This window comes from Lithobates pipiens, unplaced genomic scaffold, assembly GCF_037356315.1.
Source record: "Lithobates pipiens isolate NorthernLeopardFrog02 unplaced genomic scaffold, aLitPip1_a1.2 Scaffold_1, whole genome shotgun sequence".
NCBI classification, from domain to species: Eukaryota; Metazoa; Chordata; class Amphibia; order Anura; family Ranidae; genus Lithobates; species Lithobates pipiens.
This window is the reverse complement of record NW_027507685.1, coordinates 119,434,295-119,578,473: the sequence shown is the minus strand read 5'-3', so window position 1 is coordinate 119,578,473 and position 144,179 is coordinate 119,434,295. Positions and strand designations below refer to the sequence as shown.

General features: G+C 43.8%; 3 protein-coding genes and 1 long non-coding RNA gene across 4 annotated transcripts in view; 1 reads left to right on the top strand and 3 right to left on the bottom strand.

Annotated features, from left to right (window-relative positions):
* Positions 1 to 43,020, bottom strand: part of WDR31 (WD repeat domain 31) — a 43,529-nt gene extending 509 nt beyond the window's left edge. Inside the window, exons 1-10 of the mRNA XM_077475035.1 lie at positions 42,884 to 43,020; positions 35,073 to 35,197; positions 27,123 to 27,252; positions 23,405 to 23,479; positions 23,162 to 23,306; positions 20,108 to 20,208; positions 11,647 to 11,714; positions 8,617 to 8,758; positions 5,387 to 5,549; positions 1 to 1,675 (exon numbers count right to left, since the gene is read on the bottom strand). The exon at positions 1 to 1,675 is cut by the window's left edge and continues 509 nt beyond it. Coding sequence (XP_077331161.1) covers positions 1,515 to 1,675; positions 5,387 to 5,549; positions 8,617 to 8,758; positions 11,647 to 11,714; positions 20,108 to 20,208; positions 23,162 to 23,306; positions 23,405 to 23,479; positions 27,123 to 27,252; positions 35,073 to 35,119 — 1,032 coding nt within the window. The 5' untranslated portion in view covers positions 35,120 to 35,197; positions 42,884 to 43,020 and the 3' untranslated portion in view covers positions 1 to 1,514. The remainder of the gene's footprint in view (positions 1,676 to 5,386; positions 5,550 to 8,616; positions 8,759 to 11,646; positions 11,715 to 20,107; positions 20,209 to 23,161; positions 23,307 to 23,404; positions 23,480 to 27,122; positions 27,253 to 35,072; positions 35,198 to 42,883) is intronic.
* Positions 43,021 to 69,694: 26,674 nt separating this feature from the next.
* BSPRY (B-box and SPRY domain containing) lies at positions 69,695 to 102,868 on the top strand. Its single transcript, XM_077475006.1, has 6 exons — positions 69,695 to 70,214; positions 85,910 to 86,008; positions 90,510 to 90,740; positions 93,714 to 93,739; positions 95,058 to 95,182; positions 101,200 to 102,868. The coding sequence occupies exons 1-6, from the start codon at positions 69,792 to 69,794 to the stop codon at positions 101,721 to 101,723; spliced, it is 1,428 nt and encodes a 475-aa protein (XP_077331132.1). The 5' UTR covers positions 69,695 to 69,791; the 3' UTR covers positions 101,724 to 102,868.
* LOC143974039 (uncharacterized) lies at positions 101,169 to 116,218 on the bottom strand. Its single transcript, XR_013272154.1, has 2 exons — positions 112,576 to 116,218; positions 101,169 to 101,727 (listed from the first exon to the last, which is right to left on the bottom strand). It is a non-coding gene; the product is annotated as an uncharacterized LOC143974039 (long non-coding RNA).
* Positions 116,219 to 117,548: 1,330 nt separating this feature from the next.
* On the bottom strand, positions 117,549 to 127,377 carry HDHD3 (haloacid dehalogenase like hydrolase domain containing 3). The gene is given in 3 exon segments (XM_077475017.1): positions 117,549 to 118,477; positions 127,241 to 127,346; positions 127,348 to 127,377. Coding segments are annotated over 3 exon segments (864 nt in total). The 3' UTR covers positions 117,549 to 117,749.
* Positions 127,378 to 144,179: the final 16,802 nt, after the last annotated feature.

Here is a 144,179-nt window from a genome sequence, read left to right as displayed (position 1 = left end):
GTTAAAAATCTATGAATTAGTAACAGAAAAATTAAAAGCTTTTCTATTTCCATAAAAAGCTATCAAGTGCAGCTGTAAAGTGACATGGTTATGTCTAAGTGCATCTGTCAAATACAGTAACTATAGAGGCAGTGCTAGAAATCTTCTGTCTGTTTAGAGGTCACCCATGACAGGGCAGATTGGAGGGTATGGTTGATTTGGCTAATCCAATCTGTTTTTAAAAGACCAATTGAACCTTAAAACTGGTATTTTACATTGTGGTAGATAACAGTGGGCCAATGCGGTGAACAGATTTTTGTAACGTAGAAAGCCAATATCTCTACCTCTTCCCATAAGGTCTTAAGAGCAATAACCCATAGAAAGCCCTCAGCCAGCATCTATAGCTGCTCTGATGGCTTTATACTGATGAAAAAAGAGAATTTTGGCTGCTATAATGATAAGGAGATCCCCTATAATTTTCACATTTAAGAAACCTAAAAGCTTCACAAATGTAAAGAAAAACAAGGATTTAGGTTTTAGGTTAAGACTCTAAACCTAAACCTCTATGCATTTGCCTAGGTGAATAATGTGCACTGTCTGTGCCTTTTCTGGGTTCAGCCAACAGGCCAACTGCTGATGCATCATTTGGCCCACCACCTCCTCCTTTACAGGATGCCTCCTGGGATATGTGATGTGCAGATACCAGGAGGCATTGTCTCTCTATTCAGTTAAAGAGGAGGGGGTAAGCCTAGTAGTGCATCATCCGTAGGCCGGCTGGCTGAAACCATAAACGGTTACAAAATAAAATGACATTGCTCAATGGAGCAGTGGAAAAACAGAAGAGGATCTCAGCAGGACAATGCTGGATCTACTGGGTGGGTGAGTGTGTAACTTGTGCAGAAGACAATCCCCGGTAAGCAGGGGTTAAAAATAAATCAATGCCTAAGTTAGGCCTGGAATGAAAAGATCCCAGAAGGGATCTACTGCATGTTTAGGCTGGGCCTGCAACCAGAAAATTCCAGAATAGAGGATCTATGTTTAGATTAGGTGGGAAACAAAATATACCAAAAAAGGATCTATACCCATATATTGGTATCTATATCAGTATATACTGTAAGTATCCATACCTATATATACTCAAGGTCTAAACCAGCAGTAGCCAGTAAAAGATTTAGGCCTAGGCTTGGTCCTCAAGCTAAAAATTCTAGAAAAGTATTTAGTACATGATTCGGCTCTGGACCAAATTACTCCAGTAAATGATCCAGAGATCCAGCATTTCAAGTCTGCAGGTTTGTAGGTTAATCATCCTGGGTAAAGGCTTTTACAGTGTACTCCACATGGTCATATGGGCAACAATGAGTTTTGTGACCCATTATTTCATCACTTGATATAGCTTGTTGGCTGTACTCTCAGTTTTGTACAATAAAAACCAAAAGTCTAATAGGACTGCCCTCCAGCCCATCCATTCCATCTATTCCTTGACACTTGTGTACTATCAGGCATTGTCCTTTTAAAGAAGGTAGAGTAGCCTGACATCAGAAGCTGGCCACTTGCTGTAGTGTGGCTCCCCGACTGCTCTGTATACGAAGGGAGTGGATTCCTGAGTTAAAGCTGGCACACAAGATTGAGGTGTTATCACAGACTGCCAGGGAGGATAATGGCCCAGAGCCATCCAAGAACAAGCTGCTCAGACATGCTAAATAAAGAAAAAAAAAAAAAGGTAAAAACATTTTTAGCAGTTTTTTTGTAACAGATGTAATGATATTCTGCAGTTTCTAGTTTAAAAGGCATCTGCTGACTAAAATAAAAAAAAATGAAGAGGGCATCTTATAAGAGCAAACAAAATGACATCAACAGGATGCCTTAATAAGGACTAGAATCTCCAGTATATATGTAACAGTTGTGCTCAAAAGTTTGCATACCCTGGCAGAAATTGTGAAATGTTGGCATTTATATTGAAAATATGACTAAACATGCCAAAAAAACTGTCTTTTATTTAAGGATAGCAATCACATGAAGCAATTTATTAGCATATAGTTTTTTGTATCTTTTTAAATCATAATGATAACAGAAATCACCCAAATGGCCCTGATAAAAAGTTTACATACCCTGGAATGCTTGGCCTTGGTACAGTTACAGAAGGTGGCACACACAGGTTAAAATGGCAATTAAAGGTTAATTTCCCACATTTGTGGCTTTTTAAATCACAATTAGTGTCTGTGTATAAATAGTTAATGAGTGTGTCAGCTCTCACGTGGATGCACTAAGCAGGTTAGATACTGAGCCATGTGGAGCAGAAAAGAACAGTCAAATGACCTGCGTAACAAGTAATGAAACTTTACAAAGGTGGAAAAGCATATAAAAAAGATATCCAAAGCCTTGAAAATTAAGTGGAAAATTTGGGGATCTCTTGATACCAAGCCAAGGTCAGGTAGATCAAGAAAGATTTCAGCCACAAATGCCAGAGGAGTTGTTCTGGATACAAAGAAAAACCCACAGGTTACCTCAGGAGAAATACAGGCTGCTTTGGAAAAAGATGGTGTAGTTATTTTTAAGGAGCACAATATGATGATAATTAATTAAAAAAATACCGTTGGTCAGGGCAGTCTTGAAAGCCTTTGGAGTATGTGCCCCTGGAGTGGCAGTCGAGGGGTACCTTAAGATCACTGTGAGTAAGGGTCATATTGATTTTGGGCACCACGGTCACTGCACCATAGCACACTTTTTTAGCACCTGCTTCTTGGGCCAGGCCTTTTGGCTAGGACCAGAGGAAGTTTTGATTCCTGGCTGGAGGGCCTGGTCATTGTGTTACACAATGGCCACTTCTTTTCACTCTCCTCCCCACTATCCCTTCCCCACTTTATTTATTTATTTTCTTGTGTGTCACGTCTTGTTTGTCACTATGCACATTTGGTGTGATGAGTAGGGTCACAGGTCCCAGGGCCTGTCCTGAAAGTCTGGGGAGGGGGTGGACATTGCCTACTGGCTTAGTTCGCCCTCTCTCTTAGGGTTGGGGTCTCGGGGGAGCCTCACCTAGTATTTGGGTGGGTCTGTTTCGGCAGACCTTCCAAAGAACAGGGTCTGCCTGGTTTCGGCCAGAAAGACCAAGTTTTAAGTGTCCTTGTCCCTGTCAGGAGCCTAACGCCCACGGGGGATTCAGGACAAGGCCCTCTGCACTTTTTTGTGTCACTTTTTATGTGTGTGCACATTTTTTATGCACCGGGTGACGTTTTTGAGTGTGTTTTGCACGCCACAGGCTTTCAAAAAAAAGAAAAAAAACAATATGATGATAATTGAACAAAAAAGAGCTGCATGGTCAAGTTGCCAGAAATTAGCCTTTACTGCACAAGTTCCACAAAAAAGCCTGGTTACAATATGCCCAACAACACCTTGACATGCCTCATTGGCTTTTTTGTGGCATTGGCCCAGTAAAGGCTTCCTTCTGGCAGCTCAACCATGCAGCTCTTTTTTGTTCAAGTATCGTTTGAATTGTGCTCCTTAACCACCTCCCACCCGCCCACTGCACATTTACGGTTGGTGGGTGCTTCCTCCTTCTGAGTGGATGTTCAGGAAAGTCCTTCAGAAGGAGAGGGATCGTGCCCACGTAGCAGCACAATCCTGATGAGCTTGTGTCACCCGCATATGGCGCATCTCAGATCGGCAGAAGGGCTCTGTGACTGGCCCTCCTGATCACACGATGACTGTGTCCAATCACAGATAGATATAATTTGACGTAAATAGAGAGCTGGTTTGGTTGCTAGGCGATCAGCTCTCTTCTCCTCACACAGAAGTTGTCAGTGAGGAGAGGGAGAGCGGATTGTTGCACCTGCCCGGTGATCAGTAAGTATGACCTGTTTTTTTACAGCTTTTTACACACTGATCCCGGGCCATTGTCCCCACAACAGTATACCCACACAATGTCCCCAAAGTAGTGTCACCACACAGTAAAAACACCTGTCCCCCACATATGTCCAGTGATCATCTGTACATGATCATGTGCGTACATATGTCCATGATCACACAAACCAATTATTATACACTTAACAGGATTTTTTTTTTTTTTTTTACCAAAGACATGTAGCAGAATACATTTTGGCTTAAATTTATGACAAAATTTGATTTTATGACAGAGTCATGAATAAATACCACCGAAATAAAACTCTATTTGTGTGAACAAAATGATAAAAATTTCATTTGGGTCCAGCGTTGCATGACCTCGCAATTCTCATTGAAAGTGCAAGAGCGATGAAAGCTGAAAATTGGCCTGGGAAGGAAAGGGGTGAAAGTGCCCAGTAGAAAACACTGTCTTTTTAAGTGGGCAGCCCTGTATTTCTCCTGAGGTTACCTGTGGGTTTTCTTTGTATCTTGGGCGATTCTTCTGCCAGGTGTGGCTGCAATCTTTCCTGGTCTACCTGACCTTGGCTTGCTATCAAAAGAGCCCCAAATGTTCCCCTTTTTAATAAGGGATTAAACAGTACTGACTGACATATTCAAGGCTTTGGGTATCTTTTTATATCCTTTTCCATCTTTTGACTGTTCTTTTCAACCCCCTCATAGCTCAGTGTCTAGCCTGCTTAGTGCATCCATAATAAACGCATTGACTATTGATACACAAACACTAATTGTTATTTAAAAAGCAACAAATGTGAGAAACGTATATTTCACTGCCATTTTAACCCGTGTGCCTGTACCAAGGCTATACATTCCAGGGTATGTAAACGTTTTATCAGGGCCATTTAGGCGATTTCTGTTATCATGACTTAAAAATAATCCAAAAAATGATGTGATAATAAATGGCTTCATGTGATCACTATCCTTAAATAAAAGAGTTTTTTTGGCATGATCAGTCATATTTTCAATATTAACGCCCAAATTTCACAATTTCTGCAAGGGTGTGCAAACTTTTGAGCTCAACTGTAGATAGGCTGCATTCTCAGTAATGCCATCAGTCTCTAATGCGTGGATAGGCTAAATTCTCAGCCACTGAACTCTAGTGAACTGGGATGCATGCTCTACGATTTCATGACTCAAAAGAATGGATAGGCTGCATTCTCAGTGACGTCTCTGGAGAATGGATATGGGCTTTTATATTGGTGTCACAGGCCTCTAATAAACAGAAAGGCTGCTTAATCAATGCTGTCGCTAGTCTCCAATAAATGGATGGGGTACATTTTGATTGATGCCACAGGCCTCTAATAAGTGGATAGGCTGCAACCTCAGTGATGTCATGAATCTCATCTCAATGGATTGGCTACAATCTCAGCAATGCCCCAAGTTAATGGGTAGCCTGAATATTCAAATTGTGGTACTATGAGTATCTGTAACTGAGGATCTTTCTACAAAGGTTTGCATCCTAATCATTTGATGCCCAATAAACCCATACAGAAAACGTTAATGCAGTACTTACCTCCAGTGTCTCGCTCCCAGACTTTTACTGTACAGTCATGTGATGCAGTGGCCACTAATGGGGTGTCCCATGTATTTTTAGCAAGAAAGACACACGATGTGGTGCTCTGTAGGTGGCCCTTATATTCACACACCTTGTCTTTTGTCTGTCGGAGGTCCCATAACTAGAAGAAAGAGTACAGTAACCACAGTTACACTCTTTTGTTCTTTACTAGAATCTTGGAAAACTACTGCTAAAGCTGACCACTAGTTACAACCTGATGGTAATTCCAAAGGAGGATGTACAAATGACCTTATGTGGGGGACTACCTAACAATGAACTTTGAACCTTCTCTGCTCCTTTTTGGTCTGTTAGATATACCATTGAATACAGTGTTCTGTAAGATAATAGTTGTGAATAGGGACGAGCTCTGGCGTGTTCGCACACAGCACGTGCAGAGCCCCCCAGGAAGTTGGCACGGCGCTGCGCTAATCACAGGCAGTGAGAAATTTCCCGATCTCTGTAGCCACAAATCTCACTGCCTGTAATTAGCGCAGCGCCGACTTCCTGGCGGCTCTGCACGTGCAGTGTGCGAACACGCCAGAGCTCATCCCTGGTTGTGAATGTGCTGGAAATGTTGTGAGCTGATAACTTCCTGTGCAATCTGTCTGTGTAATATCAAGGAGTCTAATCAGTCCGGTACTACTGTCGTTTTTTTCAGTTAGTGATTTATTTTAATTCATTAGAATGCATATTTGACATAGAGTCTACGTCATGTATGGAATACTTATGCAATAAATTTGATACACTTAAGGCCATATATCGGAAATATATGCCATCTTAACATCCGATGCTGAGAAGCAAGGCTATATGGAGAAATGGGAAAATTAAAGTAATAAATCTTTGGAAATACATGAGTGCCACTTGTTAGACCAAAATGCTTTTAGGTCACTCATTAACACTTCGATCAGCGAAGCAAATTATAAGGTGCTCATGAGGCGGTATTGTGTTATTGTGATATTGTTTCTGTCCCAGGAGCTAAGATCACAATAGCCAGATTTGAGAGGTCAGCTACCATACCCTTTGAGTTACTTAAAGTGGTTCTAAAGGCAGAAGGTTTTTTATCTTAATGCATTCTATGCATTAAGTTAACAAAAAACCTTCTGTGTGCAGCAGCCCCCCTTATACTTACCTGAGCCCCATCTCTATCCAGTGATGTTGCATGAGAGACTCGACTGCCCAGGACCCCCCCCCCTCCTCATTGGCTGAGACAGCAGTGGGGCGCTATTGGCTCCCACGGCTGTCAATTAAAGTCAGTTAGCCAATGAGGAGAGAGAGGGGATGGGGCCGGGCCACAGCTCCGTGTCTGAATGGACAAACGGAGCTGTGGCTCGGGTGCTTCATTAGCAAGCTGCTTGCTGTGGGGGCACTCCGCAGGAGGGAGGGGCCAGAATTGCTGAACAGGGACCCGAGAAGAGGAGGATCTGGGCTGCTCTGTGCAAAAATACTGCACAGAGCAGGTAAGTATAACATGTTTGTTTAAACACACAAAAAATAGACTTTAATATCACTCTAATGATAAACTGTCCTGGATTACGATAAATGAGCACCTTTCAGGATCCTGAACGACAAGGCTAAACTGTTAGATAAATAATCCAGGGGCTCCAAAATTTCTCAAATGGGTGATTCTTGGGGTAGTTTGCTTAGACAATTCCCCGGATTGGGAGGTTGGCATGCGGGTTATGTTTTACTTACATTTCTCTCTTTTTCTACACCAACAATAAAGCTGGGTACAATTTCCTCCTGTCTATTCTCTCTGCTACAAAACGTCACTATTAGCTTTAGTGGGATGTCTACTTATACTTGGATTGCGTGGCTACTCTCCCTTCGTTAGGAGGTTGCATATGATGTTGTGCATAGCAGGTGAGCAGCAGCGTTTGATACGTACTCATTTTTGGCACAGTAGCCTTAAAGTGGTTGTAAACCCTTACAAACCACTTTGACCTACAGGTAAGCCTAGATTAATGCCGCGTACACACGGGCGGACTGTATGGCCTACTTAGTCCGTCGAAACACATTTCAGCGGACAGTCCGCTTGTGTGTGGGCTTCAGCTGACTTTTTCAGCGTGCAGTCTGGCGTACTAAGTATTTCGGATTTTTCGAAATTCTGTCCGTCATACTTTGGTTTCAGCGGACAATCCGCTCGTCAGTATGCTAGTTCGACGGACTAAGAGTGGCGCATGCCCAGAAAGGATTTACACGGCGGAAAGGTGCTTTGCTGTGTATTGGACTTCCTATTTCTAGTCCCGTCGTACGTGCTGTACACGTCATCGTGCAAGCTTTCGACGGACTGTTTGTGCATCCGTGTGTGGTCAAGTCCGTTCAGTCGAAAGTATGACGGACTGTCCGTCGGATTGTATAACGGACTAAGTATGCCATACAGTCCGCTCGTGTGTACGCGGCATAAGGCTTACCTGTAGGTCCAAGAAATATCTCCTAAACCTATACGGTTTAGGAGATATTTACCTGAAGACTGCCACCGCTGTCTACGGCGCATGCACTGTAGACAGCGGCGCGCAGGCGCACTGGGTAAGCCGCAGATCGCGGGGGTATGCCGCGAGTGTCGGCTCCCGTGCGCATGCACGGGAGTGACGTCATCGCTGCTCCGGCGAATCACAGCGCCGGAGCAGCGAGACCCACGTAGACCCTCCAAGAAGATGGATGCTCGGAACTACAGGGGACAGCGGTGACTTCGCTGGCTCCTGTCAGGTAAGTGACACATAATGGACTACTATGCGATGCATAGTAGTCCATCATGCTTTGCCTTTGCAGGGACTCAAAGAGGAAGTAAACCCATCAGGGTTTACTTCCTCTTTAAAGATCAATGTAGGATGTTTTATTTAACCCTAGTTATATAATGTCTTCATTTAGAGGAGTTTAGTACATTATAATTGCAAAATTGGATATAGGTAATTGCCGTACTGCACTAATTGCTGTATCTGCAGTTTGGAAGTTATCTTATTCTCCTTTTTTAGTGTTAAGAAGTTTAACAGTGAAAACCTCCTGTTCTCCACTTTGTTTTACTGTTGATGTATTCTGTATAGGAGGGGAACAGTGGCATTGTAATTGTTCTTTGCTACCACGCAATGTTACTTGTATTTTCTTTTTTGTCTTAACCTAATAAACGCTATTGCCAAAGAAAAAGATTAGGATTGCTCATAGCTGGACAAGAGCACAAACTGATCTCTCACCGTAGCTTCACAGCCCTGTCCACCAAAGCCATTGCTGCTGGTTAGGCAGTAATTTCCATCTTCGCTGACATCACAGTGCATCTGTATATACTGCTTCATTGGGAACATGTGTACCAAGTTCAGGTTACGGATGTCCCAGACACTGGAGGAAGTGATAAGAGCAAGAAGGAATGTATTAACTAATAACCGGAAGAAGATATGATAGCAACATAGAATCAACTACAACTACAGTGGTTGCTAAAAGGCCCAGAACCTAGCTGCATAATAATGATTATTTCCTATGGGAATTTTTATTCAGAATAAAGAGAGGAGACTTGAGTCAGAAGCTAAAGGAGCAAACCAAACACATACAGTATATATGGCCAGGAATCTTCATTAATTGGACAATAAAATAGCTGCACGTTATTTCAGTTACCCGAACCTTTAAATACGAAAGTCAAATCCCAGCCAACACATATGGATAGATGGCTAAAAACATTCATGTAAACAGTGTTATCTGCTAGAAGATTTGTGATTCTTTTTTAAATTCTGATTTAAAAATGGCTGATTGACAGAACCTTCCACTCTCAGTCTGATTTCTGCTATGCAGGGAATTGTGGGGAGATGGTACATATGCAGATTCAAGGCTATACTGACAGTATTAAAAAAAAGGTCACTAGGGTAAAGGACTAAAGCTTGCCATATGTATGTATAGATTTTGATAAAAAAAAAAAAAGTGGTATTAAATTTCAAGATTATGTTCAACAAGCTGAACAATACAAAGTGGAAGTTAAAAAAATAAATCAACATGCTTACATAAGCCAATGTTACATTGTAAAGTGTAATAATAAAGCATTAAGCAATCAAAACAGGAGCTACGTATAGATTTCTACATTTGGCCTGACAAAAGAAATCAGATTCCTTTATCCACACTAACAGCAGGATGGACACGTCCCCTCTGCTGGGGTATTCTATTCTGGCAACCGGCATCTAATTGGATGCAGGCACTGTTTGGCCAACATCTTTCTCACAGGCTCCTTCAACTAAAGTTGACTGAACAATCAGCTTTTGCAGAGGTGCTGGTAGGGTCGTAAACTGCTCGAATTTTGGCTGAGCCTGCAGGAAGTGGACATTTGAACAGTGTATGGCCAGCTTAAAGTGGAAGTATCCTCCTATCATTTTCAGCCCAGGAGGCTGCCATCTTGGCCTCTGTTTAATCTGCAACTGCCATGATGCTGCCCATGTGATCAGTTATGATGCCAAACATTGGATGGTTTGAGAGTTTGGTTGAGGGCACAACCAATGTGACAGTTACATTCCCTGCACTTGCTGAGAATATAACTGTTGTTTTGAAACTGTTAAATTGATGGGTTTACTTCCACTTTAACACCCCTTTCACACCAGGGCGTTTTGCAGGCGCTATATCGTTAGAAATAGCGCCTGCAATCCGCCCTAAAGAAGCTGCACCAATGTGTGTAGTGTGAAAGCCCCGAGGGCTTTCACACTACAGTGGTGCGCTGGCAGGACGTCAGAAAAAAGTCCTGCCAGCAGCTTCTTTGGAGCGCTGAAGGAGCGGTGTGTTTACCGCTCCTCCACATTGAAATTAATTTCAATTTTAACCCTTTCGCGGCCGCTAGTGGGGGGTAAAAGCGCCCCGCTAGCGGCTGAAATGTGCCGCAAATCCGGCGGTTTCACCGCCGACGCAATGGGCGGTGTGGTGTGAAAGGGGTCTAAGACTGTTACAGTGAGGGATCTGGGAAGGTGAGGGGCGTATGCTCAGGAAGTAGACATTTGTATAGGAGGTTGGAAAGTAGGGGAAGGGGATCTCAGGACACCCTCAAGAGGGCTAGCCTGAAATACAATATATATGCTTTAGCCCACATGTCAAACACAATGCTCACAGGCCGAATCCGGCCCGCCAAACTATTTCATGTGGCCCTCGCACCTCTCCTGCAGCTGCTCTTGTTTCCACCCCTACCTTGTCTCAGCATTCGGCAACAGAGAACAGCTATTTCCAAAACAAACATTTTTTTTTTGTAAAGAAATACTTTAAACCACCTGGTTTGTCATGTCTATCTAAGACTCTAGTGGTGAGATTTTAGGATTTCTGTAAGTGATTTTCCAGCCCAATTTTTTCTATTAGCAAGAATGCAAAAAGCAAATCTGTGTATTCTGCATCATTACACTGTGAGTGCAGGGCGCTATGATGACATGCCATCGGGGGGAGGGTCCACGATGCCCTGATCTCACAGTCTGGGTTGAATGGTACCAAGACTGAAGACATCTAGTGGTGAAAATTTATTATTGCAGGGGAATGTACCAGAGAGGAAAATATTACAGCCAAAAGCTACTTGTTTGTTTTTAGCCACTGCCAAGGGTCTGTCAAGCATTAGGCTTAACCCTTTTGTACATCTTTCTAAGACTCCAGTAGTGAAATTTTAGGATTTCTGCAACTGATTTTCCAGCCCATTTTTTTTTCAATTAGTAAAAATGTAAAAGGAAAAAGAGGGAACAACCCCAATGTTGGCTAGACCACAAAAAAAACTACAGAATTTGGGGGAACAGAACCAGAAACTATGGTGGGGGGACTTTTTAGCTGCAGGAAATAGAACAATAGAGATAGAAAGAAAGACAGAGAAGCCAGTAGGTCACTCAGTCAAAAGAGATCCCATTTATTAGTGAAACATTATTTTTGTGTGAACCAGCACCTTAAAAAAAAAAAAAGAACACAACACTGAACTCTGCTTCTAATACCATCACTTTGTTTAAAACTAGAATAGTAGATGGGATATTTGTGGCAAACAATGCGGCACTTCCTGACTTTTATGATCCTTCAAGGTTACAAATGGCCTATAAAACACCATTTATGGGTTTCTCCCATATTTACTAGACTAGAAAATAATTATATACATTATGGTATTATGGGTTGTCAGCACTAATGTACTCATTTCTGGCTGTAAGAGGACATATGCAAAATACAAAAAACTTGGATATGATATCATTACTAGTATAGTCGTACAACAATGAGCAATGATATGACATGTTACTGACCGGACACTTTTATCCTCTGAGGTCTGAACAACACAGGACTCTCTGGGTACCCAGCAGAGGTGTGTTACCTGCAGAAAGGAAAGCACATATTATACGGAGAGTTTTGTCATCACTAAAGTGAACTTTTTCCCACAGATGCTAAGTCCCTCTCGCTGGTTCTCCCTTGTACAGTCCTGAGGTGCAGAGGGTTACAGGAGTTTCATATAAAATCAAACTTACATATTCACACCAGTTTCATTAACATAAATGTTTGGTGCTCTTTATCTTTGTCCCCTTCTCTATTTCTGCCTATTCTGTATTTTTTTATACTTGCCTTTTAAAGCTGACCATACACTGATTGAAATTTAGCTGGTTTAGAAGGGACCAGCCAAATTTCGGTCAGTGTCTGACCATCCCAGCTCAGCAATAGACAATTGTTTAACAGACTTCTGTTGAAAGGATATGTTATAAAAATTTTGCAGATGAGTGGCTGCAGCTGCTGATCAGTTTATTCTGCATCGTTACACTGTGAGTGTAGTGCTCTGTGATGACATCCCATCAGGGGTGGGTCCATGACACCCTGATCTCACAGTTTGTCTTCTGGGTTGAATGATACCCACATTGACGACATCTAGTGGCGAAAATGTATTACTGCAGGGGACAGTACCAGAGAAGAACGTATTGCAGCTACTTGTTTGTTTTTAACCACTGTCAAGGGACTATTAAGCTTTAAAGTGTTACTAAACCCACAACAGTAAAATCAGTTTGTATATGCAGCATAGCATGCTTCTTATACTCACTGTGAAACTTAAGGCGTTAATTCTCTGCATTGTGTAAAAAAGGCTGTTTTATCTTGTATGCACAGATCCTTCCTTTCTTGCATTATCTATCTTGGGAAGGCCAGCTAACGCACAGGCAGTAACCAACCTGCACATGCTCAGTTGTGTCTTTTATGCTGGAGAGAACATTTACTTGTTGATCAGGGCTAGCCAGGTCACATGATATTGACATCACACATGTGGGCGTGTATACAGGCTGCAGTGGAAATCTCCTCCTACCCGAACTCTCAGCACTGGAGAAACTGTGCAGTTTATCACTGACTGTGGTATACAGAGCAGCCAAAAAAGATATATAGTGGCAATATTTTAATGTAAAAAGAAGATTTATAAGCTGTGGGCACTGTGTGTGTGTGTGTGTGTGTGTGTGTGTGTGTGTGTGTGTGTGTGTGTGTGTGTGTGTGTGTGTGTGTGTGTGTGTGTGTGTGTGTGCAGATGAACTATTTTCATATTACTGTTTTTTTTTAATCAATAAAGTTTGTATTGAAAAGAGATACTGTCAAGTACATGTCATTTTAACAACAATACAGAGGTTTTAACAGAGATCCACTACATTTTTCATGGGAAGTTCAACAGTTTCATACCGGTATGTGAATAAGAAAAACATTTCTAACTGGGTTTTGTAACACTTTTAGCTTGACCTCCTTACATAAGGATACTGTAAATCAGTGTGTTTTTTAAGGATTGGTTTAACTCGTGGTGATGGAGATGGGAAATGACTGATGGGCCTGTCACATCTAAAGCTAGGTATACACAGTTAGTGCAGGCTGAACAAATAAAAAGTACCAGATTCCTGCATCCACACAAGCGAGGCAGATGTAAGATCCTCTTCGCTGGGATATTGTATTCTGGCAGCGGGGACTCTCCACTGTCAGAATACACTTATCAGGACTGCAGCCAATTGGCTGGAAGCCGCCATTTGAAGACGGTTTTCCGGCAGTCCTGTTTGACAGAGGCTGATCTAACAATCGACTTCTGTCTAACAGAAAGGGCTATACATTGATCAAGATTTGTCCTGTTCCTGCCAAACCAGCTGAATTTAAAACTGTGTGTACCCAGCTTTAGTCTGCATCAAACCATCCTTGCTTCATTACCAAGTACAGGACAGCACATTAATAATTATATATATATATTTATGGTTCAGAGCCCTATGACCGATACGTATAACGATGACAAACAGGGTTAACATAAACTTACCACTTGAAATAGACCTGAAGGTGTGCCCTGGTCTAACGTACGGTATACCAAAATATGGGGGCATACCCTAGATAAGAAATGAGGATTAAATGAAATGAACATGAAATTAAGTGAAATGAGTACTCTGTGAGGAGTATGATGCCTTGAGAAATGCCCTAAAAAGGGGATGGGAGGGTGGGTATTGCACACAGGAACCGACGAGGAACACAGCAGAATGGGCTGATTAAATACCCCTCCGTGCTCCTCCCATAAATTCTGGCCACCGTACTGGCTGATAAGGAACACAGCTGAACGGGCTGATCAATTACTCCTCCGGGCTCCTCCCATAAATACAGGCCACCATACTGGCCTTTCAACTTATGGTTCAGAGCCCTATGACCGATACGTATAACGATGACAAACAGGGTTAACATAAACTTACCACTTGAAATAGACCTGAAGGTGTGCCCTGGTCTAACGTACGGTATACCAAAATAAGGGGGCAAAAACATACTGGTAGGGAATTGCTCTTTATCGATTGAGTTTGACCACTGAGTGAGTTTAACAGATGCCTGAGCTATTTCCACCTGAGGATTGTGGCTGTACTGGGTGAAGCAGGCAGACTCCTACCTGCCTAGCTATTCAATGACATTGTCTGGGGACCCGCTGTTACCGATTCTGTAAAAGTGATCTTTGTATCAGGCTAAGTAGCGTCTACATAGCTCTCGGCCTGCTGGATTACCGCAGGTGAACTCTCCAGGTCACAGGAACCTGTAGTAGGCCAACACCTGGCTGCTTGTAGGACCATGCTAGGGGAGAGAACAACGAGGGGATAGTCAGGATGGTCGGAATACCCTTAAGGATGTCGCCCGTTTGGGTAAGCATTTGTCACCGACCATCGGTTGGATTTCCTGGACTTCACAAAACACGGTTCAACCAGCGTGGGACATGAATAAAGAAGGTTTGCGGGGTCCGGCAAGGACAAGAAATGTTGCCTGCCGGCTAGGTATGGCCGAACAGTGTTATGGGATAGGCAGCTGGGTATGACAGTATGACGCAAAGGCCAGTAACTGCCAGATGTAGGAGGTTTCATAGGAGTGGTGTGTCCGGAATTTCTGAAGGCCCTCCAGGCCGTTTGGTAGTTTGAGCATGTTGCAAGAAAGTGAGATGTTTACGAGTTTGGTCGCTGTTTGTAGATATCGTACTACACCGGGGTTTAGGTGAGACCGACCAAGGACAATGGCTGACACTGGATCGGCTCCAGTCAGATACGACAGCGCATCTGCTACGAGATTGCTCTAGGCCAGGAACAACGTATAGTCAACTTTAAACTGAATTACAACGACAGCTGTACCAGCCTACCCAGGCAGGACATGACTGCTAGGGATTTAGACCTATCTTGCAATAATCTCTGCTGGTTGCCTGATGGTGGCCAAAAATTGCAGCGACGCCTGTGATGGTCGCTTACATCTGTCCCTAGCTGGGGTGATAGGGGCGAGATAGACAGTATAAACATGATATACCGATCTACGTAGTACGGAACCTCTGAAATTGAAAGATCCGTGGCATCCAGATTAAGGGTCTGACAGGGGCCCTGAATCTGGGAGGGGAAGACGAGGATGCATGACATAAAGACCAACCCTGGGGAATGAACATATGCAGAACTGAACATACCCGAAACAGACTGAAGCTGCTTCTAGGTATACCCCTGTGTGTGGGTGAAGTGTTTGGAAAACTGACCTGATAGGGTCAGCTTGTCAAGGGGGAAACTGGCGTGCGAGGATGTTCTACATGTCCCTAAAGATGGCAGTTGTGATGGGCAAGCGTCTAGCGTTGGCTACGGGCCGATGTTTCTGGATACCCGTTAGAGGGGATCTTACTGTATGGGCCATCAACAGACGGCTCACCGGGGTCCTGTAAGGATAGAAATGTCGGGTGCTGGCTAGATATAGCCTGACCGTGTTACGAGAAGAAGCCAGCTGCGTGTGGCAACTCGACCTCTGGTGTAGGACGGAAGCTGAACTCAACTGCCCAACGGGAGGAATGAGCGTCAGGAGTGGCGTAGTCACTGGGGCTAAGTGGCCGAATGAGTACCGCTGAAAATGATGTGTGGCTGAGTGCCAACAAAATGCTTGCAACGATCACAAGTTATGCTAAGTTGCACGCCTAGCCGTGATAGCAAGTGTTGCGCTTAAATGTGTGCACACAATGATAGCAAGGGAGTTAACGTCACTGGAGATGTGTTTGTGGTGGCTGGACTCGGTGGTGTCACAGACGTCCGGACACCGGGCTGTGAGCAGTAAGACCTGAAAAGGCTGAATAAGTTATGCCAAGATGCGTGCTTGCTGCGATTGCAAGGAGTTATGCTAGGATGCGTAGTTAGCTAGGTTGAAAAGACAAAGTCCACCCAGCCCACGACAAAATCAACAATTTAGACAAACATTGCACAACCCGACACACCCAATGCTAACCCCACAGCTGATCCAGAGGAAGGCAAAAAACCCCCGCAGAGCATGCTCTAATTAGCTACAGCAGGGGAAAAAATTCCTTCCTGACCCCTCGAGTGGCAATCAGATTTCTCCCTGGATCAACCTACCTATGATATAGCACCCCATTATACTACGTACGTTAGGAAGATATCCAGGCCTTACCCAGCAATGCACTGAGCCAGCCAGAACTGCCTGCCAGCAAGGATAGTACTACATTTGTGCCTGGGGCTTGCTAGCGACAACTGCAAAGTTTGTGCTAGGATGTGTGCTAGCAACTATTGCCAGAAGTCTATGCTTGGATGCGTGTTTGCAACGATTGCAAGAAGTTTATGCTTGGATGTGAGTCTGCCACGATTGCAGGGAGTTATGCCTAGATGTGCTTGTGGTGACTGCAGGATGTTTGTGATTGGATGCGTGCTAGCAACGAGCTTGCACGGAGTTGTACTTGGATGCGTGCGAAATGAATCCGATATGAACCGGATGTAGGTGTGAAATGAATCCTATGAATTGGTTATGTGATAATCCGACCCAAACGATCGTGGAGTAGATGACAATGAATCTGATATGAATTGCTGAGTTATACCCATAAGGCTAACAAGACGGGTGCGGATTAATGCGTTGCTGGTTTGAGGGATTTGAGTTGGTAAGCGATGAATATGTGGAATGAAATAAATGAAACGTTTGCCGTGATATAGACAAGAATTGGTATGTTTATGATTAATGATGAGTTGGAACTGCGGAGCACAGAACGAAATGAGGTCAAGACACCTGGGGCATGCCTAGATGAATCAGTGCATGGAGGGTGCTACTGGACTTGACTGAGCTGTAAACACAAAGGCAAAACCAGTTGAGGATTCCATACCTGTCATAGACAACTGGCCAAATGGTGACTCCTAATGGGAGTGGTGAGCTTTGAAATGAAACGAAATGACATAAAATAAAATGAAACGAGACAAACAACGAAATGTTTTTTTTTTTTTTTTTTTTAAGATATACATTTTTTTTTTCCCTTTTCCTATTATTATTATTTCTTCTTTTCCCCCCCCCCCTTTTTTTTTTTTTTTTAAATGAAATGAAATGAAATGAGACGAACAAACATAAACGAAATGTTGCCTTTGATGAGAACCTGCGATGGCAGAAGCGCAGCTCGGTCGTGTCACAGGCGCCACTGACAGCGAGCGGACTCTGGAGCATGCACTGAAATGAGGCAATTCGTGAAATGAGGCCAAATGAGCATGGCCCCCTGTCCAGAACCTGAATTTGTAAAACAACTGGGTTTGAACCGAGGTGCAGGAGGTGACAGTGAGATGAGTGAAATGAGTGAATCCGCCATGACAGAGGCCCGAATCGCCATGCCGTAACTTTGCGACTGAGCACGAAACGGACTCTGGAGCATGTACTGAAATGAGGCCAGTCCTGGGGCACGCCGAAACGAATTAGCACATAGGTGTGACTATTCGTGTCGGAGCGTGATAGGTGAAACGAAATGATACCCATGACAAAGACAGGGATCAACGGCTGCGCTCAAGAATCGACAGTGACCCTGTTCTCTGGAGCATGTACTGAAATGAGGCCAGTCCTGGGGCACGCCGAAACGAATTAGCACATAGGTGTGACTATTCGTGTCGGAGCGTGATAGGTGAAACGAAATGATACCCATGACAAAGACAGGGATCAACGGCTGCGCTCAAGAATCGACAGTGACCCTGTTCTCTGGAGCATGTACTGAAATGAGGCCAGTCCTGGGGCACGCCGAAACGAGTTAGAACATAGGTGTGACTATTCGTGTCGGAGCGTGATAGGTGAAACGAAATGATACCCATGACAAAGACAGGGATCAACGGCTGCGCTCAAGAATCAATGGTGAACCCTGTCTCTGGAGCATGTACTGAAATGAGGCGAAGCAGCTGGGCACACCGGAACGAATCGGTGCATATAACTGCGACAGGATTCGAATCGGAGCGTAATAAGTGACATACCATGACAGAGACCGGAATCAACGAGTGGCCCACCGATTTGGTAAAGAATCCGTCTCTGGAGCATGTATAGAAATGAGGCCAAACAACTGGGCGTACCGAGGCGAATCGGTGCATCGATATAATGCGACTGGATTCGTAACGGGGCGTGATAGGTGACCAGAAATGATACGCCATGACAATGACAAGAATCGAAAACCGTGGCTGAACCTGCAAATGATTCTGTCACTGGAGCATGTATTGAAATGAGGCCGACAACTGGGGCACACCGGAGCGAATCGGTGCATCGGAGATGCGACTAGATTCGAATCGGAGCGCGACTCGTGACCGAAATGAAATGAAATGATTGAAATGATCGAAAATGATTGAAATTATCGAAATGATAGAAATGATCGAAACGACTGAAATGATTGAAACGATTGAAATGATTGAAACGATTGAAATGATTGAAATGATTGAAACGATTGAAATGATTGAAATGATTGAAATGATTGAAACTCTCCGGTTAGTTAGAATTTAGGACGTCTGATTGGGAATTTCCGAAATGATCCGAACGATTCGGACGTAGGGACCTGTGATTTGGTCGGTATGCGGAAGGTTTGAAAAATGAAACGCTCGATGTGGTGTCATGAACGAGTGACCACGACTTCTTTCGAGAAGAATGAAATGAAATGCCATGATTAAAATGATTAAAATGAGCCGGTTAATTAGAATTTAGAACATCTGATTGGGAATTTCGAAATGAACCGAACGATTCGGACGTTTCAGTAGAGACCAGTGATTTGGTCGGTATAGCGGGTTTGTGAAATGAAATGCTCGATGTGGTGTCACGAACGGATGACCACGACTTCTTTCGAGAAGCAAGGAGCACAAATGTTTAGAGGTAACGGACGCGTGAACGATATCGGAAAAATACGAAGGTGATATTTCAGTGAGTGGTTCGTGAGTTCAACAGATCACAGTTTAGTGACATGAAATAACATGAAATGAGAAATGGGAGCCGAAGCCCTACCCGTGACCGCCGAACCAGATGCGTTGCACGATACCGCCAAGTTTTCGAGTGTTGCGCCTCAGACAATACACGAACGCTCACGACGGCAAAACCGACTGTAACACGAGGATGAAGACAGGACTTCAATGAAGACGGAACTCACGAACACTGCACTCATTCTATCGAACGGTCTCGAATAGTCGGCCCTAGATCTGTGGCGTAGCTAGTATTGCACACAGGAACCGACGAGGAACACAGCAGAATGGGCTGATTAAATACCCCTCCGTGCTCCTCCCATAAATTCCGGCCACCGTACTGGCTGATAAGGAACACAGCTGAACGGGCTGATCAATTACTCCTCCGGGCTCCTCCCATAAATACAGGCCACCATACTGGCCTTTCAACATATATAATATATATATATCTGTATAAGGGCCACATAAAGGCAAAAAAAAAAAACATTTTCTACATAACCACAAAGACTTAAACCATGCAATGCAATATATTTAAAAATGGTGCTTTGTATATAATTTGTTTCTATTTATATAAATCTAAAAAAAACTAACAGCACCCATGGCACTAGTGTCACAGAGCATTATGGGTCCTCTATAGACAAAGAACAGTCAGAAGAAGTTTTTTCCGATTTTCTCTCTGACTGAAAGTCTACACAGAGCCTACAGAGCAAGAGGACACCTCCGAATCATTCGGTTGTATGTAGAATTCTCAGCTGCTCAGCTCTGTAAATTGCATTTTTTTTCAGCAAAGCGCGAAGACTAGTCCAGAATACAAAAGAAAAAGAGCTCCACCTACTGGCTGCTTGTGAAAATAAAAACATACTTATGAAACATTTCATATGTATTTTACTGAAAACAATAAAAAATATATATATATATTATTTTTAGTTCTGATAAATAGCGAAGAAAGAACATGAACGCAAATCCAAAATACATAAGCTTTTGGGTAGCAATGTGATGACTTACATCCAACCATCACTAAATACATACTTCCACTCACCAGGTTTCTAGACACAGCAGTCTTGAGCAAGCACTGGCCAGTTTCCACATCCCATTTGCACAGTGTATTGTCTCTGGAGCCCGTCAGTAGCTGGGTGCCGTCTACAAACAACAGAAGAGATTCTATCAGACAGAAAAATAATTACTTTTCTTGCATTGGATCTCAGGCATTGACCTTCCCAGGACCATTATTGGTGGACTGCCAACTCACAGCTATGTTACTTGTGAGGTTTACCATTACTTTTACTGGCACAGTTAAAGTTTTATATAATCATAAGAAGAAATCATTAAGGCAATCTTCCAGTTATGGGAGAGCACCAATGTTATCAGTACAAATCAGGAACAATGAAAGCAGAATGTATCCAGGGCACAATGCCCCTTTAGCATGTGTCCATGAAAACTTGCATTTCCATTGTCCTAAGCTAGTAGTCTACCCTGTCATCTATGACCAAGCAAAGTGTAGCGTGAAATGTGTAAGGATTTTAAGTGTTCCTGATGTTGTAATGCTAAATCTTCAATGAAGGATTTTATCTGTAACAATGTGTCGTGGTAACCAGCCAGGCAAGCACCTGTGAGGGTTTCAGTGGGCATAGTTACATAGTAGGTGAGGTTGAAAAAAGACACAAGTCCATCAAGTCCAACCCATATGGGCATATGTAACCAGCTTTGAGGGCAATTGATTGTCACATAGCAATCTTCCATGACCTGCAAAAATACCTTGCTATTTCAACATGCTAACTTCAGACCAAAATGCCTGGTTACTTCCAGTGCCTACAAGTACACAGGACCTTACATCTAAGCAAGAAGAGAGATTGCCTCTTGATGGAAATTTTTACTGACAAAAGTCTCCTTGGAGTCATCTACTGATTCTGAATCTTTCCTTCTCTTTTTCTTCTTCTATCTCTTGCACATTGAAGCTGTAAAATCTCCCAAATACAGTTCCTTGCTCTGTTTCCACTCATCTTAGGCCCCTTGCACACGGGCAACATAATTTACTGATGTTTACTCAGGAACTTGTGAAGCCCATGTGCAAGGAGCCAAAAACTATGTTTAAAGTAAGACCTGAGTAATGTTGAGTACAGGCGAGTAAAGGTGTATAAGCATAGAGAGGAGTAAAATTCTTCTTCATTGCCAGTATTGTAATATACTCATTTATACTCACGTAAACATGCTTATAGATGAGTAAATACGTGTATGCGAGTAAATTATTACATACGCTACTGCTCTGTACTCAACACTGTATTACTGATCTTTACTCAGCTGTGTACAATGTCCCATAAAAAAAGCAATGCATTTCATTCCAGATCAGTAAAAAACTCCCACATGCAAGAGGCCTTGTTGTTTTGTGAGGTTCAGCAAACTTTAGGCCACATTCATACCTATGAAAGTTAAAGTGCGTTGCCCAAAGCACCCTAATGCACAACAAGAGGATTGGCATTCTTTTCTATTGAGCCTATTCACCACTGTGCATTGCAATAATGTGCATTGAAAAAAATAGAACAGGTGATTTTTTTTGATGCATCCACATGCATTGTTGGCCCCCTATGCTTCAATGACAGCACACAAAAAAAACATGCATCAAAAACACAATAAAACAACACATATACAAAGGTGTATGTCGGAGTGTTTCCAATACCTTTCTCTATTATGAAAAATATCACAGTTGGAGTTTTAGGGAGACATGACAAACCATTAGATGGTTTCAAATGTATTTTTAGCCAAAACTTTGGGGACCTTATAAGAAAATATATATTTATTTTAAGTGATTGGATACAATAGTGCTTTGAGGAGTAATAAATTGTTTTTAAAGTGGAATTCCAAGAACCTAACTCTAAACCTGCTCTCTCCCACGATCTAAGCCTAATCTATCTAGCCCTGTAAAGCAAAAATCGCTGTACTTACCTGTTCTGCAGTGACTCTGGTCTGGTCCCATGCTGAGTTGTCAGTGGTGGTTTCACTGTGTAGGCATGTGTAAAAGAGGCAGCTGACCACGGAAGCCCCCTAGTAACTCTGTGGGTGACGTCACTTCTTAGCCGTTGTCGCTTCTCTCCTGCACACAGCATCCGCCACTGGAGACTGGATCAGCTTCAGAAAGGTAAAGTATAGCGATTTTTGTTTCACATGGTTAGATAGATTAGGCTAATGCCACGTACACTTTTTCAGTTGTGGACTTTTTGACAGCAAAGGTCAGACAGAACGAATCCATCGGACAATTCGATCGTGTGTGGGCTTCATCGGACCTTTGCTGTCCAAAAATCCGATGGACCTGCGGGCCCCCTACCCCAAAGCACCTTGTCCCCATGTTGATGAGGACAAGGGCCTCTTCCCGACAACCCTGACCATTGGTTGTCGAGGTCTGCGGGCGGGGGGCTTATCGGAATCTGGGAGTCCCCTTTAATAAGAGGGCCCCCCACCCTATGTGAATAAGTATGGGGTACATCGTACCCCTACCCATTCACCTGGGGGAAAAAGTGTCAATAAAAAAAACACACTAGACAGGTTTTTAAAGTAGTTTATTTGGCAGCTCCGGGGGTCTCTTCTGTCTTCGAGGGTCTCTTCCGACTCCTCCACTCTCTCCGGCCTCTTCTCCAGCTCTCCGATTCTTCTCCTTGGCTCCTCCGCTATCTTCTGCTCTTTTGCCACTCTTTTGCTAGTGGTGTTTTCCGTCATCTTCTTCCCTCCGGTCTTCTTCCGATGTTGACAAGACGCTCTCTCCTCATGTAAGATGCCAGGATCTGGGATGCCCCCTTATTAAAGGGGGCTCCCAGATTTTGATAAGCCCCCCCCTTGTCCAAAGTACCTACCCCCCATGTTGAGGGCATGTGGCCTGGTACGGTTCGGGGGGGAGGGGCTTGCTCGTCTCCACCCCCTTTCCTGACCGGCTGGGCTGCGTGCTTGAGAGTAGGTTTAGCGTTAGTTACTGGAATTCCACTTTAAACATCTAACTGTAGGTTAGGTGACACTGTCTGGGAAATTGAAAACACTGACAGTCCTCAGGCAGTATCTATGTATGTAATTCCCTTGATAATAAATATGACAAAGAATGCAACCTCACCAGGACTTACTGCCAGCCCTGTCACTATTAGATGATGACCCAGGAACTTCTGAGCACTGCCGGCCTTGCAATGCAGATCCCACATGAGAACCGTCTTGTCCCGTGAGGCGCTGAAGAACCGGTTTGACCCAAACACACATGTAATCTATAAAACGATGGCAGATGTTATCCATTTACATGTAGGCCTGGTAATGTGTACATTTGATATTTACACAAAAACATGACAGCACCAATATATATTACCTTGGAAACCTCTCGATCATGCCCCACAAATCTTTTCAGAGCCGTTCCACTTCTCCAGTTCGACACAACAACAGCCTGAGATGAGACAGACATCAAAGGGATAACTAGCATCACCATTCTATATTATTGGTCAAAAGATTTGTGTTATCCATCTATACATACTTATATATATGTAATATTTGCTCTGGAGAGTATCATTGTGACTCAGGTTTTGGATTTATTATCTGAAGGTGGTTTGGAAATATCACTTTTCGGGTGGTGAAACGTTTTATGTGTATTGGGAGTTTCCACACATATATTGTGTATTTCATGTATTTTTGTGTGTAAATGATGGATCATTTTTGTTCACAGAGGAGGAAGCACGATTAATTAATTGTTTTTGGATACATTTCTAGGATTATTGGTATTGTGCAATATTTTATTATTTCTTTAGGTTTAAGCACACTATTGCATTAATATACAATTTTTTCATTTTTGTGTCACAAGAGCATGTTAAATAGATGCAGCTGAACTAGATTTTCACATCATTAATTAGGACTGTATCAGCGCTTTACTATATTTTCTTGTATAATATATTATTTGTTGTCTGGTCTATGACCCGCCCCTAGCTACTGATGAGGTCATCCTTCTGCTCCTTGCTCATGTTCACATATGTACTGTGCAAAGAAAAACAGTCCCGATTGGCTGCCCCTTCCTCTCTCTGCCTGTTCAGGTGTACAGAAGACTGATATGAAGACAGATAACAGATATTAAAAATGCATGTAATGTTGTATTTATTTAATACATTTCTTTTTTGATAAAGCTTAGTGCAGGGATTTATTTATTTATTTTTATCTTTTTTTGTTTTAAAGGTCCCCCAGCAGCTAAAATATGCAGCTCTGGTTTAAATACTCATCTTCTCTTTGGTTTTGTTCCCCAATGGTAATTCTTTTTGGCCACAAGATATTACCCTGTTTCCCTGAAAATAAGACCTAGCGTGATTGTCGGTGATGGCTGCAATATAAGCCCTACCCCCCAAATAAGCCCTAGTTAAAGTCCTTGTAGGTCTTATTTCCAGGGTAGGGCTTATTTTCAGGGGAAACAGGGTAGGGCTTATTTGGGGGTAGGGCTTATATTGCAGCCATCACCGACAATCACGCTAGGTCTTATTTTGGGGGAAACAGGGTATTAAGCTGGGTATACACTTGTAGAATTTTGTTTGACATTTTATGTTGGATGTTTTGTTTGCATTTCCAATCACAGTAGGGTTAAATCCATGTTTATTTTCAACCACAGTGATGAGAAAATTCGAAGGAGCAAGAAGGAAATTTTTTCTCAAATGTATGACTTTCTAACAGTGTATTTGGTTTTTGTTTGGTAATGTCCATTCATTTCAAAATCCAATATTAAAAGCAAATGAAATCTCGAACGACATTTAAATGAACTTAGAATTTTTGCGTGAAATTCCACTAGTGTACACCAAGCTTTAATCTTTTGGGTTTAATGACATCGTGCGTAACCCAGAATTCCAACGACATACTGAGCCTGCAGAGCACATTGGACCTACCTCCTTATGGGACCCCAACACAGATACAGAGAGCAATGCTGACATTATCAAGTCAGCACCACTCTCTGCATCACTGAGGTCCACAAACCGCCAGAGAAGAGCCAAAGAGTTATGCCTTGTACACACGGTCAGAAATTCCAACGCAAAAGGTCCAATCGGATTATGTTGTCGGAAAATCCGATTGTGTATGGGCTCTATCTGACTTTTTCCGTCGGAAAAAGTTTGAGAGCTGGATCTAAAATTTTCAGACAACAAAATCTGATCTCACTTTTTCCAATCGTTTGTAGAGAATTCCGACGGACAAAGTGCCACGCATTCTCAGAATAAATTACAAGACAAAAGCTATTGGCTACTGGCCTCTACATAGTCCCGTTGTATGGAACGAACGTCACCTTCTTCCAAACGATCTGATTTTCCGACAACTTTGTCCGACCATGTGTATGCAACACAAGTTTCGGCCAAAATCCGTCTGAAAAAATCTGACGGATTTTGTGGTTGGAATGTCTGACTGTGTGTATAGAAAAGAATCACCCCCTTCTGACATGTTGGCATTATACCTTTCACCTTTCACATGGATGTTATAAGTTGCAGTCAGTAAATACAGCTGGATAAAACAAAAACTGTGTCTGTCTTAATTTCTGGCTGCAAAGCAACAAAATGCAATTATTTTAAAGAGGGGTGATTCTTTTTCATACCCACTGTATATATGAAGGAGCTCAGCTATGAGGAGATTAGAGGAACTGAATTTATTCTCTCTTCAGAAGAGGAGAGTAAGGGGGGATATGATCAACATATATAAATACATAAGTGCTCCATATCATGAACTTGGTGTTGAGATATTCACTTTAAGGTCATCACAGAGGACAAGAGCCACTCATTGCGTCTGACACAAAAGAGATTTAATCTGCAAATACTGAAAGGCTTATTCACAGTAAGAGCTGTAAAAATGTGGAATAGACTGTGGTCCGGGCCCCTCGGATGCGCGGGCCCCTTACATGTGCTGTACCCCCCTGGTGTCGGCCCTGAGGATTGTGTATATGGAATATTATAGATTTTTTTTTTCTTTTATTTGTTGAACTAGATGGACTTGTGTCTTTTTTCAACCTGACTATCCAACTCTATCTATGTATATCTATCTATACATGTATGTGCAATTGTATGCTGCCCCTATGTTATCTTATCAGTACATGTACACGGGGTAATTTATAATATATAGGCAGTTGTTTAGAAGCATTTTTGGGAAATCAAAAAAATGCATTCAGGATGGATGTTCAAAGGCATGTGAAATGCCAAACGCCTGTCACAGCTTGTAACCAAGTTAAATTGTTCAGGAAAGGTTGTAAAACGTCCTGTGTACATTAAGCCTAATAGTGCTCTTTTTTATATGTTTTGCTGCCTCCCTTTTTTTTTTGACTCTTGTGGATGACCATGTGATTTTAGTCTACACTTTTTAAAGAGGAACTGCAGTCTGCTCACATAATTTGTAATAAAAACATCTTTGCCATTTTAACTGTGGGCAGCTGAAGCTGCTGCCTGTTCACTTCCTGGATTTACACAGAGGCACACAGACACACACATAGATAGATAGATCGATAGATAGATACATACATACATACAGATAGAGACACTCACACCTCTGCTTACCTGCTCATTTCTCCTCTGTGGATGAATACACGTGGATCTTTGATGAGTCTTCTGTTATTTCTGCCTTTAACCAGCCCCCTCCAGCTCTGCAGCTCTCATTGGCCCTCCTATGACTCATCCCCCCTCCCTTGCTGGTAACCCCTCAGGAGAGTTAGAGAGAGAGCTGTGTACAATGTCATAAGCCTAGGCTAATTACCAAACAAAAAAAGAAAAGGAAGTGATATTTATTGGAAAAGAAAAGTATGAAAGCCAAAAAGGCAAAACATATATGATGGGTAGCCTCCAGGATTGGGGGTGGAGGTGTACTGGGGAGTCTAGGAGTTGGACTAATAGCTGCCTGGCATTCAGTGTAAACATACTTTCCATTTGTTCAGCTTGGCAGAAGTGTGAAATCCTGCGCCAGTCTGTGTAGTACACATTCCGGCAATCTAGCAGAAACCTAAACCCCCCTGCTTTCATTACTGAGTAGCCTATATAACAGTGCAGGTAATGTATCCACAGGACTGAGGTCACACAATTAGCACATACCTTGTCCTTCCCTCCCGATACACACAGGTCAGATTTCAGGGCTGAGATGTAAGTAACGGCATCATTGTGAGCTCGGGTTTGCTGTGGGATTGGCTGGGCTGGGGGACTCTCCTCCGCATGGTGGTCAGCCCTGAATATAAAATATTACAAATTATCCAATAAATCATATCACTATAAGGTCCTGTGTCTGGTCTGATCAGCAGGGAATCGGTGAACAGATCTGCCGAATCGGAGCAGAATGGGATGGATAGCACTTTTGTGACAATTATGCCCGTTCATTTTTTTTTCTGCATTTTGACACTTTCCACATCTGTGTTCGATCGTCTGGATGAAAACAAACTTGTGAGTGTTTACATCAAGGCTACCCCCCGATCCATCACATTTAAACCCCTTTCACACCACACCGCATCTTGTGTCGGCGGTAAAACGCCGCTATTTTTAGCGGCGTTTTACCGCCGGATCTGCGGCGGATTTGCGGCGCATTTCGGCCGCTAGCGGGGCGCTTTTACCCCCCGCTAGCGGCCGCGAAAGGGTTAAAACCGCCGGCATTACAGCGCTGCCCCATTGATTTCAATGGGCAGCAGCGGTGGAGGAGCGGTAAACACACCGCTCCTTTACCACTCCAAAGAAGCTGCTGGCAGGACTTTTTTCTGACGTCCTGCCAGCGCACCGCTGTAGTGTGAAAGCCCTTGGGGCTTTCACACTACACACAATGGTGCAGCTTCTTTAGGGCGTTTTACAGGTGCTATTTCTAACGCTATAGCGCCTGCAAAATGCCCTGGTGTGAAAGGGGTCTTAGGTCCAGAAAACTGTGCCTGGATGGATTAGGACATGGGTCTTCAAACTACGGCCCTCCAGTTGTTCAGGAACTACAATTCCCATCATGCCCAGTCATGTCTGTGAATGTCAGGGTTTTACAAGGCCTCATGGGATGTGTAGTTTCGCAACAGCTGGAGGGCCGTAGTTTGAGGATCCCTGGATTAGGAGGTAAGAAGATGTAAATGGATGCACTTCTATTTATATATGCCTGACCATAGACTTACATAGAACTTCCAATCAGGTCTTCCTGGAAAACTGACAGGTGGACCCAGTGACGTAGCGTGGGGGGGTACAGGGGGTGCCGTGGCCCCGGGCGTGACATTTAGGGGGGCGCCAGTATGTGTCCCTACTGGCTGCCTCCTCCTAACTTTAAATTCCTGTGTCCCCGTGCTCTGGCCACCATGTTCAGTGTCCAGTGCCCTGTGATTGGGCATATGGGGGTCATGTGACGCATAGGGCTGGCTTGTCTGCGATCACTCCTGAAGTCCCACCTCCGCACATGACCCCCCATATGCCCAATCACAGTGCACTGGCCAGACACTGAACATGGCAGCTAGAGCACAGGGGGAGAGAAGTAAAAATGTGAGCCACTGCTGTCTTCTCCTCCTCCTCCTATCTCTGGACTGATGCAGGCCAGGACAAGAAAGTGAGTGAGACTCCCTCCTGAAAGTCGTGGTACTGGCCCCAGGGGGAGAGAGAGGGAGAGAGACAGACAGACAGACAGACTGTAGGCAGGACAGTATAGTGGACAGTATAGTGTAGTATGGTGGTCAGTGTAGTGTAGTATAGTAGACCATATAGTGTACTATGGTGGTCAGTGTAGTGCAGTATGGTGGACATTGTAGTGTAGTATAGTGGACAGTGTAGTGTAGTATGGTGGTCAGTGTAGTGTAGTATGGTGGTCAGTGTAGTGTAGTATGGTGGTCAGTGTAGTGTAGTATAGTACAGTATGGTGGACATTGTAGTGTAGTATAGTGGACAGTGTAGTGGACAGTGTAGTATAGTATGGTGGTCAGTGTAGTGTAGTATAGTGGACAGTATAGTGTAGTATGGTGGTCATTGTAGTGTAGTGTAGTGGACAGTGTAGTATAGTATGGTGGTCAGTGTAGTGTAGTATAGTGGACAGTGTAGTGTAGTATAGTGGACAGTATAGTGTAGTATGGTGGTCATTGTAGTGTAGTGTAGTGGACAGTGTAGTGTAGTATGGTGGTCAGTGTAGTGTAGTATAGTGGACAGTATAGTGTAGTATGGTGGTCATTGTAGTGTAGTGTAGTGGACAGTGTAGTATAGTATGGTGGTCAGTGTAGTGTAGTATAGTGGACAGTGTAGTGTAGTATAGTGGACAGTATAGTGTAGTATGGTGGTCATTGTAGTGTAGTGTAGTGGACAGTGTAGTGTAGTATGGTGGTCAGTGTAGTGTAGTATAGTAGACAGTATAGTGTAGTATGGTGGACAGTGTAGTGTATTATGGTGGTCAGTGTAGTGTACTGTGGTGGTCAGTGTAGCGTAGTATAGTGGACAGTGTAGTGTAGTATGGTGGTCAGTGTAGTGTAGTATGGTGGTCGCAAGGGGGCGCAAATTACTTGCCTTACCCCGGGCGCTGACAACCCACACTATGCCACTGGGTGGACCTGATTGGAAATCCTGTATCAAAGCACCCTAAGGCCTCATGCACACTGGACGTTTTTTGGCATTTTTACAGCAGCTGTTTTTGGCTGTAAACGTTTTTTTCTACAGTCATTAAACTCCCCATCGTGTTATCCTGTGTCCATGCACACATAGGCTAACCTGTGTCCATGCACACATAGGCTACCCTGTGTCCATGCACACATAGGCTGTCCTGTGTCCATGCACACATAGGCTACCCTGTGTCCATGCACACATAGGCTACCCTGTGTCCATGCACACATAGGCTAACCTGTGTCCATGCACACATAGGCTGTTCTGTGTCCATGCACACATAGGCTGTACTGTGTCCATGCACACATAGGCTGTACTGTGTCCATGCACACATAGGCTAACCTGTGTCCATGCACACATAGGCTAACCTGTGTCCATGCACACATAGGCTATCCTGTGTCCATGCACACATAGGCTGTCCTGTGTCCATGCACACATAGGCTGTACTGTGTCCATGCACACATAGGCTAACCTGTGTCCATGCACACATAGGCTAACCTGTGTCCATGCACACAAAGGCTATCCTGTGTCCATGCACACATAGGCTATCCTGTGTCCATGCACACATAGGCTATCCTGTGTCCATGCACACATAGGCTATCCTGTGTCCATGCACACATAGGCTGTACTGTGTCCATGCACACATAGGCTGTACTGTGTCCATGCACACATAGGCTAACCTGTGTCCATGCACACATAGGCTAACCTGTGTCCATGCACACATAGGCTAACCTGTGTCCATGCACACATAGGCTAACCTGTGTCCATGCACACATAGGCTATCCTGTGTCCATGCACACATAGGCTGTCCTGTGTCCATGCACACATAGGCTGTACTGTGTCCATGCACACATAGGCTAACCTGTGTCCATGCACACATAGGCTAACCTGTGTCCATGCACACATAGGCTATCCTGTGTCCATGCACACATAGGCTGTCCTGTGTCCATGCACACATAGGCTACCCTGTGTCCATGCACACATAGGCTATCCTGTGTCCATGCACACATAGGCTACCCTGTGTCCATGCACACATAGGCTACCCTGTGTCCATGCACACATAGGCTACCCTGTGTCCATGCACACATAGGCTACCCTGTGTCCATGCACACATAGGCTATCCTGTGTCCATGCACACATAGGCTACCCTGTGTCCATGCACACATAGGCTACCCTGTGTCCATGCACACATAGGCTACCCTGTGTCCATGCACACATAGGCTACCCTGTGTCCATGCACACATAGGCTACCCTGTGTCCATGCACACATAGGCTACCCTGTGTCCATGCACACATAGGCTACCCTGTGTCCATGAACACATAGGCTACCCTGTGTCCATGCACACATAGGCTACCCTGTGTCCATGAACACATAGGCTACCCTGTGTCCATGCACACATAGGCTATCCTGTGTCCATGCACACATAGGCTGTCCTGTGTCCATGCACACATAGGCTGTACTGTGTCCATGCACACATAGGCTAACCTGTGTCCATGCACACATAGGCTAACCTGTGTCCATGCACACAAAGGCTATCCTGTGTCCATGCACACATAGGCTATCCTGTGTCCATGCACACATAGGCTATCCTGTGTCCATGCACACATAGGCTATCCTGTGTCCATGCACACATAGGCTATCCTGTGTCCATGCACACATAGGCTATCCTGTGTCCATGCACACATAGGCTGTACTGTGTCCATGCACACATAGGCTAACCTGTGTCCATGCACACATAGGCTAACCTGTGTCCATGCACACATAGGCTATCCTGTGTCCATGCACACATAGGCTGTCCTGTGTCCATGCACACATAGGCTACCCTGTGTCCATGCACACATAGGCTATCCTGTGTCCATGCACACATAGGCTACCCTGTGTCCATGCACACATAGGCTACCCTGTGTCCATGCACACATAGGCTACCCTGTGTCCATGCACACATAGGCTACCCTGTGTCCATGCACACATAGGCTACCCTGTGTCCATGAACACATAGGCTACCCTGTGTCCATGCACACATAGGCTACCCTGTGTCCATGCACACATAGGCTACCCTGTGTCCATGCACACATAGGCTACCCTGTGTCCATGCACACATAGGCTAACCTGTGTCCATGCACACATAGGCTACCCTGTGTCCATGCACACATAGGCTACCCTGTGTCCATGCACACATAGGCTGTCCTGTGTCCATGCACACATAGGCTGTACTGTGTCCATGCACACATAGGCTGTACTGTGTCCATGCACACATAGGCTAACCTGTGTCCATGCACACATGGGCTACCCTGTGTCCATGCACACATAGGCTATCCCGTGTCCATGCACACATAGGCTACCCCGTGTCCATGCACACATAGGCTACCCTGTGTCCATGCACACATAGGCTGTCCTGTGTCCATGCACACATAGGCTGTACTGTGTCCATGCACACATAGGCTAACCTGTGTCCATGCACACATGGGCTACCCTGTGTCCATGCACACATAGGCTATCCCGTGTCCATGCACACATAGGCTAACCTGTGTCCATGCACACATAGGCTATCCCGTGTCCATGCACACATAGGCTAACCTGTGTCCATGCACACATAGGCTATCCCGTGTCCATGCACACATAGGCTATCCCGTGTCCATGCACACATAGGCTATCCCGTGTCCATGCACACATAGGCTATCCCGTGTCCATGCACACATAGGCTGCTATTTTTGAGCAGTAAAAAAAACCAAAACTAGTGGGTTCTGAGAGAGGTTTTTTTGCTGTAAGAACGCTCTAACGGTGATAAATGCTGATAAACGTTGAGAAGCGCTGAAAAAACATCTCTCACCAGAGTTTTTTTTAACATTTTCGATCCATTGAAAAATAAAAATAAAATTTCTTAACCGCCGCAAGCCGATGTACATCCCTACTTTGGGGATGGATATCATTGTTATGGCAGCAGCTAGCGGTATTCCCGTGTTTGGCCAGTGGTCCGGTACAGGATAAAAGTGGTCTCTGCTGCGGATTCAGTGCGATCGGATCCTTCTCAGTGCTGTGCATGGAGACGAGTGAGGGAAAGATGGCCCCCAACCGTCTCCATGACACTGCAGGGCGGAATGACGTCATAACGTCACTTCCGCCCATAGCTCTTAAAGGGCCATTTTATTTTTTTCATTTTTTTAAATGACAACATTTTTTTTTTCTTTATTGCATTTTAGCTCGATTCACATCTATGCATGTTGCTTTTGAGCATTTTTTGCAGTGCTTTTTGCAGTGCTTGTCGCATTTTTGAACACCTGTACCTTGACCTCTGTAACGCAAAATATGCAACCTGTAGATTTTTTTCAATGTCGTCTATGGAAATTTTTATGGGTAAAAGTTTGTCGCCATTCCACGAGCGGGCGCAATTTTTAAGCGTGACATGTTGGGTATCAATTTACTCGGCGTAACATTATCTTTCATAGTATAAAAAAAATTGGGCTAACTTTACTGTTGTCTTATTTTTTAATTCAAAAAAGTGTAATTTTTTTATTAAAAAGTGCGCTTGTAAAGCTGCTGTGCAAATACGGTGTGACAAAAAGTATTGCAACAACCGCCATTTTATTCTCTAGGGTGTTAGAAAATAAAAATGATAATGTTTGGGGTTTCTAAGTAATTTTCTAGCAAAAAAAAAAACTGTTTTGCTAGATCTAAAAAAAAAAGGCCCGGTCTTAAAGTAGTTTAAAAGAAAATGCTAAAACGCTAACGCAGAAAACCACAAAAAAACGCTAAAAACCGCTATTACTAAAACAGTGAAAAACTCACTGCAAAGCTACTGACGTTTTTATTTTAGCGTCCAGTGTGCATGAGGCCTAAAAGAAAGTCCTGATTTAGCATACGTGCGTTTTGTTTTTTAAGCTTGGAGAGCGTATGAAAGCGTTAGGACCATTTACTCTCTTTGGCGCCATGCACACTGGAGCTCATAAACGGCCATTTTTTGGAGTTTGGGCATTTTTTTTTTACCAGCCCAAAAACTCCCCTCTATATTATCCTATGTGCACACATGGACGTTTTTGAACTTTTATCAGCAGTGGAGTTTATGGGCTGTTTTCTGAACGCCATAAAATCGCGTTCAGGAGTCGTTTTTCTGATCACAAAAAACGCCAAACGCTCATGAACGCCAATAAACTTTGACAAATGTTCAAAAACGCTCATCAGCATTTTTGAGCCATTGAAAAAAAAAAAAAGCTAACGTGGAAAAACGTTACTAAACGCTATTGCAAAAATGTTAAAAAACGTTGAGAGACTCACTTCAAAGCTACTGCCGTTTTTATGATGTTATTTTAACGTCCAGTGTGCATGGAGCCTAAATGTGATTGGGTTATCAATCTGATGAAGTTTTACAGCTGTCACCAAAAAAGGAGGTGAGGGAAAATCTTACAAAGGGGACAGCATTCCTGCATGTCAGTCCCGACTTCGGGGGAGATTTCAGAGACATCTGTGGGGGTTGCTGCACAGATGTCTTTGGAAATCGCACACCGAAGTCACCAAAAGTAGTACAGAAACTACTTTTGGGAATCGGTGCGGTGCCGCAAATGCGGCATCGCACCGATTCAGACGGTGCCTTTGCCTGCAATTGCCGCCGATTTGGTATGCGATTTGACATGTCAAATCGCATGCCAAATCGCTCCAATGTGAACCTAAGCTTAAAGGCCAAAAACGAAAATCTAATATATTGCAGCTACCGACCGGTCCTTACATGTGGTGGCTGTATTAGGGTTCATGCACTTAAATGTTTGGAGGTATTTTTTATACCTAGCGTAAATATCCCAGCCCTTTCCTGCACCAGGAGTCGTGGGCGTCGTGTACATCCTGCTTTATAACTGGCTATGAATTGCCAGCAAAGTGTAAAAAGTAGCCTCAAATCATTGCATTTTGAAATCTTATCCTATACTTCATATTGACGGTTTCAGCAAGTGCCTGGAGTTTGTTTGCATGTCCATCCTATGTTTGTGTGGGTTTCCTCCTGGCACTCCGGTTTCCTCCAACACTCCAAAGACATGCTGGTACCTTAATTGGCCCTAGTATGTGTATGTATGAATGTGACCTAGGAACCTTAGATTGTAAGCTCCTTGAGGACAAGGACTGATGTGGATGTACAATAAAAGTAAAGTGCTGTATAAATTGTCGATGCTACAGAAGTAAAATTTACAAAGAATTTGACAATGTACAGGCAACTTTTTATAACGTGGTTTATGATATATTCACTTATTAGTGTTATTAGTAAAATAAAATCCTGCTTGCTGCATCTTTGGAACGTCCATCAAAATCTACTTTCCATAGAGATGTATAGTACGGTAATAATGTAAAATGCCACGAATACACCCTGCATTGAAACTGTACTGCATGAAAAGGTGAGGATGTGGGCTTAGCACCTTTCAGCTTTTTGGATCTTTGCTTGGATTGTATAGGGCGAGCGATCACGGTACCTGTACTTCGAGCTGTTGCGTTTGACTTTACTCTGGAATTTTCCCATATTTCCAGGAGGGGAGATGGAACACACAGGACAATAGGACCTCTAATGTACCAGACATCAGGAATTCTGTGCAGAGACCTATCAGCAAAGAAATATCAGATCAGAATCCTGCTACAGACAAACTCGAGTTCTCTAGAGTCCTCTTCCTCTAAATATTCATATTCCTAGGGATGTAAGAATTCATTACATTATAATTGCAGCACAAGCACAACACTACTGGCATCTTTGTTTTTCCTGTCATTTTACATGATCACTTTTGGGGACATTTACTAAAACCGGTGAACAGAATCTGGTGCAGCTGTGCATAGTAACCAATCAGCTTCTAGGTTTTAGACCTAGTTCAGATTGGAGGCGGGTTTGAAAACTACCGCATTTCATTGCGAGTTCGGGGGCGATTTGAAAGACATCTGTGCGGGTCCCTGCACAAATGTCTATTGAAATTGCCCCCAAAAGTTGCCAAAAGTAGTGCAGGAACTACTTTTGGAAATTTTGCGGTGCCGCAAAGTCGACGTTGTACCGATTCGGAAAGTGCCATTGCTGGCAATAGGCTCCGATTTGGCATGTGATTTGACATGTCAAATTGGCACGATGTGAACAGGGGCTTATTTTCAAATAATAAGCTGAAATTAGAAGCTGATTGGTTACTATTCACAGCTGCTCCAGATTCTGTGTTCATCAGTTTTAATAAATATCCCCCTTCATATTATGTCTGCCAAAAAAATAGTCTTTGTCAGTTGGGATTCTATTAGGAATTGTAACTAGAAATATGACTGATGGCATGACACCTTTCACTTAATAGCACTGCATGCTAGCGCTGGCCATATACTAGATGAAACATTGTTTCGAAAACCTGTAATTTGGGCAGTTTGTCATAAGCCAGACAAAACTGCAATGATGATCAGTTGATGCATTTCACGCGAAAAGAACCGTGCTTGTTCACAGCAATTTTGTCTGGCTCATGACAATAAAGAAATCTCTAAAGCTTCTTTTGGATTCAAGTGTGCGATCAATTTTTTTCTTCATTTCTTGATATTGGCTACGGTGATGAGCGGGGATTAGCACCTTGGACTGGGTGTGTCCATTTTTTGCCCGAAGCGGTGTGTGTGCACCCTTCTTCGATCACCATTTTATTCTCCAGGGTCTCTGCTAATAAATATATATATATATATATATATATATATATATATATATATATATAAATACACACTGTTTGGGGGTTATAAGTAATTTTCTAGCAAGAAATACTGATTCTAACAAATGTCAGAGATAGTCTTAGGCGTGAAAGGGTTAAACATCATAATCAGACTGTGTATGGGCAGTTTTTACATTCAAGCAGAAGTCAGGCAAGTTTACGGAGGCAGAGTTTCAATTCTTTAGAAACATATTTGTAACCTCAAATGTGGGTGCCACATACTTCAGGGTAAAGTAAACATATCACGCTAGCAAACTGACCTACACTCTTATGTATCAAGGGATCTAAAATAAAAAACGTCCAGGTTAAAATACTACAGCAACCAATCACATGCAAGTCTATAAAAGAAACAACTGGAAAAGGAAGAATGTATCTGTTATGAATCAGCTCAGACCATTTGTGTTTCACTCACTTGGAATAAAAAATGTCCCCAAAAATCCAGAACACTTTTCGAAGTACAGAAAGTAACATGGTCTATAAGGAGGGACATTTCAGGGATGTAAGGTGGCCTTGAAATAAGCACCGGCACTCATTGGGAACGGATGCTTTCCAATCCACTTTAGAGTCTTAGAAGATTACAGTGTATATAAATAAACCCATTTAATGCATTTACAGGATCCCGGAAAGATCTCTGTAATCAAATCTGATTAAACGGGGTCTGAGCTAGACGCAGAATGGAGGTAAGAAAAAAAGAAGGTTGAGAAGGTTGTATTTGCTCACCATTTCCGATGGCCGGCATTATGTAGCTATGGGAGACAGCCGAACAAATCCCATTAGGATCAGCACTCAGCGGCATCAGTCTGATTGACATGACACCACTAGAAAGCTGGTTAGTCCTTCATATAGGGAGGGGAAGAGCTCAGGATGGCGTGATAATAATTATGTACTGTCACTCAGGCAGAGGGAAGTCATATATTAGGGGACCATTCACCCTAGATATGGTGGGTTGCATTTTTGATTGTACTCCAACTGCATAGACAGTCCGAAATCCAGGTTATCCTATGGACATAGTGCACACTATTGCAGCAGTGAAATAAAGTACAACAAGCTTCATTTTTCTTCACTGCAAATGCACAGAGATGCACGCAAATGCACAAAAATGCACCGCAGCACAGTACACATAATATCCCAGTAATGCCCTGTACACACGGCCGGACATTCCGACGACAAAATCCATCTGATTTTTTCCGACGGATTTTGGCTCAAACTTGTCTTGCATACACACGCTCGCTCAAACTTGTCGGAAAATCCGATCATTCAGAACGAGGTGACGTACAACACGTACGACGGGACTATAAAGAGGCCAGTAGTATTCGTCTCGTAATTTATTCTGAGCATGCGTGGCACTTTGTGCGTCGGAATTGTCTGCACACGATCGGAATTTAAACAAGCGGATTTTGTTGTCTGAAACTTTTAGAACAAGATCTCAAATTTTGTGTGTCAGAAATTCCGACTGAAAAAGTCAGAGCCCACACACAATCGGAATTTCCGACAACACGGTCCGATTGCGCATTTTCCGTCAGAAAGTCCGACCGTGTGTACAAGGCATAAGAAAAAAGAAGACAGAAGTGACCTCAAAGGATCTGCAAGCTTAGGAAAAATGCACTGCAAACGTGTGTAAAAAATGTGCGTCTAATGCATGTCACTGCACATACAAAAACGCACAGTTTCTCAAGTGATTGGGAGCTAAAGGATCAGTCCATCTAAAACTGAGGTTTCAGTGTTTGGTGGATGGTGGAGAGTTTAATTGACATTTTCTTCTATTTCTCAGACGATCGCTGCGAGAGATCCATGGTCTACACGCCTACTGTGCACATTATGAGGGATTTCCATTCTCTCCAACTGAATTTTATATATTTTATATTAGAAACAGATTCAAGAATTGAGGAAGATATCACTGTAAAAGTATTAAACACATCAGGCTTGATTCAGATGAGCGAGATTCAGCTCAAAGCTGGCAGCAAGACCCTGCATTTTAGCTGTCTGTCTGTACCCTATATGCATGTAACATTTGTGTAATGTTTACATGCATCCAGCAGTACAGCGTTTAAGCTCGGTTCACACTTGTGCGATGCGTGAAACCTGCGTATCCACTGCGGGTTCCCGCATCGCACCTGACACTGCCATATGCGAACTGCCAGGAGTGTCAATACATTGTTAATGACACCCCCATTTCACCCTTGCATATCGCACTACGAACTGACAGTTTGGACATGAATCGAATTTTATGGGTGTTCACACCCATGCGATTCGATTCTGGTGCAGACCAAAAAAAGGGTCCTGTGTGAGTTTGGTCCGAATGCAATGCAATATCAGCCATAAATCACATGCGATCTCGCACTACGCAGCAGTGTGACCCGGCCCTTATGGGTCCTATTGGCCACTGCTGGCCGACATGTAATTATTAACAATGTGTAGTCAGCAACACCTGTGCCACTAATTGAACACTAGCGAACACTAGCGATAGACCTCTGCCACCTAGCATCCTTGGTTGCTAGGACGCAGGTGCCCATTCATGTAAACATTAATAGTGCATCAATCAGTGGTGGCAGCTCTGCTGATTACATATTATTGGTAGTTACATGCCAGCTGGGGCAACCAATAAGGCACTTAGAGGCTGAAAACAAGTAAATGTTACATGTATACAGTTTACAGACGGCTAAAAATGCATATGCTGCAATAAAGCGCAATGGTAAAAATACTTACCTCTGTTCCAATGGTGCAAATGGATCCCTTGCCAGCATCTTCTCCCCAGCTTCCTTTTCTCCACAGGCAGTGTGCCAGAATCTATACTGAATTGCCCATGCGTAGCTCGGTTTACATCCACAAAGGGATTGTGAATGGGCTGGTAAGTGTATTTTATAGCAGAAGAGACCCTGCCTGTCCACAATGTTTTATTTTGTAAAAAAAAATAAAAAAAATGTTACACACAAAGGTTGAATTTTATGAACCCAAAGCAGCTGTGTGAATGGGCAGATAGACACATACCACCAAAACCATGCACTTGGGTGGATTTACTAAAGGCAAATAGACTGTGCACTTGTAGTGCTGTTGCATTCATTTTCCCCAGAGCTTAGTGAATGTGGTGAAGCTTTGCTGATTTACATCGTCCAATCATGTATAAGAAAAAATGCTGTTTTTTTCTTTTTCTTTGCACCTGATTGGGAATTCTTTACAATGTAAAGCTTCACCACATTTGATAAACTCTGTTGAAAATGAGTGCAACTGTACCTACAAAGTGCACAGTCTATTTGCCTTTAGTAAATCCACCCCATTGTGTTTTTAATGCTGATGTGAATAAAGCTCAGCCCAGCAGGCTCCATCTATAACACCAAAATGTTAAAGCGGACTTCCACCCAGAATTTTTATTTTATTATTTTAAAGGGAATCCATTCTATTAAACTATTTAAACACTATTAATCCATGTTATTATTAATCGTCGCTCAATTCCCGTTTTTTTTTTATAGTACCAACTTTTTATTTCTGTTTCCATCTTTAGTGTGGGCATGTGAAGCCCACTAGCGTTCTCTTCCTGTATATGGTGATGCTGGAACCCAGCATGCACCTCCCGTTCTCGCGTGGGCGCTATTTACACAGGGCGCAGGGAAAGGATTATTATCTTGTTGCCATAACAACGGGGCAGGCACTTCCTCCTTCGCCGACCATTGTTATGGCAATAAGATAATAATCCTTTTCCATGGTTTCATGGCGTAATTTCATTCAGCGCTGCCCTATGACTCCTGGGAAAGATGACATTTCCCAGTGCCGAGGGATATGACATCAATCGCCGCAGACCAGAAGTGGCAGAATAGAAGGGACTCCATAGCAACAGTGATTACTGGGTGCGTAAAAAAAAAAAAAAGATTTCCAAATGTTGTTGCTCAAGAAGAGTGCTATGTAAAGTTGATTTTACAGGTGGAACTCCGCTTTAAAGAGGATGATATGTAATATTTCATATAATATATATCATTATGTGTTGCTTATTGTAAATTTGACAAGTAAAAAAGACAAATAATTGGGAAAACAAAATTCAGGATATCCAATAAGATGTAAATATTTCGAAATCAGATTTTTATTTGGGGTTTATTATTATTATTACTATTATTTCAACAAGCAACACACGAGTGATATTTGGTAAACAAAAATGACATTATAATAAACACGGATCTGATTTATTTCTTTGCACTTTGTTATGATTCATTATGAATTTAACGACGCGACTTGCAGCGCGACTCACAGACGCGACCTGCACACGACTTCAGCGGCGACTTGCAAAATGACTTCTGTATAGAAGTCAATGCAAGTCGCCTGAAGTCGCCCCAAAAATAGTACAGGAACCTTTTTCTAAGTCGGAGCGACTTGAGTCGCTCCTATTAGAACGGTTCCATAGTACAGAATGGAACGCGACTTGTCAGGCGGCTAAGTCGCCTGACAAGTCGCGGTAGTGTGAACGGGCATGTTCATATTCAGACAAAAGCTGTTTTTTTTTTCTTTTTGTGGAGAAGGATTAGAAGCCCTGGCTCTTTTTCACTGGTATCTGGGGCTCTGTTAGGCTATGTTTCCACTATTGGGTCCCCAAAGTCCCTGATTTTTTGCCGTAACTTGAAGCAATGCCTGTGTCTATGGACCTCAAGTCGCATCAAAGTGGGACCAAGGTAGTACAGGGACTACTTTGAAGTCGCACAGATATGAACGGTACTCATTGGAAATCATGGGGTACGACTCGTCATGCGACTTTTCCGTCCCAAGTTGCATGAAAAGTTGCACTAGTGGAAACATAAAAATAGTCTGAGACTTCAAGTACACATAGCCTACTTACCAGCTGCGGGAAAACTCAAAACGCTGCAAAATCGTTCCACGATTTTAGCGCATTCTGCAGTCAAAACTTTCCTATCCCGAATGTGATTTTTCTGCATTCATGAGAGGGGGGTTGAACCTCCCCTAACCGTATCAGCTGCTAAATGATATTTACGATTTATATAGCGCCAACAGTTTACGCAGCGTTTTACAATGTAGAGGGGGGACAGCACAATACAGAAGGGACAGGGGGGCTCGTAGAGCTTACATTCTAAAGGGAGGGGGAGGTGGTACAAAAGGTAATAGATGCGGGTAGTGATTTGATGGGGGTGGTAATAGGAGGTCAAACCTAAACACTTTCACTTTGTATGCAATCAGGCAGGTCCTTTCACTACATGGTTGAAGGCAAATCTAAAGGAAATTGAAAAAAAAAAATTGTATGATGTATGGCCAGCTTAAGGGCTGGATAGAAAATGAATGGATTTTTTTGTGAGATGGTCCCCTTTTTGTCCTTCCCCTCCCCCTTATCTAGTTCTCATTCTTCCTTCACCATCTCCCCCCCCCCCCCCCATTTCCCCCTTATCTACGGTATTTACAGTGCAAATTGGGTTCAGGGACCCGCTATTGCCCGGTTCCTTGGGTCGCCATTTCATATGTTCTTTTTGACTCCAATTCAGTGTTGGAAATTGTTATGCTGTGTATGATCACATTATGTCGCTGGACATATGTAATATGTTGTTTCTGTAATCTCCATGTGCAATCTTTAAAAATAAAGTATTTGAAACAAAAGAAAATGAATGGATTGTTTTGGTTTTTCCTCTTATTATTTCATCTTCGTAAATTTTGATGAGACTGTGATTGTACAATGTGTATGACCACCCTAAGGGCTTATTTAGATGTGTGATGGGGGGGGGGGGGGGATAAAAAAAATGAGACTGAGCCACGCTTTTAGTGCTGCCCCCCCCCCAAAAAAAAAATCTGCAAAGGTAGCGGATCTGCCTTCAGCAAAAACGATCACTTTTGCTGTGTTCAATGATCAGTAATCCCGCCGAACGCGACCCATTTCAGCAAATAAAGACACACCACAAGCGCTCCCACAACCGCATGCAACGCGGTGCATTGGTTCAGCATGTACAGGGTTAAAACAGGCAGTGAGGAGGTGACATATCACCTCTTCACTGCCCGTCAAACACCCCTGAAAAGTGATTTGAACAGGGATCGCTTTTCAGAGTCATGGCAGTTTAGATTCAAGCCTATACTTCAGGCTGGAGCTACACAGGTGACTAACGGATCGCTTGGCATTGAATCGCCTTGAGTTTTATTCAGTGCGATTTTCAGTCCCGCGATCATGTGACCGATTACGGGTGCCAACTCCATTAATCAAATCATAAAACAGTGATTTTTTTTTATTTCCTGATCACTATCTGCATAGAGAAGCGCTAATTTCCCAGATTTAGAGAAGAGAAGGTGATCTGATGAAACGAGCACTGCCTTGGCAATCACTGGCTTTCCCATCCATCCATGAACTGTCACCCATGTTATATAATATGGATGAAAGAGAAATGAATGGACATGTCACTGTATTATTATCAGTATCACCTCCCTGTCATCCACACACATACACGTGTATAGATCAGCACCTCATCCCATAATAACACAGCCCTCCGGGGTGATTACATGGAGTGCAATGCCGAACAATAGAATGATAACGGCGGCACACAGCCAGCAATAACAAAGGACGGTGCCGCCATTGGTGGAAGGATGAATAGTGTTACCCCGCACAGCACACGGTGCCCCCCGGGCTCGCCCATCCTCCGCCGTCTTCTTCTTCTCTCCTTAGCAACGCGGCACCGGTTACCAGGCGCGGGTGTCACATGGAAAACCATCCCACCTGAGACGCAGCCCATTGGTTCCGCCCCTTGAGGAGAGCACTATAGCGGCGAGTCATGTGACCCACCTGCTGCCTTCCACACTGATAAAGAGTGGAGAAGGGAGCTGAGAAGATTAGAAAATGTAGTTAATGGCTGCCAGTAGGGGCTCCTGACCTCAAGGGCTCCTAGGCAGGGATGGTAGATAAAATAGCCCAATACTGAGAGGAAAGGCCTTATGTACACTGAGTGTTTGGTGCTGGCAGAGGGCACAGGTGCACCATTCACCCCCCTGCCAGCAGCCTGTAAAACTCTATGAGGGGCATAAAGCTGCTACTGGATAGCAGTACTCTTATTTAGGGCACTATGCACCCAGGGATGACTGACCGGTGTTCTGTCGAGAAGTGCACCCCATCGAATAGTGCCTGCGCACGCGCAGGACGGAGCCACACTTCAGCCGATTTGCCAATCAGCTGGAGTGACGTGACCAGGGTGCAAGAGCACATCATAGGAGGCATCTCTCGATGGGAGATACCATTTCACAGCTGCAATTGAAACCTATACAAACAGCGGGAGGGAAACCGTAGTTCTCACATTGTGCCTCGCTGTTGTAGGTTGGCTTTCCAATGTACTGATGGTCGGGTTTTGTCTGTGTTGCAGGGCGGGTTTGCTGTGTTGAACAGACTGGTTTTGCCTGAGTGAAAGGGTGGGTTGCAACACAGACAATACCAGCTCTTCAACACAGCCACTAGCCGCCCTCCAGCAGCAGCGATGCACAATCTGAGAACTACGGTCTCCCCCGCTGTTTGTACACCCTGTTCTAAATTATTATGCAAATTCTATTTCAGTGTCACAAAGATTAACCACTTGAGGTCCGGGCCATAGCCGAATGACGGCTACAGCACGGACCTCAATTTCCGGGAGGCCATCGTAGGACGTCCTCCCCTTTGCATGCTCCCAGCACTCGCCCTGATCACCAAGTCACTGAGACTCGGGTGAGCACCGATCCGAGTAAGGGGATGGTCCCAGCCCCTTACCATGTGATCAGCTGTCAGCCAATGATAGCTGATCACATGATGTAAACCAGGGGTCTTCAAACTACGGCCCTCCAGTTGTTCAGGAACTACAGTTCCCATCATGCCCAGTCATGTCTGTGAATGTCAGAGTTTTACAATGCCTCATGGGATGTGTAGTATTGCAACAGCTGGAGGGCCGTAGTTTGAGGATCCCTGATGTAAACAATAGCTCTGTAATCGTTTTTTTTTCTCCTCACGTTGACAGCACCCCCCATGTTGAGGGCACGCAGCCTGGTACGGCTCAGGAGGGGGCCCTCGCTAGTCCCCACCCCCTTTGCTGACCGGCCAGGCTACGTGCTCAGATAAGGGTCTGATATGGACTTTGGGGGGGACACCTACGCCGTTTTTTCGGCGTAGGGCTTCCCCTTTAAGTCCATACCAGGTGACGGGGCCAGCGATGTGTCAATCTCGCCGATGATTGACTTCTTTCGCTAGTCCCGTCTACCTGGAGTCACGTTCAAAATGAACGGACTTTTCTCCGTGTGTGGGCAAGTCCGTTCATTTCAAAAGTCCGGCGGACTAGCACACAGATGGCCGGATTGTCTGCTGGACTCTGGTCCGCCGGACCAAGTCCAGCGCATAGTCCGATCATGTGTATGGGGCATTGGTTGTTGTATGTACCTGTAGTACAGCCCAGAATCAAAAGTGCACATTTTGCTTTTTTTTATCCTACCTAAAACACATGGACTAACTGTCACTGATACTGATTAAAAAATCCTGTCCAAAAAAAAAATACTGACCTTAACCCAAGCACTAACTTAGATCAAACGTTGATCTAGGTATTGTTTTGTGTTTTTTTATTACTATTTTTTTTTCTTACACAGTTTTTTTTTTCTCTCTGCTTAGTGATTGATCACTATGATAGCCAATCAGAGACTATTACAGCGATCAGGTGACCTGAAATCGGGAGTTCCAGGTCCCGATCATTAGTACAGGGCCCAGGACTCTGAGTGAGACCCTGACCTCTGTGCTGGGAGCGCACCCTTCTATGTGCCTGCCCCTAATGTCCTCGGATGCATGGATTTCTATGAGGTTTTTTTTTTTTTTTTTTTTTTTAAGCATATGCTTAAACCCTTATACACATGAGCCGAGTTTCTGTCTGAAAAATCTTGGATGGTTTTTCAGACGGAATTCCGCTCAAGCTTACGTTGCATACACACAGTCACACAAGTTCTCTGTACTTTATTCCCCCCCCTCTCCCAAAAAATGGAGCACCAGCTGCCACTGATTAAAACATTGGAATCCCATGCATCGGGGGCCTAATGTTCAGAGTGCACGAGGCTTTAATGGATATCTTGTGTTTACAACCTGTGTGGAGGGGCTATTTGTTTGCTTCAAGTGGGTTTTGTATACATATACAAATCTACTGGGGTGAAAAACCTGCTTGAAGTATAACAACTATAGGTCAAATACAGTGGGAATAGATTCTAAATTATCTCAGAAGTATCTCAAACTGATGCCATTAACACAAGCCCAAAGCTTGTTGCCACAGGCCTTTATATTGTTTCATTACAGCAGATGACAACCCTCTCACTTACCTGATAAAATTAAGAATCACATACCTTGCAATAGCTCACCTTTCCATTGGATGGCACATTCAAACTTTGCTCACTGTTATCCGATTCTTCCTGTAACTTCAGATATTTGAGGAGATTTGCTAAAACCGGAGCACTCAGAATATGGTGCAGCTGTGCATGGTAGCAAATCAGATTTTAACTTTGAAATATGCAATTAAGCTTTGACAATAAAACCTGGAAGCTGATTGGTTTCTGTGCAGAGCTGCACCAGATTTTGCAAACTTCAGTTTTAGTAAATCTCCCCCTTTGTGTCCCACACTGCTGTGGTTCCTCCTGTCGACCTCTATGTGATTTCTGTGGCCTGTACTAATGAAAGTTTGTTGGTGGAGGGAACCACACCAGCCATCTTACAGCTGAAATACAGGTATGATTTCAAATGCATAGTTACATTGGTCCAGTTTGGCACTGCCACTATTTACAGAATGCCTTGTATTTTTTTCAAGAAATACAAGGTGTTATAGCCCTCTGGGATGGGTTGTGGGATCATAAAACTCTTATTTCTGAGTTAAATCCACTGGCCCATATATTTAATAACTTAAAGCCCCATACACACAATCAGAAATTCTGCCAGCAAAAAAAGTGGTATGTGAGCTTTTGGTCAGAAATTCCGACCGTGTGTATGCTCCATCGGACTTTTGCTGGCAGAATTCCAGCCAGCAAAAGACTGAGAGCAGTTCTCTATTTTTAGGTCGGAAAAAGTTAAGATCAGAAATTCCGATCGTCTGTACAAAATCCGACACGCAAAATTCCTATGCATGCTCGGAAACAATTTGACGCATGCTCGGAAGCATTGAGCTTAATTTTCTCGGCTCGTCGTAGTGTTGTACATCACTGTGTTTTTGACGGTCGAAAGTTCAGAGAACTTTTGTGTGACCGTGTGTATGCAAGCCAAGCTTGAGCGGAATTCCGTCGGAAAAACCATCCAAATTTTTTCCGACAAAAAATGTGCTCGTGTGTACAGGGCATTACATTTCCTCCAGTTCTGGATGCAAGGGAATTTAAGTGGTGGTTTGACAAAGGTCTTTGTTGTATTGGACACTATTTTACTCAAGTGGGACCTTTTACCATGTGTCATTGGCTTACGAAACTTGATGATAGGCAATAATTTGAGATTTTGGCTTTTTCTGATCCCTCAAAACCCCCATTCCTCATCCTCCCAGGAGAAAAGTATGAGAAATGGTATACTAAAGACCTGGGTCAACGAGGATCTACGGGCTTCTCCTTCAAAAAATGACCATATATGACAGATTGAGCCGGAGACTCTTCAGTTGATCTGGATTTGGATATGTGGCATCAACCCTTTTGATCTTCCTTTAGGGGAACTTTGGAATGTGTCTCTGATTGAGGCCAACCTTAAAGTATTGATTAGATGGTACTTATTCATTTTTAGTTTAGCTAAAATGTATCCTGATTCCTCTCCACTCTGTTTCAGGGGATGTTCACTACGGGATACTATGTTCCATATTTGGTGGGAACGTCCCAAGATAAGGAGATTTTATAATAGTGTTTTTTTCTTGTTTTGCCATGTGGCTGGACTGTCAATACAGCAACAACCTCAAATAGCTTTATTAAATGAACCATGTACGAGATACCTTGTAGTCAACAGCGACTAATTTTTGTTATCCTTCTTGCTGCCAAAATATCAATAGTAGGAGCATGGAAAAAATACTCTGTCTCCTTGAGAAGGTTAAACACAAAATCTCATGGATTATGATTCATGAAAAGATAAATGAAGCCATTTGAGAAGACTTGGGACTCTTGGGCCAAATATATGCAAATGCAGATGACTCCTTCTTTATCTATGGTTTCTGCGTCCTTGGGAGATCACTAAGCCTATTTTTCATATTCTCTCCCTTCTCAATTCTTATCTTTATATATGTATATATATATATATATATATATATATATATATATGTTCTTTCTTTGCAAGATTGTGCTTGAAGGGCTCTCATATGAATAAGGATTATTATAGATTCTAATATCATCTAGATGTACCAGGAGCATCAATTTAAAATATGTTTTGACATACTGTTGCACTTCTATACAGAGTACTGAAATTCTTAGTTGCCGCTCTGGCTCCTGGCTATATTTTATTAAATGTTTATTTAACAGTTTTGAATATTATACCCTCTATCTATACTGGAATTATATTGTTTTGCTGGTGTGCGAAATAAAACTTTAAATTGGTTCTAAAGGCAGATTTTTTTTTTATTTTACTGATGCAGTAAGATAAAAAAAACAAACAGCTATTTCTTCAGAATAGCAAAAGATAGGAATCTGTAAAAAAAATTGTTCAAAATACTTGCAATGAAGAATTACAAAAAAAATAAAAAATACTTGCGATGTATATTTATCACCCAGAGGAGATTGTTTTTCCTCAACAAATTTGGAGTTGCTATTGAACATAAGTTCCATTTTTATTGTCATTAGCTTTCCAGTATGAATATTTATTTTACCTAATACTTTAAAGTGGTTCTAAAGTTAGACTTTTTTTTATCTTAATGCATTCTATGCATTAAAATAAAAACCTTCTTTGTGCAGCAGCCCCCCTCAGCCTCCTTAATACCTACCTGAGCCCCATATCGATCAAACAATGTTGCTCGAGACTTGGCTGGCTGGGACTGGCCAGAAAATTTTAACAATTTCCCTTTGGGATTAATAAAGTATTCTGTATACTCTCCCTTCTGGTTGAGACAGCAGCAGAGCACCATTTGCTCTCGCTGCTGTCAAAGTCAGTGAGCCAATGAGTAGAGAAAGGGGACGGGGCGGGCCATGGCTCTGTGTCTGAATGGACACACAGAGCAGTTGCTCCACACGGGTACCCTCATAGCAAGCTGCCTGCTTTGGGGGCACTCGGCAGGGAGGAGGGGCTGGATGTGCCAAAGAGGGACCTGAGAAGAGGAAGATCTGGGTTGCTCTGTGCAAAACCATTACACAGAGCATGTAAGTATGACATGTTTGTTATTTTTAAATGAAAAAAAAAGAGAATTTAGTATCACTTTAAATGATAAAACATGTTTTAGATTTTCACTGAACCTCTGTGAATGGTACTTCGAACCTCCTGATGTTGTTCTATCCCTTTTATTTATTATAAGACATGCTTTATGTTCTAATTGTGATCCCAATTCTGAAATATGTTGTTACCCAACCTTTTCTTCAATAAAAAATATAGAACAAGAAATACAAGGTGTTTTTTAATTGAACAAGGTGAAGAGGAGAGATGGTGACATCCAACAATGGAGCAGAGGGGAGATAAGGGATTCTGTAATTTATTGCTATACTTGTCTGTTTTTTTTATTGAACAAAGTATATAGCCCCATATTGCCACCTATGAGAGACCTGATATTCACCTTAAAATACAACCTATGGGAACCATTATGTCAGTGCTTAGAGTACATTTCTCCATATATTGTAAACAATAACAAGACTTGGCAAGCTTAAGGTGAGACAAATCACATATGGCATTTAAGTATTTTGTGGCAAACCTCTTTGTTGATAAATGCATGGTTTAGGCAATGAAATTGCTGCCTGAGTTAGGTCTAGCAGATACACTAAGAGCCTTTGGAAATATAGATTTTGTAGCCTAACTCCTGTGAATTTAAAAAAAGAGAATATGAGAATATCGACATCCGATGCAAAACGAGAAAGGCTTGCAAAACAATTCTCTTTAACTCAGATTGTGTAGTAATGTAGTTACAAAACATACACTTCACCTAAAAGGGTTGGGAAACAACCCCTTTAATGGGACACAAATAAGGGATTTTTGTACTCACTTTAAAATTCTTTTCTTTGAGTCTATTGAGGGACACAGTAAGTTTTAACCTTTGTATTATACTGTCGCCTAAAGAAGAACTGGAGGCTGGCAAACAAAAAAACTGAAACAATGGAGAGATGCTTCCTTCATCCTGAATGGTGGGAAAGAGAGCACTCACACGTGGCTCTCCACCCAGCAGATGATGTCCCAGAGCATTAATCCCCTTCACTGGAAAAACAGGTGGGAATGGGGAATTAAGGATCTCCATGACCTAAATAACTGAGGTACTGTAGCTCCTGCTCCTCAGCCCAACTGGCCTACATACTATGTGTGTCTTCAGAGACAGGGCAGTACCAGTTGTTCTGGATCTAAAAAAGAGCCGTGTCTCGAAGGCACCCTGTGCAGAACCCAGTGTACAAAGGTCACTTCCAAGACATCACTGTAACTTTTTAGTCCAGTTTGGGCCTGTACTCCAAAAGCCAGGCTTTGTATGACCGCATGGAGGAGCAGCAGTTGAAGAGATAAAGCTCCAGTAGCTTGGTATAGAAGAGTCTTAATTGAAGAACAAAGAAGGTGCTAGCAATAGTATACAATAACTCTAAAGCTGAACTCTTCCCATGCCTACACTGTATAGGATAACTGCTCTTTTTTTTCTGGAGAGAGGAGAGCGGAGATATACTCGCCTAATCCTCTGATCCTCCCCACAAAAGACTGGTCTAGCATCTCTGTGCTCCAGCCATCTTGCATAGTGGACTGTTCCTGATGTCACCACGCACAGAGCAGGCTCCATAGGCAAGGAACAGTCCACCATTGGACTGTGGGGGAATGCAATTTTCCAGAGGATTGAAGGATCTGGTGAGTATTAGCTCTTTAGGGTGGTCCAGATGTGCTGACACAATTACATTGACCTTCTGAACGGGCGTTCGCATGCCAGCCTGCATTTCATGTTTTTTTACTGCTATGTTTGTGAGTATATTTTGTTTATTTAAATAAAAATATCCTGCCTGGTTTACGCTATGGAAGGCTTTCTTTGTGTTTTCCGAGTTACCATCTAAACCATTGCCTGCTTATGTGGAAATCTCCATGGTCCATTCGAAAGTGTTTCCGCAATAGGAGTCAGGATTGGTACAGTTCGGGTGACAAATTCAATGACCGTTTACATACCGCTTTCTGGTAAGCGTGCATTCCCACTGTTGACTCACAGGTTTCTGGCTTGGTGAAGGTGGATCGCACGGCTGACTAGCACCCTCTTAAAGAGATATCTCTTCCATTATAAAGACATTTTGTTTGGACTTTTTCTCATTGGTTGTGGTTCACTGGTTCACTTTTTTATGGATATCATTTTTTATTAATTTGTCACTGGGTTTTTATCTTATTTAATTATAATTAATAATCACTGTATTTATTTATAATTATTTATTAATTGATTATAATTAATTTAAATTAGTTTACTTATAGTCAATAATTAATGAATTTATTTATTCATTTATAATTATTTATTCACTTTTTGAATATAATCAACTGTTATTAATCACTATATTAATTTAATCATATTTAATTTTTGAGCATTTATCACTTAATTTTGATTGTATATGAATTGTTCTAGCTGATTTCACTTAATCTATTGGAATTATCTGATTAATTTTCATTTCCTTGCACAAATAGTAATAGCCTCAGTGGGGGTAGGTAGCGCAGTTAATTTTGGTCTTGATATGCATTGTATTTTGGATGTGTATCACATCCTGGTAGCTGCAGCTTTAACTGGGTTTTTGTTTTTTAATCTTTTAGATTACCGTAGGAGCGCAGTAATTTTTTTTTCTCTTATGAGTATTAGCTCTCTGCTCACCCCTAGACAAAACGGCCAGTTGACCCATACAGTGCGAGCACATCTCCATTGCATGGGAAAATTTTTGTTTGCCTTGTGTTGGACTTTTACACAACGTAGCTGAAGAAAATAAATCCATCTTATTAGAGTAATAGCAAAAACTAAGGCTTGCTGACATGGGCATCTGCAGCACTTTTTTTGGGGGGGGGGCATCATTTTAAGGTCACCCATGCTCCGACTCTTTTCGACAAAGTCATTCTTACGTTATCACGGTCAGAGACTGCAGACATAGTACAGGAGATAGTCAGAGACTGCGGACATAGTACAGAAGATGGTCAGAAACTGCGGACATGGTACAGGAGACGGTCAGAGACTGTGGACGTGGTACAGAAGATGGTCAGAGACTGCATACATGGCACAAGAAACTTTAAGAGACTGCAGACATGGCACAAGAGATGATCAGGGACTGCCTATATGGCACAAGAGACTGTCAGAGACTGCGGACATGGTACAAAGGACAATCAGAGACTGCATACATGGCCCAAGAGACTGTAGGAGACTGCGGACATAGCACAAGAGATGATCAGCGACTGCATACATGGCCCAAGAGACTTTCAGAAACTGCATACTTGGCTCAAGAGACTGAAAGAGACTACGGACATAGCACAAGAGACTGTAAGAGACTGCATACGTGGGGGTGACAGAGAGAGACAGAGGGGATGACAGAAAGAGGGGTGACAGAGAGAGACGGGGGAGTGACAGAGAGAGAGGGGGAGACAGAGAGAGACAGAGGGGGAGTGACAGAGAGAGAGGAGTGTCAGAGAGGGGGGGGGGTAAGAAAGGCAGAGGGGTGACAGAGAGAAAGGGGGCAAAAGAGAGAGGGGGGTCAGAGAGATACCCCTAGCCCTGTCTGCATTCCCTCTAGTGCTCCTATGTCCCAGTGGTGTGTGTAATACTCAGTACATGATGGCCAGCAGCTGGCAAGACTCGTTTTCAGTCTGGGTGAGGACAGGAGGTATTCTGTTCCTTCCATCGGATCTATGATGTGACATTGAGCGGTCCCTGGCTGCTTGCATTTCCTGCCTGTCCTTGTTCTTTGAACCCCCAGTCAGTCTGTCCTCCAGGTCTGGGAGCGGTGAGGTGGTTTAAGGAGTCCAGGGGTTCCAGGCTCTGGGAGGCGCCGGAAATGCTGTGCCCGCTGTTCCTGGTGTCTTGCTGCTCTCCTTTCCTGTGGCCTTTATCTCCTGGGCCACTTGCTTGTACTATATAGACCGGGTGATGTCATCCTGCCCACCCCTTGAGGCCTTCGCTGTCCCACTACTTGCACCAGCTGTCACTGGCCCTGCTAAACTGTGTACAGGTGCGAGCAGGGCCAGCCGCCGGTGCTATGATAAGGACCGAGTGGGGAACCCCTGATCCGATCCCTGATTCCAGAGGGGGGCACTTTCCCCCCTTGCCCCTACCCACGGATGCCCTTCCATGCTGAAAGTTCTAGGGGTTATCTTGGGCTGGCCAACCTTTTTTTTTTTTTTTTGTTTCTTGTAGGCGGCAGTATAACCCGAAGGTTAGGAATTCCTATGTTACTCGTTATGTATACTAGACAGTTTAAAACATAAAGGCACAATTACAGTAATCCTAAATATATTGTTTATTATTATTATTATTATTATTATTATTATTATACAGAATTTTATTTATTACAACAGTTTGTGCAGCATTTTACAAAAGAGAGGCATTACAGTTACAATACAATTCAATACAAGAAGGTTCAGAGGGTCATGCTCATGAGAGCTTAAAACATAAAAGGGAAGGTCAAATGATACAAAAGGTAAAAAATGTGAGGGATGAGATGATGGAGAAAAAGTATAGTTAAGCCCCTTTCACATGAGAGGTCCAATCGGTCCGACTGTGCGTGTTTCAGCCGGACCAGATCGGACCCTCATTCTGCTCTATGGGCAGTCGGATGTACTGTAAGTGGACTTGTGTCTGTTTACACCCGGCTGTCAAAAACCGATGGAAGGGGGATCCATTGACCTGTCATTCAGCAGCTCCACTCAGCTCAGCAGTGGATCAGTGGACAGATCCCCAAATGAGCAAACCTGGATCCAGGGCCCTTAGATAAGTGATCTGAAATTCTCAGAACACCTAACTAGGAAAGTAATTCATTCAAAGTGATTTGCTAAAAATAATCCATACAGATCCACTACTTAGTAGTAATCTATTTTTCACAAAATTGATTCTGCCTCCCTGTAACATCATTTTGAGCTCCAGAACAGGGATGGCCGAACTGTTCGCCCAGCGGTCGGTTCACAGCGAATTTGGCATGTTCGCGATTCGCCCAATCTGCGGACTATTGCCGCTGTTCGCCCGGCGGACATATGTGTTTACAGCGTGAAAGAACTTTGACCCATGATGACACATCCATCATTGGGTACAGGACAGCCAATTGAGACATTTCAGCACATGGCCAATTGGACATTTCCCCTACCTTATAAATAGACCTGATCTAGCGGCCATTTTACATTTTGTCTTATGTCAGTTTAGGGACAGGACGCTGTGTGGAGCAGGGAGAGACTGTAGTGACACAAATCGCTAGCTATTAGGTCCACAAAAGTCATTTTAAGGACTGGTATAGGTGTAGTACAGTATATAGAGTTCAGTGCACTGCTGTGCTGGTGATTGCAGCAGCCTGTCTTTTGTCAGTGTAGGGAGGGACAGGATGCTGTGTGCAGCAGGCACAGTCAGTTTAATCACTAGCTAGCTATTACTATTAGGTCCACAAAGGTCCTTTTAAGGGCTGGTATAGGTGTACAGTATATAGGGTTCTGGTGCACTGCTGTGCTGGTGATTTCTGAGTGCACTGCTGACTGATTCTGCAGCTGTCTTTTGTCAGTGTAGGGACAGGACGCTGTGTGGAGCAGGGACAGTTAGTTTATTCACTAGCTATTACTATTAGGCCCACAAAGGTCCTTTTAAGGACTGGTATAGGTGTGCAGTATATAGGGTTGTACACGTATAATATACTTTCTTCCAAATATAGAAAGAATATTATACTTGACTGCTGCCCGATTTTGCAGCTGTCTTTTATCTGTGTTGGGACTGAGGTAAAGTCTGCAAATCACTAGCTACTAGGTCCACAAAGGTCCTTGTAAGGACTGGTATAGGTGTACAATATATAGGGTGCTGGTGCAGGACTGTGCTGCAGATTACTGCACTATTCTGCAGCAGTCCTTTATCAGTGTAGTGACTGAGGGACAGTCTGCAAATCACTAGCTACTAGGTCCACAAAGGTCCTTGTAAGGACTGGTATAGGTGTACAATATATAGGGTTGTGGTGCACTGCTGCTGACTGCTGCCCTATTCTGCAGCAGTCTTTTATCAGTGTAGGGAGTGAGGGAAAGTCTGCAAATCACTAGCTACTAGGTCCACAAAGGTCCTTGTAAGGACTGGTATAGGTGTACAATATATAGGGTGCTGGTGCAGGACTGTGCTGCAGATTACTGCCCTATTCTGCAGCAGTCCTTTATCAGTGTAGTGACTGAGGGACAGTCTGCAAATCACTAGCTACTAGGTCCACAAAGGTCCTTGTAAGGACTGGTATAGGTGTACAATATATAGGGTTGTGGTGCACTGCTGCTGACTGCTGCCCTATTCTGCAGCAGTCTTTTATCAGTGTAGGGAGTGAGGGAAAGTCTGCAAATCACTAGCTACTAGGTCCACAAAGGTCCTTGTAAGGACTGGTATAGGTGTACAATATATAGGGTGCTGGTGCAGGGCTGTGCTGCAGATTACTGCCCTATTCTGCAGCAGTCCTTTATCAGTGTAGTGACTGAGGGGCAGTCTGCAAATCACTAGCTACTAGGTCCACAAAGGTCCTTGTAAGGACTGGTATAGGTGTACAATATATAGGGTGCTGGCGCACTGCTGCTGACTGCTGACCTATTCTGCAGCAGTCTTTTATCAGTGTAGGGACTGAGGGACAGTCTGCAAATCACTAGTTACTAGGTCCACAAAGGTCCTTGTAAGGACTGGTATAGGTGTACAATATATAGGGTGCTGGTGCACTGCTGCTGACTGCTGCCCTATTCTGCAGCAGTCTTTTATCAGTGTAGGGACTGAGGGACAGTCTGCAAATCACTAGACATGTGCAGAGTAAAATATTTTGTTTCGGAATTTCATTTTCGTCCGAAAAATTAATTTATTTAGTTACTCCCGAAATTCGTTTTTATTTATTTTTTTGCGTTCAAAAATTGCATTCGTCCGAAAATCCACATGAATTACGGTCGAATGTCTTTGAAGGCTTATGGTGTCTGTCGAATGTATAAAAAAGATTCGACGGAGCTAGTATATAGCATACTTCGTGTGAACTTTAGAACCCTATTAAAGTCTATGGCCGTTTTTTCGGGAGCAGTGATTTTAATAATGATTAAAGTGAAACAATAAAAGTGTAATATTCCTTTAAATTTCGTAGGGGGGTGTCTATAGTATGCCTGTGAAGGGGCGCATGATTCTGGTGCTTACAACTGTCCCTGATGTAACGGAAGCCTGCCTGTGTTACTTTAGAGGGGGCGGGGTCACCCATACGTCACGGGGAAACCCGGGCTTCCCCTTGTGTCAGAGGCGGGCGGGGTCAGGTGACGGGTGGCCCCGCCCTCCGCATATAACAAACGTCAGGCCGCCGGAATCCCCGCAGTGTCTCCTCCGTGGAGACAGAAGATGGATGGATTTTCTGCGCTGGATCAGATCATCCATCGCTGGACCCCGGAGATCCGTCGCTGGATAGCAAGAGTGGATTACCACCGCTGGAATCTTTTTTATATTTTTTTTATTTTTAATAAAGGAATTTTTCAAAAGTGTGTTTGTCTTATTTAACTATTTTTTACACTTTCTTTGTGAAATGGTAGATGTACTTTTATACCCCCTTACCATTTCAAACAGGGGGGGGGCCAGGATCTGGGGGTCCCCTTATTAAAGGGGGTTCCAGATTCTGATAAGCCCCCCGCCCGCAGACCCCCACAACCACTGGCCACGGTTGTGGGGATGAGGCCCTTCCCCTCATCAACATGGGGACAAGGTGCTTTGAAGGGTCACAGACCCCCAAAGTATCCTCCCAATGTTGAGGGCATGTGGCCTGGTACGGTTCAGGAGGGAGGGGGGGCGGCTCTCTCGTCCCCCCCTTTTTTCCTGCGGCCTGCCAAGTTGCGTGCTCGGATAAAGGGTCTGGTGTGGATTTTTAGGGGGACCCCCACGTCAATTTTTTTTTTATTTGATGCGGGGTTCCCCTTAATATCCATATCAGACCTGTAGGGTCTGGTATGGATATTTAGGGGGAACCCCACGTCAATTTTTTTTTTTATTTGACGCAGGGTTCCCCTTAATATCCATACCAGACCTGAAGGGCCTGGTAATTGAATTTGGGGGACTCCCCCGCTTTTTTTATTTATTTATTTATTTTTTTATCAATGACTTTCAATGAGTGTTCTCTGTATTACGGAGCCGACAATTCATAATAGCTGCAAGTGATTTTAAAGGACTTTTTTTCTGCATAAATGACACTTTGTGCAGGGACAGTTCTAAGCACCACAGGCATACTATAGACACCCCCCCCCCCCCCCTACGAAATTTAAAGGAATATTACACTTTTATTGTTTCACTTTAATCATTATTAAAATCACTGCTCCCAAAAAAACGGCCGTATTTAAAACTTTTTTTTGCATTGATACATGTCCCCTGGGGCAGGACCCGGGTCCCCAAACACTTTTTAGGACAGTAACTTGCAGAATCTTTTCTCTCTGTCAAATCTTTTTTCTCTGTCGAATATATTCTCTATATAATCTTGGACTAATAGAGGTAAGGTTAGGCACATTCGACCACAGGTTCTATAGACACAGATTGTTAATGTCAGAGTCACGTCGAATCTCCTATTCTATATCGAACTGTTGTAACAACTAAAACGAAAATAAAGCATTTATTTATGTCGGATCTTTCGTTTTCCGGATTCTGTGCTTTCGTTATCGTTTGTCAAAACGAAAATAGCTAAAATTCGGACGAAAATGCATTCGGACGAAAACGAATGCACATGTCTACAAATCACTAGCTACTAGGTCCACAAAGGTCCTTGTAAGGACTGGTATAGGTGTACAATATATAGGGTGCTGGTGCAGGGCTGTGCTGCAGATTACTGCCCTATTCTGCAGCAGTCCTTTATCAGTGTATGGACTGAGGGACAGTCTGCAAATCAATAGCTACTAGGTCCACAAAGGTTCTTGTAAGGACTGGTATAAGTGTACAATATATAGGGTTGTGGTGCACTGCTGCTGACTGCTGCCCTATTCTGCAGTAGTCTTTTATCAGTGTAGGGACTGAGGGACAGTCTGCAAATCACTAGCTACTAGGTCCACAAAGGTCCTTGTAAGGACTGGTATAGGTGTACAATATATAGGGTTGTGGTGCACTGCTGCTGACTGCTGCCCTATTCTGCAGCAGTCCTTTATCAGTGTAGGGACTGAGGGACAGTCTGCAAATCACTAGCTTCTAGGTCCACAAAGGTCCTTTTAAGGACTGGTATAGGTGTACTATTTGGTGTGCAGTATATAGGTGTGTAATACACGTATAAAATACTTGCACATATAGAAAGCATAGTATAGTGCGTTTCCACTGTGCAGCATTGTGACTGCTCAGCGGTTCTGCAGCGATACTACAAAGAGTGACAAATACGCAATAAAAAAAAAAAAGTATTATAACTGGTGTGATAGACCAGTGGCCCCCAAAAACGACAGATTGAAGCGGGGTGTTATATACCTTCTTCCACATACATACTGCATTTCTCTACAGACTTTTTTGTCACAGGGTCATTTAAAAAATGACAGGCAGAGGAAGAGGCAGGCCCTTCCGCAAGGGTGGTAGGGGTAGGGCAGGAGCAACAGGCTTGAGCCAAAGTAGCAGTTTGCAGAAGGTGCGTGCGATTACGTCAAAGGACGCACCAGATTTGGTTGAGTGGCTCACTCAGCCTTATTCTTCTGCACCCTCTTCTGCACCCTCTTCTTCACTCTCTGCTGTGTGCACCCCCAAAGACACACCACCAACACCACCACCACCACCACCATATACCTTCCGCTTGAGTCACAGGAATTATTTTCCGATCCATATCAAGACATTTCTGATGTGCAGCCACTCTTGGCATTGGATCAGGAAGAGGAGGTAGCAACAACCACCACTCAGCAGTCTGACGACAGTACCCAGATCAGCCCAAGGAGGAGGTTGGTCCCCGCTGTTGCTGCCTACTCCGAGATCTCTAATTATAGCAGTGGGGAAGGTGATGCCGATGATGACGTGTCTAGTAATGTCACGTGGGTGCCCACAAGAGAGGAAGAGGAGGGGAGTTCAGAGGGAGATATGGACCAGCAGATATGGAGGAGAAGCAAGAAGAACTTAGAATGCACAGGAGGGACAAAGCAGACTGCGAATGTATCAGGAGCGAGGCATCAACCATGTACGGTCACATCTGGCGCTCCCAGGACGCCGGCATATGGCTCCGCAGTGTGGGCTTTTTTAAACGTGTCCGCTGCTGACAATAGTGTTGCATTTGCAATCTTTGCAGTCAACGCATAAGTCGCAGTAAGCCCATCACTCACCTAGGGACGACTGCCTTAAGAAGGCACATGAGCTGCCATCAACACACAAAGGCTCTCACTGGCTTGTCAGAACTGATAGCCCGCCAACTACTGCCATATAAACTGGTGGACTCGGAGGTCTTTCGAAAATTTGTGGCCATTGGAACACCACAATGGAAGGTCCCAGGATAGTATTTCTCAGAGAAGGGCATCCCAGAGCTATATGGCCATGTTCAGCGGCAAGTGAATGTATCTCTGGCACACAGTGTCAGTGCCAAGATACATCTGACCACAGACACGTGGTCTAGCAAACACGGGCAGGGAAGGTATATCACTTTTACTGCCCACTGGGTGAACCTTCTGATGGCCGTCAAGCATGTAACCCGTGGTACCTGTGTAGATTTGGTTTTACCGCCACGGATTGCATGCAGGCCTGCCTCTTCTTCTCCTCCTCCTACTCCATCCTGCTCCCTCTCCTCCTCGGCTGACTCCTCCTTTTCCGCTGCTAGCGTCTCTTCCACTGTGCCGCCAAGCTCCCCAGAACCTACTCGACATGCCAGGTGAGACGTTGCCATGCTGTGCTGCGTCTGTTGTGCCTGGAAGCCAAGAGCCACACTGGCCCTGCACTCCTTTCAGCTTTGCGTTCACAGGCAGATCAGTGGCTAACACCGCTCAATTTGACAGTTGGTAAAGTGGTGTGTGACAATGGTGCCAATCTGCTTAGCGCATTGAAACAGGGCAAAATTACGCACATGCCATCCATGGCACACATCTTAAACTTGGTCGTGCAGCGATTCGTTGTCAAATACCCTGGGGTCCAGGACATCTTGCGGCAGACAAGGAAAATCTCGGCCCATTTCAGAGGATCTTACACGGCCATGGCTCGCCTTGCTGACATTCAGCGGCAACACAATCTGCCGGTCAGATGTCTTATTTGCGATTGCCCAACACGATGGAACTCAACATTCTATATGCTTGATAGGCTGCTCCAGCAGAAACGTGCAGTTAACGTCCACCTGTACGAACTCTGCGGCAGAACGGTTTCTGGGGAGCTGTTTTTTTTTCACCGTGCCAGTGGCTGCTCAGGCGCGACGCATGCAGACTTCTGCGGCCATTTGATGAGATCACCAAACTGGTCAGTCGTAGCCATGGCGCCATCAGCGACATGGCACCTTATGCCTTTTTTATGGAGCGTGCATTGCGTCGTGTCATTGATCAAGCTGTGGAGGAGCAGAAGCGGGAAGATGAGGAAGTCGCAATGCTGGATGAATTCCCAGGGGGGGGGGGCTACTCTATCTGAGACAAGTCAACAACAGGAGTCTGAAGAGGAGTCAGAGGAGGATGGTGCCGGGGCGGATGAGGAGGAGCAAGAAGAGCATGCTTTAAACCTTTCTGGGATCCCTGTTGTGCGTGGATGGGGAGAGGAGAACGAGGAGGACGACATTATCCTGGATGATGAGCAGGAGCCAGGCCACCACACCGCTTCCAGTTTAGTGCAAATGGGGGCCTTCATGCTCCAGTGTTTTAACAGCGACCCCCGTATAAAAAGCATAAGGGTCAAGGACCAGTACTGGGTGGCAAGGTACTTAGACCCCCGGTACAAACGCAAAATGGTGGAAATGTTACCACCGTCACAGAAGGCTGTCAGAATGGAGCACCTCCAGGCCTTGCTTCGAGAAATGCTGCATTCTGCTTTTGTGTGCGCTGGCAGAGGAGGAATCCCCACTCCCAGAGAAAGAGTTGTAGGTACCAATCCAACAGCGCCTGCAAAAAGAGGGCGGTTTGAAGATGTGTTGGTGACTTCTGATATGAGGTCATTCTTTCAGCCGACCCATCAACAGGTCTCATCCGGATCCAGCATCAGGGAACGCCTTGACAGACAGGTGTCCGACTACATCGGGTTAACGGGCAATATGGACGCTCTGAGGAGTGATGAACCCCTGGACTACTGGGTGGGCAGGCTTGACCTCTGGCCAGAGCTTGCCCAATTTGTAATGGAACTGTTGGCTTGCCCCTCGTCCAGTGTCCTGTCCGAAAGGACTTTCAGCGCAGCAGGGGGGATCGTGACCAATAAGCGCACTCGCCTAGCTCACGACAATGTTGACTACATCACATTTATAAAAATGAATGAGGCATGGATCTCAGAGGAATTCAACACATGTGACCAGTAGACCATGTATATCTCTATAAACCATTTATTTAATCGAGCACACAGACCTTTTTTCTACATTTGGCTCACTTCCTTGTACAAAAAAAGCACACCGTACTATATGCACGTACCCTCTTGTTTGAAGAGGTTGAGCTGTGTCATATTTTTGGGCCCATCAGCGAGTTGCTGGTATCAGTGCTGCTGTCAGTGCTCTATATCACGGTGCTGGTGTCAGTGCTCCCTATCATGGTGCTGGTGTCAGTGCTCTCACGGTGCTGGTGTCAGTGCACTCTATCACGGTGCTGATGTCAGTGCTCTATATCACGGTGCTGGTGTCAGTGCACTCCATCACGGTGCTGGTGTCAGTGTTCTCACAGTGCTGGTGTCAGTGCACTCTATCACGGTGCTGGTGTCAGTGCTCTATATCACGGTGCTGGTGGCAGTGCACTCTATCACGGTGCTGGTGGCAGTGCACTCTATCACGGTGCTGGTGTCAGTGCTCTCACGGTGCTGGTGTCAGTGCTCTCTATCACGGTGCTGGTGTCAGTGCTCTCTATCACGGTGCTGGTGTCAGTGCACTCTATCACAGTGCTGGTGTCAGTGCTCTATATCACGGTGCTGGTGTCAGTGCACTCTATCACAGTGCTGGTGTCAGTGCTCTATATCACGGTGCTGGTGTCAGTGCTCTATATCACGGTGCTGGTGTCAGTGCACTCTATCACGGTGCTGGTGTCAGTGCTCTATATCATGGTGCTGGTGATCATCTCCTGCACCCTCTTCATAGCCTACCCTGACCTTTCCTCTCCTCCATTACCTTCATGCGCTCCTGAGTCCTGAATTGTCAAAATTTCACAGATAAAAAAAGAATGCTTGTAGTTGTCGATCCCAGATTCACTTCATACATGTGTTATGTCAGTGGCCATGTGGTGGGACTATGTATGCACAGCTAGTAAGTATTTTGTGGCTGGAAATATGACCTGTAGGTTTTTAAAGTTCGCCTTGAAGTCAATGGGGCCCACCGCAAACTTTGCGGTTCGCAAACTTTTGGCCACGTTCGTGTTCGCGAAGCGTCCCGTCGGAAGTTTGTCCATCTCTACTCCAGAACCTCCCTTTTTCCCCTCACTTGCCTTTGGCTGGAATGAGCAGAGCACACTAAAGCCCCGTACACACGAACGGACTTTTCAACATCCAAAGTCCGACGGAATGATTCCGTCAGACTATTCGATCGTGTGTGGGCTGCAACGGACTTTTGATTCGCAAAAGTCTGACGGACATTAGAAAATGGAACATGCTTCAAATTTTTCCGACGGAACTCCGCCGGGCCCAGTTCCTACCGAAAAATTCGCTCATGTGTATGCTATTCCGACGGACTAAAACGGACGCTAGGGCAGCTATTGGCTACTGGCTATGAACTTCCTTATTCGAGTCCAGTCGTACGTCATCACGTTCGAATCCGTCGGAGTTTGGTGTGATTGTGTGTGGCCAAGTCTGCTCAGTCGAAAAGTCCATCAGAACTCTGTCGGAACTCTCCGGCAGAACTCCAGCAGAACTCCTTCGGAAGTCTGTCGGACATAAGTCCTCTCGTGTGTACGGGGCTTAAGGGTTCATTTACACTTGCTTCATCTTCAACGAGGCTTCAACATGGCTTCGGACACCCTTTGTTAAAGCTCTCTCAATGCTAGTCAAAGCTCCTGTCACTAAATAAAATGGTTAGCTTACAGTCCTGCTTTTGCTTTGCTTCAGCTTTGCGTCAAAAATTAAACCCCATGTAGCCACAGTGGTGCTTCAAAGTGTCTTCAAAGCCTCCATAGAAGTCTATGGTAAAGCTTGCTTGAAACCCCACTGAAGCCCCATAAGGCCTCTCTGAAGCCCCATCGAAGCTCCACCAAAGCCCCGCCGAAACCTCATCGAAGCACCAAGCAAAATAGGACTGTAAACTAACCATTTTTTTTAGAGACAGGCTTTGACCTGCGTTAAGAGAGCTTTAACAAAGCATGTCCGAAGCCATGTTTTGAAGCAAGTGTAAACTAGCCCAAATTACGATCATGTGCACTACAAATCCCGTAGTACATAGTCCATCTTGGGAACAAGAAAGAGAGGATGGCTATGTTTTAGGGCTCATTTACACTTGCTTCGGCTTCAACAAAGCTTCAGACAGGCTTTGTTAAAGCTCTCTGAACACTAGTCAAAGCCCCGTCACGAAATAAAATGGTTAGCTTACAGTCTTGTTTACACCTGCTTTTGCTTTGCTTGGCTTCGCTTCAAAAATTATACCCCATGTAGCTTCAGTGGTGCTTCAAAGCGTTTTCAAAGCTTCCATAGAAGTCTATGGCAAAGCTCACTTGAAGCCCCACTGAAGGAGCTCACTTGAAGCCCCAATGAAACCCCACAAAGCCTCACCGAAGCTCCACCGAAGTGTAATCGATGCATCATCGAAGCCTCAATGAAGCCCCACCAAAGCCTCATCAAAGCCTCATCGAAGCACCAAAACAAAAGCAAGGTGTAAACAGAACTGTAAGTTAACCATTTTATTTAGTGACAGGGGCTTTGACTGGCGTTCAGAGAGCATTAACAAAGCCTGTCCGAAGCCACATTTTGAAGCAAATGTAAACTAGCCCTAAAGGAAAAGCCATCGGTCCCTGAATGGGATAAAGAGGACCTATAGGCAAAAATACAACAAACAAATGTCATACAGTTTTTGGCTGGAGCTCAGATTTAACTAAAAGAAGGGGTTAAGCACAGGAGTTGGTGGGGTAGCTACTGACTCAATATAGGGCATACTGAGTCAATAGATACCCTGGCGACTCCAGTGCCTAAGGGGGCAACACCTCTATCTGGAAAGATGAGTAGTGTCACAAGAAACAAAACTTCTTACGTCACAAGCACTGTTATTGCCCAACCTGTCGGTCTCGATTATGAAAGGAACTGGCTTTTTTTTCTTAGGAAAACAGGTTTAGCATGTTGTACTTGAATAAGGAAGAGTCACAATATTCAAATGACTCAGTGCCACACATGCTGACAATAGTCGGGTATAGCAGCAATGTCAATTATAGATGGAGGGATAATTATCCAACTAACCGCTAAATCCACTCATGTAGAGGAACTACAGCAGCTGCCATCAGATTTGTAAAGGGATGTACTCACTGGTGATTCATTCATTCTGGCCGAGCTAAAGAAAATTGGGATGATACTAAAAACGTAGTGCATGGTGATGGTTGTGATTTTACATATTCCAAAACTGGGCTGGTGGACTGAGTCAGTTTTTGGCTTCCTATAGGTGTTTGATACTCCAACAGCCCTCAAGAGAAAGAAAACATTTTCAAGGGGTTTATACGTCTGGCATCTACCAAAAAAAATTATTATTACTATTTTAGATAAACTGATCCTTAAAGGCATAGTTTCGCCTTTAGCAAGAAAACAAAACTGCCTGTGCAGATAAGGAACATCTGTAGATAAAAACTAGCAGTTCAGCTTTGACCAAAGTTTAATTAAGGCCGCGTACACACGGGCGGATTGTCTGCCCAACTTAGTCCGCTGAACCGTGTTTCAGCGGACAATCCGCTTGTGTGTGGGCTTCAGCGGACTTTTTCAGCGGACAGTCTGACGGACTTTGTCTTTTCGGAATTTCCGTAATTTTGTCCGCTGAAACTTGGTTTTGTCCGTCCAAACTTGGTTTCAGCGGACAGTCCGCTCGTGTGTAGGCAAGTTGGACGGACTAAGTATGGCGCATGCTCAGAAAGGATTTACACGGCCGAAGGTTGCATTGCAGTGTATTGGGCGTCGTTTTTCTAGTCCCGTCGTACGTGCTGTACACGTCATCGCGCAAGTTTTCAGCGGACTGTCTGTTCATCGTGTGTGGTCAAGTCCGTTCATTCAAAATTTGGACGGACTGTCTGTCGGATTGTCTGACGAACTTAGTTGGGCAGACAATCCGCCCGTGTGTACGCGGCCTAAGCCCTTGCTATAGGTATAGGCCATTTACATACCTCATGACTGGAAAAATTATAGGACGTTGCTAAGGTTGTTGCTAAGAGAAGCCTAGCTGTTCCAGTTCACCATCACAGGAGTGAGCTATTTCTCTGCTTCAAACCTCTTCACCTGCTTTTGCTTTGCTTCAGCTTTGCGTCAAAAATTAAACCCCATGTAAAAACAGCTCGAGCTCAGTGAGGTTGGATGGAGAGCGTTTGTGAACAGCAGTTTTCAGCTTTTTCCACAGATTCTCGATTGGATTCAGGTCTGGACTTTGACTTGGCCATTCTAACACCTGGATACGTTTATTTGTGAACCATTCCTTTGTAGATTTTGCTGTATGTTTGGGATCATTGTCTTGTTGGAAGATAAATCTCCGTCCCAGTTTCAGGTCTTTTGCAGACTCCAACAGGTTTTCATCCAGAATGGTCCTGTATTTGGCTGCATCCATCTTCCCCTCAATTTTAACCATCTTCCCTGTCCCTGCTGAAGAAAAGCAGGCCCAAAGCATGATGCTGCCACCACCATGTTTGACAGTGGGGATGGTGTGTTGAGGGTGATGAGCTGTGTTGCTTTTACGCCAAACATATCGTTTTGCATTGTGGGCAAAAAGTTCGATTTTGGTTTTCCTCTGACCAGAGTACCTTCTTCCACATGTTTGGTGTGTCTCCCAGGTGGCTTGTGGCAAGCTTTAGACGAGACTTTTTATGGATATCTCTGAGAAATGGCTTTCTTCTTGCCACTCTTCCATAAAGGCCAGATTTGTGCAGTGTACAACTGATTGTTGTCCTATGGACAGACTCTCCCACCTCAGCTGTAGTTCTCTGCAGTTCATCCAGAGTGATCATGGGCCTCTTGGCTGCATCTCTGATCAGTCTTCTCCTTGTCTGAGCTGAAAGTTTAGAGGGACGGCCAGGTCTTGGTAGATTTGCAGTGGTCTGATACTCTTTCCATTTCAAAATGATCGCTTGCACAGTGCTCCTTGGGATGTTTAAAGCTTGGGAAATCTTTTTGTATCCAAATCCGGCTTTAAACTTCTCCACAACAGTATTACGGACCTGCCTGGTGTGTTCCTTGGTCTTCATGATGCTCTCTGCGCTTTCAACAGAACCCTGAGACTATCACAGAGCAGGTGCATTTATACAGAGACTTGATTACACACAGGTGGATTCTATTTATCACCATCAGTCATTTAGGACAACATTGGATCATTCAGAGATCCTCGCTGAACTTCTGGAGTCAGTTTGCTGCACTGAAAGTAAAGGGGCCGAATAATTTTGCACGCACCACTTTTCAGTTTTTTATTTGCTAAAAAAGTTTAAATTATCCAATAGATTTCGTTCCACTTCACAATTGTGTCCCACTTGTTGGTGATTCTTCACAAAAAAAAAAAATTTTTTTATATCTTTATGTTTGAAGCCTGAAATGTGGCAAAAGGTTGAAAAGTTCAAGGGGGCCGAATACTTTTGCAAGGCACTGTATTAACAAAAGTATTGGGATGCCTGCCTTTAAACACACACATGAACAAAGTCCATAAAGACATGGATGAGTGAGTTTGGGGTGGAGGAACTTGACTAGCCTGCACAGGGTCCTGACCTCAACACCTTTGGGATGAATTAGAGCAGAGACTGCGAGCCAGGCCTTCTTGTCCAACAGTGCCTGACCTCACAAATGCGCATCTGGAAGAATGGTCAAACATTCCCATAGACACACTCCTAAACCTTGTGGACAGCCTTCCCAGAGGAGTTGAAGCTGTTATAGCTGCAAAGGATGGGCCAACACAATATTGCATAGATCCCAACTGTCCCTGATTTGGAGCAATGTCCCTCTGTCCCTCTTTCCTCCTCATCTGTCCCTCATTTTGGTCTGATCTATATAGATGTATATAAAATGCACTTTTTATCTATCAAAATGTGTTTGCCAGTGCTAAACCTTTCATCCAATTCTAAATTGCTGCATTTGTAAATTTCAAAAGCCAACATAAAGGAATAATAGTGGCAAAAAAGCACTTGTGGTTTTAACCAATCTTGTTTTTTCGTACAATTCTCCTTTAAGGGGGAGTGGCCATGGGTTGTGTCCAATGCCTGCATACTTTTGCTGATAGGTGTCCCTTCCTCATTCCCATCTCAAAAGGTTGGGAGGTATGATATTGAACCCTACGGACTGGGATGCCATTAAAGTTCACGTGTGTGTAAAGGCAGGTGTCCCAATACTTTTGACACTATAGTGTATGTTGTTATAAAGGTTATTCTGGAATATGTAGTTCTTCGACAGCTGGAGACAATCAGGGAAATAGATAGGTTGCTTATTCTGGAACAGCTGGCATATGTGATTCTGCAGCAGCGGGAAAGACATATGATAAGAGACATAGATTTTCTAGCCTGGCCATGCTGAGATATGTAGTTCTACAGTAGTTGAAGACATACAGGGAGATACAAAGTTTGCTTAGTTTCTACATTCTGAATATGCAGTTCTAGAAGAACCCAATGCCTAATAAAAGGCATACATTGCCTAGCCTGGGTGTGCTGGGATATGTAGTTCTACGGCACCAGGAAAGGCATATGCCCTGTACACACGGTCGGACTTTCCGACGGAAAATGTGCGATCGGATCGCATTGTTGGAAAATCCGATCGTATGTGGGCTCCATCGGACTTTTTCCATTGGAATTTCTGACACACAAAGTATGAGATCTGGATCTAAAATTTTCAGACAACAAAATCCGATCGTTTAAATTCCGATCGCGTGTAGACGATTCCAACCGGCAAAGTGCCACACATGCTCGTTCTGAGCAATCAGATTTTCCAACAATTTTGTTCAACCGTGTGTATGCAGGACAAGTTTGGGCATAAATCCGTCCGACGGATTTTGTCGTCGGAATGTCCGACCGTGTGTACAGGGCAATAGTCTGACTACTAATGCCTTGTATACATGGTCGGACATTCCGACCACAAAAGATTTTGGCCGAAACGTGTGTTGCGTACACACAGTCAGACAAAGTTGTTTGGAAAATCCGATGCGGTGACGTTCGTTGCGTACGACGGGACTACATAGAGGCTAGAGGCTAGTAGCCAATAGCTTTGGTCTCTTAAAGCGGGAGTCCGCCGGGACTCCGCGTTTTTTTTTTTTTTAAAAGCCAGCAGCTACAAATACTGCAGCTGCTGACTTTTAAAATAGTGACACTTACCTGTCCAGCGCGCCCGCGATGTCGGCACCCGAAGCCGATCTCTAGATCGTCTTGTCGGGTGCTGCCGCCGCCATCTTGGGTATGGGAATCAGGAAATGGAGCTTTTCGGCTTCATTTCCCGGTTCCCTACTGCGCATGCGCGAATCGCGCTGCGCAATAAGGATGGTCCCCGCTGCCTCTGGGATCTGTGTGTTTCCCAGCAGGCAGCGGGGCACTTGCGGAAAGGGGCGGGCACTTGCAGAAAGGGGCGCAATCTACGCCCCTTTCCGCAGAGAGCTATCCCGGAAGTGGGTGCAGAATACCTGTACTGTACAGGTATCTGCACCCCCCTCCCCCCTAAAAGGTGCCAATTGTGGCGCCGGAGGGGGGGGGGGGTTCCGATGAGCGGAGGTCCACTTTAGGGTGGACCTCCGCTTTAAAGTGGTTGTATGCTCAATTTTTTAACTTTTACCTACAGGAAAGCCTATAATAAAGCTTACCTATAGGTAAAAAAAATATCTCCTAAACCTGTATGGTTTAGGAGATATTCCCCTCGGTATGCGCCGCTGACTGCAGCGGCGCATGCGCACAAGGGGGTTCTCGCCGTGAAAATCCGGCAGCGGCCGGACTGAAATCTCCCGTGCACATGCGCGGGAGTGACGATATTGCGGCTCCGGCCACTCACAGCGCCGGAGCCGTGATACCCGGAAGAAACGCAGAGGGAGCATGTCAGCTCACTCGGCGTGTATCGGGCCAGATGTCGGGGCCTCGTTCTAAGGTAAGTATTTCATAATGAGCTAGTATGCGGTGCATACTAGCTCATTATGCCTTTTGCTTTGCAGGTTTAAAAAAAAAAAAAAAAAATTTGCGGGTTTACTACCGCTTTAATTTAATCTGAGCATGTGAGTCTGTCGGAATTCTCTACAAACCATAAAAAAAAAAGTCTGATCGGATTTTGTTGTGTCGGAAAATTATGGATCCTGCTCTCAAACTTTTTCCATCGGGATTTCCGATGGAAAAACTCAGATAGAGCCCACACAATCGGATTTTCCGACAATATAATCCGATCGGACCTTTTCCATTGGAATTTCCGACCCTGTGTACAGGGCATAAGAGAAATACGTGGCTTGTAAAGGCTGTTCTTCTGGGATATGTAGTTCTTTTAGAACCTGGAGAAGGTGATGTATCTAGTGAGATCTCAGTTTCTTAGTGTGATCCTGCTTGGTTATGCAGGTACATCGCTTGCCTAGCCTGGATGTGCTGGGATTTGTAGTTCTACAGCACCAGGAGGGGCATACGCTGACTATAAAGATAAACGCATGGCTTGTAAAATTGTTCATCTGGGATATGTAGTTCTTTTGATTTCCCCAGAGACCTTCCTAGTCTGATCCTGCTGGGCTCTGTAGTCCCCCATTCTGAGGGCGGGGCCATGCCTATCTCTATACAATGACTGGTTGCCTGGCTGCGATCATCATGCAATCAGTCAATGGGCAGTGAGGACCTGTCACCATCCTCAGGGAGGGACCGCCCCCAACCCTTCCTCTGCTAACTTTGAAGCGACCTCTGACTGTGACAGCTCCTCGGGGCTCCTCCCAGGGGGCGGGCTCGTACCTGGGGACAGGTGCAGAGAGCAGACAGGAGGAAATCCCATCCAGATCGTCTTCTTCCAGCAGCTGTCTCCTCCTGCCATGTCCCAGCCGGACTCAGTGCCCCAACTCTGGGTGATCACAGGCTCCCACTCCTGGACTGGCACAGGGCAGATGGGCAGCCTGTACCCTGCAGACAAGGACCCCAAGTCCCCCTTTGCTGAGGAGTGGATCCCTAATGAGCAGGTGGCAACCTTATCCTTGGACTCCTCTGGGGCAGAAGAGACCATTGATCTAGGAGAGAACGCCTTTGGAGAGCCACCACCACCCTACAAGCTGCAGGTGCCAAGAGAAAAGTCCTCCAGTGCCCAGTCCTCCATGCCAGACACCTGCAGGGACCATGGGGACCAGCTGAGCCTCTTCTGCTGCCAGGAACACAAGCTGATCTGCCAGGAGTGCAAGTCCCATGGCACATGCCAATCACACAAGACCAAGCCAGTGGAGGAGAGGGCAGCACAGCTCAGGGTGAGTGCAGATCTGCATTGCATAGGTGTTCACCAGCCTGGTGGGGGGTTACCCTGGCCATTAAAGGTTTAAAGCATAGCATCCCCCTGGACTGGAGGGAGGGTGATGGAGCAGTGCCGCAAAGATCAGACTGCAGGGAAATCTCTCTGACTCACTGCAGCAGAGAGGGAGAAATAAATAGATCTCCTATGCATCATCATTCAAGTGTGCCAGGTTTCATTTTATTCTAGGAGGCAAGGGGAGGGGTGCCAGGTGGGGAGGGGGTGTTGATGAACTGTGGGTGTGTTTTTTTTTTTTTTCCACAAGCACTTTTTACCTTGTTCTGTAGATAATTGCCCTACCAGAAATGTCACACGCCTGAATGCAAAGCCTAAACACGTCACTTCACCAGGAAATGGTGGCTTTGCTGTTGTCATTGGCAAATACCCATGGTAACAGCACTTGCCGATTTCCCTGCGTTACTGCTTGTCAATCGCTTTGAGTGCCAGGGTGCTGGCACGGTTGTGGGTGAGGATTTCGCACTGTGCTGAACCACAGGCTAATGATAAGAGTACTATGAGAGGGGGTGATAAGTGTTTGTGGTTAAAAGCTAAAGTGGAACTCCAGCCAGTTGTTTCTTTCTGGACTGGGGTACACACTATGAGAAAATCGCAAGAAAAATTCAGTGCAAGGAGCGATCGTTCGATTTTCGTAGAGTGAGTACACAATTTTTCGACATCTGATTCAGACTTTCCAAATGAAAATTTCTTGTACGTAAACAGAATGAACAATTTACGTTTAACCACTTGCCTACTGGGCATTTTCACCCCCTTTAGCTCCATACACACTTTTTCAGATTTTCTGCTGATTTTTTCCTTCAGATTTACCAAAACCATATAATATGAGGTCAAACCTTAGGCGTTTCAATGTGTATGCAATCAGGAAGGCCCTTCTACTACATGGTTTTGGTAAATCTGAAGACAAAAATAATCAGAAAATCTGATGAGTGTGTATGGGGCTTTTGAATGACAATTGCACGGTCATGCCACACTGTACCAAAACAATTTTTTTATCTTTTTTTTTCACACAAATAGAGTATCACCACTGTTTTTTTTTTTTTGCTGAATACATGATTAAAGACTGAAAAAAAAAAACCCAGCAAACTTTTTGTTATAAAATTGGGCAAATGGGTAATTTTTTTTCTTCACTGGTGGGCACTGATAGGCTGCACTGATGAGGTGGTAGTGGTGGGCACTGATGAGGAGGCACATATAGGTGGCGCTGATGGGCGGTACTGATGGGCACTGGTAGGCGGTGTTCTGTCCAAAAATGTCCACCTATTGAATAGTGTCCTCCGTGTACTGCGCAGGTGAAGCGCTTGCGCAGTACTAAGCACAAGGAGATTCGGAAAATCTCTGAAGATGAACGGCGCCTGCGCCATGAGTCCAGGTGCAAGCCCCACCATCCAAGTGGACATGGGGCTGCACATAGGTAGAGGGCCCCTCGCGGGCTCGCTTCGCTCGCCACACATCGCTCGCCACGCTTCGGACACAGCCTCGCTTTGCTCGGCTCTTTTTATTCTAACTCTATGTCCACTTGGATGGTGGGGCTTAAACCTGGACTCACGGTGCAGGCGCTGTTCATCTTCGGATATTTTCAGAATCTACTTGTCATGTGTACTGCGCAAGCCCAGTACAAAGCAGACACTATCTGACGGGGGACACTATTTGACATGACACTGATTGACAGCACTGGTGGGCACTGTTGGGACTGCACTGATTATCAGTGTACATGTCTCTTTTAGGGATGCCGGTTATTGGCTTTCTTCTCCTCTCCTCTCCTCTCCTCATGCTGTCAACATGAGGAAAGGTGTGCTGATAACCGGCTTCTGTTTAGACTTGCTAGGAAAACTGGATGATCGTTCGTTCGATTTTCTTATAGCGTGTACTGGGCTTTAGATAGAATGTGAGGGTTTGATCATCTGTTGGGTTTTGGGAGATTTGCCTCTGTCCGAGAGACACAGAAGGAAGTGAGACAAAGTCCCACCTTTGACAGCTGTCACAGCAGCAAGTGGAACATCTCCCTGTAATCTCTATTCTAACAGTGGCGACTCTAATGCAGCGTACACACGATCGGAATTTCGACCAGCAAAAGACCGATGAGAGCTTTTCATCGAAAAATTAGACTGTGTATATGCTCCATCGGAATTTAGCTGGCTGAAGTCCCGCCAGCAAAAATGTGAGTGCATGTTCTCAATTTTCCAGACGGAAAAAATCGGAAATTCCGATCGTGTGTATGCAATTCCGACGTGTAAAAACTCACGCATGCTCAGATTCAACTACGAGACTGAAGCTATTGGCTACTGGGTATTGACTTTCTTTTTCTAGTCCCGCCATACGTGTTGTAAGTCATTGCGTTTTTGACGGTTGGAATTTGGTGTGACCATGTGTAGGCAAGACAGCTTGAGCGGAATTCCGTTGGAATTCCATTGGGAAAACTATCGGAGCTTTTTCCGACCAAAATTCCGATTGTGTGTATTAGGCATTAGGCCCCTTTTACACAGGCGGATCATTCAGGTCCATCTGTCAGTTTTTTAGGCAGACTGTTGACGCTCGGACGGCCCCAGTGTGAAAGGGGTCTTATGCCGTGTACACACGACCGGACTTTTGAACATCAAAAGTCCGACGGAATGATTCCAGCAAACCATTCGATCGTGTGTGGGCTGCAGCGGACTTTTGATTTGCAAAAGTCTGACAGACTTTAGAAATGGAACATGTTTCAAATTTTTCCGACAGAACTCCGCCGTACCCAGTTCCTACTGAGAAATCCGCTCGTGTGTATGCTAGTCCGACGGACAAAAACCGACGCGAGGGCAGCTATTGGCTACTGGCTATGAACTTCCTTATTCTAGTCCAGTCGTACGTCATCACGTTCAAATCCGTCGGACTTTGGTGTGATTGTGTGTGGCCAAGTCCGTTCATTCGGAAAGTCCGTCAGAACTCTGTCAGAACTCCGTCAGAACTCCGTTGAGGCCCGGTTCACACCGCTGCGGGGGGAGATCCGGATGTGATTCGCACAGCAAATCACATCCGATCTCCGTAGCGATGCGAGTTCAGCCATACAGATAGTATGGCTGAATTCGCAGCGCTCCCGCAGCAAACTCGCACGGGACCCTTTTTTGGGTCCGCAACAGAATCGGATCGCATGGGGGTTCACACCATGCGATCCGATTCCTGTGCGAGTCGGCAGATCGCACTGCGATATGCCGACGGATCTGGGGGTGTCATTAACATAACATTGACACTCCCAGCCGTCCGCATAGGGCAGTGTGAACTGCCGGCGGGAGGTGTGCGATGCGGGTAAACGCAGCGGATTCGCGGCGTTCCCGCATCGCTATAGTGTGAACCCGGCCTGAAAGTCTGTCGGTCCTAGTCCCTCGAAAAGTCCGGTCATGTGTACGCAGCATTAGTGATCACACCAATGTACTGCCAACTGTAGAAATAATAATGTTTTCTTGAAAAACATTTCAAAAGTTCCTCTGGGGTAAAAATGATTAGAAAAGGCTGACTTTAGGGAAGCATTTTAGGTTTGGGGAAAGGGGGAGGGCTCAGTGTTTTATGAGTTGCCTTAGTATTAGGGACATAATGACAGGTAGGGAAACTTTTTAACTTGTTTTGAACTCTAATGCCGCATACACACGACCAGACTTTTCAACATCAAAAGTCCGACAGAACAATTCCGGGAGACCATTCGATCGTGTGTGGGCTGCAGCGGACTTTTGATTTTCAAAAGTCTGACAGACTTTAGAAATGGAACATGTTTCAAATTTTTCCGACAGAACTCCGCCGGACCCAGTTCCTACTGAGAAATCCGCTCGTGTGTACGCTAGTCTGACGGACAAAAACCAACGCGAGGGCAGCTATTGGCTACTGGCTATGAACTTCCTTATTCTAGTCCAGTCGTACGTCATCATGTTAAAATCCGTCGGACTTTGGTGTGATTGTGTGTGGCCAAGTCCGTTCATTCGGAAAGCCCGTCAGAACTCCGTTGAAAGTCTGTCGGACCTTGTCCCTCGAAAAGTCCGGTCGTGTGCACGTGGCGTTATAGCGGGGCATGGCTAGGATGGCACACGTCATAAACTCAGCCTCACCATGCCCATAATCGCAGCCTTACCGTGCCCATAATGCAGTCTCACCGTGCCCATAATTTCAGACTTACCGTGCCCATAATCGCAGCCTCACTGTGCCCATAATCGCAGCCTCACCGTGCCCATAATGCTATCTCACTGTGCCCATAATCGCAGCCTTGTTGTGCCTATAATCGCAGCCTCACCATGCCCATATTGCTGTCTCACCGTGCCCACAATTTTCATGTTCGATTAATAGATTTTTCTTTTACTCGATTAATCAACTAATTTCGATCAATTATAACGCACATACAGATCTAACTACTTTTAGCCGATTTTGCATCGTTGTTATGGCAACGGCCGAAGCCGGACATAGCGGGGCATGGCTAGGACGGCACACGTCATAAACTCAGCCTCACCGTGCCCATAATCGCAGCCTTACCGTGCCTATAATGCAGTCTCACCGTGCCCATAATCTCAGACTCACCGTGCCTATAAGCGCAGCCTCATCGTGCCCATAATCGCAGCCTCACCATTCCCATAATGCTATCTCACCGTGCCCGTAATCGCAGCCTCACCATGCCCACAATCGCAGCCTCGACGTGCCTAAAATGGCAGCCTTACCATGCCCATAATGCAGTTTCACCATGCCTATAATGCAGTCTCACAGTGCCCATAATCGCAGCCTCACTGTAGTCAGTGCCTGTGCCTGGATTACACAGTCTATCACACAAGCTGATCTAGGAGGAGGATCTAGGAGGAGGGCTGAACTTTTCTCACAGTGCGGCCAAAGTTTTCACACTCAGCTCAGAGACGCACAGCGGGAGATGCCCGCAGACTGTGTATGACATATAGTGGAGGAGGAGGAGGAGGGAGCGGAGCGCTGCAGCCACAGCTTGGCCCAAAGCAGCCCCAGGGCAGGCAGCCTATCAGTCAAAAGAATTTTGATCGATCAACAAAAATTAACGATTAATCGAGGAAATAATCGTTAATTTCCACAGCCCTACAAAAAAGTTTTGCCTATCATTTCTATTTTAAGTTGAATGGCTTGTTTTACAAGGTGATCGTTTACAATCACTTAAATATTCACAGTCCCTTTTCCTCAGGCATATGATCCAGTGTGTTCTTCCTCTCCCCGCTCTCACTATGTATGGAGGAATAGTGTGCCGTGTAAAGATCACATCTATCCACGTGTAGTAAAGCAGGTGTTTGTGTTTTCTGGGTGTCCACGTGCAATGACACGCATGTAACTGACACATATTTATTTGTATTTCCTTTCTGTTCCTTGAATGGTTCCTGCACATCTTCTGTCATCATGTAGTAATCACACTATAACATCATTTCATTACATTTGTATGGATGTAATGTACTGAATGTAAAACTAGTCTGCAGAGCTGATCAGTGTATTGTGATGGCTGGGAAGTCTCCCCACTGTCAGAATACAAAGACACAGCAGGGAGGATTCCCCCATCCACATCGAATGTGTAGATATGTGATTTGGGGTCAGTTTTTGTGTTAAACCCCTTGTTTGAATGAAAAAAAAAAGCTACTCATCTATTAGCTGCCTAAGACCTGGTTCACACCAGTGTGATTTTGTATGCGATTTGACAGTTCATCGCATGAGAAAATCACATCCCATTGCTGGCAATAGAACCATTTAAACTGCCACGCCTCATGTTTCAGCAACTCTGGAAAAGGTCAAAATTTTGGTGCCGCTCAGGTACAAAGGTAAAGTCAAGGTAAAGGTAAAGCAGGAACATGAATCAATTCCTTCCCACACAGTTAATCCTTTAATCGCCCTTGATGTTAGCCTCTTCCCAGCCAGTGTTATTAGTACAGTGACAGTGCATATTGTTTTAGCACGGATCACCGTATAATGCCCTGTACACACAGGGTTGGACATTCCGACAACAAAATCCGTTTGATTTTTTCCGATAGTTTTAGTGCCAAACTTGTCTTGCATACACGCAGTCGGACAAAGTTGTCGGAAAATCCGATCGTTCAGAACGTGGTGACGTTCGTTGCGTACGATGGGACGACGTAGAGGCTAGTAGCCAATAGCTTTGGTCTCGTAATTTGATCTGAGCTTGCGCGCCATTTTGTCTGTCGGAATGCTCTACAAACAATCGGAAAAAGTCCCATCTGATTTTTTTGTCGGAAAATTTTAGATCCTGCTCTCAAATTTTTTCAGTCGGAATTTCGACGGAAAAAGTCCGATAGAGCCCACACATGATATGATTTTCCGACAATATAATCCGATCAGACCTTTTTCGCCGGAATTTCCGACCGTGTGTACAGGGCATTTGTATCACTGGTGCCAAAAAAGTGTCAGTGTGTCTGAATGCCCGCCTGATATCGCAGTCCCGCTATAAGTTGCTGATGGCCACCATTACTAGGGAAAAAAAAAATTGCATAAATATATCTCATAGTCTGTAGACGCTATAACTTTTGCGCAATCCAATCAATAAACGCTTGTTGCGTTTTTTTGTTTTTTTTACCAAAAATATGTAGCAGAATACATATTGGCCTAAATTGATGAAGAAATTTGATTTTTTTTTTTTTTTTTTTATTAGATATGTTTGATAGCAGAAAGTAAAAATAGTTTTTTATTTCAAAATTGTTATGCTGCGTACACACGACCAGACTTATGTCCGACAGACTTTCGAAGGAGTTCTGCCGGAGTTCTGACAGAGTTCTGACGGACTTTCCGAATGAACGGACTTGGCCACACACAATCACACCAAACTCCGACGGATTGGAACGTGATGACGTACGACTGGACTCGAATAAGGAAGTTCATAGCCAGTAGCCAATAGCTGCCCTAGCGTCGGTTTTAGTCCGTCAGACTAGCACACACACGAGCGGATTTCTGGGTCCGGCAGAGTTCTGGCAGAAAAATTTGAAGCATGTTCCATTTCTAAAGTCTGTCAGACTTTTGCGAATCAAAAGTCCGTTGCAGCCCACACACGATCGAATAGTCTGCTGGAATCATTCCGTCAGACTTTGGATGTTGAAAAGTCCGGTCGTGTGTACGGGGCTTTAGCCTTTTTTTTTTTGTTTACAGCCCAAAAAAAAAAATGCAGATATGATGAAAAACCACCAAAAGAAATCTCTATTTGTGGGAAAAACAGACAGAAATTTTATTTGGGTACATCGTCGCATGATCGCGCAATTGTTAGTTAAAGTAACGCAGTGCCATAGCGAAAAAAATGGCCTGTTTATGAGGGGGGGTAAATCTTCCAGAGGTTAAGTTGTTAAGGTACACACTGCAAGGCCTGGTTCACACAGGCATACTACAGTGTACACCCATGCAAGGGCCATGTATACTCGCACGGGGATGCACAAGTGTCCTGTGCATCCTTGTGCGGGCAGTCCCATTAAAGTCTATTGCGACACTGGCTGCATGAAAACAGTTGCTGCTCCCAATGTAACATCTGTGGAGGTGCGGGTGCGGGTGCAAGACCCAAAATGCAGACAATGTATGTTCGGTTCCATTCACTTCCACCTACACTGATGTCACATTGGGAGCAGCGGCTGTGTCTGTGCAGTCACTGTGTCCCAATAGACATCAATGGGACTTTCTGCACAGGGATGCACGGAACAACCTGTGCAGGCAACCATGGCCCTTGCATTGGGTGTATACTGCATACCTCCCAACATTTTGGGATGGGAATGAGGGACACCTACTAGCAAACGTATGTAGGCATAGGACACGCCTCCTGTCACACCTTCTTAAAGGAGAATTAAGCACTTGCCGACCAGCCGCCGCTGCGGCAGAATGGCATGGCTGGGCGAAACAACGTTATAGTACGTCGCTTCGCCCTGTGGCCACTAGGGGCGCGCGCACGCCCGCTGCTTGCCGCCAAAGCCCATGCAAGTGTCCAGTGGGCGAGATGACCGCCAGGCTCCCGTGATCGCTTGTGACTCACCGAGAAACAGGATCTGTGTGTGTAAACACAGAGATCCCGGTTCTCTGAGGGGAGAAGAGACTGATCGTGTGTTTATACAAAGTATGAACAGCGATCTCTCATCTCCCCTACACAGTCCCATCCCCCCTTCAGTTAGAACACAGAGAGAGAACACAGTTAACCCCTTGATCACCCCTAGTGTTAACCCCTTCCCTGCCAGTGACATTTTTACAGTAATCAGTGCATTTTTATAGCACTGATCGCTGTATAAATGCCAATGGTCTCAAAAATGTGTCAAAAGTGTCTGATGTGTCCGCCATAATGTCGCAGTCCCAATAAAAAAATCGCAGATCGCCGCCATTACTAGTAAAAAAAAAAAAAAAAAAAAGTAATAAAAATGCTATAAATCTATCCGCTATTTTGTACACGCTATAACTTTTGCGCAAACCAATCAATATACGCTTATTTTGATTTTTAGTACCAAAAATATGTAGAAGAATACATATCGGCCTGAACTGAGAAAAAAAAAAAAACTTTTTTTTTTTTTAAATGGGGGTATTTATTATAGCAGAAAGTACAAAATATTGTGTTTTTTTTTTCAAAATTGTCGTTCTTTTTTTTGTTAATAGTGCAAAAAAAACAACGCAGAGATGATCAAATACCACCAAAAGAAAGCTCTATTTGTGGGGAAAAAAATGACATCATTGGTTGGGTGCAGCGTCGCATGACCTCGCAATTGTCAGTTAAAGCAACACAGCAGCCAAATCTTCCGGGCTGAAGCGGTAAAAAAAAAAAATAATAATTAAATCCACAAGGGCTTTTTTTTACCAGTACTATTTATTTATATTGGCTTTTTAAAATGTACAAATGCAGCAATTTAGAATTTGGATGAAAGGTTTAGCGCTGGGAAACACTTTTTAAACGATAAAAAGTGCATTTTATATACAACTATATGGATCAGACCAAAATGAGGGACAAATGAGGAGGAGAAAGGGACAGAGGGACTTTGCTCCATATCAGGGACAGTCCCTCGAAATCAGGGACAGTTGGGAGCTATGTACAGTATAGTACGCCTGTGTGAACAAGACCTAATTAGAACACAAAGCAGGTGTTTGGTGAGAATATGCTCTAATTTCCCATTATTGCCTGTTGCATACATGGAGCAGCAGAGATTTTGGTTGCGGTGTGCATGTCTCAGATGAGACTTGATATTTCATTTTGGAATGTTGAAATGATCCTGTCCAACCCGATAAACACTCAGCGTGGAGGAAAAAGATTCTGGATTGTAGAGGAAGATCACAATACAGCATTCTCTACCTCTACGCCCCGCACAATGCTCTCTTTATAACCTCCCGAAAATTCTTGGCTCCCATTGTCCATACCAAGGAACACTTAGGGAGTTGGGTTACTGTACAAGTCTCCTCTTGGTGGTTTAGTGGGTATCTATTTCATGTAATAAGCTACAAAAAAAAAAGAAAATTTCTGTCATTTCAAAGTTCAAAGGTTGATGTTAATAAGAATCCAAAGTGATTATTTGGTTGACCAGTTCCACAAATACTGATTTACTGACAATCTCGTTATAACGTGTAAATATTCAACCGAGAGCAAATAAAAATCTCATGATAGGAATGCAATAAAATATATATTGCTTGTTTGAATGAAATAACATATTACATAGGTGTACAGTAAAACCTTGGACTGATAGTAACTTGGTTTGAGAGTGTTTTCAAGACAAATGTTTTAAATAAATTGTGACTTGATATTCATATAGCGTCATGTCACAACAGAGTATAAAAGAGAAGAGAGGCATCTCTAATGCCGCGTACACACGACCGGACTTTCCGGCAGACTAGGTCTGGCGGGATCAGTCTGTCTGACATTCCGATCGTGTGTGGGCTAATCCGATCGTTTTTCATTAAAAAAAATCAGATGGACCTAGAAATATAACATGTTTCAAATCTGTTTGACGGACTCAATTCCTATCAGGAAAACCGTTCATCATGTATGCTGGTCCGACAGACCAAATACGAGGCAAGGGAAGCTATTGGCTACTGGCTATTGAACTTCCTTTTTTAGTCCCTTTGTACGTTATCACGTTCAAAATGAATGGACTTTCGAAAGGACTTAGTCTGTTCCTGTATGGGCAAGTCTGTTTTGCACCCCCATAATTGGTGTATTACCTAGTACCCCTATAGCAATAATGTTCCTTTCATTGTAAATAGAGTATTACAGGATCACATCCCATACAGTGCCATCACATGCTGTACAGTGCCATCACATGTTGTACAGTGCCATCACATGCCGTACAGAGTTATCACATGTTGTACAGTGCCATCACATGCCATACAGAGTCATCACATTCCGTACAGTGTCATTACATGTTGTACAGTGGCATCACATGCTGTACGGGGATGGCGATGATGGGACAGTATAGGAGTATAGGGGATGGGGATGATAGGATTGTATAGGAGTACTATAGATGGGGATGACGGGGCTGTATAGGAGTACAGGGGATGGGGATGACGGGATGATATATCACTGCATGTATGGCATGTGATGGCACTGTATGGCATGTGATGGCACTGTGCGGCATGTGATGGCTCTATGCGACATGTGATGGCACTGTACGGCATGTGATGGCACTGTACGACATATGATGACTCTATATGGCATGTGATGACCCTACAGTGCCTTGCGAAAGTATTCGGCCCCCTTGAACTTTTCAACCTTTTGCCACATTTCAGGCTTCAAACATAAAGATATAACATTTTAATTTTTTGTGAAGAATCACCAACAAGTGGGACACAATTGTGAAGTGGAACGAAATCTATTGGATATTTTAAACTTTTTTAGCAAATAAAAAACTGAAAAGTGGTGCGTGCAAAATTATTCGGCCCCTTTACTTTCAGTGCAGCAAACTCACTCCAGAAGTTCAGCGAGGATCTCGGAATGATCCAATGTTGTCCTAAATGACTGATGGTGATAAATAGAATCCACCTGTGTGTAATCAAGTCTCTGTATAAATGCACCTGCTCTGTGATAGTCTCAGGGTTCTATTGAAACCGCAGGGAGCATCATGAAGACCAAGGAACACACCAGGCAGGTCCGTAATACTGTTGTGGAGAAGTTTAAAGCTGGATTTGGATACAAAAAGATTTCCCAAGCTTTAAACATCCCAAGGAGCACTGTGCAAGCAATCATTTTGAAATGAAAGGAGTATCAGACCACTGCAAATCTATCAACACCTGGCTGTCCCTCTAAACTTTCAGCTCAGACAAGGAGAAGACTGATCAGAGACGCAGCCAAGAGGCCCATGATCACTCCGGATGAACTGCAGAGAACTACAGCTGAGGTGAGAGAGTCTGTCCATAGGACAACAATCAGTTGTACACTGCACAAATCTGGCCTTTATAGAAGAGTGGCAAGAAGAAAGCCATTTCTTAAAGATATCCATAAAAAGTCTTGTCTAAAATTTGCCACAAGCCACCTGGGAGACACACCAAACATGTGGAAGAAGGTGCTCTGGTCAGATGAAACCAAAATCAAACTTTTTGCCCACAATGCAAAACGATATGTTTGGCGTAAAAGCAACACAGCTCATCACCCTCAACACACCATCCCCACTGTCAAACATGGTGGTGGCAGCATCATGGTTTGGGCCTGCTTTTCTTCAGCAGGGACAGGGAAGATGGTTAAAATTGAGGGGAAGATGGATGCAGCCAAATACAGGACCATTCTGGATGAAAACCTGTTGGCGTCTGCAAAAGACCTGAAACTCGGACTGAGATTTATCTTCCAACAAGACAATGATCCCAAACATACAGCAAAATCTACAAAGGAATGGTTCACAAATAAACGTATCCAGGTGTTAGAATGGCCAAGTCAAAGTTCAGACCTGAATCCAATCGAGAATCTGTGGAAAGAGCTGAAAACTGCTGTTCACAAATGCTCTCCATCCAACCTCACTGAGCTCAAACTGTTTTGCAAGGAAGAATGGGCAAGAATTTCAGTCTCTCGATGTGCAAAACTGATAGAGACATACCCCAAGCGACTTTCAGCTGTAATCGCAGCAAAAGGTGGCTCTACAAAGTATTAACGCAAGGGGGCCGAATAATTTTGCACGCCCCACTTTTCATTTTTTTATTAGTTAAAAAAGTTTCAAAAATCCAATAGATTTCATTCCACTTCACAATTGTGTCCCACTTGTTTGTGATTCTTCACAAAAAAAATAAAAATTTTATATCTTTATGTTTGAAGCCTGAAATGTGTCAAAAGGTTGAAAAGTTCAAGGGGGCCGAATACTTTCGCAATGCACTGTATACGGCATGTGATGACTCTGTACGGCATGTGATGGCACTGTACAGCGAAGGTTCTGTACGGCATGTGAAGGCACTGTACGGCATGTGATGGCTCTCTACGGCATGTGATGACTCTGTATGGCATGTAATGACACTGTACAGCGTGTGATGTCACTGTACGGCATGTGATGGCTCTGTACAGCATGTGATGACTCTGTACGGCATGTGATGTCACTGTATGGCATGTGATAGCTCTGTACGGCATGCAATATCACTGTATGGCATGTAATGACACTGTACGGCATGTCATGGCCCTGTAGAGCATGTGATGGCTCTGTACGGCATGTGATGGCACTGGGGATGATGGGATTGTATAGGAATATGGGGGGGGGGGGGGTAGGGATGGGATCAGTGACAGAAGGATGGTGGTGGTGGAGGGTGGGTACTTTGGTTTTAAGTGACAGAGGGATGATTTGTATGTACAATAAAGGAGACTCTGGGGACATATCGGGGGTCACTTTAGATATGGGGGAGGTGTCTGTCTCCTCTCCTATGTACTGTACACAGGTATGTTCTATACACATAGCACTGTGTCCATTTCAGAGAACAGACACAGGGCTTAGGTTACTATGCTCCTCACCATGTCTCCTCCTCTGATATAACACAGTGCTGTGTGTAGAGAGGTTATCTGTGTTCATAGAAGTTTTCAGTGACTCTCCCCCCTCCCCTATCGGCTGGAGGCTGGAGGAGATGCTGACATGAACTTTGAATGGGTGAGGGGATAGGGGGAGGGAATTCGGAGGACACAGGAAGGAACATCAAAGCCCAGGGGAGAGGTGTTGGAATCTGGCAGAGGAGAGCTTGTAGATAACAGACAGGGAAAAGTGAGGATTTCACTGCTTGTATCACACTGTCTCTGCTTCCGGGTTTTAACTGGGGACATGCTGCCATGGAAACAGAGGCATGTGAAGAATGTGCTTGTTCAAGATAGCAACCTGGGTGTGCACCTATTCACTAAACACCCCCACGTGTCCTCCAGACGGAGGGAGTGGAGGAGTGGCTGGATTGTGAAGCTGTATCCACCCCCTGCAAAGTTTTAAACTGAGAAAGAACGGTACTGCACCCTTTAAAAAACTATTCTACAAAAGCTAAAGGGCCGACACATCATACAGTAGCCGGAATAACCAGCCTGGTGAGAAGACATGAGCTTTTATAGGGATGGAGCAAAGAAAAAAAAACAGTCTAGAAGGGGGCGGAGACGTTTATATCAAAGACATTCCTTTCCTCTTTCTTTCCATTTTATTTCCTTTCCTCTTTCCATTCCGCTTTACTTTCTATTTTTTCTTTCCTTTTTGCTTCCTCTTTCATTCATCTCTCTCTTCCTCTGTTCTTTCCTTTCCTATCTCCTTTCTTTTTTCTTTCCTCTATCTCTTCCTTTACCATATCTCTTTTTTTTGTAAATTTATTTTTATCATTTTTACCTTTCCTCTTTCTTTTCCTTTTCTTTTCTCCTTTCCTTTTAATTTCCTCTTTCCCTCGTTTTTTCCCCCTTTCTCTTCATTTCATCCTCTTTCCGTCATTCTTTACTTTCCTCTTTCCCTTCCTCTTTACTTTCCTTTTTCTCTTCCTTTTCCTTTCCTCTTTACTTTCCTCTTTACTTTCCTTTTTCCTTACTTTTCTATTCCTCTTTCCATTCCTCTATCTCTTCCTCTTTTCTTTCCTTTCCTATCTCTTTTTCTTTCCTCTTTCTCTTAATTTTTCTTTACTCTTTCTCTTCCTTTAGCTTTCTTCTTTTTCCGTTCCTCTTTTTTTTTCCTCTTTCCCTTTCACTATCTCTTCCTCTTTTTTTTCCTTTCCTATCTCCTTTTATTTCCTCTTTCCCTTTATTATTATTTACTCTTTCCCTTCCTTTAGCTTTCTTCTTTTTCCTTTCCTCTTTATTTTTCCTTTCCTCTTTATTTTTCCTTTCCTCTTTATTTTCCTTTTTTTCCTCTTCCCTTGTTTTTTTCTTTCCTCTTTCCTTTATACTTTCCTTTTTTTCCTCTTCCCTTGTTTTTTTTTTCTCTTTCCTTTATAATTTCCTTTTTTCCCTCTTTCTTTTGTCTTTCCTTCCTTTTTCCATTGATATTTCCATTCCTTATTCCTCCTGCAATTAAAATTCAAGAATAATACCATCTTTGGTCTCTCAAACAGCTAAAGACAGCCAACACATTTTACGATGTATCGAATGTCTTTCTCCCCTGCTATTCCCTGGTCATCTCTTGCCTCGACTACTACAACTCCCTCCTCATAGGATTACCTTAACATAGGCTATCTCCCTTCAGTCCATCATGAATGCTGCTGCCAGACACATCCACCTTACCAACCGTTCAGTGTTTGCTACTCCTCTCTGCCAATCCCTTCACTGACTTCTGATAACCAACTTACAAAGCCATCCACAACTCGGCCCCCAGCTACATAACTAACATGGTCTCAAAATACCAACCAAACTGCTCTCTAGCTCCCTTGTCACCTCCTCCCATGCTCACCTCCAGGACTTCTCCCGGGCTTCTCCCATCCTTTGGAGCTCCCTACCTCTATCTCCTAATCTATATATCTTTTTCTGAAAACCCTTCTCTTTCAAGAATCCTATCCTGCTTCTAACTAATACACTGTGTTTTTACTTTCTCCATCCATCAGCTCACCCCCCACAGTTATTACCTTTTGTATCACTTCACCCTTAGATTGCAAACTCAAGGCCTTCTGATTAATTTTGATTGTATTTTAATTGTAATGTCTGCCTTCATTTTGTAAAGCGCTGTGTAAACTGTTGGCGGTATATAAATCCTGTATAATAATAAAATAAATAATATTTATGTGGTTTATCTTGCACGTGCGCCATACAACATTGTACCCTTTTGATGGTAAAAAAAAAGTGATTTAAACCATACAAATATATAACTTATAATAATATATAAATAGATAATATATATATAATATATAAATAGATAACTTTTGCCTTCCTTTTTTTTTTTTAACCGTTTTCTGGCAATCTCTGGATATTTGTGACTTAATTCAGAAAAAGAACTGTAGAGAGCAGAGGATGTTAGAATGCTGAGAGGAGTCAGCAGGCTCTTTACAGTTCAGAAAAGACATGAAACCATCTATATATTTTTTATTTTTTTTGGTTTAGTGGTCTGTATAGGCTGACAATTAATTTATTCATAAAAAGCAGACCATACACTGCCTCCAGTAGATAGAAATTATTACAAAAAAAAGAAAAAAAGAAAATCACAACATAGGGGTGTGACTTGTACAAAAGGGTGTGTCTTTATTAAATTGGCTTTCTGGAATAGGGGAGCATGATGTCTAAATGTCATTACTAAAGAAGTTTTTTCTTTTTAGAACAAGATTGTTGATCAGTGTGAGAAGCTGCAGCTGCAGACTGCTGGGATCGAGAAGTATCTTGCAGATGCCTTGCCATCAAAGAGCTCACATGTGATGGTAATAATGGCTTTTTTGCAGAATGAGTCCCCGTTTATATGTTTATATACAAAGTTTAAATCCATTTTGACTGCTTGGATAGACTGGGGAATGGTTAGACCTCTGTCATGTTTTTATTGCTGTCTGGGTATCACTTTGGGAGATCGATTTTCCCTGTTTGAATAGAGAAGAAAATCTCCCAATAGAGACACTCCAATGACACCAAACTAATGTGGAAAGTCTCACTTTGGTTGCATTCACACCTGAGCGTAATGTTTTTGAACCGTTCTTCTAGCATTTGTTTGCACGTTTTTATATGTGATTTTGGCATTTTTTTGTGCAATTTGCGCAGTTTTATACTTCGTTTTTTTTATTAGCCAGTAGAAAAAAACGACCATCTGTTGCATAATTTTTGCTAGGGTTTTCAGCTTTTTTTTAGCTTTTTTTAATTTTATTATTAATATTCATAATTTTTATTTTTTTTGTTTTGTTAGGGTAAGGGGTTATAGTTAAGGTTAGGTTTAGGATTAGGGGTTGGGGTTATTTATTGTTACGGTTAGGGCGGTAATACTACTACTACTACTACTACTAATAATAATAAATGAATACACAAATAAATGATGGTTTTTAGTTATTTGTGTATTTATTTGACATTTATTTATTCATATATTATTATAATTTTTTTACATTTGAGCAGAAAAACGTGCCAAAACGAGTGAATGCGCACAAAAACACGCATATGGCGTTTTTCTATTTATTTAAATGGGAATAACAAAGTGCCAAAAACACGCAAATCTGACCAAAATGAGCTACAAAAAAAGCTCCAGAACTTTTTTGAGCTTCAGGCGTTTGGCTGCAGATGACTTGTAGTGGAGATGTGAACCATCTTCATATAGAATAATTGTTTTTTTCGCCTTCAGCATTTCAAGACTTTGAGCTTCAAGCTACAAAACGCCGAGGTGTGAATGGGGCCTTTAGGATGGTTTCCTTTCACTTCCTGCTGTGTCTCGGGAACAGGAAGTGAGAAAAACAGTCTCAGTAGGAACACTGGCAGAAAATCTAACCATCTCCCCCCCCATCTTTCCTGAACTAGCGAAAATCAAAATGGAGCATGGGAATCCTATGTAACGTAACAAGTTTGCAAACCTGAAGCCTCAAAACCTAACTCCAGCCATAACATTGTTTTAAAAAAAAATTGTTAAATCAGGAAGGGGTAGAACCTCTGGCAAGTTTTTGTTGTTGTGTTCATTGGGATGTTTTGCCTGACTTCCTGTCCCAATGAAAATGTGTCACAGGTTCAGGACATGACAGAAAATCTTTCTAATACTGTAATTACAAAGCAGCACAAAAACTTTCTTAGACTCTGTTGGGTTTTTATTTCAATGTCTTCATCTGACACCTTATCCCTCAATGCATGCCCTTGTTTATCAGGAGCAGGAAGTAAGAGGAAATCTCTCCAATCGGGACCCAGACTGCAGTAAAAAGCTTTCAGAGGCTTTTTCCATTTGTACTGAAAAAGTTTTATGGGATATATACGTTCGTCAGGGGTCCGTGGGTGAAGGGAGCTGCACGGCTACTGTTTTGATAAACTTTATAACATTTTTTTTCACTTTATTCAGTATGCTGGTCTATCTGCACTGATTCTGCTGTTGATTTTTTTTTCTGTATGCTCCTTGTCCATGCTGCTTGTTGTCTTGTTGTTTGTGGGAGCCTGCATAATCCCTGTATGATGTAAAAACTAATAAATATAGAATTAAGAAAAGAAAAAAGCCTCCAGAGGTTCTACCCCTTCCGCACTCTAAATTTAAAAAAGAAAAAAAAATTGGGCTGTCCTTGAAAGAAGTATTCCAGGTATGAATATTTTTACATAATTACTGTATGTTGGTCCAGCTTGGAACAATGTAGTTTTGCATATACCATACCGGTGGGATCTCTCTAGAAGCTGGAAATCACTGTAGTGTAGTAATCTCCACTTGCTTGGGGGTCCCATGCCGAGTGGCTGCCCTGCTGTATTCTGACCACAGGAGGTCAGATGCTTGGTACGGAAGCCCTTAAGAGATCATTTCCATTTTCTCAGTGAATACAAAGCCTTCTCTGATTGGACGTGGTGGAGAGTGTGACATCACCACATATGCAGTTCAGTTTTTGGCACCAGTTCACAAAAAGGATATTCGGGAACTGAGGAGCTCAGCTATTAGGAAAGTTCAGAGGAACTGAATTTATTCTCTCTTAAGAAGAGGAGATTAAGGGGGGATATGATCAACATATCTCACAAAAGTGTCCACACAAAATATTGACACTTTGGGCCCAATTTGGACATTTTCACTTAGGGGTGCACTCGCTTTTATTGCCAGCGGTTTAAACATTGATGGCTGTGTGTTGAGTTATTTTGAGGGGACAGAAAATTTACACTGTAATGCCCTGTACACACGGTTGGACTTTCCGACGGAAAATGTTCGATCGGATAGTGTTATCGGAAAATCCGATCGTGTGTGGGCTCCATCGGACTTTTTCAGTCGGAATTTCTGACACATAAAGTTTGAGAGCAGGATCTATAATTTTCCTACAACAAAATCTGATCGTTTAAATTCCGATTGTGTGCAGACAATTCCGACGGACAAAGTGCCTTGCGTGCTCAGAATAAATTAAGAGACCACAGCTATTGGCTACTGGCCCGTTTATAGTCCTGAAGTCACCTCGTTAAGAACGATCGTGTGTATGCAAGACAACTTTGGCACAAAATCCGTCAGAAAAAATCCGATGGATTTTGTTATCGGAATGTCTGACCGTGTGTACAAGGCATTATACAATCTGTACACTCACTACTTTACATTGTAGCAAAGTGTCATTTCTTCAGTGTTGTCACATGAAAAGATAGAAGAAAATATTTACAAAAATGCGAGGGGTGTACTCACTTTTGTGAGATACTGTAAATCCATATAGTGAACTTGGTGATGAGTTTATTCACTTTAAGGTCATCACAGAGGACAATGGGGGACTCTTTTTGTTTGGAGGAAAATAGATTTAATCTCCAAATACGGAAAGGTTTCTTCACAGTAAGAGCTGTGAAAATGTAGAATAGACTCTCTCAAGAACTACGGTATTTCTGTCCAGCTCAGTAGATTGCTTTAAAAAAGGCCTAAATTCTTTCCTAAATGTACATAATATAACTGGATACTAACATTTATAGGTAAAGTTGATCCAGGGAATATCCGATTGCCTCTTGGGGAATGAATTTTTTCCCCTGCTGGAGCACATTGGATCATGCTTTGCTGTTTTTTTCCCCCAAACTGTGGGTATGGGATTATGTATATAGAATTGTAAATATTAATTTTTTCCCCATTTTTTGGTTGAACTAGATGGACTCGTGTCTTTTTTCAACCAGACTAAGGCAGGCCATACATGGGTCAAATTTCGAAAGAATTTTCTTTAGAATATCTAAGAATTTTCGTTCATATTTCGCACCATTAGTAGCAGCAACAGCCGATTCTCGTGTGGCCATTGAATTTAAGTAATCGGACATGTTGGAAATTTTTTGAAAAACCAAACATTTTCTAATCATGAGAATCGTGCGAGAAATGTAATTGAAAAAGAAATGCGCATATGCAAGAAAAGAAAATTCCCAGAAAGAAAAGAAGATTCCCAGCCAGGAAAATTCTTTCCTGTAGCAACATGATTTGAAATTGAAGGCTTGGTTTGTCGAATTTCGAAATCAATGATGGCACAAAACGCACAAATTTTCTGATTTTTAAAAGAAATTTCTTTCTCTTTCATAACTCGACCATGTATGGCCAGCCTAACTATGTAATCGCCCCAGATTTACACCTCGTCCAATCAGGCTTTGCATTTATTGAAAAAATGCAAAGCGATCTCTGAAGGGCTCCCATGCCAAGCGGCCGGCCTCCTGTAGTCAGAATATAGCAGGGCAGGCAATAGGCATCGGACTCGGAATCTATTGGAAATTACTGGTGTAGGGGTATCTAGTTTAGTTATTTACAGCTTCCAGGGGGATCCAAGGGTATGGTATATACAGTTATATCAGTCCAAGCTAGACCAATATAATTTTTCTTTAAGCGCAGAATTCTCAGAGAGACATAAATGGGCAAAAATTTTTTTTCGATCTTGATAAAGTGGAGAGGGATTAGAACACCTGTCCAATTTTTATTGCTGTTTGTGGTCCGGTTGGGGAGAATCACCCTCTCTATCTGCCTGGGTGACCATTATCACTAAAAGTGAGAAAAATCACAAAGTTTGGGTTGTCACCATAACAAGAATAGAGGAGAAATATTTCAATGGGGACCCTAGTCACAACCAAGGATTTCATCCTTTTAGGGGGAATTTCTCTCGTATCCTGTTTTGGTTATCGTACAGGAAGTGAAAGAAAATCTCCCAAATGGGGCACAGTTGGCAATAAAAAAACCTGAAAGGGGTTATAACCCTCCCTTACTCTATCAAAAATAAAAAAAAAATTGCCATTAGTTCTACTCCATGATAACTTACATTCTGTCTTCCTCTTCTATAGAGCAAAGCCCGGGCCTCCCGTGAAATGATCATCCAGCGCCTGATGTTCATCCGCACTGTGTGTGAGAACGAGGAGCAGCGCCTGCTGGAGGAGGTCCATGCGGAGGAGGAGCGAGTACAGCAGGGTATTCTCACCCAAAAAGCCCACTGGACCGAGTCTTCAAAAAAACTGTCCAGCATCAGGAACTATCTGGTGGATATTTTGACCAAGATGGATGACCTCGGTCTGATTGTGAGTGGAGGTGTTTTTGTACGGTGGGAAAGCCCCATGCCTTCTTTCGTATACTGAAAACTTAGGTTGGGTGTCAAAACGAGAAGCTCCTGGGAGCTTTCCTAACGCCTGCTCCATGACTCGCAGAAGCCCCAGGCAGTGAGAATGTATCATGTTTGTAAGCAGGTTGAAATTATGCCAGTTAGATGCTCACCGGATCACCGTCCCTCTTTTATAACACATCATCAGTGGGTCGGAGAAAACCCCCAAGAACCAGTAAAGGCATCAACCCTTACCCTCACATTTCTGGGCAGCACCTAACTGCCATCATTTAAACCCACTTACATGTTGAATGGTTCAGTTACATGAATCTATAGCCAAGTTTTTACTTTTTTTCTCTGCACTGGAGTGGATTGTTCTCCTCAATAGAGGGCATTTTGGTTCCTTTAAAGTGTATGTATAGTCAAAACTTATTTCTAAATTTTAAACAGGGTAGCAAAGTTTTTTTTTTTTTTTTTTGGGGGGGGGGGGGGGGGTCTTTGTACCATTAAGAAATTACTCTATACTTCCTCTCTCAGAGATACAACAGGAAGTTTTTGGAAAATTAAGAGGAGTTTCCCTTTTAGACATGTGTCCCCAGAACGAGTGTCCCCATTAGAAGCTTTCCCCTTACCACATTTTCTAGGACATCTCAAAATTTTTGGCTTTTACCCCATTTTCTGCTTTCAGTAAAAATTGATTGGTTACTCTCCCCAATGAGGACAGATCCTTTCCTCTGCCTATCCAAATCAAAAAAAAAAGAAGAAGCCGACTTTTGGTCTATGTATACTCCTCTCTGTTTAACAGAAGCCGGTCTGAAGACCGGCTTATGTCAAACAGTCATGCTGGCAAATCAGCATTTGATCAGTGCTTGCAGCCAATGGCTGCAGAGCTGATCTGTGTATTGTGACAGGGAGGGAGCACCTGCTGTCAGAATGCAAAAGCATGGTGGGGGTGATCCCTGCATCCACATCACTTGTGTGGATGCAGGGATCTGAGAGCTTTTTTATGTTCAGACCGCTTGTTGAACGGAAAAAAAAATAACTGCATGTATAACTTTTTTAAGTCTGGGGTTGTCTCTTCGGGAGAGCCCTCACCAAGTATTTGGAGGACAGATTTTTTATTCACCAGGGATCAATATAGCACCGCACCGCAGAGTTCCATATAAGAAAAAAACAAAAAAATGAAGTCCACCTCGCCATAACCTTTTCAAAGAAAAAAAAAACTGGTCACATTAAAGATCAGTTCAGCCAATCAAGTGTGAGCTTATGATCAGGTTGTTGATGTTGAAATGGGTTTTCCGACTTATATTACCAGGACATGATTTACATACCAATGAGCCATTAATGTTATCTGAATGTTCTAAACAGATGTGATAAAGCTATAAAGACACTTGTGACCAAAATATTGATTTATTGCTTGTGTATGAGAGATCAGCAGGTTGTCTCTGCTGCTACATTGCAACATGACAAGGCAATCGACCAACAATTCCTACAATGCTAAATAATGTGTGTGTGTCTTTGTACAAACGTGTAAAATAATGATCGGTAATGCCGTTTTTTTTATTTTTTACTGATACAAACATGGCGCTAGTTGAACGCAATGAGTTGCATTCAGATCAGTAAAAAATACAATAAAATATAATGCCTGAACATCAAGAAATATAGAAATCCCCAGATCTAGCCATACAAGTATAAAGTCAATTTTGAATGATCTGGTTGTCTAAGCCCTTGTACACACGGTCGGACATTCCGACGGAAAATGTCCGATCGGACCGTGTTGTCGGATAAACCGACCATGTGTGGACTCCATCGGACTGTTTCCGTCGGAATATCCGACCAACCAAATTTTAGAGCTGGGCTATAAGATTTTCTGACATCATGTTCCGATCGGACTTTGTCCGATTGTGTGTAGAGAATTCCGATCGGACAAAGTGCCATGCATGCTCAGATTAAATTCCTAGACCAAAGCCATTGGCTACTAGCCTGAACGTAGTCCCGTCGTAATGAAATAACGTCATCACGTTCTGAACAATCGGATTTTCCGACAACTTTGTCTGACCGTGTGTATGCAACACCAGTTTCGGACAAAATCCGATGGATTTGGTTGTCGGAATGTCCGACCGTGTGTACAAGGGCTAACACTTTCTAGACCACAGATTGGTCAAGGAAATGACATAGACAGATTCAGCAGATCAGATTTCCCAGCTCACCCAAATATTATCCATCGTAAAAGATCCAGTGGAGAAATTGTGAACTCTCCATACACCTGCTGATTATTAGCAACATGATTGTTAGAAAAACAAGCTTTCTTATGGTAGCCACACATGTATTGATATGATCATATGTTGTGCAATCAATTATTCAATATGCATACAATTCATCTAATTGATTACAAACTGCAAACCAAAGATCTTTCATTCTGTCAGTTTGATGGGCTCTTGATCAAGTTTGAATCTGCGTGGCTCATTGGCTATTATGCTGTTTGCCTCCGACCGATAAAACAAATATCTATGTGTTAGAGAACCAGTCGTTATTTAGGCTGAATAAATTATCATTTTGAATAGGTCGTTTAAATTTATAACTAATCAAGCATATTTCCGGGCATTAATTGATTGTAAAGTGCAGCAATAAAACTGGCCCTTTCACATAGGCATCAATGCCTATTGCCTGCTGAAAAGTCATCTGTGGTTTGACACTTTTCAGGAGGCTGTAAAGCAGGGGTTGTCAGGCGTTCAGGAGGTGATCCTGTCTCCTTCTGAATGTCTACTGTTTTTTTTTTAAATTTATGATGAATAGCTTGTTTGAGATTGCTGGCACCTAAATCGATTATAAATCTCCACATGTATGGCCATCTTTGTACTAGCACTTTAGGATGCATTGTCTTATGTCCTACATTCCCAGCACTTTTATTTAGTCTGTATGCTGACTCTTCTCTTTCCTCTCTTTTCCCCAGAACTCTGAAACTGAGATGGATGAAAGGTGAGTTATCTGTATAGTAGCTTATAATGCATCAGGGGCATGGATATAGGTATAACCAGTGCCGGGACAAGGTCATCCAGTGCCCAGGGCAAAGATGCCAAACCGTGCCCCCCCCACCCCCCGCAACTTTCACTTAGGGTTAGGGTCAGGGTGCCTCCATCCCTGCAGTAAACCATTGCGCCCAGGGCAGCCACCCCTCCTGCCCACCCCTTGTCCCGGCCCTGGGTATAACTAGTACATTGTAACACAATTTTAACTTGTATTTAGAGAATAGTGACGTCACTTCTGTGAAGTACAACTTATAAAGACAGTAATGATTTCACAACTGGAAAATATGTTACCTTTATAGAGTAATAATAGAATTAATTTTACTCACATAGTTACATAGTTAGTCAGGTTGAAAAAAGACACAAGTCCATCCAGTTCAACCACAATAAATAAATAAATAATAATATCAAATGTACATGTACCAGTAATTCCAGGTATGAGGAGCTGACCATAGATGGATCAAAACGTGGCCAGTTCAGCAGCAACCAGCCGATTTTTGATCTATCTGTGGTCATTCATGTTTGTGAGAAGTTGATCTAACCATTGACCTCTCACAAACAAGCTTGTTAGAAAAGCTTAGTTTGATTAGCGCTGCAGCCAATTAACTGCAGCGCTGATCAGTGTATTCTGACAGTGGAGGACGTGTGGATGGGGGAATCCATTCAGTTATTTTTTTTAATCAGCACTGGGTGATTGAAAAAAAAAAAAAAACATAGTCATGTTTCCCCAGCTTCACTCTCAAAGCTGTGGGGTAGTGAAGACACAGTATGTATGGAGAGTGCAGCAATTAAGTGAACCTGGTGTTTAAGGATGAGCTCCGGTGTGTTTGAATACGCCACGTGCAGAGCCCGCCAGGAAGTCGGCGCAGTGCTGTGCTAATCACAGGCAGTGAGACATTGCCCCCATGTGCGGCTTAAGAGATTGGGCAATGTCTCACTGCCTGTGATTAGCGCTGCGCCAGCTTCCTGGCGGGCTCTGCACGTGACGTATACGAACACACCGGAGCTCATCCCTACTGGTGTTGTGCCCTGCATGGTAAACATGTAAGGGAGTATAAAGGCTGCCATTAGCACCCTTTACTTCTGAAAATGATAGTTCCCTGGCTTTCATTCAGATCATTCTGAGCCAGAGGCAGCCAGGCAGCTAGCATTTTTCAAGAGGAGGTCAACAATGTATTCTAAATACCTCTTTCAGTACAGTTTGCCTTTAAGCAGATCCTGGATCTGAATATAATATGATGATGATAACAATGCTATTTTATTCCTTTTAGAACAGAAGAAGCTGAAGGCATTCTGGAGCCTGAAGAGTCAGAGAAGTTAAACTTTAACATTGACCGTGTACAGAGTCCGCTACTGAACAAATTATGGGCTTCCTCGGTCCTCTGCTCCACCACTGGTTGGTACTTTTTAGATGGAGATCAGTAAATGCAGGACGAGCTACCTTACAAGAAAAACACCCTAATCCTAAGGGTAGAGCCCCAGGATTGGGTGAAAAAAGCGGTTACTTAAATTATACGTGATTCACTTTTTTCAGCCAATTCGGGGCTCTTCCCATTGGATTAGGGTGTTTTTCTCATAGGGCATGTCTGTTTGGTTGCTATGGCATCACCTAACATGTGAGTAGGCCTAGATATTAAAATAACATTGCTGATACCCATTGTTTTTTTTCTCATGGTTAAAGAGGAAGTAAAGCCTTACTAAAAATAAAAATAAAAATAGACCCTACAAGGTAAATGCATAATAAGCTAGTATGCATAGTATACTAGCTTATTATGAATAACTTACCTGAGATGGAAGCCCTCAAAGCGACCCTCGTTGTCCTCCTCCGATGCCGCCATGATACCCGGAGTGACTTCCGGGTATCGCTGCTCCAGCGCTCTGACTGGCCAGAGCCGCGATGAGGTCACCTCCATGCATGTGCGTGGGAGCCGCCACTAAAGGCATCATTGCAATTAGCTGCATGCTAAGCCTTAATCTATGCTTACCTGTAGGTCAAAGTGATCTGTAAGGTTTTACAACCACTTTAAGGACTCATGATCTGTGTATTTGTTCTGGGTTAACATCTCTGAAAGTACTGAACTAGGAAAGGGAAAAGCAAACCACACACTGATGACGTGGCATACTGTAAGTTCTCTAACTGTAAGCCTTGTCAGGTGAAACGCGTCAGTAGGAGGTCTTATGGGTGGGGACTGTTACAGTGGTTGACAGCTGCAATAAATCTGAATTTATTTGATGTATTCGGTGTGCGGTGGATGGCTTTTTCCTTTCCATGTGTTGAAGCACAGACGGCTTCATATATCACCTGCACCCAGCTCTGAAGGAAGAGAAGGGATTTGGCTTAAAGTGATACTAAAGGCTTACATTAAAAAACAAACATGTCTTACTTACCTGCTCTGTGTAGGCCTGATCCTCCTCCTCTTGGGTTGCCCGCTGGCACTCTGGGTCCTCCCCCTGCCGAGTGCCCTCATAGCAGGCTGCTTGCTATAAGGGCACCCTTCCATGCTCTCTCCTGAGCCCTACTCTGTGTGTTCATAAGACACACAGAGCGGGACTCGGCCCTGCCCCTGCTCCCACCTCACTGGCTGTGATTGACAGCAGCGAGAGCCAATGGAATGCTGTATCTGAGCCAATGAGGAAGCAGATTCTCGGTAGGGCAGCCACTCTTGTGCACATTGCTGGATCTAGATCGGGCTAAGGTAAGTATTAGGGAAGCTGCGGGGGGAGTTGCACACTGAAGTTTTGCAAAGAAAGCATGAAAGTAAAAAACCTTCAGTCATTACAACTACTTTAATAGCAGAGGAGGTTCCAGTATACTCATTTGTTATGGGAATCAGGGAACTAGATTTTAGAAGTCGAGGTCAACAATTACAGTTCCTTGAAAAAATATTCATACCCTTTGAAATGTATTTTACAACCACAAACATAAATTTATTCTATTGGGATTTTTTGTGATAGACCAACACAAAGTGCCACATAATTGTGAAGTGTAAGGAAAACGATAAATGGTTTTCAAAATCTGTTACAAAAAAATGTGTGAAAAGTGTGGCGTGCATTTGTATTTAACCTCTTTTACTATGATACCCATAACTAAAATCTAGTAGAACTAATTGCCTTCAGAAGTCACCTAATTAGTAAATAGAGTCAACCTGTGTGTAATTTAATTTCAGTATTAATACAGCTGTTCTGTGAAGCCCTCAGAGGTTTGTTAGAGAACATTAGTGAACAAAGAGCATCATGAAGGCCAAGGAACACACCAGACAGGTCAGGGATAGAGTTTTGGAGAAGTTTAAAGCAGGGTTAGGTTATAAAAAAATATCCCAAGCTTTGAACATCTCACACAGCACTGTTCCATCATCCTAAAATGGAAAGAGTATGGCACAACTGAAAATCTACCAAGACATGGCTGTCCACTTAAACTGACAGGCCAGGCAAGGAGAGCATTCATCAGAGAAGAGCCAAGAGGTCCATGGTAACTCTGGAGGAGCTGCAGAGATCCACAGCTCAGGTGGGAGAATCTGTCCACAGGACAACTATTAGTCATGCTCTCCACAAATCTGCCCTTTATGGAAAAGTGGCAAGAAGGAAGCCATTGTTGAAAGAAAGCCATAAGAAGTCCCATTTGCAGTTTGCGAGAAGGGTGGATGTAAGGGTGCAGGTAAGTATAAGATCTAGTGGACAGCACCCAGGGTGGTGGATGTAACTTATTGTAAGACAACCATCCTGGCAGAAACAGTTGTACATGAACAGTTGTACATGAACAGTTGTACATGAAGTCTGCCTAATGCACATATACATTACGGCTGTCAAGTGGTATACCGAAATGATGCCTGCAGCTACCTGCATCATCCTGGTATTGTTTTTTACAGGAGGCAGTCTGCTTTTCTGTAAAAGCCATCTGAGTGGCTAGTTAGCCGCTGGATTACTTTTACAGGTGGTGGGAGGAATCACCCCCTCCTTCTGCCGGTGCCTCCCCGTGATTTTCGCCCCACCGGAGAATTCAGAATTGAAGCCGGCACTTCCACCAGCTTACTGCAAAGCCCATGGAGGACAGGAATAGGTTGGTATAGGAAACGGGAAGTGATGACTACTGTTGTCACTTCTGTTTTCCCTGGAAGTAAACAGCTCCAATTTTAAATCTTGAAAGCATTTGATCACATCAATCTTGGTGTGATCAGATGCTTTTAGGGTAGAGGAGACATCTGCGGTCTAATACACTTCAGATCTCTCCATAAAGAGTACTGCCTGTCACTGCCTGCTGCTGTCACAAGTGATGTTTACATTCCCTGTGACAGCAATGAAAGTGAAAAAGAAAGAAACAATGTAAAATTAAAAAAATAAAAATAAAATAATGAAATAACAATTTAAAATGCCCCCATCCAAAGGCGAATGTACACGGCACATTGGTCCTGCACCCATATAGAAATGGCAATTGCACCACACAAGTGAGTTATTGTCGCGAACATCAGAGCGAGAGCAATAATTCTAGCACCAGAACGCCTTTGTAACTCTTAACTGGTAACCTGCAAAGGCTTATAAAGTGTCACCTATGCATATTTTTAAATACTGTACTTTGGTGACATTCCACAAGCATGTGCAATTTTAAAGCGTGACATGTTTAGTATCTATTTGCTCGCCATTTTTTACCAAAAAATGGGTATTATATTATTTGTGTGCATTAAAAAATTCATTAACCACCTAAGCTCTGGAAAGTTTGACCCCCTTCCTGACTAGGCCTTTTTTTGCGATACGCCACTGCATTGCTTTAACCAACAATTGCGCGGTCGTGTTATGCTGTACCCAAATGTGCTTTTTTTCCCACATGTAGCGCTTTCTTTTGGTGGCATTTGATCACTTCACCCGTTTTAATTTTCTGCACTATAAACAAAAAAAAAAAAAAGTTTGAAAAAAAAAACAATATTTTTTACTTTCTGCTATAAATCACATCAAAAAAAAAAAAATCCTATTTCTTCATCATTTTATGCCAATTTGTATTCTGCTACAAATTTTCGGTAAAACAAATCCCAAAAAATGTATATTCATTGGTCTGCGAGAAAGTTCTAGCATCTACAAACTATGGGATAGATTTATGGACTTTTTATTGTTTTTACTAATAATGGCAGCGATCAGCTTTTGCACCGCTTTTCGGACGCTAGTGGGGCGCGTTAAACCCCCAAAAAAGGGTTAAAAACACCCGGTTTGTGGCACTTTCAAATCGCTTTTCAGGTGCTTTGAAAGCGCTGCCTATTCATTCCAATGGGCAGGGTGTTTTGGGACCGCTAAATACAGCGCTCCCAACCCACCCCAAACATGCTGCTTGCAGAACTTTTCATAACGTTCCACAAGCGCACTGAAACAGTGTGAAAAGTCACACTGCAATGAATGGGAGGCAGTTTTCAGGTGCTTAGCAGAGGCTATTTCCAGAGCTAAAGCACCTGAAAACTGCCCCAGTGTGAAAGGGGTCTTAGCGAGACTGCGACATTGCGGCGGACAAATCTGACATTAAGTGACACTTTTTGAGGACCAGTGACACCAATACAGTAATCAGTGCTAAAAAAAAAAAAATCACCGTCACTGTATAAATGACACTGGCACGAAAGGGGTTAACATCAGTGGCAATCAAAGAATTAAGTGTGCTCCTAGGGAATGCTTTCTGTGTGGGATGGACTGACTAGAGGACGAGAGACATCTGTGTCCCTGATTAGCAGAAACACAAGATCTCTCTCTTCCTCTCTGACAGAATAACGGTCTGCCTTCTTTACATTTTGCTTCTCCAGGGAACGACCGTGGGGCTCCGGCAGCATGCCCGAGAGCCGAGAAGAGAAATCATGTATAGGTACATGCTTTTGCTCTTAAGTTCTGCCCTGCCGCAGTGTACATATATATAGCCACGGGAATCTATGCCTCTTCCCGCACTGTCCCAGAGACAGCACGGACCATTTAGATTGCCCTGCGTGACTCGCGCATGCACAGTAGGAAACCGGGAAGTGAAGCTGCAAGGCTTTATTTCCTGATTCCCATAGAGAAGATGGCGGCGGCAGCATCTGAGGACCGAGGGACGGTTCGGTCTTGGGTGCCGACATCGCTGGACCCTGTGACACGTAAGTGTCCTTATTTTAAAAGTCAGCAGCTGCAGTATTTGTAGCTGCTGACTTAAAAAAAAAAAAAAAAATTTGCGGGTCTCCCACTTTAAGTGGTTAAAGTGTGTTTTTTCCGAAAAAGGCTGCGCTTATACCATGTGACATAAAAAATTGGCAAACCCACCTTTTTATTCTCTAGGGCCTCTGCAAAAAGAAATGTATAATGTGCGGGAGTTGTAAGCAATTTTCTAGCAAGAAAATGCTTTTTTTAAATGTAACCAAAAAGTGTCAGAAAAGGCCTGGGTCTTTAACCGGTTGCCGAACAGCCGTCGTCATTATGCTGCTGCAAGTTTGGCACAGCTGTGTGAATTGCCACTTTAAGAGCAATAGCAGGCGCGGAGCGAGAGTCGATGCACGTGGCCGGTGGCCGTGATGGCATCCTGCCACCCGCGATCGTTCCACAGAGAGCCAGAACCAGGATCTGTCAATGTAAACAAACAGATCCTTGTTCTGTCAGGGGAGTAGAGGGAGATCTGCTGTTCCTAGTGATCAGGAACATCGCTCTCTCTCTCTACTCCGTCAGTTCCCTCCCCCCACAGTTAGAAACACCTCCCTAGGGAACACTTAAACCCTTCCCTGCCAGTGTCATTTATACAGTAATTAGTGGCTATTTTTAGCACTGATCGCTGTATAGTCACCGGTCCCAAAAAAGTGTCAAAGGTGTCCGAACTGTCCACAGCAATGTCGCAGTCCTGCTGAAAATCGCTGATCACTGCCATTACTAGTAAAAAAGAAAAAAAAATAATAAAGATGCCATAAATGTATCCTCTATTTTGTAGACGCTATAACTTTTGCACAAACCAATCAATATACGCTTTTAATACGTTTTTTTTTTTTTTTTACCAAAAATATGTAGAACAATAAATATTGGCCTAAATTGATGAAGAATTTTTTTTTGTTTTGTTTTGTTTTTTTTTGGTATTTATTATAGCAAAAAGTAAAACATATTGGTTTATTTTTTTCAAAATTGTCCCTCCTTTTATTTTTTTATAGTGCAAAAAATTGAAACTGAAGAGGTGATCAAATACCCCCAAAAGACAGCTCTATATGTGGGGAAAAAAATACATAAATGTTGTTTGTGTACAACGTCGCACGACTGCGCAATTGTCAGTTAAAGCGACGCAGTGCCATATCGCAAAAAAATGGCCTGGTTATTAAGGGGTTAAATTGTTCCGGAGCTGAAGTGGTTAAGTGGTAAGATAGCTCTTCCCACACAACACATTAAATAATGAAGTCCACTCAATATTAGTAATTCAATGATATCTTTTATTTTTAGCGTGTGAAGACCTGACCTTTGATGAGAAGTCCATAAGCCCCTTGTTGGCCTTATCAGAAAACAACACTCTGAAGTTCCTCCAGAAGAAGGCCAAGACCTATCCAGATGGGCCTGAGCGCTTTGACCACTGGCCTAACTGTCTGGCCAATGAGTCCTTCCAGAAGGGCATCCATTGTTGGAAGGTCAATGTGGAGAAGAGCTGTGCCTACAAGCTCGGCATTACCTACAGAAGCATTGCGCGCAGGGGCTCAGGCAATGATGCCAGGCTAGGATTTAACCCCGTGTCTTGGATTTTTTCACGCTATGACAAAGACTTCCGCTTCTCGCATGACTCCCAGCATGAAGTTGTAGAACTGCTAAAAAGCCCCAAACATATTGGCGTTTTGGTGGATATCGATGGAGGAGAACTGGTCTTTTTTGACCCTGGTTCTTGCGTCATTCTTCACAGCCACCAGACTAAGTTCATGGCCCCCATCAGTCCCGTGTTTGCAGTCGCTGATGAGGGCATCAGCCTTGAGAAGTGAACTACTGAAGTAGAAATACAGATGTTTATATTTATAAAGACTCATTTATATATAAGAGGTTATATTTTTCCCTTGAATATAACAACATATTAAGCTTGTGGCATGTTACAAGTATGGTACATACTGTATCTGGATAAACAACTCAATGGAGTTAACAGAAAGAAAGAACTATTTTAAGAGATTATTTAAAGAGGACCTGCTACTAAGGACCCTCGTTTTTTTATATGAAGAAATTTTCTCAAAACTGTGGCTTTCGTTGACCTTCAGTAAACATGATATTGTTTTGGTTCATCCCTGTCAATGCTGATCATTGCAATACTATAAAACTACATTTCAGGTTTGGGTCAAATTTGGCTGAGGAACACACAAAGGTGGATGGGAACACCCAAAACTCCCAGGTAGGACGCATACAGCTGAGATTATGCCAGGGAGCAGTGCCGGGACAAGGTCATCCAGCGCCCAGGGCAAAGACGCCAAATTGCGCCCCCCTTTCCCTTAGGGTTAGGGTCAGGGTGCCCCCTACCCCCTAACCATTGTGCCAGGGGCAGCCGCCCCTCCTGCCCACCCCTTGTCCCGGCCCTGCCAGGGAGTTATTACTGTGTGTTAATGTGTCTCCCAGGGGTGTATTTATAAAACAAAAATTGCATAGTTTGTTCCAGGGAAGCTGCTGGTCATTTATTCTCTCTGAATAGGGCAAAATTGAATGTGCTTCTATTTCCTCTACAGGTTGAATTTTATTCATTCATAAAAATAGAGAGGTTCATAAGAAACCGAATAGAGCTGAAGATCATAGGAAACAAATAATTATTTCCTATGATCTTTAGCTCCATCTAGTGGTCATAATGCTGTATTTTCCCAAAACACCTATTTTTTTTATGAATGAATAACATTCACCCTCTAGAGGAAATAGAGGGAGAACATTAAACTTTGCCTCCTTCACACAGAATGAATGCACCAGCAGCTTCTCTGGATGAAGAGCAATGGAAAAATTTTTTTAATCAAGACACCAAGTGTCATAGCACCAAGTTTCAGGGTGCTGTTGCTCTGGGACTCACATAGTTCGTGTTCCATTGTACTGAGACCCAAGTTCCAGCTAGTCAAAAACAGGATTATTCAATAAAGAGCTCTTTATTTTTAAAGGTGAATTGAATGAAGCCTTGTGTTTTTTTTTTTTACTTGATATGCAATCAGACTACATAACAAGTAAAGGATATGGCATTTTTTAAATTAAAGTGGTTGTAAAGTCACATCTATTAAATGACTGAGACGCTACATGATGGAGGGACATAATATGACCACGCTATCAGGGATCACCAGGCATTAAAAGCGTGGTCAGTACACACAGTCGAAGACAGGAACAAGCAAGATCTATCTGGTATTGCACAACATAGAAGGGGGCAATTGACATGGCAAAAGCAATGTGCTAGATCGTGCCTTAACTAGTTACCGACTGCCCACTGCAGTCTTACTGCAGCAAGTTGGCTCCCCTCCATAATTCGCCATCACTGTATGTCATTCGCGAGCGGGGGGAGCCAACCAGCAGGTCTGGCAGACTCCATGTCCACTGGCCACCTGCAATCGCTTCAGAGACAGGCAATACGGGGAATCTGTCAGTGTAAACAAGCAGATCCCCGTTCTGTCAAGGGAGGAGAGACAGATCATCTGTTCCTAGTTATTAGGAACAGCGATCTCTCTCCTCCTCAAGTCAGCCCAGCCCCCATACAGTTAGTAACACCTCCCAGGGAACACACTTAACCCCTTGATCTCCCCTTAGTGTTAACCCCTTCCCTGCCAGTGACAGTTATACAGTAATGAGTGGCTATTTTTTTTAGCTCTGATTGCTGTATAAATGTCACTGGTCAAAAGTGTCTGATCTGTCCGCCGCAATGTTGCAGTCCCGAAAAAAAAACGCAGATCACTGCGTCTATCCCTAGTTTGTAGATGCTATAACTTTTGCCCATGCACCAAAAAGAATGAACAAAATGCACATGACAATTTTTTTTATCAATGTAAAGCTATGTATGTGAATACACAGGTAGGTCTTTATTGATTATTTTCTTCTCAAGTGGCTTGTGTGTGTCAACACAGGCAGTGGGGGCACGTCTTCCTGTAGCGAGAGTCAGACTTACCCCCACGGTATCTGTTCTGGTCCGCTCACAAAACTGACAGGTGGACCTGAACGGTCCGACAGTGTGAAAGGGGCCTCAATCCTCTTTATTTGTCCTGTTTACCATTATCATTAAAAGTGAAAGTAAAAGTAAAAGAAATTTTGGGTTGTCCCCAGAAAAGTAATAGAGGGGAAATCCTCCAATGGGGACACTAGTTCTGGTTTCCTCTCACTTCCTGTTTTGGCTATGTGACAGGAAATGAAAGTAAATCTCCCCAATGGGACACATATGGCAAAAAAAAAAAAAAAAATGGAAGGGGTTATAACCCTCCCTTACGCTATTCAAAATGGAAAAAAAAAATGCCTTGTCTATAGTTTTACTTTAACATCAGTTGCAGATGTACTGCAGCAGGTTGGCTCTATTGAGCGAAACCTGTACACTGGGGGGGAGCGCACGCAGCCGGAGGCGCAATCGCACGCTGATTGGACACAGAGGATGCCAATCAGCGGGTCCAGCGGCCACCCGCGATTGTTGCCCAGAGAGGCAGAATGCTGATCTACTTGGGTAAACAAGGCAGATTGCGATCTGTGTTTCTACTAAGCAGGAATACTGATCTCTGTCTTCATCCAGTCAGAGCAATCCCCACGCTGTTAAGAAAGAACACACTGCTCCAGGCTGACTGCGGGTGCAAACAGGTACCAGGTGCAGACCTCGGCTCACCACCGTCCACAATCGATAAGAAACTAAATGGTCGCACACCGGAGCTGCAAAATTAGCTTGATGATAATCTTTATTGTTAAAAACCAGACAGGTTACAGGGATTGCAGTTTACGCATTTCACAAGAGTGAAGTTTGCTTGCTGTTAACCCCGGTATTTTTAAAAATGATGGGCGGGCCACGTTTGTTGCAAGATTATTTTTATCAGCACTGGGAAAGGTGCCCACCCCCCCCCCCCCCATACGTCTCGGTTATCTCCGGCGCTTACCGGAGCAGTCGGTAGCGGCAGAGACGTTCCGGTCCTTTCCCCTCAGAGGCATGGAGCCGAGTGAGAATGATGGCCCCCACTCGACTCCATACCATTGGATGACGGAAGCAACATCAAACATCACTTCTGCCCAATGGGCTTAAAGGGAATATTTTTTTTAATTGAAAAAAAAAATTTTTTTATTGCATTTAAGTGTAAATGTGACATCTGAGGTCTTTTGACCCCAGATCTACCATTAAAGGGACAGTATAAAAATAAAAAAATAAAATAAAAAATATGTTTTTTTATTTATTTTTTTAAAGGGCCCTGTCCCGCCATGCTCGTGTGCAGAAGCGAACGCATACGTAAGTCGTGCCCGTATATGTAAATAGTGTTCAAACCACATATCTGAGGTCGCTGCGATCGTTACAGCGAGAGCAATAATTCTAGCCCTAGACCTCCTCTGTAACTCAAAACTGGTAACCTGTAGAAATGTTTAAACTTTGCCTATGGAGATTTTTAAGTGTCAAAGTTTGTCGCCATTCCATGAGCGGATGGTATTTTGAAGCGTGACATGTTGGGTATCAATTCACTCAGCGTAACATTATCTTTTACAATATAAAAAAAAACAAATTGGGCTAACTTTACTGTTTTTTTTATTTAAAATAATGTATTTTATCCAAAATTGGGCTTTTAAGACCGCTGCACAAATACGGTGTAACATAAAGTAATGCAACGACCGCCATTTTATTCTCTAGGGTGTCTTAAAAGAAAAATAATATAAGGTTTGGGGGTTCTAAGTCATTTTCTAGCAAAAAAAAAAAAATTATTTTATTTTGTAAACACCAATTGTAAAAAATAGGTCTGGTCCTTAAATCGGAGTTCCAGGCTTTGTTTGTTTGTTTTTTATTAGTCAGCAGCTACAAAAAGTTTAGCTGCTGACTTTTAATAAACAGACACTTACCTGTTCCACGGTCCAGCGATGCAGCCCCACAGAGACCCGCTCCTCTCCCTCTCCTCGGTGCCTCCATTAGAACCATGGTCACCCGGCCGTGACAGCGTGCAGCTTCACGGCCGGGCACGCACTGCACATGCGTGAGCATGCTGCGCTCTCCCAGTGGACAGGCAATCTTCTGGAACCTGTCATGTGTCCCAGAAGACTGCAGAGAGGGAGGGACTGCCTAGGGGCAAGGAGGAGTTGCCTAGGTGGTTCAGTGGGTAGAAGGAGGAAGTCCCACTCTAAAGTAGTCACCTACTCCCCCCCCAAAAACATTACATGCCAAATGTGGCATGTAAGGGGGGGAGGAGTGCTTAAAACGGAAGTTACACTTTTGGGTGGAACTCCGCTTTAAGTGGTTAAAGTGCTTAAGACAAAATACTTGGACAAATATAAATTTCTCATTACTTAGCCTGTACAGTTTTTAGTATTTAACGCTGAATAATGAGTCCAGTCACGGTGGGTCCCCTTTAACATTCCTCCGAGTGTGTGTAGACGTGAAGAAAGGACACATATTTGGCACTGCCTGTTACGGTCTTAAGCCAAATCTTTATTTACCTTTCCTGTGCGCTGAACAACAACCTCCTCCCAATGACTGCAATGCAGCATCATCTGTCAGCCGACGGCTGATAAGCAATCCACAGCCTTGATTTTTTTTTTCCATTACTTATTATCTTGGACATAATTATGTTTCACACTGAGAATGCCGCTGCTGGACTTTGACCACAAGGAAACGGTCTCATATTTTTTCCCCCAAGGACAACTATGTTAAAGTTGGAACATCAAGGTCGCATATACAGGTCGGTTAAAGCTTTGTAAAAGGATCCGTTGTGAACCTCAGCCAAACAGATAAATATACACTTGAGATTTACACTGATGAACCTTTAATCCCACATATTTCATCTGGGTTTTTATATAGAATCTTTTTTCAGACAAAAATATATATTTTTTAATAATAGTAAAAGAAAAATACTTTTTTAAACCCAATCAAGGAGGCATAGTATAACCATTAAATGTTTTACAAATGACCTTAGAAAGAATATCTTAAAGTAGGCCCCACAACCTTTTTGGCACCAGTGATTGGTTCCATGGCAGCCAATTATCCCAAGGACTGGGGGGGGGGGGGGCTTGTGGGTGGGATTGTGGTGGGCGGGTATTTACAGAGTCTACCCTCAGCCTCTTTCACACCACAACCCCCCTTTACAGCACAGTGCCCCCTTTATATCAGTGTCCACAATCCCCTTTACATCACAGTTCCTTTTTTAAAGTGGTCCCGCAGTGTCCTCAGTTCCCCTTCACATCACAGTGCCCCCTTTATATCACAGTACCCCTTTACAACACAGTGCCCCCTTTATACCACAGTACCCCTTTACATCACAGTGCCCCCTTATACCACAGTGCCCCTTTATACCCCAGTGCCTCTTTATACCCCAGTGCCTCTTTATACCACAGTGCCCCCTTTACATCACAGTGCCCCTTTACATCACAGTGCCCCCTTTACATCACAGTGCCACTTTATATCACAGTGCTATCACTATTATCAGTCAGTGTGTCCTCTCCCAGCTCCTCCGTGCTCCAGCCGCCCGTCCAGCTGATGATGCCATCCAATCAGCAGGGCAGGGGGTAGGAGGAGCTCTCTCTTCCAATCTGCAGCTCCTCCTGCGCCCTGCTGTTTGGGTGACATCGCCGGGAGGGCAGGTGCAGGAGCTGACTTGACTTGACTTAACAAACACTCAGATGAAATACATAAGAGAGCTGTTTTAACTGCCAAAAGATTTGTTATTCTGTCCATCCAGTCTTCCAATGTGCACAGCCCTAATTTTTCTCTGCTGCAACTTGAGCTGGGTATTTTTGGTGGTGAGGTTTTTTGTTAAACCAGCAGGTTTAGGCTGGGTTCACACCACTGCAAATTGGCACTAGCAGGAGAATTTGACCTATGGAGCCAATTCACATACCTCTGGAGGGGACCTCTAGGTCCGATTCGTTTTGCACAAAAACGCTGTGTCTTTTCGACCATTTCAGGGCTGAAATCCGACCTGAAACGGTGAACAGAGGCGCACCGGACCCCTGCTGTGAGAGAATACAGTGATGGTGTGAACCCAGCCTTACCATCAGAATACACTGAACAGCGCTGCAGTGGCTGTTAGAAAGCTGGTTTTCCAACAGAACCATTCAACATAAGTAAGCCATCAAACAAACCATAGTTCCTCCGGTTCCTGCTGATGTATCTTTAGTTACATTTACAGGTCTTGTCTCTTCCAGCCTCTGATTAGATAGGGAAAGGAGGAGCAGCACATGACCAGCTCATATCCCTGTTATTCTGCTCTATCCTCCTATCAGCATGCACTGCAGCACAACTGATTGGCTTCTTGTGCCACTTCTCCCTCCCCCAATCGGAGCACGGCTGTTTAATTTACGATTAAAGTTTAAGAGGCTGATACCAAGTCAAATCCAGGTACTTGCACTACTTGTATTTTAAAAAAAAAAGAATTTAAAACAAAACTCCAGCCAAACATAACAAGATAAATATGAATAGCTCATCAGCTTTCGCTGCAATATTCACCAGAGATTTACCCCCACATTACTTTTTCCTGCCACTAGGTGGCATCAATCTCACTCAAACCCATTTCCTATGAGCCAAGGCTATCCTAGGCCCTCCCCAGTCTGTGCTTTGCTGGACAGTGAAAGGAGAAGAAACATAATGAGTTTGTGTTTCTTTCACTCTGTTTTCCAATAGAACCATTCAACGTAAGTAAGCCATTAAACAGATCAGAGTTCATCTGGTTCCTGCTGATCCGGTTCTTCTTTCTTCTGTTTCTTTGTCTGGTGTTCTTCTACCTCTGCCGCAGCTCCTGCCGACGACCCTCCTCCAATGCTGCGCCCCGCTGATCTGTCTGCACAGATGTCAAATATTTCTTAGATAACGATGGGGGCGTGGCCATTGGATTACATCATCTGTAGGCCCTGCCTCTTGTGAGGACCCATCATGGTGGTGACGTCTTAAGGGACGGGGCCTCCATATGACGTAATCCAATGGCCACGTCCCCATTGTTTTTTGAAGAAATGCTTGACATCGGCACATACAGACCAGCGGGATGCAGCATCGGAGGAGGGTCGTCGGTGGGAGCGGCGGCAGAGGAAGAAGAACACTGGACAAAGAAGACAGAAGAAAGAAGAAGAGCGGAAGAAGAAGCAGCAGAAGGAGAAGCCCGGAGGAGGAAGATGCGGGAGAAGATGGAGGAAGACCGGAGGAAAAAGCAAGGAAGAAGAAGATATTTTTAATAAAAGATTTGTCAAAAACTGTCTACTGTATTTTTTAACCACTTGCCGAACAGTCTGGCCACTAGGAGCGCGCGCCGCCGGAGGCGCGCACCTGCTGCTCGCGCCCGGAGCCAATGTGAGTGCCCGTGGTCACGATCACCGCCGGGCTCCCGCAATCACTGCTGGCACTCGGAGAACCAGGATCTGGCGTGTAAACACACCGTTTCTGGCTCTCTAAGGGGAGAAGAGACAGATCATCTGTTCATACAGAGTATGAACTGTGATCTGTTATTTCCCCTACACAGTCCTACACTCAAAAATTTTGAGTTTTTTTCAAAATTGTCGTTCTTTTTTGTTTATAGTGCAAAAAAATAAAAAACGCAGAGGTGATCAAATATCACCAAAAGAAAGCTCTATTTCTGGGGGAAAAAAGGACATCAATTGTCTGTTAAAACAGCGCAGTGCTGAATCTCAAAAAGTGCTCTGGTCAGGAGAGGGTAAAATCTTCTGGGGCTGAAATGTTTAAAGCCTCATACACACGATCAGACTTCAAACATACTTTTCCGTGGATGTCACGTGTTTTTTAGCTCTTTAGCGCCACCCTTTCAACTTCTGTATTGTTGTCTGATCTTTTGCATTGGTTCTGAGCATCCATGTTTGTACTGTGGACTAAAGTTCTATGGACTTGTGTACATACAATAGGATTTTGCACCATAGGACTTTTGTTGCCGGAAAGTTTGTCTGTTTGCACAGCAAACATTTGTCCGATGAAAACCGAAAAAGTCTGATGGAGCATAGACACACGGTCAGATTTTTCCTTAAAATAGGTAATTAGTATGTTTATTGTCAAAAAGTCTGATTGTGTGTATGGGCCTTAACACAATATACCCCATACTCATTCACATGGGGGACCCCATGCACCCCTATGTGAATGAGTATGGGGTATATTGTACCCCTACCCATTCACCAAAAAAAAGTAGTCTAGTGTTAAAAAATACAGTAGACAGTTTTTGACAAGTCTTATTAAAAATATCTTCTTCCTTGCTTCTTCCTCTGGTCTTCCTCCATCTTCTCCCGCATCTTCCTCCTCTGGTTTTCTCCTTCTCCCACTACTTCTTCTTTCACTCTTCTTCTACAATGTACCCCATACTCATTCACATAGGGGGGAGGCCGGGATCATGTGGCCTGGTATGGCTCAGGGGGGGAGGGGTGCTCTCGCTCGTCCTCTCCTTTTCCTGGCCTGACAGGCTGCATGCTCGGATAAGGGTTTGGTATGTAATTTTTGGGCATGGGAGGGTTCCCTCTGAATCCATACTAGATCCAAGGGCCTGGTATGGACCTGGGGAAAGTACCCCATGCTGTTTTTTTTTTTCCACTTTTTTTTTTTTTAACTGGCCATTCCTTTTTTTATATTCAGCGGGAAGCATGCTGACAGCTGATGACTCATCGGTTGTTAAGGAAGGGGCGGCCGGTGTCCCATGTCGGATGGTGTCCTCTGTGTACTGCGCATGCGCAGTACACAGGACAAGCAGATTCCGAAAATAGCCGTAGATGAACGGCGCCTGCGTCGTGAGTCCAGGTTCTAGCCCCACCATCCAAGTGGATATAGTTAGAATAAAAAGAGCTGAGCGCAGCGAGAGGCCCTCTGATATGTGCAGCCCTATGTCCACTTGGATGGTGGGGCTTGCACCTGGACTCACGGCGCAGGCGCCGTTCATCTTCAGAGATTTTCCGAATCTCCTTCTGCTCCGTACTGCGCAAGTGCTGCGCCTGCGCAGTTCAGAGCGGACACTTTTAGATGGCCGGACTGTATCTGTCACAACACCGGCTTCCCGACCCCTCATTAGCAACCAGCTATATACAGTGTGAAAAAAAAAATGCGGCAAAATTGCATTTCCAAAAACACGGCAAGCACCGCAAAAATGCTCAAAAGCAACCTGATCTGATGCATGCCCCTTTACAATGTATGGTGCAGGCTATGTAGTCATATTTATACTGACCTTTGCATGTGATGTCAATAAAAGAGCCTTAATATTTAGCTTTTCTGCCTTTAGCCCCGTTCACATTGACTGCGGCTTTGAAAATCGCATGATTTCAAAGCCGCTTCTCAGTGCGACTTTCACATTTGTGCAGCTTCATGCACAGATGTCTATTGAAGTTGCCCCCAAAATCGGCAAAAGTAGTGCATGTACTACTTTTACAAGTTGGTACTGCGCCGCAAAGTCGGCATCACACTGATTTGAACAGTGCCATTGCCGGCAATAGGATGCTCCAATGTGAACGAAGGATTATGCACTGTGTGAGGCATTCATAACATCATCCTCATCTACCAACTTCAACAGTTTCCAGAACAATGGCCTCACAGAAGCATGCAGAAAGTAAAGTCAGAGGGAGGTAAGGAGCTCCTGATCTGCATACTTGTTCTGGGTCAGAAGCGCAAAACCAATAAATCCAGATGATCAATATAACAGCCAGGCAAATAGCATTTATAGTGAAAGGTTAACAATTGCAATACGTTTTCTTTAAATATACACTTTCAGTTTTGCATCTAAATAGGAGGCACAGCCTACTTCCCACACCTGCTTCTCACACCCATCTTGTACATCCATCTGCTTGCTAAATTCCTATTTTACTTATTTTTGCCAGTATTACAGGATGACCATAAATCTGAGAATGTAGAAAAGCTAAGGGGTCTATTTACAGGAAATGTGTTGGCCGAATGTCACAAGCATTACACACAAGAAATCATTTTATATTGGCAATGTTATATTTTCCCTAATATTATACGAGTGTGATCTTGAAACCCTCCATTTTTTATTTTATAAAAAAGTGACAGCCATTAAAGGGGGGAAAAAAAACTGTGTTTAAGGTGTGAGTTACATAAACATTACACCCATGGCAGTATATTTATACCATTTCAAATTCTACCTTTTTATATATAACTAGGGATGCACCGAAATTTTGGCTGCCGAAACATATCGGCCAAAAATGCCCACTTTGATCACAGCGCCGGGAACATCACAGCTTTCATTTCAATAACTGTGTGTTCCCGGCCACGCGCTGTCACATACAGCCCCTCCCCCTTGTCTGGGGTGCTTTGATAGACAGACAGATCACCCGTTCAAGAATGCCAATTGGCTCTTTTCTAGATGGGGGTTGACATGGTTGCATCATGTGAGTAACGTTGTCCTATTAGAGAAGATGTTATTACTGATTGTATAATCTTACCTGTTATTGGAACTACAATTTATCAAGTAGTCTATATATTTGTGTGCAATACAGGGGAACAGTTAGATGCCCCTGTTGAAGTCCTATGGGATGAAACGCGTAGGGTGTGGTAGTCATGTTCCCTATATAGCTTTTTTTTATGTGATCACGCTTTTTATTTTAAATATTTTATACATTTTGTATTTGCTGAGTTTATGGCAATAAACAGCCATTCGATATTTTTCATCTACACTATGGGAAGCTGTTCTTTTTTGTCCTTTATGTGATCTTCTATACGAGTTTGGAGTCACTCACCATTCCTGGTTTTTGTTGGAGTTGAGCTTCTTTTCCGTCCATTCCATCGGGACCCTGGAGAAACAGGCACCTTGGGGACGATACGGATCATTCCTCCTATGACCAGAGGACCTCCGGGAATTTCCATGGCTCGTAGACCTACGGAGATCCACCTATCTTTATATGCACTTATGACCTCATGGTTCTGGTAAGAGTACCCATCTTGTTTACTTTCACCGAGAATCCACTGCTTCAAGATGTCTTTATGATCACCTTCTAGCGTTTATTTTATGCGATTTATCACAATTCTTGTCCTGTGAGGACTCTAAAGACTTTTTGTACTTACTGAATAGTTGGACTTTTATTCATATATTTTCTTTTCTTTTTCACTATTTGTCACAAGTGTTTTTCACAGCCTGTTTTTAGCGCTACATTATATTGTTGGAGTTTTATATCAAAGTGCCCGGACAAGGGGGAGAGGCTGTATGTGATGGGGCGCGGCCGGGAACACACAGTTATTGAAATGAAAGCTGTGATGTTCCCGGCGCTGTGATCAAACAGGTGGCGGCTCTCATCTCTCTCTTCCCAGGAGCTAAATACTGCACCCCCCCAGACCAAACTACTCATCACTACTGCTAACTACTGCACCCCCAGACCAAACTACTCATCACTACTGCTAACTACTGCACCCCGAGACCAAACTACTCATCACTACTGCTAAATACTGCACCCCCCCAGACCAAACTACTCATCACTACTGCTAACTACTGCACCCCCAGACCAAACTACTCATCACTACTGCTAAATACTGCACCCCCTCAGACCAAACTACTCATCATTACTACTAACTACTGCACCCCCCCCAGACTAAACTACTCATGCCTACAATAGGGGACACACACTCTGGCTGCAATGGGGGGAGACACTCTGGCTGCAATGGGGGGGACACACACTCTGGCTGCAATGGGGGGGGCACACACTCTGGCTGCAATGGGGGGGGGCACACACTCTGGCTGCAATGGGGGGGGGCACACACTCTGGCTGCATGGGGGGGGCACACACTCTGGCTGCATGGGGGGGACACACACTCTGGCTGCAATGGGGGGGCACAAACTCTGGCTGCAATGGGGGGGACACACTCTCTGGCTGCAATGGGGAGGGGGACACACTCTGGCTGCAATGGGGGGGGGGTACACACACTCTGGCTGCAATGGGGGGGACACGCACTCTGGCTGCAATGGGCAATGGGACACACACAAACACTCTGGCTGCACTGGGGGACACTGGCTGTAATGGGGACACGCTGGCTGCAGTGGGGACACTGGCTGGCTGCATCTGACGGGCACTGGTGAGGCTGCATTGATCTCCTGTACCATGTTCCCAGTCTCTGACCGTCTCCTGTACCATGTCCCCAGTCTCTGACCATGTCCCCAGTCTCTGACCATCTCCTGTACTATGTTCTCAGTCTCTGACCATCTCTTGTACCATGTCCCCAGTCTCTGACCATCTCCTGTACCATGACCCCAGTCTCTGATCATCTCCTGTACCATGTCCCCAGTCTCTGATCATCTCCTGTACCATGTCTCCAGTCTCTGACCATCTCCTGTACCATGTCCCCAGTCTCTGACCATCTCTTGTACCGTGTCCCCAGTCTCTGACCATCTCCTTTACCATGACCCCAGTCTCTGACCATCTCCTTTACCATGACCCCAGTCTCTGATCATCTCCTGTACCATGTCCCCAGTCTCTGATCATCTCCTGTACCATGTCTCCAGTCTCTGACCATCTCCTGTACCATGTCCCCAGTCTCTGACCATCTCCTGTACCATGACCCCAGTCTCTGATCATCTCCTGTACCATGTCTCCAGTCTCTGACCATCTCCTGTACCATGTCCCCAGTCTCTGACCGTTTCCTGTACCATGTCCCCAGTCTCTGACCATCTCCTGTACCATGTTCTCAGTCTCTGACCATCTCTTGTACCATGTCTCCAGTCTGTGGCCATCTCCTGTACCATGACCCCAGTCTGTGATCATCTCCTGTACCAGGTGCCCAGTCTCTGACCATCTCCTGTACCATGCCCCCAGCCTCTGACCATCTCCTGTACCATGACCCCAGTCTCTGATCATCTCCTGTACCATGTCTCCAGTCTCTGACCATCTTCTGTACCATGTCCCCAGTCTCTGACCATCTCCTGTACCATGTCCCCAGTCTCTGACCATCTCCTGTATAAAAATATTTTTTTAACAATATGTTTCGTATGGGTGCTGTTTTGGTATCGGTTTTCAGCCTAGTATATTTTTCATTTTCCGTATAGGTTTCGGCACCAAAAAACCCATTCGGTGCACCCCTATAACCAAAAAGATTATTCTGCCAATGAAAAGTACACAGTATATACAGTTACAGTTGTGCTCAAAAGTTTTGCATACCCTGGCAGAAATCGTGACATTTTGTTATTGATATTGAAAATATGATTGATCATGCCAAAAAACTGTCTTTAATTCAAGGACAGTGATCATATGAAGCCATGTATTATCACAGTTATTAGGCTCCTTTTTAAATCATAATAATAACAGAAATCACCCAAATGGCCCTGATCATAAGTTACCGTACCCTGGAATGTTTGGCCTTGGTACAGACACACAAGGTGAAAAACACAGGTTAAAATGGCAATTAAAGGTAATTACTCACATCTGTGGCTTTTTAAATTTAAATTACTGTCTGTATATAGTCAATGAGTTTGTTAGCTTTCATGTGGATGCTAGATTCTGAGCCATGGGGAGCATAAAAGAACTGTCAAAAGACCTGCGTAATAGGGTAATGGACCTTTTTAAAGATGGAAAAGGATAGAAAAAGATATCCAAAGCCTTATATATGCCGTTAGTGCTGTTTAATCACTTTTTAAGAAGTGAAAAATTCCAGGATCTCTGGATAACAAGCCAAGGTTAGGTTGATCAAGAAAGATTTCAGCTACAACTGGCAGAAGAATTATTCAGGATACAAAGAAAAATGCAAAAGGTAACCTCTGGAGAAATACAGGCTACGCTGGAAAAAGATTGAGTGGTTGTTTCAGGGAGCACAATATGTCAATACTTGAACAAAAATTCACTGATTGAGTTGCCAGAAAGAAGCCTTTACTAAACCAATGCCACAAAAAAGCCCGATGAGGTATGTCAAGGTGTTGTTGGGCATACTGTAAACAGGCTTTTTAGTGGCATAGGTGCAGCAAAAGCTTCTTTCTGGCAACTCAACCATGTATGTTTTGAATGGGCTCAAATCGCACTGCAAAAGGTATCGGTACTCAGTATTGCCTAGCACGTGACTGAAAAGTATTGTTACTCATACTCGCCAATAAAAAAAAAATGGTATCCGTGCAAGTGCAACCCTAGTTTTTTACTTTTTTTTGGAAGTCTTAATAAAAATTTGATATTGGGATAAATAAGATTGTAAGATGTACTTCCCATTAGCAGAATACTCTCCTTTTTTTGGAATATATATATATATATATATATATATATATATATATACACACACACACACACACACACACATACAGTGGGGGCGGAAAGTATTCAGACCCCCTTAATTTTTCACTCTTTGTTATATTGCAGCCATTTGCTAAAATCATTAAGTTATTTTTTTTTTCCTCATTAATGTGCACACAGCACCCCATGTTGACAGAAAAACAGAGAATTGTTGACATTTTTGCAGATTTATTAAAAAAGAAAAACTGAAATATCACATGGTCCTAAGTATTCAGACCCTTTGCTGTGACACTCATATATTTAACTCGGGTGCTCTCCATTTCTTCTGATCATCCTTGAGATGGTTCTACACCTTCATTTGAGTCCAGCTGTGTTTGATTATACTGATTGGACTTGATTAGGAAAGCCACACACCTGTCTATATAAGACCTTACAGCTCACAGTGCATGTCAGAGCAAATGAGAATCATGAGGTCAAAGGAACTGCCTGAAGAGCTCAGACACAGAATTGTGACAAGGAACAGATCTGGCCAAGGTTACAAAAAAAAAAAAAATTGCTGCACTTTAGGTTCCTAAGAGCACAGTGGCCTCCATAATCCTTAAACGGAAGATACGTTTGGGACGACCAGAACCCTTCCTAGAGCTGGCCGTCCGGCCAAACTGAGCTATTGGGGGAGAAGAGTCTTTGTGAGAGAGGTAAAGAAGAACCCAAAGATCACTGTGGCTGAGCTCCAGAGATGCAGTCGGGAGATGGGAGAAAGTTGTAGAAAGTCAACCATCACTGCAGCCCTCCACCAGTCAGGGCTTTATGGCAGAGTGGCCGGACGGAAGCCTCTCCTCAGTGCAAGACGCGTGAAAGCCTGCATGGAGTTTGCTAAAAAAAACACCTGAATGACTCAAAGATGGTGAGAAATAAGATTCTCTGGTCTGATGAGACCAAGATGGAACTTTTTGGCCTTAATTCTAAGCGGTATGTGTGGAGAAAACCAGGCACTGCTCATCACCTGTCCAATACAGTCCCAACAGTGAAGCATGGTGGTGGCAGCATCATTAGCTGCAGGGACAGGACGACTGGTTACAATCGAGGGAAAGATGAATGTGGCCAAGAACAGGGATATCCTGGATGAAAACCTTCTCCAGAGTGCTCAGGACCTCAGACTGGGCCGAAGGTTTACCTTCCATCAAGACAATGAACCTAAGCACACAGCTAAAATAACAAAGGAGTGGCTTCACAACAACTCCAAGACTGTTCTTGAATGGCCGAGCCAGAGCCCTGACTTAAACTCAATTGAGCATCTTTGGAGAGACCTAAAAATGGCTGTCCACCAACGTTTACCATCCAACCTGACAGAACTGGAGAGGATCTGCAAGAAGGAATGGCAGAGGATCCCCAAATCCAGGTGTGAAAAACTTGTTGCATCTTTCACAAAAAGACTCATGGCTGTATTAGATCAAAAGGGTGCTTCTACTAAATACTGAGCAAAGGGTCCGAATACTTAGGACCATGTGATATTTCAGTTTTTCTTTTTTAATAAATCTGCAAAAATGTCAACAATTGTGTATTTTTCTGTCAAAATGGGGTGCTGTGTGTACATTGAGGAAAAAAAAATTAACTTAAACGATTTTAGCAAATGGCTACAATATAACAAAGAGTGAAACATTTAAGGGGGTCGGAATACTTTCCGTCCCCACTGTATATATATAGATAAAATATTATTTCATAACTCTCTGAATCCTAGGAACAAGCTGATCTAGAGAATGTATAATATGATCCTCTGGAATCCGTTCTTTAAGCTGGCCATTTTCTGGATGGAGCAGAAAGCTGAGCATGCCAACTTGCTGAGGCCCTTTATAGTCATTATTATAATCATCACCAATATGAGCAGAGTGTTGAGGTGACACACTGGCAAGGTTTAAAGCTTTGAGAAAGATCTCCAAATCGGGCTTGGCACAACCAGCGGTCTCAGAAGTTAGCACAAAATCAAAATGTCTGTCTAAGTCACAGTTCCTCAAGATGTCTTCCAATCGGCGGTCAAAGTTGGAGATGACTGCCATCTTGAGTCCTAAGTCGCTACAACCTTTGAGAGCTTTCCTGGCACCCGGTAACACCTCCCAGTACCCGTCAGTGCAGAAATCTTGATAGAGTTTTTCTGCCAAGGGCTGTACAGTCCTCTCGTCCTGGACACCAGAGAGGTGAAAGGTCTGAGAGACCACGTCCAGCCACCACTGTTGGGAAGTCATGCCTTGAGACAGGCCGTAGTTGGGGAAGAGACGCCAATGACTTCGATAAACCTGACGAAAAGAAGCCTCCAGCACAGATGGATCTACCTGAAGTCCTCTCCTCCTGGCTTCAGCCTGATATTGCTGTCCAACAGGAAGACGTAAGCGAAGTAACGTGTCTTTCACATCCCAGGTGAGAAGCCGGAGTTTCATCTTGTATTCTGCAGAGTGAGAGAGGAGTTTAGAGCCCAATAACAGCAGAAAGTTACTTTTTACATTTTTGTTAGCATGGGAAAGGGTTATGCTGCTGCCAAGTTTTTGCTTCTGTTAGTGACCCTACTGCTGACACAGCCAACAACAGAAGGCAGATTTTTTACCCTTCCTATTCTGTTTAGAAAAAAAAAAAAAGTTTTATTTCTATCCATTCCAATAGAGATTTTACTAATTGACCACACAATGTCAAAACAGATTACATTAAATAGAATCGCCGGCTCTAAAAAATTATATCTTGATCATTGCTGCAGCAATGACGAAGATCTCACACTTCCAATCCAGCAGGATTGAGAAACAGTAATTCTATTCTTTCACTAGATGTCATCAGTTTTACCACCTGAATGAAAATGGGCACAAACAGAACACCCTGTGAGGGTAGGGCCTGATGGACCCAATCCATGAGAAGTTGTCACCACAGCATCTGAACCCATCCCATGAGAAGATTCAATCACAACATCTGAACATCAAACGAAAAATACAACTGGAGACGGGCATCCAGAGGAAACAGGAATTACTGAGGGCTGGAAGGGTGAGCCCAGAATTGGGCTTTAACTCAAAACTTTGCTTGGGCTCAATTTCATTTTAGCTTTTTCTTATTTAATTGTACTGTTTTTAGACATGTTTTAGCTTTTCTTTCTTCTTTATTTTACAACTGAGCATTTGTCTGCACCTAACTGCACATCCATTGGTTACCTCTGGCTAGAGACAGATTACTGGCTCTGGATGCAGGATACAGCTGCAGCACCCGTCAACCTGTCATTACTTTATACGGGCAACCTGGTCACAACTGTTGGCAATCACCTGTGATTGAACTCTTCCATCACCAAACATTAGAGAGAAAAGAGTAGTGCAGAGGTTGTAGGGGGTGTATATGTTAATTATGCTTCTACTTTAAAACATTTATGCTGTTCCACATTCTGCACAGCTCTGATAAATGGCAAGGCTGTTGGTGCACACTGTGTACATTTAGTTACCATGTGGATAAAGCACTAACAAAGTGGAGAAATCCAGAACATTGTCTAATAGTGAATTTGTGTATAATACAGAGATTAGGTGCTCATTATTACAGAGCGGTTCACCTTTCAGCTGCAAGCCTGAACACCTTCACCTGGCATGGCCTGGAAATACTGTTTGTACTCAAAACAATTTAGCAGAGGTCACTTGGCAAAGTAAATTCCTTTTTTACAATGTACTTAGACATAACATGTGCCAGCTATTCAAACTTCTTCTTTTTCAGCTTTTCTTTTATCAGAGGGTTAGAACGTTTACAGAGAAACGCATAAGGATCTGAATACTTTCATTGAACTTATCATAACTGCACCCTTGAACCTCAAGCACAGGGTTGTACAGCATGCAAAGCCTGCGCAATCATTTCCTACGACCTGCAGCTACTGCGTACAGCCACCCATTGAGATGCATTAGAAGATGTGGCTGTACAAAGTTATGAGCCGGGTGTTGCAAACAGCAACAGCATGGATATATATGTCAGCATAGGGGGCATACATCTGTGTGTGTGTGCAGTTGCTTTAAGCAACTCTTGAAAGAGAACCACGTACAGATGGATCTTCCAATTCATCTCAATGGGTTGCTGTATGCTGTAGATGAAGGTCCTGGGAAAGTGAATATGCAGGCTCTGCACGCTGTACAGCTACATGCATGAGACCTTTGTTGTTTGAGGACAACTCTTCAGTTTGAGAGTCTAGTAGATAAACTCACCTACAAAAAGCTGACCGATCTTCTAGTTGGTGTCTTACATCCACCCCAGCATATAACGTAAAAGGAAGGTGATAATGTGCATCTGGTGGGGCCAGCATCATGGCCACTTTACACGTGCAGTAAACCACAGTAAAACCCCTTTGGTGTCGCCATTGCTGCCCTGTGTGCCGTTTGGACCGCTGTACTGATGTCCCTATTGCGGCCATATGACATAGACAGCTGATACAATCTTGATCCCTATGTGTTGACTGGTGGTATCACATCTAAAGCCCCTTACACACAGTACGATTGTTGGCAGGGGAGTGTCTGTTGACAGACTGTTGTCCTAAAATCTGACCGTTAGTACGCTCCTTTTGACAATTGTTGTCTAACATTCGGCCAACAAATGTTGGATGGCAGGCTAGTAAATTTTTGGCAGACAATGCTTTGACGTCATATTTTGGTATGGCCAGTACACAAATCCGTCACACAAAAGTCTAAAGTACAAACACACATGCTCGGAATCAATGCTCACCGAACACGAAATTAGCAGAAGGGGCCCAAAGGGTGAGGCTCAAGAGCTGAAATTCCTCGTAGTACGTCACTACGTTCGTGTTTGTGGCAACAATTGTGTAATATTAGTATGCAAGACAAGATCCTGGCACACGCCCTTTTGACAAAAATCAGGCGCTTAGTTGGCCAACAATCGTACCGCGTGTATGAGGCTTAAGCCTGCGATTATGCTCCCTTTTTATGTTCCGGGCCACTGGACTCAGGCTTCCTCTTTTTTGTCAGATATATTTTGATTCTTTTTTCTGATACCAGTTTTGTGGGGTAGAACTATGATAAATAAGTTCCTGTATTCTTTTCCTGACATTTGCGTTTATATAGGTTTAATACGAACCTCAAGTAGATCATTAAGGGGCCCTCAATTGGGCGAAACACATAAATCATGACCTTTTTGGGTTCTGTTGACTGTATGATTAATTTGGCAGAACTTTATACCTGTTTTTAGAATGTGTTTTATATTTTTTTCTATGAAATAATAAAACGACCTTTTTTAATATTTTCATTTTTTTCTTGATTATGGTTATCAGCACCCCTGTCAAAATTCCCTACACTCCTGTGTTTCCCTTATATGGGAAACACATGGATATTCTATACTTTTCAAATTTTGACCCTTGGGGATTGTGCCACCAGGTTTGACTTGTTCAAGCTCTCCCACCTAATCACTCTACTAAACCACAGTAAAACCTATGTAATGCACACCACACTGGTGCATTGCTGTGCTGTTGATTCCAAATGACATCCACAAGTGCAGTAGGGGCTGAAAATGTGCTGTGGGTCCAGCCTTTCCTTTGCTGGGGAATGCTGCAAGCCCATTCAAAATTATTGGGCCGCTGTAAATCAAAGAACTTTTTTGTGTGATACAGTGGCACTTAACACTGAGGTATAAATAAAAGGAGCCTAAAAAGAGCCCATTGCTTTGCTCTGCAGATTCATGTGTCCCCTGTGGTGGTATGTAACCCCAGACACAATCACAGCCCTGACAGATTCATAGATATCCTTAACTGAACATTTTACAAAAAATGTTTTAGTGCAATTAATGACATTTTAGCTGCAGGCTAATAAGTGGTTATGAAGCACAAATATGTTTTACCATAATGCATTCCTTGAATTAAGGTGGTTGTAAAGGATGAAGGTTTTTTATCTCCATGCATGGTAAAAAAACCTTCTTTGTGCTGCCCCCCCACCCAATACTCATCTGAGCTTCCCGGGGACTCCCTCTCCTCATTGGCCAAGACAGTAGTAGGAGAGAGCTTAGGGCAGGGCTGGGCCTCTATTTTTTTTTATGAATGTATAGAGCATGGCTTGGGAGCAAGCATGCATCAGTGCCCTCATAGCAAGCAGCTTGTTATAGGGGACACTGGTCTAAGGGGAGGAGCCAGGAGCACCGGTGGTGGGCCAGAGAAGAGGAGGATCAGGTTCTGCTTTGTGCAAAACAGCTGCACAGAGCAGGTAAGTAAAACATGTTTGTTATTTTTTTTTTTAAAAGCCAAACCTTTAGTGCCCGTTCACACTACCGCGACTTGTCAGGCGACTTAGCCGCCTGACAAGTCGCGCTCCGTTCTGTACTATGGAACCGTTCTAATAGGAGCGACTCAAGTCGCTCCGACTTAGAAAAAGGTTCCTGTACTATTTTCGGGGCGACTTCAGGCGACTTGCATTGACTTCTATACAGAAGTCATTTTGCAAGTCGCCGCTGAAGTCGTGTGCAGGTCGCGTCTGTGAGTCGTGCTGCAAGTCGCGTCGCCCCTGTGTGAACGGGCACTTAATACCACTTTAAGGTAATAAATGTTTAGGCAACAGTATCCACCCTCACCCCTCCACCCCCTTTTTACTTACCTGAGCCCTCATTCGATTCAGTGCTATGCACATCTGCAGCTCTTCTCTTCCCTCACTTCCTAGTCTGACTTTGCTGAGGCAGTGAAAGACATTGGCTCCCGCTGCTGCCAATCAAAGCCAGTGATAAGGGGGTGGGACTGAGTCCTGCTGTCTGTGTCAATAGACGCAGTGAGGCTCGGGACTGAGCCCACACGAGCGCCCACATAGGAAGCCGCCTTCTATGGGGGCACTCAGCAGAGAGGAGGAACCAGGACTGCCAGGGGGAACCCAAAAAGAGAAGGTAAGTATAAAATGCTTGTTATGAAAAAGCATTTACAATCACTTTAATAAGGTTTAGAAACATAAAAAAAAGGCATTTTCTTTAAAGTGTACCTATAGCCAAACCTTTTTTTTCCCCATTAGGGATAAGGAAGCATTAAAACCCCTGCAAGGTTATTTTATCTGTCTGTGTATTATCAGGGAAATTTCCCTTCACTTCCTGTCCTAGAGATGTGACAGGATGTTGGTGGAAAACTTCAAAGTTGAGGGGAATTACCCTCTGAGGCCCTGTTCACACCCCAGCTTTTTTGTAGCTTGACCCTAGGTTCACATCTCTGCGTTCTTGCAGCCCACATTTGTATGGACTGCTGTGTTGGCGTTTCCTGCAGAAAAAGGTGCATGCTCCTTTTTCAAAACATGGCCCACAGGGAGATTGCATGGTCATTTTGACCATGCGATTTCCCTGCAGTTTCTGCACCTGCAAACCTGCTGCGTTTCTACATGCATGGGGTGACATTCAGATTGAATGGCAGCCCCGCATGTTTTCTCACAGCACCGCATTTTCACTGCAGGTGGTTGTAGGAATCGCTGGGATTCCTGCACCCGCAGCCGCACTCATAGGTGTGAACCAATCTCAAAAATACTCAAGAAGAAAAAAAAAAATTATTCTCTATGTTGGCAGTTGACATTAGTCCATTCCTAATGCCCGAAGCTCAAAAATGTTTTGGAGCTACATTTGTAGTTCGATTTGGGTAGATTAGTGCATTTTTGAAACAGCTGAAAGCAAAAACACATAGCAACAGGTGCTCCCCTTGGAAGCTTTTCCATTTCCTCTAAAATGTGATATTTTTCATCACATTTATTCGGTGACAATGGTGGCCAGTAAAAATAGAGAGGGTGAATCTTCCCATGAGGAGGTCTAAACTCTCATCCAGTCTATCCATATCTATATATCGGGGACTCGCATCATGTCCATGCACACGCTGCAGTGGTGCGCACGCTCCCCTAGTGGCCAAAAGGCGAAGCCCAGCCATGCCATTGTGCCGCAGTAAAACTGCAGCGGGTGGTCGGCAATCAGTTAAAGCCTAAATGCAGTCATTTTAATGAATACACTGGGGGGAGTTCAAATTTCTCTTATGTCTCCTATTTCTGTCTGAGACCTCTTATTCCAAAGAGTAATTCAGTACAACAGCAAATGCATTTCAGGGACCTGACCTCACCCCCTTCATCAGGGCTAAGCAGTGTGTGATACTCAGTCTGGAATTCAAACATTGAAGCATCTGCTACTTTGAGAAGACTGACAGAAGGAGCACTGGAGAAGAGAGTATCAGTGATTTGGGGGCAGCCAACTTAGGGCATAGGACAGTGTTCCTTTACCGCTTGTCTACTGGGCACTTTCACCCCCTTCCTGCCCAGGCCAATTTTCAGCGCTGTCACACTTTGAAAGAAAATTGCACGGTCATGCAACACTGTAAACATATTAAATTGATATCTTTGTTTAGAGAAAGATAGAGATTTCCATTTAATCACCACTGGGTTTTTTACTTTGTGCTACACAAATGAAAAAAGATTGAACATTTTGAAATAAAGTAATTTTTCTCTTTCACTGATGTGCGCTGATGAGGCTGCACTGATAAAGAGGCACTGATGATCAGTGCTCTGATTAGCAGTGTAAATGTGTGCTGTTGCAGGAAAGCTGGTTATTGGATTTCCTTTCCTCACAATGACAGCGCTGAGGAAAGGAAATATCGATAAACGGAATTTCTTTACATGGGATCACCTGTGATTGGATACAGCTGATCATACGGTAAAGAGCCAATACCATTGGTTCTTTACCCTTATCAGTGATGCGCTGTGTCCAAGGGACACGGCTCACAACTGATTGCCTCTGGGGGTGCACATGAGGGCCGTGACCAGGGAGGACGTCATACGATCTCCACCCAGAAGGAGGAGGGTCCTGCCCGGCCATCAATCTGCTATAGGCCAGGTTGGGAACTGGTTAAAGCTGTACTGGAGATACTGAAAATTTTAGAAACTACTGACAGGCTGGGTTTTTATACATAGTTACATAGTTAGCAAGGTTGAATAAAGACACCAGTCTATCCAGTTCAACCTGAGTGAGTGTGGGTGTGTGTCTACAATTATCCCTATTTATTTAAGGTACCCATATGGCACTGTCAATTTTTATGCAGCGCTCCACACATATACATCACACACTCACATCAGTCCTCACCCTAGGGGTGGCACAGTGGTGTAGTGGGTAGCACTCTTGCCTAGCAGTAAAAAGGGTCGCCCACAACACTACCTGCCTGGAGTTTGCATGTTCTCTCTGTGCCTGCGTGGGTTTCCTCCCACACTCCAAAGACATGCTGGTAGGTTAATTGGCTTCTGTCCAAAATTGGCCCTAGTGTATGAATGTGAGTTGGGGACCTTGGGTTGTGTGCTCCTTGAGGGTTGGGACTGATGTGAGTTTGCAATGTATGTGTGGAGCGCTGTGTAAATTGATGGCGCTATATGGGTACCTTAAATAAATAGGGATAATTGTAGACACACACCCACACTCACTCAGGTTGAACTGGATGGACTGGTGTCTTTATTCAACCTTACTAACTATGTAACCCTCAAGGAGCCCACAATCCAAGGTCCCCAAATCAAATACATATACTAGGGCCAACTTTGGACAGAAGCCAATTAGAGTGTGGGAGGAAACTGGAGTACCCGGAGGAAACCCACACAGGCACAGGGAGAACATGCAACTCCAGGCAGGTAGTGTTGACCCTTTTTACTGCTAGGCGAGAGTGCTACCCACTACACCACTGTGCTGCCCAGAACCCATATGGCACTGTCAATTTTTATGCAGCGCTCCACACCTACATCTCACCCTGACATCGGTCCTCACCCTCAAGAAGCCCACAATCCAAGGTCCCCAACTCACATATACTAGGGCCAATAACATAAGAGACTCTAGTGATCGCTTCTGCCATATAATTTCCTCGGCCTGTCAGTGGTAATGAAATCTGAGCCGTGCATGCACAACTCAGACCACATTTACGGTACCCACTCTGTGTCGTGATGAAGTGACATCAATGTGGCCAGAGAAAGCAAACCCAGAAGGAGAACCTGGGCAAAGACGGAAGCAGCCGGATGCCTTTGTTTGATAGGGAAGGCAAGCCATAGGGTGCGAATTTCTTTCCTGCAATCATGGTTTGCAGGAAAGAAATTTGCACAATTCCATCATGAAGCCATCCCCGTCAGCAGAAGACAGTGATTATTGCTAATGGCTATAACAGCCACTAGCGATAATTGCAAGTGAATTCGATGGGCTGGCTGTACCCAAGTTGATTGATTATTCAGCCTGCTTACATATGGTTCAAATCTCGTTGAACCAGCCGAGATTTGAACTGGCCGGCCTTAGTCTATAATAATGTGCTAATATGTGGTGCATACTAGTCCATTATGGCATGAACCTCCTGGAGGCACATTTCATAAAAAAAAAAAAAAAATATGGAGATTTATACAGCTTTAAAAATGAACGTCACCCACCTTTCTTTCTTTATTTTAACCCTTAATTTTTCTCTGGGTTGTCCTTCCTAAAACATATGGAAAGACCCAGTCCAGTGTTGCTCTGCAGCTACTCCCTCGCTGCCATCTCTCTCGTTATGTGGAAGGTGGTTGTCTCTTCCTGTCGCTCCATCCCCCCCATGACACACCAAGGTGCATATGCTGTAGTTTACCACTAAGGATGAGCTTGGGCGTGTTCGCATTCGCCACGTGCAGAGCCTGTCTCAGGAACTCGGGCTTCGCTAATCACAGGCAGTGAGACAGTTCCCGATCTCTGCAGCCGCGCATCGGGGCGATGTCTCACTGCCTGTGATTAGCACGGCACCGACTTCCTGGCGGGCTCTGCACGTGGCGCATGCAAACACGCCCAAGCTCATCCTTATTTACCACAAAGCTTTCTGGCACGCGTGATGTCAGTATCTCAGGAGGTTGAAGGCAGCTGCGAGGTGTCATTGCACCCAGGTTTTACAAAACAAGTATTAAAAATGAAATGTGAGAGGAGAGCAAAGAGAATAATGATGAGAAGTGGGTGAAGAGGGCAAAGATCTGCCTGACCTACTACAACCTGTGTGGACCATCCAGAGGGCTTCTAGATTTCAATCAGCCATTGTAATCAATGACATTTCTAGTTAGTGCAGAACTTTGCTTTATAATCCTGTATATGCACAGAATCGTGTTGCAGTGTACACATAAACAATTATCAATAAAGCTATCGACAAAAATAATCCTTATATTACACTACACGCAGAGCTCTGATCACATGACCTCTCTGCTCCCCAAGTCTCACTTACCGGAAATAAGAACGAGGACGTGTGAGGATTTGCCTCTGGTATAATCTTCCCTCAGCTCAGGAAACAAGAGCAGGAGAGAAAGGTTCCACCCTTTACTGTGTAATAAACAAGTTCAGGATTAGATGGATTTTCCTCATTTAGTTCTTGTGGATATCCGGCCATTTACATATAAACAATTTTTATTTCTACAATAAAATGGCCGGATATCCACAAGAACTAAATGAGGAAAATCCATCTAATCCTGAACCTGTTTATTACACAGTAAGGCTGGGTTCACACTGCTGCGGCTACGAGAACCGGATGTGATTCGCACCGCACTGCAGTGCAAATCACATCCGATCTCTGTGCGATGCGAGTTCAGCCATACAAATAGTATGGCTGAATTCGCATCGCACCCGCCCCAAACTCGCACAGGACCCTTTTTTTGGTCCGCAGCAGAATCGGATCGCATGGGTGTTCACACCATGCGATCCGATTCCTGTCCGAGTTTGCAGATCGCACTGTGAACTGATCTGGGGGTGTCATTAACGTTTCACTGACACTCCCAGCAGTTCGCATAGGGCAGTGTGAACTGCCGCCGGGAGGTATGCGATGCGGGAACCCGCCGCGGATTCGCAGCGTTCCCGCATCGCTGCAGTGTGAATCCGCGGCGGGTTCCCGCATCACATACCTCCCGGCGGCAGTTCACACTGCCCTATGCGAACTGCTGGGAGTGTCAGTGAAACGTTAATGACACCCCCAGATCAGTTCACATATCGCAGTGCGATCTGCAAACTCGGACAGGAATCGGATCGCATGGTGTGAACACCCATGCGATCCGATTCTGCTGTGGACAAAAAAAGGGTCCTGTGCGAGTTTGGGGCAGGTGCGATGCGAATTCAGCCATACTATCTGTATGGCTGAACTCGCATCGCACAGAGATCGGATGTGATTTGCACTGCAGTGCGGTGCGAATCACATCCGGTTCTCGTAGCCGCAGCAGTGTGAACCCAGCCTTACACTGAATTTACACCTCCAATTGATTTGTTTCGTTTGATAGGTAAAAATAAATTCCGCTCTCCCCTCAAAAGGATTTGGATACTGCAGCTGCTGACTTTTAATACATGACGGACACCCCGACCTGCAAAAACTCATTTTAGGGAGGTGGCGCTCTGCGCCCGCATAGCCCCCCCCCCAGCTATTTTTTTTTAAAATAACTTTTTCAATATTTTTTCACAGTGTTTCTGGGGAAGGGGTGGGGGTACATGGCAGTGGACAGTGTCAGTCGTTTTTTATTTTTACGTATTGATTTTTTTACAATTCAATTTGTGTTTAATTTTTTTCAAAAGTCTTTTTTGGGGGGGTTGGGGTTTAGTGGACAGTGTTGGTAGGGCCGGAGGGAGTGGTGTCAGTAGTTTTTTATTTTATATATATTTTTTACACTTACATTTTTTTTAAATATTTTTTGGGGGCTTTAGTGAGACATCAGGGGACATCTCCCCTTTGAGACAGAGAAAGGATTGAGGGCACAGAGTCCCCAGTCCCTTTCTCTGCACTGAAGATGAATGGAGAGGAGACAGAGGCTCCTGTTCATTCATAAACTGAAGCAGAGTAATGCCCTGTACACACGATCAGACATTCCGACAACAAAATCCGTCGGATTTTTTCCGACGGACGTTGGCTCAAACTTGTCTTACATACACACGGTCGCACAAAGTTGTCGGAAATTCCGATCGTCAAGAACGCAGTGACGTACAACACTTACGACGGGACTATAAAGCATGCTTTCATGGAAAAAAAAATGCAGATGTGCTAGACATTCCTTGTAATGCCAAGGACTAATCTACACTTTTGTTTGGGGTGCAAGGACAACATGCGGCTGAGCCATGGTTTTACCCCCTCCCCCATGACCACTCCCCCCTCTGCTGTAAAGGCAGCAGAGGGAAGAGCACATAAGCCATATCCGGCATCCTCAGTGAGCATTGCTGCTTGCTGAACATGCAACCGAATAAGGGAAACGTGAAACCCTGTGTGATGCATGCAGGTGTAGTGCACTAGTGCAGGAAATGAGGAGGCAATACAACACCTCCTCACCACTTTCAGATGCTCTCTGAAATGCCATGCGAATTAAGCCTGGTACACACTGTTTTGTTTCCATTCAACTCAGCAGGTTGAATGAAAAAACCCCATAAAACTGTCAGTTCAGGTCAGAGCCGCTGTACTAGCAATCTGACATTAGTGCAGCGATCTCCCCTGCTGAGCTGTTTCTGACAGGGTGACATGCCCACACCACAACACTCCGATCAGCGCTCTCAGCCATTGGCTCAGAGCGCTGATCATAAGCCAGTCAGCTGCTAGTTTTCCAGCATGCGCGCCCGACAGAAGCTAGCCAACGGACCAGCCGCCATACACATTTTTATTGAACCAGCCGATTTTGAAGGTTCAATAAAAACATGGATGAGCGCGTTTGGGGTGGAGTAACTTTACTGGCCTGCACAGAGTCCTGCCCTCAACCCGATAGAACACCTTCGGGATGCATTGGAGTGGAGACTATGAGCCAGTCCTTCTCGTCCAGCATCATTGCCTGACCTCACAAATGCGCTTATGGAAGAATAGTCAAACATTCACACATTCCTAAACGTTGTGGTCACCCTTCCCAGAAGAGTTGAAGCTGTTATAGTTGCAAAGGGTGGGCCAACCAAATCCATTGGATTTTGTCCGACGGATCTTGTCCGAAACTGTTGCATACACGCGGTCGGACAAAGTTGTCGGAAAATCCGATCTTTCAGAACGTGATGACGTAATTTCGTTACGACGGGACTACGTTCAGGATAGTAGTCAATAGCTTTGATGTAGGAATTTGATCTGAGCATGCGTGGCACTTTGTCCGATCGGAATTCTCTACACATGATCGGAGTATGTCCGATCGGAGCATTTTGTTGGAAAATATTTCCGGCAAGTTGGATATTCCGACGGAAACAGTCTGATGCAGACCACACACAGTCGGAATATCCAACAAAACGCTCCGATCGGACACATTCCGTCGGAATCTCCGATCGTGTGTACAAGGGCTAAGACTGGGATGCCATTAACCACTTAAGCCCTGGACCATTTTGCTGGCCAAAGACCAGAGCACTTTTTGCGATTTGGCACTGCGTCGCTTCAAATGACAATTGTGCGGTCGTGTGACATGGCCCCCAAACAAAATTGACATCATTTTTTCCCCACAAATAGAGCTTTCTTTTGGTGCTATTTGATCACCCCTGCGGTTTTTATTTTTTGCGCTATAAACAAAAAAAGAGTGACAATTTTGAAAAAAAAAAAAATATTTTTAAAATTTTGCTATAATAAATATCCCCCAAAAATATATTTTAAAAAAAATCTTTTTTGCCCCCTAAGTTTAGGCCGATAGGTATTCTACATATTTTTGGTAAAAAAAACAAAAAAGTGCAATAAGCGTTTATTAATTGGTTTGCACAAACATTATAGCATTTACAAAATAGGGGATAGTTTTATGGCATTTTTATTAATAATTTTTTTTTTTACTAGTAATGGCGGCGATCAGAAATTTTTATCATGACTGCAACATTACGGCGGACACGTCGGACCAATATAATTTACTGATTCCTGTGTAAATGACACTGGCAGTAAAGGGGTTAACCACTAGGGGGCAGTGTAGGGATTAAGTATGTCCTAGGGCAGTGATGGCGAACCTTGGCACCCCAGATGTTTTGAAACTACATTTACCATGATGCTCTGGCACTCTGCAGTGTACTGGAGCATCATGGGAAATGTAGTTCCAAAACATCTGGGGTGCCAAGGTTCTCCATCACTGTCCTAGGGAGTGACTCTAACTGTGGGGGGACCTGGCTACATGTGACACGTCACTGATCTCTGCTCCCAATCACAGGGAGCAGAGATCAGTGACACTGTCACTAGGCAGAATGGGGAGATGCTTGTTTACATTAGCATCTCCCCGTTCTTCCTCCCCGTGAGGCGATCGCAGGTATCCCCACGGACATCGAGTCCACCGGACTGGCTACCCGACTCATGGAGCTTGCCACGGGAGCGCGCCACCGGTCACCTCTTGAAGGGCAATGTACAGGTACATTAGTTTGCCTGTACATGCCATTCTGCCGCAGTATATCTGTGGGAGGCTTCAGCAAGCGGTTAAAGTTCATGTAAAGGCTAGTGTCCCAATACTTTTGACAATATAGTGTATATATCCTCCCTTATGTGCTCCTGTCGTTGGTTGGACGTCTCCTCCCAAAGTCTGGGGAGAACTTGTGGTGAAAATACAAGTAGCCTGCTGCATGGAGTATGACATACTGGCACAGACAACACGCTGGGGAATTCATTGGATATCAGGACCAAGGGCTCAGCACCACCAAGGGACTTGGCCTGGTACAATATTACCATTGGTTAGGTAAGTGATTACTGTAAAGATGACCATTAGCATTGGCTGGCTGTACAATCCCTTTTGGATCTGCCAAAATCTGAGACTAGATACAAATTTAATTGGATAATTAAAGCAACATTGTCATTTAGTAAAAAAAAAAAAAAAATGTAAACATACACAGTCTGTTAATCCCTTTGCAACTGCCCAAAACTGGCCATACATGGATCAAAATTTAGCCAGTTCAGCAGGGACTGGTCAAGTTTTTATACATGTAGGGGCACCGTGGTTGTACAGAAGTCGACCTACAGATCAATTTCTGTACAACCACGCTGTTGGATTTTCTTCACTTGATCAACATCGCTATAGAGTGCAGCACCGAGCAGTGTAATCTAATGGTGAGGAAGTCTCCCCACAGCTGGAAGTATTCCCCCATCCACATCGAGAATCTGCTCAATTTTGTTTTGTTCAATCAGAAGAAATGCAGGGAAGAGAAATACATCAGATATTCATCATGTCATACTATCAGAGAGGCCATACCTCTATGTGGAAACAAGGCTAAGCAATTCAACTATGCAGGAAAATATGGGAACTGGGGTGCACGAAAATGGCAGCAGGTGCTCTGGACTGATGAGTCAAAATGTGAAATATTTGGCTGCAGCAGGAGGCAGATTGTTCAGGAAGGGCTGGAGAGCTGTACAATAATGAGGGTCTGTAGGTAATAGTGAAGCATGGTGGAATATCCTTGCAAGTTTGGGGCTGCATTTCTGCAAAGTGAGTTAGAGATTTGGTCAGAATCCATGGTGTTCTCCATGCTGAGAAATACAGGTAGATTTGTATCCATCATGCCATACAATCAGGGAGGTGTGTGATTGACCCCAAATGAATTCTGCAGCAAGGCAAAGATGCTAAACATACAGCAAATGCCATTAAGAACCATCTTCCGTGTAAAGACAAAGCAGTCCTGGGAGTGATGATTTGGTCCCCACAGAGCCCTGATCTCAACATCATAGAGTCTGCAACAGATTACACGAAGAGACAGAAGAATTTGAGGCAGCCTACATCAACAGAAGATCTGTGATTGGTGCGCCAAGATGTTTGGAACAACCGATCTGCTGAGATCCTTCAAAAACTGTGTGCAAGTGTACCTAGAAGAATTGATGCTGTTTTCAAGGCAAAGGGTAGTCACACCAAAAATGGGGTTGATTTTAATTTGTCTTCACTCACATTGCATTTGGTAAATTGATGAAAAAAAAAAAAAAAAAAATAATAAAAAATAATAATAATAATAATAATATATATATATATATAATCTCGAAAGCATTCCTTTCTTTATTGCATTTCTTCACACCTTCCTAAAACTTTCCCACAATACTGTATGCGTACTGGAAAAAAAATGTGTTTATTCATTATTTATTTTTTTTCATAGGAGCCTATAAAGCATTGCACCCGCAATCCACTGATCATGGGTGCAATGCCAGGCTCCTGCAGACTGTTCCTCCAGTTTTCTGTCCGGCTTTCAGTTGAAAAGCTGGGGAAAGTATCAATGGACTACGAGTGCGGTGTTTGCCATAATTATGTCCCCTTGAGAACTCCAAGTCCATCTGCTGCGGTGGCTGGCAGGCAGGACTAGTAGTCTATTCATTCACAGATCCTTGCAATTTCAAAAAAGTGAAAGCTGCTGTGAGAGGGTAGAACCCCACATGCTGTCTTAAAGTGATGCTAAAGTGGGAGCTGATTACCTGCCAAGACTAGGTACCCACTCCCGCCCCCCCCCCCCCAAAATAAAAAACATGCCAAATGTGGTATGTTGGGGGAGGAGTCCTTAAAGTGGAAGTTCCACTTTTGGGTGGAACTTCGCTTTAAAATAATTAGTACATTTAAAAAAAAAAATTATATTCAAAAACAAACATTCTTATAATCACACATAAAGGAACGAGACACCAAAACTGGAAATAAAAATAGATTATTGTTCTTCTGTATCCAAAAAAAAAAACATAGTGGCTTCACTAGTGCTTTGAATGATCTGTACTATATGTAGTGTAGTACAGTGAGGCAAAAAGTATTTAGTCAGCCACCAATTGTGCAAGTTCTCCCACTCAAAAAGATGAGAGAGGCCTGTAATTGTCATCATAGGTATACCTCAACTATGAGAGACGAAATGGGGAAACAAATCCAGACAATCACATTTGTCTGATTTTTTGATAAAATGTATTTGCAAATTATGGTGGAAAATAAGTATTTGGTCACCTACAAACAAGCAAGATTTCTGGCCCTCACAGACCTGTATTTTCTTCTTAAGGCCGGGTTCACACTATAGCGATGCGGGAACGCCGCGAATCCGCGGCGTTTACCCGCATCGCACACCTCCCGCCGGCAGTTCACACTGCCCTATGCGGACGGCTGGGAGTGTCAATGTTATGTTAATGACACCCCCAGATCCGTCGGCATATCGCAGTGCGATCTGCCGACTCGCACAGGAATCGGATCGCATGGTGTGAACCCCCATGCGATCCGATTCTGTTGCGGACCCAAAAAAGGGTCCCGTGCGAGTTTGCTGCGGGAGCGCTGCGAATTCAGCCATACTATCTGTATGGCTGAACTCGCATCGCTACGGAGATCGGATGTGATTTGCTGTGCGAATCACATCCGGATCTCCCCCCGCAGCGGTGTGAACCGGGCCTTAAGAGGCTCCTCTGTCCTCCACTCATTACCTGTATTAATGTCACCTGTTTGAACTTGTTATCAGTATAAAAGACACCTGTCCACAACCTCAAACAGTCACACTCCAAACTCCACTATGGTGAAGACCAAAGAGCTGTCGAAGGACACCAGAAACAAAATTGTAGACCTGCACCAGGCTGGAAAGACTGAATCTGCAATAGGCAAGCAGCTTGGTGTGAATAAATCAACTGTGGGAGCAATAATTAGAAAATGGAAGACATACAAGACCACTAATAATCTCCCTCCATCTGGGGCTCCACGCAAGATCTCACCCCGTGGGGTCAAAATTATCACTAGAACGGTGAGCAAAAATCCCAGAACCACACAGGGGGGCCTAGTGAATGACCTGCAGAGAGCTGGGACCAACGTAACAAAGGCTACCATCAGTAACAAACTACGCCGCCAGGGACTCAGATCCTGCAGTGCCAGACGTGTCCCCCTGCTTAAGCCAGTACATGTTGGGGCCCATCTGAGGTTTGCTAGAGAGCATTTGGATGATCCAGCAGAGGATTGGGAGAATGTTATGTGATCAGATGAAACCAAAGTAGAACTGTTTGGTGGAAACACAACTCATTGTGTTTGGAGGAGAGAGAATGCGGAGTTGCAACCAAAGAACACCATACCTACTGTGAAGCATGGGGTGGCAACAGCATGCTTTGGGGCTGTTTCTCTGCAAAGGGAACAGGACGACTGATCCATGTACATAAAAGAATGAATGGGGCCATGTATTGTGAGATTTTGAGTGCAAACCTTCTCCCATCAGCAAGGGCATTGAAGATGAAATGTGGCTGGGTCTTTCAGCATGACAATGATCCCAGACACACCGCCCGGGTGGCTTCGCAAGAAGCATTTTAAGGTCCTGGAGTGGCCTAGCCAGTCTCCAGATCTCAACACCATAGAAAACATTTGGAGGGAGTTGAAAGTCTGTGTTGCCCAGCGACAGCCCCAAAACATCACTGCTCTAGAGGAGATCTGCATGGAGGAATGGGCCAAACATGCCAGCAACAGTGTGTGACAACCTTGTGAAGACTTAAAGAAAACCTCTGTCATTGCCAACAAAGGATATTAAACAAAGTATTGAGATGAACTTTTTATATTGACAAAATACTTATTTTCCACCATAATTTGCAAATAAATTCTTTCAAAAATCAGACAAATGTGATTGTCTGAATTTGTTTCCACATTTTGTCTCTCATACAGTAGTTGAGGTATACCTATGATGACAATTACAGGCCTCTCTCATCTTTTTAAGTGGGAGAACTTGCACAATTGGTAGCTGACTAAATACTTTTTTGCCCCACTGTATGTGGTTTACAGAAGAATACGTCAAAAGCAGAATTTATGGTATGCAAACTAATGTAGAGGCACAGCTGCAGTCATGGCATCAGGCCTACCAATGGCTGTAGTTATTTTTTCATGGGGTAAGCTTTTAAAAAAGGCACCCTGAGCCTTCCCTGGTCACAGGAAAGGGCGACATAGGTAGTAAGTCATATAAACACAACTACCATGCCAGATGATTGTTTAACTACGATCAGGTCAAACTGGTACCAAAACAAAGCAATCAATCATCACCTAGATCAGGGATATGCAATTAACGGACCTCTAGCTGTTGCAAAACTACAAGCCCCATCATGCCTCTGGGTGTCATGATTGTGGCTGTCAGTGTCTTACTATGCCTCATTGGACTTGTAGTTCTGCAACAGCTGGAGGTCCGCTAATTGCTTATCCCTGACCTAGATATCCATTGCAGGTCTGCCTAGGGAAGCACAAGTCTGAGGTTGCCAAGATCTGTCCATACATGTTGTAATCCAATTGTGCATTTTGATCCACAAACATACTTGAAGGAAGAAATCAAATGGACTGTTAAAGTAGGCCCATGTAATATGTAGTTTTGGTGGATCCGAAGCAAATTGTATAGCAAAACTGCACCATGTATGTCCAGCTTTAGAGGCAAAATTTGTATATATGGTGCTGGGGAGGGGGCTTAAAGAGGAAGTAAACCCTGATGCGTTTACTTCCTCTTTTTTTCCCTGCAAAGGTAAAGCATAATGGACTACTATGCATCGCATAGTAGCTCATTATGTGTCACTTACCTGACACAGGAGCCAGCGAAGTCGCCGCTGATCCCTGTAGTCCGCCGCATCCATGTTGCTGGTGGCGTCTCGCAGCTCCGACGAATCACAGCGGCGAAGCCGCGATGACGTCACTCCCGCGCATGCGCACGGGAGTCGCGTCTCGCAGCTCCGCTGCTGCCACTCGGCGAAGCCGCGATGACATCACTCCCGCGCATGCGCACAGGAGTCGACAAATTTGGCAAATCCATTCATGGATTTGCCGCATTTAGTGCGCCTGCGCGCCGCTGTCTACGGCGCATGCGCCGTAGACAGCGGTGCCCATTTTCGGGCAAATATCTCCTAAACCATATAGGTTTAGGAGATATTGCTTGGACCTACAGGTAAGCCTTAATCTAGGCTTACCTGTAGGTCCAAGTTGTTTGGAAGGGTTTACTTCCTCTTTAAAACGAACCCACCACATTTCCTTGGCTGTTACAAAGCACAGAGTACTGTAGTGAGAATTAAGAAAACACAAGAGCAGTTGTGCTTCTGTTACATAAGGTTTTCAGCTTAACAAATCACTTTTCAAAGTTGTAAGGGTTTTGTAGTGTTCGCCTTTTGAATGTTAAACAGCTTGGTATTACCGGTAATAAAAACACAATAAAGCATTTCAAAAAGGCACAGCTCCCCCTGGTGACTGATCAGGGCTATGGTGTAACAAAACCACGAAACACTTTCCAAGGAACCCGTTTCTGCATCCCCTAACGAGGAACCTCAGCCCCCCTTTTCACCCTAATCTTTGTTATTTTTTTTGCATGCACAGATGTGCTTAACAGCTCAATTGAATCTTTAGGTCCCGGCACAGTCTCGCTGCTCATCTGCGCACACGTGGGGTCTTTTTCTCCACACATGTGCGGACACTTTGAGCTTTGGGAATTCCATACCAGGCCCATCTAAATGCAGATGGAATGTGTACATATGTGCTGTAGGGCTCTGCCAGGACACAAAGCCCTGTGGCACACCTACAGAATCCAGGATGGGGTGGCTGGGGGACAAACATTATTCTTGCCTAGGTGAGGTAGACTGAATTGCTAAAAACACTATTAAAGTTAAAATAAAAAATAATATCCAAATGTTAGAGAGAAGGGGAGGGGAGACAGGGCAAAACTGATTGTTGGTTTAGGGTGAAGGTCCACTTTATTGTAGCTGGAAGTGGAATATACCTGTATCTGGCTTAGTAGTGTTCCCATTGTAGAGACAGGCAGCCCCTTTTATGTGCTCAGTGTAGTAGATGAGCAGAAAAATATCTGTACTTGTTCCAAATAAGCAGCAAGTACCATCCCTTCTTTGGAGGAGACAGAAAAATGTACAGTTCCCCTCAGTGTAAAATAACTATTAAAAAAAACCAAAAAAAAAAAAAAAAAAAAAAAAAAACACACACACACGCAGCTGCTAATGCATACAACTTGTGCAGATTGCAGTAAGTGATGCTGAAAACCAAAACTACCAAGAGTCAGCGGTGGCTGCCTCAGGTGTGACAGGTTCCCTTAAAGTCAGTCTTGCTTTGACCAGATCTTTCAAGAAAACTAGGAAGCAAGCCTGAAGCACACATTGGGGGAGATTTACTAAAACTAGAGCACTCAGAATCTGGTGCAGTTGTGCATGGTAGCCAATCAGCTTCGAACTTCACCTGATTACATTTAAGCTTTGGCAATAAAACCTGGAAGCTGATTGGTTCCTTGCAGAGCTGCACCAGAATTTGCATGGTCCAGCTTTAATAAATAACCCCCACATAATTGACTTTCTAAAACTGGAGAGTGCAAAATCTTGTACAGCTGTGCATAGTAGCCAATCAGCTTCCAATTTTGTTACATTTTTTTTGTTAAAGTTTTATTGAATGATCTAAGAAAAATAAAGTGAAAAATCAACCAGCGCTAAGAAACACAACAAATATAGTGAAAAGAAATATAAAAGTGCAGCTAGAATACTGTAGGTCAAATTACCAAATCCCACATTTCAAAATTCAAAAAATATATCAGTACAGCGCAAATACAAAATAATACAATAAATATCATAAAGTGAATATTGCCCCGGTCGGGCAATCAGGTTCGAAAAAGAAAAGAGAGAGAGGAAGGAGAGGGGGCAGGAGAATTCAAAAAACAAAAACCCCAATAGGAGCAGGCATATATAACTTAAGTGGGTGTCCACTAAGTGATAACGAGTTAAAAGTTTTGGATAGGGGTTTAAAATTTGCTCCGGTTAGGAATCTGAATAAATTCCACACTTATGTTAACATTCAGAAGTTCGTCAGGAATTTAAACATGAAAAAATATTTCTTATCTAATCCGGTCAGACAAGTGAAAGCATTTGAAAGTCAACACTCTAATCTCCGTAACAAATCCACGTTTAACCCTTTAAATGCTGATAATAAGTTTCTGGAGGTGTTTAAGAATGTTGTCATAAATGATTTAGACAATCTCAGAGTACGCAAAGTAAAGGACCCCCAATATATCAAATTGGGAATGGAATCCCTTAGGAGCAGGGATGATATTATCATACGCCCCGCAGATAAGGGGGGAGGATTGGTTATTTTAAATAGGATCAATTATATGTCCGAAATGAATAAACTTGTCGGTGATACTGACACATACCATGTTCTGAACAAAGACCCTATGTTGCAGTATAAGGATGAATTACATTGGTTAATAGAAGAAGGAAAAAATAAAAATATTCTTAATAAAAAGGAGGGATCTTATCTTGATCCATTATTTTGCAGAACCCCGATTATATATAGCCTACCAAAAATCCACAAGGATTGTGTCAACCCGCCTGGCAGACCTATTGTCAATGGTATTGACTCTATCTCTTCTAGAGTGGGTCAATACATTGACACCTTTTTACAACCCCTGGTGTTTAAAACCAGAGCATTCCTAAAAGATACTAAACACATCATACAAATTCTTGAATCATTAGAGATCACGGCCTCTTGTTTTTTTGTGACTGCCGACGTTGGTTCACTGTACACTATTATAGGACACAACGATGCACGAGCTTCAGTCCAGTGGGCTATGTCCACTTACTCTAATTTATCTGAGTGCCATAGAAAATATATTCTCAAATGTTTAGATTTCTGTTTATCGAGGAACTATTTTTGGTTTAATCATCAGTTCTTTTTACAAGTAAGGGGGGTTGCCATGGGGGCTAAGTTTGCTCCCAGTGTGGCCAATCTATTTATGGCCCACTGGGAGGAGGACGTTGTGTTTCGGAATCGCCCCAAGGAGTTAATTTGCTACAATAGATTTATAGATGATCTTATCCTTATATGGGATGGTGACCGGCTTGGTCTGGATGAATTTATCGGCACCATGAATGGCAATGAAAAAAACATCAAGTTATCATGGAACATCAGCCAAGAACGGATGGTGTTCCTTGATCTTGAGATCGCTAAAGCGAATGATGGGCTAGTATTAAAAAATCATTTTAAGCCAACCGATCGGAATTCGTACATTCCCCTGGGGAGCTGCCACCATAAGTCTTGGTTATGCAATATCCCCAGGGGACAGTATGTAAGACTAAGGCGGAACTGCTCCAGTATGGATGATTTCGTGCATCAAGCACATACCTTATCCTCTAAATTCCAAGAAAAGGGATATGATCGTTCTGTTCTTGAACATGAAATTTCTTTGGTCCAACAGATGGATAGATCCCTTTTGGTTAGAGATAAGATAAAAGAATCAGGAGTGGAAGGGGTCAACTTTAGAATGGTTCTTGATTATAACGTACAGTATAAGAAATTTGAAAAGGTTGTTGCCAAAAATTGGTTTATATTGAAACAGGATCGAGTGTTGGGCCCTCTGTTGCCTGCACGGCCCTCTTTCATATATAAGAAGGCTCCATCAATACGTGACCAAATAGCACCAAGCGTTATCGATCCCCCTGTACAAACTGAAAGTAGACTTTTCTCTTTCTTATCCGGCTTCTATGCGTGCGGTAGGTGTACAGCATGCAGACACTCTAGATGCAATGTAAAAAGGAGAAAATCTTTTATAGCTACAAGTAACAATAAGGAATATAAGATCGATAAACTTATTACCTGCTCCACTATAGGGGTGGTACCGTATATACTCGAGTATAAGCCGAGATTTTCAGCCTCTTTTTTGAGGCTGAAAGTGCCCCCCTCGGCTTATACTCGAGTCATCGCTGTCTGCCCGCTCGATCAGCGTGTCGAGCAGACAGACAGCGGCCATTCTATTCAAAAGCCGCGCCTCCGGCTCCGCCTTCGCCTGTGATAGGCGGAACACTGAATTTCCCAGCAGCCTGTGTTCCGCCTATCACGGACATCGTATCATCCTCGTACTACGGACGAGGATGATACGACGTCTGTGATAGGCGGAACACAGGCTGCTGGGAAATTCAGTGTTCCGCCTATCACAGGCGAAGGCGGCGGCGCAGCTTTTGAATTTTACAATGGCCGCCGACGAAGAGGGCACGGGACGGAGGCAAGGCAAGGCACGGCACGGCACGGCACGGGACGGGGGCAAGGCAAGGCAAGGCACGACACGGGACGGATGCAAGGCACGGCACGGGACGGAGGCAAGGAGGCAAGGCACGGGACGGAGGCTCGGGACAAAGGTAGGCTGGACACACACACACACACACACACACACACACACACACACACACACGGATGGAGACACACACACACACAGGGATGGATGGATGGATGGATGGAGACACACACACACAGGGATGGATGGATGGATGGACACACACACACACAGGGATGGATGGACGGACACACAGGGATGGACGGACACACAGGGATGGACGGACACACAGGGATGGACGGACACACACACAGGGATGGACAGGCATGTCTCACCCTCGGCTTATACACGAGTCAATAAGTTTGCCAGTTTTTTTGGGGGTAAATTGGGGGCCTCGGCTTATATTCGGGTCGGCCTATACTCGAGTATATACGGTATATATGTTACAATGTGAATGTGGTCTCCAATATATCGGCAGAACCTCCAGACCCCTACACGTGAGGTTGGGTGAACACGTAAATAATATCAAAAAAGGTTTAAAAACCCATAATGTGTCTCGCCATTTCAAATTGGTGCACTCTCAGAATCCCAGAGGTTTGAGTTTCTGGGGGATTGAGAAGGTGACCAAACATTGGCGTGGAGGTAACTTCATACGCCAACTAAGCAAACGTGAATCTTACTGGATCCATGAGACAAGGGTTCTTGCCCCTAGAGGTCTAAACGTGGATTTTGATTTAAATTGTTTCATTTCGGACAGATAATTGAATTGTTTTCATTGTATAAGAATTTTTTCCTTTTATATGTGTATTTGTATTTTATTCCCATTTTTTTATATTTTTATATTTATTATTTATTTTATTGGTTCCCATTTTTATTTTTATTTTTGATTTTTAGTTTTGGTACATATTGTTATCATCCCATGTGTGGATCAGTGTAGCTTTCTGATGACGTCAGCGGCATTGCGGGCATATTCACTAGATTTCTATTTTTGACTTACCAGGGGATTATATTGTACTGTTTCTTTAGGCAATATCCTTTGTTTTGGTCTTCACATAGTTTATGTGAGAATATTTAAAGGATTGTATCCTGTTGCCAATTAGCAGACTATTATTTTGCTTCCCTCGGGTTTTGTTTTCATGTCTTCATAGCATATTTATATTTTCTGATGCTCTCTCTCTCCTTCCCGTGTTTGGAGTGAACGCAGATCTAAGTTCCGGTGTCACGTTTGATACGTGCTGTTTACGGTATCTGTCTTGCGCACAACTCCGTTTACTATTGGTTCTCTAATGGTGTGTTGGTATAAAAGCGGCCGTCCGACGTCTTTCCGTCACCGCTGATGAAGTCCCGCCTACTTTTTGGGACGCAACGCGTACGGACCACGTGACCTGCGTCGTGACATCATCCGCCAGCTGACACACTGATCCATGCATGGTACCTTTTATCTGAGCACTCAGCACTGGAGATCAGTGCCTTTAAATGTGAGTGGTATTTGTTTTTTATTTATTTGTTTAATAAATTTACATCAACGGAGAGCACTAGATTTGCCTGTTCTTTTTTATATGATATCACATTGATCTGATGATACGGAGGAGAACCTTACCTGGAAATGCTTCCGCTTGGTCTGCTGTAACCTTATGATCTACCCTTGATGGGAACATGCGTTTTTGACCTATCTGATTTATCAGAGGTCCACTTGTTGAGGTGAGAGTTCAACTTGCTCAATGGTGAAGGGATCACATCGTCACTTGATATATTGATTGAAGATACATTACACAAGTGGACTCTTTCTGAATAACTCTCTCACTATATGGACTTTTTATTTATATTTTTTTCACTTTATGATATTTATTGTATTATTTTGTATTTGCGCTGTACTGATATATTTTTTGAATTATTGAATGATCTGATGTTAGAAACTGATTGGCTGCCATGCACAGCTGCACCAGATCTTGCTCTCTCCAGTTTTAGGAAATCAACTCTAATGCCAGCTATTCCTGGCTGTCCGCCCATTTTCATAATCTTCCCCTACTTTTGTTTCCAGGCTTCAGGCACACAGCATTCTGTAATCTGGGCACTGGCCTCTCCGATGAGAAGATAATGTATGTGAGAAAGGTGGGGCAGTAAAACATGGACACACCCTACTCGTGTATCAGAAGTTGCTGGTCTTGCTTAAATGTCTAAGATAAGAATGGCTTGTGTTACTCATGGTGACCAGGTTATTCCTTTCATTCTCAAATCTGCCCAGGAACAAGTGTAGAGCCGATTAGGGTGCTGTAGGACAATGCAGAAACTTAGTACAAAACACACAAATCCATAGCGTCACTCAAATCCAGCCTCTCCTGCACATGGACAACCTGGGTGCCGGCTTTACAGTTTGTCTCCACTCTTCACGGAAAAAGGGAAAAAAATTCAAAAATGTCAGCCGCACTCCAGTTAGCTCTTCTTGCAGTATTTTTAATAATATATAAACTGACTGCATACAGTGATGTCTGCATAGCATGAGACACTTCAGGTCCAGCATAACAAACTATAGGCACTTGTTATCTTCTGACTATGCAGGCCAAAGCAAGTTAACTTAAAGCTTTCCTTCCATAGCATCTTATACTTATTGTCCCTTTACTACCCCCCCCCCCCCCCCGTAGCTTTGTTCAATGCGAGAAGAGGCTTTGAGTAAGTTACAATTTGGTCCTAGCTGAAGCTAAGCACCAAAGCTGTCATGTAGGAGGAATGGAAGCAAGTGACCTGTTCCCCCCATACCCAGACTAGTCCTCTCCTGAAGGTGGCGTAATAACCCTACAGTCAAGATTAATGGAGCTGTGTCCGTCAATGAAGGAAAGAGAAAAAAGGTTAAACTCTTCAGTTCTAAGAGGTAAAATAGCTTGGGGGGGGTAGGGAGAGTGAGGAAAGGGCAGGAGGAAAGCTGCCATCAACTAGCTGCTTTGGTTTGCTCTGCATGTATACAGTACAGGTTCTCTTTAGCACTACATAACCACCTTTTACGATGGCTATGTTAAAGTAAAATATTACACAAAAGCAATCTGGATAATATATAAACTGTCCAAAGCCTAGGCTTGCATTGTTTTAAACAAATTAAACAACAAATATATTAAACTAAGAGCTTAAATCTCAACATAAAATCAAATATTAAGTTACCACCTATGTCCTGTTTAAAGTGTACCTGTCACCTACAGGGAAAGGTGGCAGACATGTTGGCGGTCAAATGGATATGCAACCTATCA

Bases quoted from the DNA above. Each gene is read 5' to 3' on its own strand.
- BSPRY (XM_077475006.1), top strand. From the start codon at position 69,792: ATGTCCCAGCCGGACTCAGTGCCCCAACTCTGGGTGATCACAGGCTCC. The intron at 90,741-93,713 runs GTGAGTGGAGGT...TCTTTTCCCCAG, and splicing joins TGGATGACCTCGGTCTGATT to AACTCTGAAACTGAGATGGA. The intron at 93,740-95,057 runs GTGAGTTATCTG...TATTCCTTTTAG, and splicing joins GAAACTGAGATGGATGAAAG to AACAGAAGAAGCTGAAGGCA.